The sequence below is a fragment of the Rhopalosiphum maidis genome, chromosome 2, assembly GCF_003676215.2.
Source record: "Rhopalosiphum maidis isolate BTI-1 chromosome 2, ASM367621v3, whole genome shotgun sequence".
In the NCBI taxonomy this organism is placed as follows: Eukaryota; Metazoa; Arthropoda; class Insecta; order Hemiptera; family Aphididae; genus Rhopalosiphum; species Rhopalosiphum maidis.
Genome location: NC_040878.1, coordinates 37195479 through 37325311, shown reverse-complemented (window position 1 = coordinate 37325311; position 129833 = coordinate 37195479). Strand labels below are relative to the sequence as shown.

The 129833-nt window shown below is 26.8% G+C and overlaps 10 protein-coding genes across 14 annotated transcripts; 5 read left to right on the top strand and 5 right to left on the bottom strand.

Annotated features, from left to right (window-relative positions):
• Positions 1 to 7635: 7635 nt before the first annotated feature.
• On the bottom strand, positions 7636 to 13677 carry LOC113552942 (STAM-binding protein). Its single transcript, XM_026955987.1, has 10 exons — positions 13556 to 13677; positions 13387 to 13485; positions 12380 to 12548; positions 11208 to 11377; positions 11002 to 11109; positions 10668 to 10842; positions 10439 to 10576; positions 8472 to 8584; positions 8303 to 8408; positions 7636 to 7782 (listed from the first exon to the last, which is right to left on the bottom strand). Exons 1-10 carry the CDS (start codon positions 13675 to 13677, stop codon positions 7723 to 7725), a joined length of 1260 nt encoding a protein of 419 aa, XP_026811788.1. The 3' UTR covers positions 7636 to 7722.
• Positions 13678 to 15546: 1869 nt separating this feature from the next.
• On the top strand, positions 15547 to 20490 carry LOC113552983 (dolichyl-diphosphooligosaccharide--protein glycosyltransferase subunit 2). Its single transcript, XM_026956065.1, has 13 exons — positions 15547 to 15734; positions 15814 to 16007; positions 17564 to 17692; positions 17753 to 17916; positions 17978 to 18117; positions 18175 to 18353; positions 18446 to 18639; positions 18941 to 19156; positions 19226 to 19430; positions 19497 to 19688; positions 19781 to 19876; positions 19944 to 20019; positions 20098 to 20490. Exons 1-13 carry the CDS (start codon positions 15725 to 15727, stop codon positions 20235 to 20237), a joined length of 1935 nt encoding a protein of 644 aa, XP_026811866.1. The 5' UTR covers positions 15547 to 15724; the 3' UTR covers positions 20238 to 20490.
• A 13351-nt stretch (positions 20491 to 33841) lies between these two features.
• LOC113554729 lies at positions 33842 to 39687 on the bottom strand. The gene is made up of 6 exons (XM_026958695.1): positions 39547 to 39687; positions 37998 to 38363; positions 36303 to 36544; positions 35172 to 35271; positions 34962 to 35066; positions 33842 to 34051 (listed from the first exon to the last, which is right to left on the bottom strand). The coding sequence occupies exons 1-6, from the start codon at positions 39685 to 39687 to the stop codon at positions 33842 to 33844; spliced, it is 1164 nt and encodes a 387-aa protein (XP_026814496.1).
• Positions 39688 to 41345: 1658 nt separating this feature from the next.
• LOC113553821 (farnesol dehydrogenase-like) lies at positions 41346 to 46138 on the bottom strand. The gene is made up of 6 exons (XM_026957363.1): positions 45939 to 46138; positions 45255 to 45423; positions 43577 to 43703; positions 43242 to 43374; positions 42103 to 42234; positions 41346 to 41655 (listed from the first exon to the last, which is right to left on the bottom strand). Exons 1-6 carry the CDS (start codon positions 46068 to 46070, stop codon positions 41590 to 41592), a joined length of 759 nt encoding a protein of 252 aa, XP_026813164.1. The 5' UTR covers positions 46071 to 46138; the 3' UTR covers positions 41346 to 41589.
• A 6164-nt stretch (positions 46139 to 52302) lies between these two features.
• On the top strand, positions 52303 to 58121 carry LOC113551966 (tafazzin homolog). Of its 2 annotated transcripts, XM_026954582.1 has the most exons (5): positions 52303 to 52820; positions 52891 to 53016; positions 53075 to 53223; positions 56246 to 56680; positions 57946 to 58121. In XM_026954582.1, the coding sequence occupies exons 1-4, from the start codon at positions 52694 to 52696 to the stop codon at positions 56639 to 56641; spliced, it is 798 nt and encodes a 265-aa protein (XP_026810383.1). In that variant the 5' UTR covers positions 52303 to 52693; the 3' UTR covers positions 56642 to 56680; positions 57946 to 58121. The 2 variants fall into 2 exon arrangements, with proteins under 2 accessions (XP_026810383.1, XP_026810382.1); XM_026954581.1 differs by lacking the exon at positions 57946 to 58121 and having other exon boundaries at positions 52304 to 52820; positions 56246 to 56850.
• Positions 58122 to 60369: 2248 nt separating this feature from the next.
• LOC113551495 (proliferation-associated protein 2G4) lies at positions 60370 to 63631 on the top strand. The gene is made up of 8 exons (XM_026953762.1): positions 60370 to 60668; positions 61338 to 61466; positions 61524 to 61629; positions 61687 to 61849; positions 61948 to 62246; positions 62324 to 62472; positions 62542 to 62669; positions 63145 to 63631. The coding sequence occupies exons 1-8, from the start codon at positions 60572 to 60574 to the stop codon at positions 63307 to 63309; spliced, it is 1236 nt and encodes a 411-aa protein (XP_026809563.1). The 5' UTR covers positions 60370 to 60571; the 3' UTR covers positions 63310 to 63631.
• Positions 63632 to 64491: 860 nt separating this feature from the next.
• LOC113552330 lies at positions 64492 to 65398 on the bottom strand. Its single transcript, XM_026955174.1, has 3 exons — positions 65220 to 65398; positions 64914 to 65070; positions 64492 to 64851 (listed from the first exon to the last, which is right to left on the bottom strand). The coding sequence occupies exons 1-3, from the start codon at positions 65243 to 65245 to the stop codon at positions 64678 to 64680; spliced, it is 357 nt and encodes a 118-aa protein (XP_026810975.1). The 5' UTR covers positions 65246 to 65398; the 3' UTR covers positions 64492 to 64677.
• Positions 65399 to 65486: 88 nt separating this feature from the next.
• LOC113552329 (transient receptor potential cation channel subfamily A member 1) lies at positions 65487 to 69969 on the top strand. Of its 3 annotated transcripts, XM_026955171.1 has the most exons (9): positions 65487 to 65579; positions 66185 to 66429; positions 66577 to 66708; positions 66781 to 66987; positions 67410 to 67577; positions 67706 to 67826; positions 68838 to 68984; positions 69048 to 69155; positions 69230 to 69969. In XM_026955171.1, the coding sequence occupies exons 3-9, from the start codon at positions 66592 to 66594 to the stop codon at positions 69727 to 69729; spliced, it is 1368 nt and encodes a 455-aa protein (XP_026810972.1). In that variant the 5' UTR covers positions 65487 to 65579; positions 66185 to 66429; positions 66577 to 66591; the 3' UTR covers positions 69730 to 69969. The 3 variants fall into 3 exon arrangements, with proteins under 3 accessions (XP_026810972.1, XP_026810974.1, XP_026810973.1); XM_026955173.1 differs by having other exon boundaries at positions 65507 to 65602; positions 66185 to 66708; XM_026955172.1 differs by lacking the exon at positions 65487 to 65579 and adding an exon at positions 65629 to 65820 and having other exon boundaries at positions 66185 to 66708.
• Positions 69970 to 78978: 9009 nt separating this feature from the next.
• Positions 78979 to 103240, top strand: LOC113554241 (amphiphysin). 2 transcript variants are annotated; one of them, XM_026957991.1, is made up of 9 exons: positions 78980 to 79405; positions 97945 to 98080; positions 98289 to 98479; positions 99021 to 99308; positions 99529 to 99656; positions 99906 to 99940; positions 100530 to 100841; positions 101114 to 101256; positions 102107 to 103238. In XM_026957991.1, exons 1-9 carry the CDS (start codon positions 79295 to 79297, stop codon positions 102185 to 102187), a joined length of 1425 nt encoding a protein of 474 aa, XP_026813792.1. In that variant the 5' UTR covers positions 78980 to 79294; the 3' UTR covers positions 102188 to 103238. The 2 variants fall into 2 exon arrangements, with proteins under 2 accessions (XP_026813794.1, XP_026813792.1); XM_026957993.1 differs by lacking the exon at positions 100530 to 100841 and having other exon boundaries at positions 78979 to 79405; positions 102107 to 103240.
• A 4222-nt stretch (positions 103241 to 107462) lies between these two features.
• Positions 107463 to 128378, bottom strand: LOC113551519 (Usher syndrome type-1G protein homolog). Its single transcript, XM_026953799.1, has 10 exons — positions 128110 to 128378; positions 123698 to 123760; positions 117312 to 117455; positions 115776 to 116000; positions 115506 to 115697; positions 115066 to 115255; positions 114118 to 114205; positions 112607 to 112772; positions 110905 to 111044; positions 107463 to 109263 (listed from the first exon to the last, which is right to left on the bottom strand). The coding sequence occupies exons 2-10, from the start codon at positions 123715 to 123717 to the stop codon at positions 108965 to 108967; spliced, it is 1464 nt and encodes a 487-aa protein (XP_026809600.1). The 5' UTR covers positions 123718 to 123760; positions 128110 to 128378; the 3' UTR covers positions 107463 to 108964.
• Positions 128379 to 129833: the final 1455 nt, after the last annotated feature.

Genomic DNA, 129833 nt, shown 5'->3' with positions numbered 1-129833 from the left:
TGTGCCCCGTTTAGTCCGTGACACGGTGTCAGTGATGTAATTATATGTCACTACAATATTTTGATGTATAATAAATAAATATATACATAGGCGCCGACTCCGCGGGGTCAAGGGTGCGATCGCCTGAAAATGACAAATTATTCCATCAGTGTCCCATTAATTATTGTTATTGACGAGTACTGTATTACGTCAATTTTTTTTTTTTTTTTTTTATTGATAATAAAGCGCTTTTTTCCAAGATTTTTTGGGGCGCTAACGAGTCTGCTTCCGGCCAATATTCCGGTTCACAAATTTAACAAATTCTCTACTTTCCTAAAGAGACATGAAATTATTTTTTTTTTTTAAACCCACAGCAGGTGGCCATGGTAATAAATGATATTAATAAAATAATTGATATTGTACAGTAACTATCTATAGCTAATATTTAACAACGCCTGTATTTACAGCTAAAATGATCAAATAAATATATATAATAATAATCAGGGTTCATAATTTATAGATCTAAAAAAGGTTGTTAAAAGCGTAATAATATGCTCTAAAAACACTAAAATATACGAAAAAAAATATTTGTATAAAAAAAATTATCAAGCTTTTATTATTAAAAAAAAAAAATAGGTTTCCTTATCGATGGGATGACCAAGTTTCGAGAGTACACTCGCGCTACGTCGCGCGTCGCCTAAACTCGACTCGTATAGTTATATGTAGTTTCTTCTTATAATATCAGAAAAAAAAATTAACATGAATGAATTACTAATATAAATAATTAATACGACTATAGTTACTTGTTATTATTAAGAAAATATGTTCTAAGGCTACGAAATTGAAATAAAAAAATAATAAATATACAAAAATAATGTCAGAAAAATAGCACTTTTACTTCGATATATGCAACATACAATTCCGTATGAAGATTCTTAGTTATCTGAAACAAATTTACAGCTCACTTAGGTATCTCTAGAACCTCTCTCTCAAAAAAAAAAAAAAAATATGGAATTGCTAGAAGTTATGAGCCCTGATAATAATAATACTTTATGTGTATCGCGTTACTCGGCTTGTCCGGCGCATTGTATAGACAATTTAACTACATTTACACATAGAGCGACACATATTAATGATAATAATGTATTACAATGTCCAAACACTATAGATCAGTCTATCTATAGTATTTGTAATGTCTAATCGAAGTATTTCAACATATATACTATCTGCAGCTGATTTAACTTGATTATTTAACTAAATCTTATAATTTGTTATTCTTTTTTTGTTTATAATCATAATAAAGATATTATTGTTTTATGATTATAAAACAATTTAAACCAATAGGTATAACAAATATAGCTATAATACGACGATAGCTATGCTGGTTATTGACTGCCGCGCCGGGCCGCTGCCTGCACACCTGGGCGGCCACTACAGCGGTACACGCTACGTTACGAAAGGCGTGGTACAGCAGACACGCTGATAACGGTCGGCTAACTCAATAGATGTCATCAAGGGGAACACGCAGACGCAGATTAAGCGACGGAATCTGTTATCGTGGCATCTTAAGCAGTACACCAATCAAGCCAAATTCACTGTTGTCATAACGAGGTCATCGATGACACTATCATTATACTTATTACAATCTCATTTGTGGAACCGAACTTCATGTAAGTACTCAATGGCAATCCACGAAAAATCATTGCATATTTGCATCGATTATTGTGGACGGGTTCGACGGCGATTTCGTGAAATTGAAGAATTGAAGAACGAATTCCGGGCATCTTTGGTTTGTTGCCATGATCCGGAGCGATCTAGGGAAGCTGCGTCGAAAACCTTTGCCATTACTCGAAGTCATCGAACAAGACGACTACGCACGTTATTCGGCCACCCGAAAACTCTGACGCCCACCCCCCCCCCCCCCATCCACGACTACAGTACGTCAGTACCAAATACTACGGCGATATAGCGACACGTTACGGCGACGTCGGAGATTTTTCACAGCGTTTAATCCGTGACACGATGTCAGTGATGTCACCGCAGTATTTTGTTATACACGTAATATGTATGGATCTCGTCCAGTACTATAGCAGTGCCACCGCAACTAGACGTCGTCACTGCGCTCAAAGCTGACCATTGTTTGTGCGTTCCCGTAATACCGCGACATTCGTTTTCGTTTTTTTTTTTTCATTTTTACGATATCCTGTCGAGACGTCTCTGACACCGACATTGTATATATTTGTACGATCGCAAAATACCATTTGCGATTTGGATCGGTTTATCGGTGGACGTGTTGTTTTTATGCGTCCCCGATTGCGTTAGGCCGATCGTCAGCCAGCCTCTGCCCGTGTTCCGACACGTAACCGTCGGACACCGGACGTTTTTATTTCGACGTGCGGCAGAGTGTGCCACCACCGCTTCGTGGCGACTTACACGACGTTTAACGCTTAAGTACGTCCTCAATGTATTCGCCATTGTTTTCACGCAGTACAGTCTACCGCTAATCGTAACACCGTTATCTATATGACGTGTACTGTCCATCAGGCAGCCGGTCGCATTGTTACGCAACGATTAATTGTCGACCTTTCTTAAATTGGTAACGGTTGCCTTAACTGCTATTTGTGCCGTTGAGGCATGATCGTTATCTACTCCGGTACCGCTGGCCACTGTGTCCCCGTCGCCGTCGGGCCGCGTAATTGTAAAAGGCGACTGCCGTTCGTCGGCTTCCACCCGTGTTGTGACGCGTAAACCGCCGCGTCGGGCGGTGTAGGACGGGACGTTTGGGACGTTTTGAACTTGACGTGCGTCCGAGTGTGCCACCACCGCTTCATGGCAACTTACTCGACATTAAACGCTTTAGTACGTTTTCATCATAGTTGATGAACAATGCGAAGCAGTGGAAGTTATAAACAGTCCACAGACTGAATGTAATTGATTGTTTGACGAGTTCATCATGTCATTTCAAGTACGGTTCAGTAGTAATGGTACAATTCAGTTTAACTTCCGAAACAAACAAGAAAGTATCTAATTAAATACGTCTTTATTATAAACATCGTTATCTTTTATCACCCACATTTAAAGAAAAAGAAGATACAAGTGATAATCTTTTAATAAAACAACTTAAAGGTATATTACATAATAATGTTTGTATAATGTATTCTTAGGATAAAAAAAATAACGTTAGGAGAATGAAAAACATTTAAAATACATTTCTTCTGTAAAAATAATACAGAATTTTACAGATTTTCATCGTGTTCAAAAACACGAGTCAAAAAGTACACAAGATCGCCTAAACAGCTTAGTACGTGTGAAGGAAAAAATGTTCAAAAAATTATATGATCAGACAGCATCTATCAATATGATATATATGATATGATCAATATCATATGATCTATCAATGATGGGTATTTGTCTGAAAATTATTTCATAAAATGTATGGACAATGACGAAAAATTAATTGAAGTTGTGAAGCATGGAATAAAATTGGGAATAACTAACAATACATTTTAGATAATAAATTTTACTTTACTTACTTATTGTAATTTATAAATTGTTTTTATTTAGTTTAAACTAGGGGCAGCTTGTTATAAGAATACTAGGAGCAACTGCCCCGAAAATGGGCAAAAAATGTTTTAAATTTAACAGGTTATTCACGAATAACCAATCAAATAAACAAAAATTATGCATAATTCATGATCATTCGAGTAAAAAATAAGTGTATCTATATCATAAATTGTAAAAGTTAATGAAAAATTTAACTAAAGAAGAACCTAAAAATATTACATCGATTCTCGTAAATGTATTTGGTGGGTGGATGGGTTGGTTGTTTAGAAATTTGCTCCTTGAGTTATGAAGACTCAAGCCGTCACTGATTTAAACTAAAGAAATATCTCGTTTAAGAGGAAAAACGTATCAGAAACTGTTCGAAAAATATATATTCTTGTCGTATACGGTCTACACGTCTACACTGCACGCCTGTTGTCTGTCACACATCTATAATATAATATTATATGGTCCTTTCCAATGATTCGACGATGATTATAGATATATCTCCAATTGAGAAAAAGAGAATAATTCATAAAAAAAATATTTTGATTTTAAGATGAATTTTCCAACAAACCGAAGAATTAACCGGCACTTGATGTTAAAAGAAGAACAAGAAATCTCAAAATCGAAAGCTGGACTAGGGGTAGATCTAACATAATTTATATAACCCATTATTGTTCTAGGACACGAAGATTGGAATTTATTAATTCTATTCCAATTTGTGTTATTTATTTAGATATATATATTACTGAGTTATTGACATTTATTTATTATACTATTTCACGAAAAATACTACGACATTAGTTTTAAATCAATATTGAAATTTTAACGGTTATATACTATTTAATAATAATTTTTTGATTGAAAAATAAATTCAGATTTTCATAAAATAATATTAATGTTTTTAAATTATTTAGGTACTGACATTAAAAGCTTGTGTGAGATTATTTAAATCCAATTAACCACCACAGTCGTATATTTTTAAATACGTAAAATTATTTTAAATATTATTATTAAAAAAAGCGCGGTCGTTTTAATAAGTGATTTGAATCGCGAAAGTTTATTATCATATAGTACCTCTGATCTTCTAAGACAGTGCTTTGAAACATCGAATTATATCTTATTCTAATAATACTGTGCTATATACATTAACTTATAAATGCATTTATTAATAATTAACTATAAAATTCTTTCTCGCAAATTTTATTACAAATATGTTATAACAGGTCTAATAAAAATATAAAACCATAACTTCTCTTTAAGTAAAGTTGACGATTATAATATAATATATACTATAATATTATTAGAATAAAATATAATTCGATATGCAATATATTTTGGATCAATCAAATTCTAAATTGATTGTTCAAGTTCACACGATTCCTTATAATATAATATTAATTATTATTATTATATTATATTATATATTATTATGATTCCTTAATTTTATAATTTTACCTATATAACTCCTATATAAATATTTAATAAACATTTGTTATTTTGTATAGTATTTGTACATAGATACAAGTAGTATACACTATAGTTGAAATAACTATATTGGGTAGTTTTTATTTTATATTTTAAAATTTATTTAAAAAATAATAGCTGGTGGTTTTATTTAAGACGGTGCTAAAGCTTTTTCATTTCTACAAAGTTGTTCGAGTATATTATTGAACTATGAGGCTAGTGAACAAAAAAAAAATTGTTGGTCTTTAAAATAGTAGCAAAGTCAATGTTAGACATTAATGAGTGAATGAAAAATTTTATAAATTTTATTCAATGATATTAATTCAATTTTAAAAAATATTTTTTGATGAAAAATTGAGTATATTGATACATATTAAATTATCATACCTATTCAAATTAAATCAATACACAAAATGTTGATAAATAATAACAACAACAACAATAATGCAAACATACAATAGATTAAATATATAACAAAACACAATTTAAGATGGAACTATCTTAAATTTTGCAAAAAAAAAAAATAATTTTGGTGACAAAACTAATTTGCCAATATAGGTGATGATTCATTTATTATTTTTTTTTTTGCAAAAAAGAACATAATAAACAAACAACCAGTGCCGCAATAACCGGGTATGTTGCGTAATGTCATATACACGGGTCCAGGGCCCCAATGATAAAAATGTTCAAGAAGGGGGCAGGGGGGCCATTAAATTTATTTACACACAAACCCAAATCGGTGTAGTTGCGGCACGGCTAACAGCCTATAGGAATTTTTTTCTTTTATTATTATGGAGCTAACACTTAGAATTACTAATACCTATTAATGAACATGTATAAATTTAACTTAATTTTGTTACTTATAACTTACATAATATGTAACTAATAATTAAGTGACAATTGGATGTATTGTTGTATTCAAAATAATTTTAAACAATTATTTATTTATAATCTAAAATTGGCTACATATTTTATTATCTACTATTCATACATATATTGATAGAAAATTTTGAAATAAATTAATTGGTATACTTATCAAAAAAAAAAGTATACCTCTATATATTATATTTTATTTATAAATATTAATTTATAGTAAAAAATATTGAACTGTATATATATATATATATGAATAAAATACAAATTAGTTAAACTTTAAAGATAATATCTTGAAAACTAAATAATTTCCTTGATTAAACATAATATTTAAATTAATTAATTATTAGTTTAATATTTATTTAATGCAATGTTGGTAATAAGTCAATAAAAAAATTTCCCTAATGTAATAACAAAATGTCTAATTTAATATATGCATACTTAATTAATATAATTAAAATTAACTGGTTTAGTAACGTGTTTTTCAAAAATCACTCTTTATAAATTATAATGATATTCATGAGTTACCAACAATATAATTTGTTGTATTTGGGTTAATTTCCGATTAGAGAATATGTAATCCTAACTTTAAATCTTTTAAATATTTAACTATTTATAAAGACTAATGAAAATTCATATGAAGACATAAATATAAAAAATAATTTATTAATCAACATTTAATAATAATATTTAATAAATAAGAAAAAATCGAGATAAATCATTATAATTATTTTAAAATAATGAATAAGATATATTTCTTAGAATCAACAAATACCAAGTTTTAATAATTACTAGATATACAAAATGTGAATTAGTTTTAGTAGATAAGTATCTTTCATCTACTGTATGTTCTGATAATTTACAGAACACAATCGACTTCATCTCAAAATAGATGAAAAATGTTTAGGTTTTATTAGTTAGTTGAAAGACACTTCAAACTACAAAAATTATTCATTGGTATTAATTTTGTTCACTTAATGAGTAAATATCAAGCTATGGGTAAATAAGTTTCAGTTTCCTCATTTTGGTGTTCCAAAGATGTAAATCTAGTCTTAAAATTTTTTACACAAAAATTTAAAAGAAGTCAAATGTTAAAAGAAAAAAGCGACATATGTAAACATTAATAAATAAATTATAAAGGCATGAAATTAATGAACAGTGTGACTTTATCTATTAAATGTATATCACGTCAAAACCATTTAAAATTTTATTACAAAAATTACCTGTTGTAATTCATTTACAGATGACAAAATAAAAAAAAAATTGTGTGGCTCAAATTTTTTTACTATGAAATTGCTGTTACAAAGAATACTTTACTTCAAAATAATAAATTAAGAATTCGTTTTGAATTTAGGAATAAAATTAAAAAATTGGTGGAAAATATAGAAAAATGTAGACAATTAATTTAAAATTTTAAAAAAAGGTTAAAGAAAAATAGTCTTCTTTTAATTTAAAAATGTTTTTTGTATAGCTTGATTGAAATTTTTGATTTTAGTGGATGTTGGGAAATGTTGAAACAGTTTTAAAACTGTAATTTACATTGACTTTTTAGGAATCAGAAAAATATAAAATGAATAATTTTAAATAGTTAAAATAATTAAATAGAAATAGATATATAAAAAAAAAAAAAAACAAAAGAATTTAGTAATAAGTAGAAATAGTTTTTTTTTTTGCTTTTAAAATTAATGAATGATAAAAACATATTCGCTATTATTTAATTTTTTTTTTTTAGTAAGATATTATTGAATAAGTTGAGAAAAGTAGATTGTGTCAGAATATACAATAGATAGACCTATTACTTTAATTTTTCACATGGTTAACATTTAAACGAATGTTTAAAATACTGTAATATTCTTATTATCTAAAATCAACCACATTGACCAGCAAGTTGTCATCCAATACATAATGTTCGGCAATCTAAAATAAAATACAATACATTTTTAAGTTTTCAATATAGGTCAAAAATAATTGGGTGACAAATATTGCCTATTAGTTATCAATGTTAAAGAGTCCTTCATTTTGCTTTATTTTAATGTAAGTTTCAAGAATTATTATGTAATAAAATAAAATAATAAATAATAAAATGCATTTTTTTTTGTCTTAAAAGTACTTAAAACAGAAAAAAACTGCAATTTTATAATTCTAATGTCCTCTTATTAATCAGTTACTATTGGTAATTAACAATGTTAAATATAATAATTAAGTTAGGGGTTTTTAATCTGTGGTTTATGAATCTTCGGAGGTATAGATTTGAATTTTTTAAATATTCATTAATAATAAAAATTAAAAATCAAAAATTTTTTTTAGTGTTTTCGTATGTTATATTGTAAAGTGTATAGCGCAAACAAATGTAGGAATCCCTGAACTTGGTAATCACACTAAAAACACATATGACCTATGTCTTATTCAATAATACTAATAATAAATTAATACATACGGCATAAATATCACCATCTGTGTTATGTGTATGGAAACCACTGACAAATTTGCAATCGGCTATAACTTGTAATCCATGATAAGGCGTCAAGAAGAAGAAATTTGATCTAAAAACGATATAAATTAAACCTAAATTTAAATAATAACAAAACACAATGAAATAATATTACTCATTATATTTAGGTGCACAGACAATTGCAATAGCTTCTGGCATCATTAACTGATATGAATAATGTGTATGTAAATCTACACTTGACATAAAAGAAGTTTGTGTTGGATGAGTCTGTTAAACATAAATAATAATTACTTATAAGTTTCATTAATCAAGAATTTTTAAGAAAATAAAATTGCTTAACATTTAAAATAGATAATATACAAAGATTAGAGTTAATAACTTAAGAAACATTAAAAATTGATCTGAAAAAATTTAAAAACTATAAAATTTACAAAGATAATATCACATTTTCTAATTATACCGCCTAGTTTTCTAAATCAAATGTAACATAAAATTAATATATAATAAAATAATTCTGTGTTATTGAATATTGATTGATCTATTAATAGTGTCAAATTTAATAAAAGTCATAATAAAAAGGCCATAATTTTTCTATCAATGGAAAATGATAAAAAATAAAGTTAAATCACATACAAATATAAAATAAAAGTAATTGGACTAATATACATGCTTAGACAGTATACTGTATAGGTATTAAATATGCCTCGTTGTTGAGTTAATCACAATACATTTTAATCGATTTGTTAAATTTGAATTCAATACTGAATCACTGAATACAAAAAAAATTCTGAAAAACTAGCCTATTAGCCTATATTACTTAGTATATTTTATGATATATAAAACAATTATTCATTTTTAGTTACAACAAAAAAACAAAATTGATTTTACTGAAAACTGCCAATTGGTAAGTAAAATTCTTATTCTTTGTAATTTTCCTGTTTTTATCTTACTTTTGAAACAGAGTAGAAAATTGAAGTATTTTTCTATTATAAAAATTGGCTTAAGAGGACGCAACAACTGCATGTGTTGTCTTCGTCTTACAAGTGCACAACATACCAAATTTATGCTCAACAAATCAAGTTTAGCTATGTTAGTTTCAAAATTAGAGTGAATTAACTTATTATCTAATTTTTGATGGTAAGAACATTATCTATGTTTGTATGTTGGTTTTTATAAGATTATTCAGTTTTTAAGTGAGTTATGAGCATTTTTAATTTATATTATATAATATACGCATAACTTGCTAAGAAATTAAACTATGTAAAAAATAAACATACAAACATAGATAATATTTTTACCATCAAGTTTCTTAATAGGTCGATTTACTCCAATTTTTAAATTAACGGAGGTAAACTGCTGAGCGTAAATTTGCTATGTTGCGCACTTATAAGATGGAGACAACACATTTGGGAGTAATACCTTCTTAAGACAAAAAAATAATACATGATTGTAAAATTAGTATTTAATATATCTTTTACTCTGCTTAGAATTTAAAATATAAAATAATCTAAATTTTCACTTTTAAATTATTTAAACAATGTTCAGCAAGTAAATCATCATATAAAATAGGGATCTTGAACATTTTAGTCTACAAACCAACTATTATTTCTAAAAAATGTTATGGATCGTGTTTAAAATGTATTTGTGAGCTTTAAATAAAGATAAGGTGAGCAGATATCAGCTTTTAAATTATTCATTAAAATGAAAAAAACAGTCATTAACTAAGGGCCTTAATTTTAAATACAGCAGAATCTCGGTAATCCGGCCGTTCGATAATCTGATAGGTCCAGTAATCCAGCAATATTAACATATAGGTACCAATATGTATTTGTATATAAAGTTACTATCGTAAACGATAAAACATTAGATAAAACTAAGTAATAACAGATTAAATCTGAATAAACCTATTAGATATTTAATATTTATTCAGTTAACATTGAAGTACAATAAGGTTATTTATTTTTTAAATTTTTCAATAAGTAAAAATGCATTTTTATGTGAACCCTCAATAATTAATCCGCCGTTTTTGTTAATCCGGCTGTAGCGTGGTCTGATATCTGTCAGATTACCAAAATTTTACTGTATTTAATAAGATAAATTGTATTTTCCAATCAATCTTACATGTATCCATCCTAAAGTAATAAGGTCTTGCTTGTCTTGAAATTCAAAAATGTCTTCTTCATTCATTGTAGTACATGAATCTGATGTACCACTTTGTTTTGGAATCATTAAATGAGTGACAATTAAACAGTTAGAACTCTAATAAATATTAAAATAAAACCGTTTGTTAAACATGAAATATACAGCTCTAAATAAAAACGCTCAATAAAAATATTGAGAATAAAATTACCAATTTTCCTGCTAATATGCCACAAGTTTCTAAATTATTGAATGTATTCTGTTTTGCTTGTTCAAGGAATCTTTTAGTTAAATTGCCTGGAACTATTATTTGGCGAAGATTGTACGGACTTGTAGTGTTCTTGTACAACATTGGTTTGGTACTTCTATCAACAATAGGTTTATGTCTAAAAAAAATAAGTGATGTCAAACACAATTTTTAATATTAAATACTGAATATAATTCTTATAATTTTTATAAAATCAACATCAGACTGAATTTTTAAATATTATATAATTTTACATATTTCCAATCAGCATAGGGTCAAATTTAAAATAACTACTTACTGATTGAATTGTATTTTTGAATTTGAATGTGTAGGTATATTTGATGGTAGAGTATTATCATCCAATTCATTAAAATTGATTAAATTGTCATCTGAATGATCTGATGGTCTAAAAATAATTTTAAATAAATACATATTTTGGATTGCTTAATATTACATCAACAATATTACATTATTACATGCGATATTGTTAAATTTAAAGTTTACCTTAATTCAAATGATGTAGGATTATTTAAATAAGTATTTAGCTCAGGTACTGTGGTATTATTTGAAATTGTATTTAAATGTTTTTGAGTGACATTTTGAATAGATGGCGTATCATTCTTTTCTAAACTTAATAATTTTTTATCACGTTTTTCTTTAAATTCTTGTAATGCCTATAAAATTAAAAATATTATTAAATATATTGGGTTACATTATTAGTCTGATTTTCTTATTACTAAATAATAATAACCACACATTTATTGAATGTATAAAATATGAATTTCCAAGAAAATGATATCCAAAATAATAAAAAAATATAATATACACATATTATAATATCTTGTTTATTGCATATAAAGACTAGTTATTTAGGTATTATTTTTAATTAAAATGCTAAAGTGTTAATCATTAATAAACAAATAAGTATTTATAAAATTTTAAATCATAAAAATAGTTTCATTTATTCTAAATTTTATTTGTATTAATGCAATCATTAATAACCTTTATCAATATAAAGGTTATTTTAGATGTGAATATAATTTTTTTTTTGTTAAAGTTTTAACAAAAAAAAGTAACTTGATGTTTAGGTTAAGATTAAGGTTTTATTTAGAAAGGGTAGTGAATCCAAAGTCAACCACCAGTATGTCATACATGGCAACTAATACATGCAAATTGTATTTATTAAATATTTAAACATGAATTTTTTAAGAAGAGAATTATTTGGTCTAGTTTAATAAGTTAGTAAAAAAGATGAAGAATATTCCTTATATATTATTAAGTTATTAAATTTTATTTATTTATCAAATATATGATGGATTTTTTATTTTTATTTTAAAATAAATATTACAATAAAAAAAAACTGATTTCTATTTATTAACTTAATTTTTTAAAAAAATTGTGGGTACTAGCAGATACCTAAATATACTTACATACTTTATAGTTTATAGTATCACTACAGTTAACTTATCTGTAATGTACATGCACAATAAAACTCATATACTTGTATGTTTTAAAAATAAATGTAAATATCTTTTTTTGATACCCTCATGTATGGATGGTCCTATTTTTGTTTAAAGTAAACTTAATTTAACAGAAATGGTGTAAAAATTAAAATTGACTTAAAGACACTAAAATAAGTGTTATTTAAAAATGTATTGTATTAAAATTATATTTACTTTTCGTTCTTGATACAATTCATATTCAGTACTATATTGTTCTAATAATTTAGTTTTTATATTTTCTGCTATTGGGAGGACTTCGCGGAGAGCCCGATAATTTAAATTGCGTTCTTCAATTGGTACATTTTTGTAATCTGGATGTTCATTAATAGTTTCCAAAAATAATCTATAATAAAAATAAAAATTATATTAAATAATTAAAGTTATGAAATGTCGAGTAAGTTTATAATAATAATAAAACACTTTTTCAGTTTCTAATTCCTTTGACATAAAAAAAAAAATCAAATGAATTCTTCTTTCTATTTTTTCAAAATATGAAGCTTATGATAAATATTTAATTAGCTAATAAAGTTCCCAACAAAATTATAACTGGTAAATCTATTTTATTATAATATACTATTAGTTATAAAATTAATTCAGAAAATATCTAAATTGATAAAAACATTTTAGATAATAAAAATTAAAAAATTAAATAAATATAATATTATAATTAATAAATTAAATTTATTTTTTATTATTACATGGAATGAAAATTTAAGAATATCTTTCCATTTCTTTATTTTAAAATTAAACATTATTCAACTAAATAACATGTACTTAATAAATTAAATGACTATTACATTATATTGAACTAAATCTATTAACATCATTAATAAAACAACAAAAACAATTTTTATCGTAGATTATTTATAAATAAAGTTAAATTACACACTTTAAATAATTTTTATAACTTAATCAATTACAATATCTTATAAATAGAATAGTAACTAATTTCAGAAATAAATCTATTAGAAGGTAATAAACTAATAAATGATTTATCAAGTATTTTAATATTTCTTATTAAAATATTGAAGAAAAAATTAAATTAAATTATACTTAGGTATTACCTATTTATAGTAACTACTAAGTTATTTAAAACACTCAATATACTTTAATTTGTTAATATTTATTTTAGCTTAAAGAAAATAAATTTACTGTGAAGTAGTTAAATATTTAGATCTTACGTCATAAATCTCATGTAAAGAATATATGCTTGTTCCAAATTGTTTTCTTTTGTATATACATCAGCCATACTAATCATCTCTCGCCCTGATCGGTAATATCTATGAAAAAGTCAAATTATTGTATTTTATACTATATAAGTTTATATATTTTATATTGCAAAAATCATACTTTCTAGCTGCTATATTCGTGTTTAACTCAATTTTAGAACTCAACAACAACAATGTTTGAATTCTTTTTTCTGGCGGTAGTATGTCTTCATTATTATCTTCACCAGTTAGATTATGACTCATGTTTATTTTATATTTTACAATCAAATTCAATTTTGAATGAAATGTTTAACTGTCTTAAAAGACAACAAATTGTATAAATAATACAAATGACGGTAAATAATATAAGATTCGAGTGCAAAGTAATGAAAACATTTTTTTTCTGCTTTAATCTATGAGAGGCACGTTAGTACGTTACCTTGTGATAAAACATGATAAGGTTAGTAATTATTCAATAAGTAATTAAAATATGACAGACCAGTGCAATGCGAGAAGTTACTGGTTTTGAGCTTTATGACGTAGATATATCATGTTAAAACTAAATTGTAATTCATTTTGGTTATTTGTTTACAGTTGTACACTTGTATGGTATAATTAAATCACTAACGATATACTTAAGCACCTAAACCTAATATTATAATGTAAATATTGTAAATGTTTTTCTCAGTTTGTCTCTCAAATCTCGATACTTCGATACTATGCGTATAATTTAGTACACAGAATTATTCTGTAGTTGATACTTGATAGTGTTGATAGTAGCATGGTAGCAAACACAATTATGAATTATCTATAGTCGTAGGGATAACAAATAATACAATATTGTAGATGATAGTAGATTGTTGAAATGACATAATACACAAATATTTTATTTTTAACTTTTAAATTTTAGATATAAATATATAATTATTATGAATTATTTGTAAATTTGTAATTATAAGTACTAAGTAGGTACCTATTTCATGTATTATAATAATAATTTTTACTCTAAATAATAATAAACAGTTTTAGTTCAGTTAAAAAAACTTATAAATTTAATACAAGATTCTTCATGTTATTATAGTTTTTTTTAAATACAGATGCGCGATTTTTTTATAAGCATTAGTTTAAATTTTGAAAAAATTAAATTTTCAAATAATTTTATAGTTAGAAATGTAATGTTCAACTTTTTAAAGCTAAGGATTGAAAATTTAAAACAAGATTTCTCATAAGTAGATAGTACCTAATGTAATAAAAAAATTTAAAAAAAACAAAGTTGTTGTTTAAACGAACATTTTTAGTTCAAATTTGGATGAAATTATGATATTTAAACGAAGAATAACAATTAACAATTACTTTGTTTTAATTTTAAATATTAAAAGTGTGTACTTGAAATTTTTTACGTGTATTATTAATTTTAAAAATTCAATATTTTTTGTAAGAATTAATTAAATCGTAAAAATAAAGTTTTGTACGAGTAGTTTATGAAAGCTATATGTATTTAAACTGTTTATAGTAATAACGAAGTAGGGTATTAACATTTTGAGGATTATTCTTTCTCTTATTACCACTCAATTCCGTTCGGCGTTCAATAATAATTAAAACATTTTTAGCTCATAAGCTACAAGTTGGAAATTTAATTTTTACATATTAAAATACTCCGAATAATGTAGTATTTTGATTTAGAGCATGAAAGTAAAAATGTAAGAATCGTATAAGAAATTATGACGATACAAAATAGGAAAAATATAATTTTTATGGAAAATGTATTAATAATTACTTACAATTATGTACATAGTTTTTAAAAAATGAATAAGTAATTCTTAATAAAAATACCATATTGTGTCTACTTATACGGCTACACAGTATACATTACATGATAAAATACATTTATATTTATTTTGTCATGATACAATAGACATCTATGGACTATGACTAAGACTAAAATGTAAATTAAATATTATATTTATAGTCATGTTTACATCTTTATGTCAATGGTATCAACCGAACTCTGATAAAGGAATATAACCTGGTCTGTGGTCGTAAAAATGACACGTCTTTGCTGTACATTAAAGAAACGACGTGTTGTAAACATAACCTAACGATTATTTTTGATAACACATAATTGATTGAGTATACAAAAACTGAAAAATATTCTGCCGGCTACGTCAGACTGTCAAAGCAACATAAAATTTATATACATAATAATTCATTTTTATTTGACTTTTTCAGTTTTATTCTCTGTGATGGTTTAGTATAGTTAAATACATAGTTTAACACATTTATCTAGTGTGTGTGGTTGAGAGCGCTCATCATGAAATTTGGTAAGAAATCACCACTGACTGAATATTGTTTTTTAATGTTAATAAATTTGATACAATTTTAAATTATTCACTGTTTTAGTATTTTTGTTCTTTGTGGCGACTGGTTGTCTGTGTTTTTCTTTAAGTCTATCTGTTGATACATACTTGACATCTAGAGACAAAGACCAACTAAAGAGTGTACTGCTCACGGGCTTAGAATCTGAAAATTTGCCTGATATCTTCTATGCTGTGTCAGGATTGCAACTGCTTGATCAACAAATACCTGATGCTCAAGTAAGTGTTCATTACTTCATCATTTAATCTACTCAAAATAAACTACTTTAACAGTTTCAATATAATTTGGCTTCTCTTATTTATTGTTGCTTGAATAAAGGACAAAAGTTTAGTTTATTATTTAAATATTCTATAATAACTGATATAAATCATATATTAATAATAATATTTGCTACAAAATCTGACCTATATACTTCAAAGATTTATATGATACTATACTAAATTTACTTTAAATAAAATACAATTATATTATAAACAGCTATATTAAACAATTTTTGGCCTGAATTAGAAACTACCTATGTAAGATAAAATATACTTTTACAAATCATCACATAATATTATATTATATTTAAGTATTTTAAGAAGTTGATTTTTTATTAAACTATACTTTATTTAACATAAGAAATAACTTTAGCTTGACTTGTGCGTAAAGGGCGTGACTATATAACATAGTAGATGTGCAGATGGTTGATTTAGTGAAAGATGGGTATTGACTGACAGCTGCACGATAAAAATTGGTTTCTGTTTCTTTTACTTCTTATATAAAATAGAGTATAAATTAAATAACTCGCTTTAATACATAACAAGGGACACTAAATCAACTTTTCTATTGTTAAGTTGTAAACTATAATAATATTGGTTTTATAAAATAAAATATATTGAGAAATGCAAAGATAAAATGAATATCTTTAGGAGATTCAAAGCTAAAATGTATAGAGGTCTAAAATAATACAAAAATATTATAATCATAGTGATATGGATATCCCAGGTTAGGCAGTAGAATAAAACCATTTGTAGACCACATACTATACTCACTATTCATATTAAATATAAATTATGAATTATTCTACATTTTATAGTTAGGTGTTACAAAAAATGTATGGAATATAAAAAACTCATTTAAAAATGTTAACTTAAGTCTATGATTTAATATTCTGAGTTTACAATATTAATTTTAACTTATTACCTATAGATAATGTTTTTATTTGTATTAAACTACATGTTTCCTAGTCAAATTAAAATTATGGTTAAATTTTTTCAACTAATCCGATTTTTTTTTTTTTTTTTTTTAATTAATTATAAGTATAAAAAATATTATCACCTATCATTATTATGTTTACATAATTAGTTAATGTGTTATTCATTATTGATTTATTAGTATATAACATTATTTGATGTTTACATTGGGTGTTTTAAAATTGCTGAACTTAGTATTTACTATTTTTTGTATTTTTTAGAAACTAAATTATTTAAATTTTATTATTTTATCCTGCTCAGCTTGTTTAATTTTTTATAATATGGTCTTTGAATAAAAAAAATTGTTTGAAATTATAATTCAATTTATATACATACATTGAATACAAGATTAAAATTTATAATTATTTGGCATATAATTAATTATCCAACTTTGATTTATTAAAGGGTATTGATATTATAAAATATTACTTCTGTTATAATTAAGTATTATTTTATTACTAAATATTAATAATCTGTAAAAACTACTGTAAATATTTATTTATTTATTATTATTAATACTTATTAAATTTATATTTTAGGCCGTCTGTAATAAATTAGTAAAATTTGCTGGGAAATCAAAATCATTAGATTCTGTATATTTTTCAACAAGTGCATGGAAAGCAATTGCCACATGTTCAAGCAAATTAGTTGTTGATGAATCAGTCCAAGTAATACAATTTGTTTTATTCTTTCAACTTGAAAAATGTTATACATCATCATATTTTTAGGATGTTTATGCTATGTTGGAGAAGAAAGATATTAGAGATGTCCACATGTCTGATTTATACTTTGGTGTCAGTATTTTGAGTAATCTTAATCTTAAACCTAAGGATATTACTAAACTTATAAATATCATAAAAAGGAAAATGAAACCCGATGACACTATTACTGAGTATGGTTTATATAAATTAAAATTATTAAAATATCATTAAATAAAATATTTTTTATTACAGTTTTGGGTATTCAATACATTTATTGGCAAGTCTTGGCCCAGATGGACGTTTTGCTTTCAATCGTTTGTCTGATGCCATTATGCAAGTTGATCAGGTTGATCGTAAATTTTTACAATTTGAAGGAGGCTTGTCTGTTACTGGTAAAGTTATAAATAAAATATTTTGAACTAACTGTTTATTCACTATTTTAATTTTAGCTCTTGTGTTGACTGGAGTATACAAATTCTGTGATGCAGTGCAATGTAATACTTCATTTCCAATTCAAAATGATCAAGCTCTGATGTTTAGTAATTATCTTTTGTCTCGTAAATCCGTACAAACGCCTAAGGGAGCCTATTTCTTGCTTAGTGCTCTTAAAACATTGTCCAATAACAAAGTATGTTGTTTACTGGCTTTTATTAATTTATACAATAATAGTATAGTTACTTTTGTTTTATTATTGTTGTAATAACTGTAAAATATTTACAGTACCACTTGCCTATTGCTGCTACACTTGTGAAACCAATGGGTGATCTAGATGATACACAAAAAATACTGTCTGTGCGTTTTACTAATTTGCTTGGAGAACCACTGCCGACATCTCTTTCTGTTGGCGTTGAATCGGCAATGTTAAATAACAAAGTTGTTATGTCTAAAAATAAGTTCAAATCTACTACTGATAAGTAAGAGTTTATGTTTATATTTGTAAAGTAAATCAGTACTAATATAACTATAGTTTGCACAATGAAAACTAGCCGGTGACTGGTGTGACTAGTGGATATTTTCAATCAGTGATCATTATATGTATACAATTTATTTATCATGTACCTATTGTGTAAACATCACAGCAGCGCTGCAGTTTTGAGAACTTATGGTTAATGGGATACATGGCGGGTGGGTGTCAGGGGGTCACTGACCAGTTTTCTTTGCTCGAACTATAATAGTATTATTATTTGACTAACCAATTTTGTACTTTATTTTAAGGACTGTATATGAATTAGAATTTAATGAACCAGATTTGTCTATTGGAATCTATAGTATAGTAATAAGTGCCACCCCATTAGAAAAAGTCAAGATTCCACTTTTGGGCAATACAGCTATTCCACTTGAGGTAAAAGTATCAGCTTCTTCGGTGAATATTGTTGATTTTAAAGTTGGTACAACTGATAATGATCAACAAACAGGTCCATCACTCCAAAAGTATGAATAATACATTCTTGAATTTTCTATTGGGCAAATTTTTGTTTAACTCGATACATATATTTTTAGTTTGAAATATGGTGAAAAGTTGTCAACTCAATTAAAAGCAGACCACATGCAAAGAATTATAGTACGCTTTGCTATTAAAGATAATTTAGTTAAGAAACATGTACAAGTACACCAAGCATTTATTAGGTTTACAAATTTTAAGACTGGTTCTCAAAGTGTATTTGTCGCTGAATTGGACTCTCAAAATAATTATAAATTGGATATGGTATGTTTTAATTGAAATTTAAAATAATTTACTGTATACTAAATTAAAACTTTTCTTCTCCCCCAGGATTTAGGCGTTAAATCAGTATCATTCAAGCATATGTCTGGTTTATATTCTATGGATTTAATTATTGGTGATTCCCTGTTGAAAAAGCCTATAGTTTGGCATTTTAGTGATATAAAATTGAAATTTTCCGAAGTTGAATCAGATGTATCTGAATCTTTTGCAGATTTTTATAAGCCGAAAAAATTAATTTCTGTATGTAAAACATTTTATCCTTAAAAAACAATTATGTTATAATTTAACTAATTTAAATATTGTGTCTAACATTATGTATGTTTATGTTTTAGCATACTTTTAGAGAACCTGAGTCTAGACCACCTCATGTTGTATCCCTGCTTTTTACCGTATTATCTCTTGCGCCGTTGTTGGTTCTTTTTGTTCTGGTTAGTATTTATTACAATCATAATTATTATTAACTATTTGTTGTTATTTAAAATTTAACTTTTTCAGTGGGCTCGTTTGGGAGTTAATATTAAAAACTTCCCTTTCAATTTAAGTGCCATAGGATTTCATTTGGCATTAGCTAGTAAGTTGCTTAAATCTCATTAAACAATTATTATTTATATTCACTAATTTTTATACATTATACATTATTATTTTCCAGGTATATTTATTTTATTTGGTATGTTTTGGGTATATCTAGATATGTTCATAACATTGAAGTATTTATTTTTTCTGGGAATTTCAACATTCTTATTTGGTAACCGATTACTATCATACATTGCAAGAAGAAGAAACAAATAACTTAGAATTGTTACATGATTTACATGTACATTCTGTGAACGGGTTATCGATGATAAAGTCAAAACGATAAAATATTCATTCCGTCGTGTATAAGAAAATGTCAGATTCAATTTCTTTTTTCACTTTTGCTAGCATTGAATCATACTTTCAAAATTGTATTCTTAAATCTCAATGAGACGTATATATAATGAATATTATATTAAATTTATAAATATTAGAATATGAAAACATGAATTACACACTTATACACATACATGTTTTGTGTATATATATATATATACACACACACACTTATACATATATGTATTTACCTACTTAATTTTAAAGTTTACAAATAATATTTTCTGAACAAAGCATTTTTATATGAAAATACTTAATTTATTATCAATATATTGGGTTGAAGAATTTAAATGAAGCCAAATTTTTTTAGTTGATAAATGTATTGTTTTTATTTTTAAGTATTATTTGTTCTTTGAAAATTATCTAGTAAAATTTGAAACAATATTTTTTTCTTTGTTGAGCAATGTTGTTAAATAAGAATAATAAACAAACAAGAAAATTAGTAGATAATAAATCAGTAATATTTTTCAAATACAAAAATATAATATAACATAAAAAAAACCTGAAATCACTTCTGTAACTTAGTAGGTTTTTGTGTGTAATTTGTTATCAAATTAGTGTTAGTAATGTATTTAATTTGAATTCAAGGATACATCATTGTGTATAATAAGTTTATATATATATTATATTATCAGTATGCATAGTCTTCATCTTACAAACAGTAACAATCTGTGAATTGTATTAACTGTGTATAGTAAACTATATAGAGTTAGGTAGATTAAAGTGAATTGACCTATAAAATAGCTATACAAGGATATTCTCTGAATTTTTAAATTTTTATTATTAAAGCATTTAAAGAAGTTTTAAGAATTTTGAAATTGTAATATTTTACATACTCATAAATTAACTTAAAAATATAAACATCGTTTAAATTAATGAATAAATACAAAACAATGTTCTAACTTATAAGTGAGATAATAAGTAAATGCACAATATTCATTGGCTTTTTACGATATTTTAATTTTTAAGTGAGATGATCATTTTCAAATAATTAATAATTTCATACTCATAACTCACCTAAAAATTATAATATCGTAAAAAGCCAAAGAAAAAACACAGATAATGAAACTGACGAACGAAAATTTACTGTGTCGTACGTGTGTAAGACAGAGACAACACGTGCAGGTAAGACGTCATCATAAGAAATTTGATGAATTATAGGAATGTATTTGGTACAATTTACAATGATGTAAATGTTATTCAATTTTTACAATTTAATGATAGATATCTCATATCAATCATATTTGTATGAGTTAGGTACAAAATATACTTATGAGTATATTGTGACCACTTTGTATATAGTGTGTTCACGGTTAGAGGTACTACTAAATATTTGTGTAAGATGATCTTACATATCATTATATTGAAATGATTTTTGCTAAATGAAAGAGAGCACTTAATTACACATTTTCAAATAAATATATTTTTAACCTTTTTGATACGCGCATGCGCGATACAACTTACTTTTTCTAAAATGGTATCACCAATTCGTTATAAGTTTTTTTACAGATTAAAATAGAGTATTTTTTTCTAAACAAGTTTTACAAGTTAAAAAGTTTTTTTCTAATTACAAAATTGGAAAAGTTATAGTCTTTTGAATTTTTATTATTTACGTGTAATCTAAGAAATTTTAAGTACGTTAAACTTACACTCAAAAATCAATATAATATTTTCGATATTTTAAATATTATGTATACATTTTTATATTATTATTTTCATTACCTTCATATTTAGCTATCTTATTTCAGATGTAGGTATAATAAATAGAAAAAAGAACAGAAAATTATAAAACCAAAAAAGTGTTTATTTATTTATTTAAAAATATCGAAAATATTATTTTGATAATATGTACCTATTTTTACTGTGTAGTAACTTACATAATATGTACCTTATTCTATCGTGTAGGAACTAACATATGTATTTTTTTTACCGGACAGGTACTCAGGTCTCGTGAAGGAACTTACATTCGTTCTAACCAACTATGTACTATTACCTAGTCGCTTGCGATTTACCTTATGGCTTATTTATATTATATTTTAATACCAACATTTAATTTAACTATAAGAGATAAGACATAAGTTACAACTAAGACTTAAGAGTTTTAAGAAAAATGTATAACTTCCTTACAAGCTTGGGTATTATTAGTTAATTGTTATTACTTATTTTTAATTGTTACTCTAAAATTGATGTTTAATTAACAAATTTACCTGAACTATTTAAATAATTTTAAGTAATTCAGATTTTGAGAAGGATATATATATATATATATATACTTATTATTATTTTATTAATTGTATGAAAATAGTTGTAGAAGAACTAATAAAAAATATACAATTCTACAGCAAAGAGAATCAAAAATGTAATAAGGAAAAAACATTTTAACTACGTATTATGTGAGAATAATGCAGTAATTCATCGTCATAGCAACAATGCTAGATTAATCAACGTTCTAGCGTAAAAATACTGGCGCGTTTACCGAATATGGCAATATTCGGTAAAAAATATCCAGTCTACTCTCAACCTACAAACTATTAAAAGCTAAGAAAATTAGCCGAAGAAAAAAAGAAACAAGACCCAGACGATCGGCAAACCTAGTAAGAAAAGAGAAAAGTGACTGGACGAAGCTTGCGGTTAACAGATATCAATCACCTGATAAACACCATCGACTATGCCGGATCGTAGCAGTACGCTGAGATCAGAATATACTAATGACATAATTGTCGACTAAACATCGTGTACTAGTACAGAATAAGACTGCAGTCATCATCGCGAATTTCATTAATGACGTGTTGTCAGTGTACGACTGACGACGATTATATTATTGACATTCACCGCTCAGAGCTAATTGATTATCGGGATCGTTATACCTTTGACGCTCGACGAACGTTCTCGAAGTGCCGTTGCGATAGGGTTAGGTGTACGCGGCATCACGCCACACGACTTGATCAACGACAATTATCTTCCCTGCCGGACGGTTAAACCCAACCCGGTACTCTCTCGTGGGGAAGACATAAAATCGCCCATTTCAGAACCCCCAAATTATACGTTATTTTCGTCTAAGAGCGTGCCTGTCTCGGCCACTCTTCCTTGTATTAGGCTCGTCGCACGATGACCGTAACCCCTGCAGGCGTGGATTCCAGGGGGGGGGCGTGACCCCCGTAGTCTTTGCCACAGTGCCACACAGATAAATTTTAGGATGTATGTTTTTGGCAACCGAAAAATACGATACTCACATGGTATTGCTGCCCCTTCCCCCGTAAATATATTCTGGATCTGTGCCTAAACACTTGAATCCGATAATTATTGTATCCTTTAAATTTAAAATGATCATTCCTGACTTGTAAAAGTATTGAGTTTTATGTCATTTTTTTGTGTATTTGTATTATAACTAAGTATACGCAATAAATAGTAGATAAAATGCTTCGATTTTTAACTTAAAGTGAGAAAGGTTATGGATATTGGATAGAAATTTAGATTTAGTTTACATCTTTAAAAATTTAACGAAAAACAGACATTTTTACGCAAAAGACAGTTTTTGACAAAATTGATTTATTATTCATATGTTTTTAAGTTTTTCAATTTAGGTATATTATTTGTTGAAATGCGTTGGTCGCACGATTTTGTACTTGGTATTTTTATTTCAATATCCAGTCTTCACGTCTTTCTATACATCATAATTCATAATATATTTAATATTTATACATTTATAATTATATATTATAGAAATGTTCTTGAGTCTGTGTACATTTTATAAATTATTATTATTTAATATTATTTCATTTTTGATTATTATTGTATTGTACATATTTATGTAGTTATTGTATTTTTGAGAGAACACATTTTATTGAGAAAAAACTGTGGGTCAGCTAACCTACCAAACCTCCACTGGGTCCGTCCCTGATTATACACTAGCATAGCATATATATTATATTATCTAGGTATACTATATAAGTGTCGATAGCTAGTATAATATGTATAGGTAAAAGTTGCTATTATAATGAAATCACAAAGAATATTTGGAAAATGGAAAGAAAAAGGATTTTTGAAAGGACAAGGTAAAATTTAAATAATAAAAATTTTCAAATTTTATGTTTCAAACAAAACACGTCAACTTTTCTAGAAAAATAAGTATAATGTATTATTATATTTTTCTATGACATGTATAGTCACGTAGTGAAATGCTAACACGCTACATGTACATATTATATGAAATTATAATAATTATTGTTTTCGAAAACACACCGACTACACCGACATCATAATTGACATACATTTTAATTTTTTAACAATTTTCCTCTAGGACGATTGGAAGGGGTAGGTAGATAGCGTATATGTACGACCTGAGAAAATATTTTTTTTTAGTAAGTTCTACTTTTTAAATAGATAATAAAATATGTAAATTTCTTCTTTGTTAATTTATAATTCGTATCTATTGACTATAATCATAGCCAAAATAGTAAATAATAAATACTTATTATGAAAAACTGTTACTGTTCAAAAATCATGACAAAATATATATTTTACATATACAGAGTGTCTCTCGAGGATTTACCCATTGCAATATCTTCTGAAATAATGGAGATATCATAATTCTGGTTTTTTAATAAGATTCACAGGACAAGAACTACAAATATTTCATGTTTTAATTTATTTTTATGTTTTGGTAAAAAAGTTAAAAAATAAATTTTTTTATTTAATTATTTAAAAAAAAAATTGAAGATAGCCATTTTGTAGAGTTTTGTATTCTGAGAATATTGACGTTTTAACATTTTAAGTTCATCAATTTCCTGATTTTTAATATTTTTTCTAGTTTCGAAAAAATTGCGAATTATTTAATACGATAGTGCCATAGTGGTATCATTGTATCAAACATGTGACCCGCGTGCTCGTACGGTTGACGAACGGGTTTCAGTGTGGCTCGCAATAAATGTTATATTTTATTTCTTCAACATTGTTAAATTTTTAAATAAAGTTAATAACTATTGTACAAAATATCAATATGCACATTTTTGTTATATCTAGTTTTATTAAATACGGTTATATTATAATAATTATAATAAATAGATAAAACAAATGTACTTTGTTTACTTTGAATTTAGTAAAAAAAGACGTTTTGTCCATCAACGTATAAATACGTAATAGTTAATATTTTATGGCTTGTTGGTAATTTGAGTATGGCATAGTCCACAATTTAAATACCTGATTTAATGTTTTGATATTATTATATTGTCCCATTTTTTGGCAAGACATATACATAATAATAATTTCGTAGTTTTTTCAAAACTAGAAAAAATATTAAAAATCAGGAAATTGATGAAATTAAAATGTTATAACGTCAATATTTTTTAAAATAATTAAATAAAAAAATTCTTTTTTTTTTTAAATTTTTTACCAAAACATAAAAATAAATTAAAACATGAAATATTTTTAGCTTTTGTCTCTGTGAATCTTATTAAAAAACCAAAATTATGATATCTCCATTATTTCAGGAGATATTGCAATGGGTAAATCCTTGCGGGACACCTTGTATACATATATATTTTTACAGCTTATATTGACACTAAAAGTATTTTGTATTTAGTGAGCTACTTCTCAAATGATATCCTTGAGGGGACTAAGCCCCCCCAGAAGTTTAAAGTACAGGCCTTAGCATTATATTGATGTATTGAGGATAATATTATTGCTCAGCCCCCCAGTAATTTCACCAAATTTCCGCTTATGCTCGGAGCATAATGCTCCTTTGCTCATATTATAATATTATAATCGTTTTTTTTAAACAACCATATAATTATTAAATTAAAATTGAATACATCCATTATTCGACAACAAGGCACATTTGAGCGAGTTTTTTGGTTTATTTTTGTTAAAATTATAATTTATTTATACAGTATTAAAATACTTATACTATATAGGTCCTACAGATTTATCGAATTTTTAGTAAACCATACATGGAAACTTAATAAAAATAAAATTAACAATTTACATTAACTCGAGTATTCTACATATTATATTTTTATTATTAATGACAATATAAGTACTTACGTAGTACGTAATATAATATTATTCTAATTTACAACAATTTTACAAAGTAATCAAGTCTTTAACAAAAAATTTAATAATGTATATATTTGTTTCACAAATTTTGTTATCAACGATCTTGACAATACTTGCGAAGAAAATATTGCTGCGTTAGGTATCAGATCTTTTTGTGTACGTTGAAACATAATCACAAGTAATTTTTTATGTTGATTAGGCATATTGTACCATGTCATATTATAAACTTTTTCTGCCAGGCGATTATGCTATAACAATATATAACTTATCATAAAAGTGTTTATTTAAAACATATTTGCATAAGTTAATTATTAGATCTTTCAATGTTATGATAAGATACGTCGATAGGTATATAACATTATTTAATTATGTATAAGCAGGAGAAATATTGTCATTTCTCAAAAAACTGCACACTTATTTTGAACATATCAATAATAATTTATAATTGCTCGGTAATTAACTTTTTGAATAAAATTAATTGAGTCAAATAAGTATAGTTACCTACATATTAATTTCAATTATAAATTTATTTTAAATTTTTTTTTTGTTTATCTGTTTTATTGATTAAATTAAGTCCTATAAATTGTACATTTTAAATAACAACTTATTATTTTAACTAGTAAAATTTTAAATGGACCATGTGATTTATATGTTGACTACCTATATTATAAATAATGTTACTACCGCAGACCGAATTAGTAAGTAGTAAATTCAACTAAGTAATTTAAACTAACAATTGTACATTTTAAAATTAGTATAGATTTTTGTGATGTGGGCGTTTCGCCTTCCACAAGTTCAATAATTTTATATTGAAATATTTATTTTTATTAATAATTAATATTATTTGCAAATATATAGGTATTTAAAATTATTTATAAATGTTTGAGTTAATACATATAATACATTAATAGATACAAAATATTAAATAATTACTTAATATATTGTATTTGTCACAAGGCCGTAACTAAAAAAAAAAAAGTTTGGGGTGGTCTAACATTTTTTAAATATAGGTTATTGGAATTTGGAGTAAAACACTAGAATGAAAAAGAGTATTTAGTATTCTAGAATAAAAATTACAAATAAAAACTATTTTTAAGTATTTCAAAAACACATTGGCCTTAAAGTATTTGGAAAGTATTTAAAATACAAAAAAGTTTTTAAATCCAAGTATTTGAATACTTAACAAGACTGATAATGAGTAATAACTAATAATCTATGTTCAATTTTACACAATTCATAATATGTACCTACCATTCTAATATTACATAATGGTTGAATTAATGTAATAGTTGTTGTTAATATTTTATTAAAAAGATAAACTTTAACGTGCTGCAAGCTACAGCTATGTAAAATAATATACAATTATATCGTCTTTGACCGAAACACACATACCTACATTTAGAAGGAGCATTTTCCTGGCATTTAGAGGCGAGGATGCTGTCGCTTTAGTTTAACCTTATATTCAAAATTCATTAAAAATCAGAGATTGTTGTTTAAAGTCCAACACAAACCAGCACAAGCGTAGTAAAAAAAAGGCTCCTGATTTGGTTCCAAAATTCCAAGGTTGAAATGCCAGGGAAATGCACCTACCTTTGACTACCAAGTAATAAATAATAATAATACCATTCTTAATATGATTTCTCCTAAATAACAATGAAATACAAATTCTGCAATGTGAGTTATAATTATACCACACAATTTAATTTTATAACCAAGTGGAGCATCTACCTAAAAAAAATAAAATTACTTAATAGAGTATATTAATTTTACAAAAAATAAATCTATTGTAATTTTTGGAAAACTATTAAAAACTTACTTTTATTATACAATAAAACGAAGTTGAAATTATTCCTTCTAACATAATAATATTGATGAGGGTAATCCACTTGAAATACGATTTGAAATTGTCTACATATCTGAATCAATTTAAAATATATTGAATATAATAATATAATACAATTCTATAGATTTTCTAAAGAACATTTATATATGTACAACTTAAAGTCAATTTAAAATAGGGCAGATGTAGGAATCTGAAACAAGTAAATATATAGAAATAAAAAATCCATTCAATTCAAACTGACACAACACTTGTTTTTTGTTGCTTGATAAAATTATAAACGATTACACATATTATTAATAATGTATTTTCATTAATTTCTTGAACATCTCAATAGTTGCCAAAAGTCAATCTAATAACTTTTATTACTAATTTTTATTTTTATTATTATATTATATCCTTAGTAGAACGACGAATGAATTGATTTTACAATGATATATTTTTTTTGCGTGTTTAAGTCTTTTGTTACTTTTTGGAACAATAAAAATGTTTTGATATTCAACTATGATGGTGATGGTTTCTGGCGGGAAATTTGGTTTTATTTTATATTTTTTTTAAAAAAAATAGAGGGAAACAAAATAAAAATATGAAAATGCGGGAATTTTTATCCAAAATCTGTTTCGTTGTAATTCAAAAATAAATAACTTTAGATACATGAAACTTTCAATAACTATTTATATTAGTATAATAATATATAGGTACTAGACATGATATAATTTTCAAAATATTTTGGCACTTTTTGAGCTATCTTGCTATTTATAGATATTTTTGAAATTTTTAGTTGTCTGTTTATCTGATAATATGTCTATAGATATTGTTATTAAATAAACAAGTTGACAATTTTAATATAAGGTTAGAATTTAGTTAAAGTTGTTACTAAAGTGTAGTAAAAAATGTAATTACTTGATTATTAATTGATGATGAAGAATGCAGTCAAGAAAAACAATTTTAAATTGCTGTTCTATTCTATGATTGAATGCCTGTTCCAAACCATATAATAAATGTTCAAATTGATAATTCACCTCGGATAAAATCATAATAAATCCACACTTCATTGCTCCAGTTGCAGTAATTAAAAACATAGCGAGTATTGTTTGCACCAAATAGATAAGCCCATATGTATACAAGTTATTCACACTAAACAACTTTACAGAATAATATTATTTTATACTATTTATACTAGTAATTTATTTAAATATCATTGAGTTAATTACGTCGCAAAGTAAATGATTTAATATCGTCATAAAAAAAACAATATTGCATTAAATGAACCATATTGTTTAATGTAAAATTATATTTTATTATTAAACTTATAATAAATACTATACATACCATAGGCCAATGCGTGCTCCAATGTGATTGATGATCTAAGGGTAATTCACCCAAATCAGCAACTGTCGAAAGTAAAGGGCTAAACATTATTGTACATCCCAAAAATGACCATATTGTCACAAAATATTTAATTATTTTTATGTTAATTTTATATGCTCCATTTGGATCCATTCCTTTTTTTACTGACCAGCCGACAAAACTTGTTTGTATACAATTGTAGGTGGTTACGATGGATTGTTTATTTAAGGTTATTACAATTAAATGCATTGAATGAAGTATACCACACATCATGTAAAGAATTAACTCCATGATGATGGACATATTCTGTCCTTCACAAATCATGTATAATGGTGCGATAATAAGCTAATGAAAAAATATAAATAAAAATATCTATTTAGTATTTAAATTATGATTTCATAATAAGTATAATTAATAGGACACCTAATATTGTTATAAGAAGATATTTTATAATCGTTAGAAAATACTGATATATAATTTATATTTATATAGTAAAAATGGCGAGTATATAATAACTGGATAAATTCTAGGTTCTTACCTATTTAAAAATATTTATGCATTTAATTTAATACAATCATTTTAATTAAAATTTATTATAAATTTAATTATAGTAATATGGTATGCAATATTTTTTAAATTAATAAGCCTATAATATATCGGATTTATAATATGTTTAATAATCTTATAAAAAGTATGATTGATATACGTTTCTAAATGTTAGTAAATAATAAATAAATTTTAATAATTTCAAAAATTGAAAATTGCTTACCGATAAAATACAGTTAAAAAGTCCAAGATATATTATGTATCGAAAAATATAATAATATGGATGGCCAGAGTCCACTGAGAAAGCTATTGTTATAAGTATTTGGTAAAATTTCATTTCGTTAACTGCCATATTCTTCATTTAAATTATTATGGCTTTTCGTTTGACTTCACAAGTAAGAATGAAGAAAAATCATATTAAAAAAAAAAACAAAACAATACATAACGTATGGTAATAGAAGGTTATAGGCAGTGGTCGTATTGTTTGTAAATTTTACATGAAGTGACCTATTATATGCATAATATACTCCTCCATACTTATTTTGTAAAAATTAAATTAAATTTTGTAAAATATTGGAATAATAATACATATTTGTCAACACACGTTATTATAATGACTAGCTGCACATATTTTAATATTCTTCTTAATGTTACAACGTTAATAATTACCATATATCAGTATATATTAATATATTATTACTGGTTAAATTAATTTTAAAATAGAGTTTATTACATTTTTACAAATTAAAACTATAATACCAGTATCACAGAATAGATTAAATGCCAGTATCGTATAATTGAAATTTGAACTTTGAAGAGCAATCTAGGAACAAATGGGCAACTCTATTTTTGGAAAAAATTATTTTTTTTTTTACTGAAAACAATTTACAGTTTGGTGATATTAAATTTTTATATTTTCCTCCCTTCTAACTACACGCATTATTTAAACTATATTACGCTAAGAACATACTAAAATGGGGTTTGGAAGAATGAATTACTTAAATATATATTTTTAGATAAATTTAAAATTTTTAACCCTTTTGGCATGCACATGTGTAAAACAACTAAATTTTTTTTTAAATGTCAGCACCATTTTTTTTTTTTTACATATCCTGGTATAATTTTTTTATCAATTTTTGTATGAAAAGTTTGTTTCTAATTATAAAAATGGCAAATTTAATCTAATGTTAAAATTTAATATTTACAAATAATTTGTTATAATTATTTGTAAAATTTGCAAAAGATGAACATAGTTAAAATTTCATCATGACAGCAATATCCCGTGGGCTTTTGACAGCAAAGTAAATAAATTGCCTATCTAAGACGCCGCTTGATAATAATTTAAATGCACGAATATAATATTTATAAGACATATTTTTTGTTTTATGAGATATTAAAATAATGGTTCCAATAATTATAATTCTCTATCAAAATTAGCACATATACTTTATGTTATGCTAACCAAAATAAGCATGTTTAATGAACAATTAGGTGTTTCCAATACCATTGACTCATGTTGTTATAGAATTTTACATGAAATTATGTTGAAGTACTGTTTCACGGGGAAATAAATCATGATTATTATAATTAAAAATACTTAAGTGATAAGCCTATGGTCCAATATTTTCAATTATTATTTATAACGCATCTATTCCGTTTGATATCAGTGCTGGTTTTGTATAAGATACAATCATAACTAACTGTTATTCTTACAAGTTAAATTTGTTTCTGAACTGCATTTATTTATTCATTGACTGCAATAATAAAAGTCTTGGATTAGTGATAGTTAAATAAGTGTTTTCATTCATCTTATTTGACTTCTAGAAACAAAAATGCTCATTTATTAAGAGTGGAGTAATGATAAATGAGAAGTGAAAAATGAATAAAACATTTTTATAAAAAATAAAATAAATAAATACTATTATATAATCTAAGTCGTATAAACAACATGTTTCTGTGTTGTTTTACCAGTTTTGGGATTTTCCCCCCTCGTGTCTTTTATTTTACTCTACGTGTAAAACAATATTGGTAAGTAATAATTATCGTAAAATATAAAAATGATTATAATTATGTAACCGTTTAAGCGTTTTATTTTTAAGTATTTATAATCTTATTTAAGCTATATTTCTGAAATTAAATAAATATAGACGATAGAGTATAAATAAGATGACTGATTTATCAATCGACCATCATAACGAAGCTCATATAATTGTAATAAAAGATGGTATGTTTTGACTCTATATAGGTATATTTCAATTAAATTTACCTTTGAATTAATTAAAAAAATGCATTATTAAGCAATCATGATTTTTTTTTAACATTTATTTATCCTTTAAGTAAATTTTATTACAGTTCAAAAATTACATAACAGTTGATTAGAATTTAATGTTTACCAACAATTTGTTAATTTTATATAATCATAAATCGATAAAATATTAAAAAAATGAAATACAATAATTAGAGGTCACTTTAAGAAAAAAAATGTTTTGCTCCTGATAATAGTCTACGATATAATATAGTAGAATAAATATAATATTAAATTTTGAATCACATCATGATTATAGTTGAATATTTGGTTATATATGTGAGGGATAAGGAGCTCGAAATCAATATCACATAAGACCACTATATTGATGTATCAATCACAACCATGGCTCATGTGGGTGGGTTTAAATATATTCTGTAAGATTTAGTTGAGAGTACTATAAGTTTTAATAGTACTTGGTACCCAAAATCACTTCATTCCAATATTTATTTATGATCATTGATCATGCTTAGTTTTGAGAAACTATCAACTGTAATGCACTTCAAACAAAAGTAAAGTAATTTAGTAAGTATAAGTATGGTGGCTATAACTTAAGGTTGTTATTACAGCCTTAATAAATATTGTATGAAACGACTTACAATAAAAACAATGATTATATAATCTACTACTACTTAACTACAAGTAATAAAGTAATTATTTTAGCATTTATATTGTAATAACATAATATTAAAGTGTGCCGCTATTTCGTTGATACTAAAATTAATGAATGCATGTACAACGTATTTATACATTATAATTTATTTTATACACAATGACTATATAAATACCTATATCCAACTTCTCCATTGTTATTAATTATCTCAGAGTGTCCCAAAAATAACGCTTTTTTTAAATCGGTTGCCATTTTTTTGTTTTTATGTTTACAACATTGGTCTCATCGTTTTTTTTAAATTTCGGTTTGTTGTTGTGTAATCAGTTTTTGTAAGTGTCACCATGGACCGAATGTTAATTGAAATACATATATGTTGGCTGTTAAAACCTTTTACCAATCTAACAAAAATGGTGTGGAGACGCGTCAAATTTGTATCTTACTCGTATGTGACGCTGTTCCCAATGTGTCATAGATTCGACGGCTAATAAAAAATTTGAAAAATTTTGGTTCAACTATTGAAGCCCCAGTTAGGTTAAGGTGTCCTCCTGAAACCCATCAGCTAGAAAAAAATGATAGTTAGGTAGTTATTGTTAATTTTCTCAATCGTACTTCGGTCTGTTAATAAGCTAAAGGAGAACAATCAAATTATATTATTTTTCATACGTAAACCGGATGTTATACCAACATTTTTGTATGTGTTTAAAAAAATAAAGTGTCTTTTTAGCTAATTTAAAAAAGCGTTATTTTTGGGACACTGCATGTAAAAGGTTAACATTTTATGTTTTTAATAATACGTTTAAAATTGTGTACACTTGTTTAATAACTTTGGAAATTAACGATCTAGACGCTCTTTCATTCGAAAACAGAGCTGAACTTAATGTCAGATCTCTTTGAGTACGTTGGAGCATAATCACGATGAGTTGTTTGTTTTTGTTGGGCATATCGTACCACATCATGTTATAAATATGATTAGACAAACGTGTGTGCTGTAAACAAATATAACAATAATTTGTAGGTGTATGATATTTTATTTCGTCTAATATATAATTGGTTATACAATTGGATATAATTTAATTAGGTATTATAATTTATGAGTTTATAGCTAACTATACTATTATTCTGTATAGAATATATTATACTATAAATTTTAAATATAATTATAAAACAGTCAAATTTTAACTAAATCAAAAAATACGTTCAACAAACTGAAAATTTATAGAGCTGATTATTATATAATGTTTGAAGTTTGAACTGTATAAATTATAAAAAAAAATAAAAAACTGTAATCTGCAAATATATATTGTGGTTAATTAAACGATTACAAAATCGGTTGAAAGCTCACGCTAATAGGACTTCTCTAAACTATAATAATGGACCACAAGAATGAACATTTTATATTAAAGAATTTGATTCTCGTTTCACGGTATTTCAAATTTTTCGTAAGATATACCGGATGTATATTGTAATACCAGGCGTAGATCAAGAATATATTTACGGGGGGGGGGGCATGGCCCCTTGGTCCGTGCCTGTGTAATACATGATTAAATTAAAATTAGGTTATTCGTGTATTCGTTGTATAGTTATACCACGTGTTAAATTAAAATGTAGCGAATGAAAGCAAAAACATATTTCGATTTAACTTTATTCCAGAAACTTAAAATTTTAAATAAAATAAAAATAATGAACAAATAGTGAACTTGGACTATACAGTATACATAGTATAAATGGTATTAGAAAAAAACAGAAAAGTTTGAAAATTACGCGCAATACATTTAAAAACTGGTGAATTTCCTTAAGGTACCCCATATCAATGAAATCTCTGAAATGTATTTATATTCGTTAGAAATATACAGAATATTATTCAATTTTACTAAAATAATATTAAATATATAATACCAGGTTTAGTATGACTTCTCCGATGTGACAGTGAAAACAAATTGGAAGTAAATTAAATAATAATGAACCAGCAACTTTTATCTTATAACCAAGGGAAGCATTTACCTATTAAAAATACATAACAATATTATTTTTTTATAAAATGTGTACAGTTATAAAGCCCATCTAATAATAAATTAGATTTAAATAATAAATTATTAGGTACTATACTTTTGTTAAATTATAAATAAGGATAGCCAACACTACTTGGACTACAATTATTTCAATAAGTATGATCCACTTGAAATATGACTTTAAATCGTCTAAAAATCTAAAACATAGTAAGTTATAAAATTATGTTTACAAGCTTAAGAATATTTAATTCACGGTACTCTATAAAACTATATAATATTAGAATATGAACACATAGTGAATACTGAATAGACTGAATAAAGTAAGGTATATGAATAATGTATGCGTATTAATTAATTTTATAATAATAAAGTCTTTGTATTTTTAGTATAATATTTTTGTAATTAATATAATAATATTCTTATAATTTATATATTCGTATTTATTCATTAATTATTACTAATTTAGTTCAATTAATGTTGACAATTTATGATCATTAGACATTATATACTATGGAGTAGTTTTTTTATTAGTTCAAAAATTAAGATCGGCTTAAAAATAATAGATTACAATATTTGCTCAAAATCGTTTTATAAATACTTATTGTCATTAAATAAAATATTTAAGTATCAATGATATAATGGTGAGTATTATACATATAATTATAATTATTGTTGTAACAATTTTATACCATAAAAAAATTAAGCAATTAAACAATTAATGATACTAAAAAATCCGAGTTTTTGCGTAAATTGAATTTTTATCTATATTTTGGAAATATCTAGTATGTCCGTGACCTGCGCTAAAAATGACGAGAGTATGTTTTTTAATTTTTGAATTATTGTGAAGAATACCAATCAAAATACCTTATTTATAAAGATTATGTGCCATTAATTTCTAAATAAGTTATTACTTATTATTTAATAGTTAATATGTTAAAATTAAATTAACTTCATAAAATTAAATTAGTTTATTATCACGTCGATGCCCACCTTGCTAACATATATGAAAATAATTTATATAATTCTACTAATATCATCCAACTTAAAAACTACATTTAGTACATATATATTTTAATAAAATAGATATATTTTTTAATGATAAATTTAAACAAATTACCATATACTTATTTGTCGTTATTTCTAATATATTTCATGCATTATATATACTTAAGTCATTGAGAATTTGGTGTGATTTAAAATAAGTATATTATATTGTATTGCTGCTCACTTAATAATTATTTGATGGTGACGTATACAATCAATAAAAAGCGGTTGGAACTGTTTATCTCTCTTATATTTAAATGCATCTTTAATTTCATCCAATAACATTTCAAATTGGTTAGTTACTTCATTCAAAAACACCATAAAACCCAAATTGAATGATAAAGTCGAAATGTATAAAACAATAGTAAATATGACTTGCAGTGAATAGATGATTCCATACATACTGATTTTATTAGTATCGACAATCTAGAAATAAAAATTATTCTTAAATGTTTATGCAATATCAATAATGAATTAAAACTTACATGCCTATACATAATACATATATGTTAGTTATTATTTAATTTATTATGCATAATATAATCTTATTTTATATAATAAATACTAATAGGTAGGGGTACCCGCCGTTTTTCCAGAAAGTACTTTTTCCTGATTGGTATTTTATCTGAAAATCCGAAAACCCGAAACTTTTTATCCCAAACGATTTTTTCCCGACGGTTATTTTTCCCGAAATAAAAATGTTTAAAACATAAAAGTAATCAGTAACTTAAATACTTTAACGCTCCCCAATAATCCTCGCCGCCGACTGAAAAGGAGATGATGTAGAGATCAGTTGCATTAAACAAACCCAAACTCGTCTCTCTCCTAGTATCTTATTACATCTTTCAACATCCACAATAACCCCTCAAGTAAAGAGTCACTAGTGGGTGACTTCTTAATCACGCATACCATGTTTTTTTCTTTCTTTTTTGTTCTCGTATACTTATTATGCTAAGTAATGTAGATTATATATGTATTATAAAAATATAAAAAAATTAAAATTTTTGTTATAACTAGGAGCTATAATGGCTAGGTAGGCATTTTAAAATATTTAATGATAACAGTCCAGCGGTGGATTGGCCCACCGGGATACTGGTAAAGATTCCAGTGGGCCGATGTACTTGGTAATTGGTGAGCCTGCCACACTATAATTACCCGCGCTTGATATTTTATTCAATCCGCCGCTGGATAACACTACAGCAGTAGTTTATATTTATTATGTTATTAATTTTATTATTTTTATTAACTAATTCTTATTTTTTTATTGCATTATAATTTATCGTTTTTAATATCGATCCGGGTAAAAGGTGTTCGGAAAAAAATTCATTCAGTAATTTCGATTCGGGAAAAAGTTTATTCGAGAATTTTGATTCAGGAAAATACCGGTAACCGTAGGTAAGTTCTGCTCAATGTGTGAGAATTTTTGTATTTTTTAAAAATGAATTCAAGCATCATTAATAATCAATATTAAATATTATGCGCTAATAGTAAAATAAACATGTTATTATTGAAGGATTATATTACAAATATATAACAATAAAAAATATTCACTAACATAGTGTTAATATAACAAAAAGAAAAGATCGATACACCTAAATGGATATTTAATAATTACTAATTAAGATATAGTCTAATACGTATTGAATAAATATTATAATTTTTGATTACTCCATATGTTAGTCCATATTTTCGAGTGTCATTTTTTATGAAAAAACATAAAAATATGATAACCTACATCTACTAAGTATAAATTAATGATGATGTGATTGTCAATAACTAGTTCTTGTATAACGGGAGTAGTTGACAAAACAATTTCAAATCAATGAATAATAGATACTATACTTAATCATTAGTCATAAAGTAATCTATACTAACTTACCGTTGGCCAAAACAAGACGAAATGGGTTCGGTAATCCAATGGCAGCTTGCCAATATCGTTTATGGTTGATACTAATGGTCCAAATGCAATAGATAATGATAATATTGCTAAAGGTATGATAAAACTTTTAACTGTTTTTATGTTTTTTTTATAAGCTACATTTGGATGCAATGATCTTTTGTTAGACCAGTGGATAAATTTGGTTTGTATAAAATTGTAGTTTGACGCAATGGCTTCTTTTTTTATCAAGAATACCAAAAAAATTAAAGTAAAAAGTATTCCAACTATCATGTATTGAATTAACTCCATACCTAAAGACATATCTGGATTTTCAAAGAAAAAAATGTATCCTGCAGTCAAACATACCTGATAATTCATACAAAATATCCAACTTTTATAAGTCATTAATAATTAAGATGTATTATATTATTTTATATTGAGATCATAAAGTATTATTAATCATGATATTGTATTATGAGGTATAAGTATTATTTAAGTTATATTGAATAATATTTTGTAAGCCTCAAATAAACCTTTTGAAACAACTTTATTTAGTATATACTATTTAAATAATATTATATAATACTCTTAGATTGTGAACCGAATGTATTGATTTTATAATGATGTGTGTTTTTTGTCTGTCATTACTTTGTTGGGTACAAAAAATATTTAGATTTTCAACTTTGACTGTAGTTATTACTTAAAAATTATATCTAGTTGGTAATTTAAGGAGGTCAAAAGTAAAAAAATCCAAATACTTTTCAAAATAACCGAGTAAAACAAAAAACAAAAATTAAGGAAGAACTAACATTTTTACACAAAATGTGTGATTAACAAAATGTATTTTGTTTTTCTAAAAGGAAATTACTATTGATCTTAAAATTTTTACCATAAAATTTTTAAGCAAAAATAAAATATCAAAAATATCTAGTCCTTAATTTTTTAATATGTATTTAAAGTTTAAAGTAAAGATTGTAGTCAAAATCGTGAAAATTTGCAATCCATTCTATAATTATATAGTATATAAGATTTCTCATTTATCTTTATTAATGGAATTTTAAGTTGGGCATCTGAAGTTTAATCTTGACGAAATTAGATATGCACACGTAAAACTTGAAATATCGCAATTTCTGGTCAAATGAATAACTGAATATTTGATGAAAATGACAAATATCAGCTATAATTTACAGTTGCTTGTTTTTGAATTACTACATAACAAGAAAAATATATTGTAAAAAATAGTTTTACGTAAAAATTAAAATTTTACCCTAATGTTTTTTTTTTATTATATTTTTAAACGTACTAAAATTTTTTCACTTGAAACCACTTTCAAAGTTGAAAATCTTTATTCTGCTTGAAATGGTGATGATAGATACAGATATTGATAGATTATATTATTTAAAATAAAAAACACATTATTTTAAAACCAATACATTCATTCCCTGAAATATAGAATCTAATATGGTATAAACGTTTTTTAAAAAAAGTATGTACATACAAATTATTGTATTGGTCAGAATGATAATATTTTTTAATTTATTTTACTCACCAACACCATCCAAGCAAAAATATAAATTTGCATTGTAAATTTTGAAATACAATGATATTGACTAGTGTCCAAAAAAAAAGCCATAACCATAAGTGTTGTATAAAATTTTCGATTGTATTTTTTATTTTCAATTAATGTCATTGTATTTGTTTTGACAGCTACTTTATGTAAAGAACATTCAAAGAGAAATGGTTTATTTTAAAGAATCTAGTAAAGACTAATATTATTTAAGATATTTAGATAATAAGAGGGTTACAGACAGAATGAAATATTAAGGTAGTTTATTATTCATAATAGGTATTAGGTATTATAATTCTGGCTGTCAAACGAGGTTTTATGTAAGTATATAATATTTTGTATTCAATTTCTAATGAAATATTTAGGTAAACTTATTTAAGTGTCAACAAAAATCATAATAACATAAATCAGGTTCTAAGTTTTGTATACATTAGATATAATATGGATAATATTTACCTCATATTAAAATACATTTTAGTATCTATTATTATATGTGTATTATACATTATCTTTCCGTGTGAATTGTGAATATTTTGTTAAGGTTATCAATATTATTAATGTTTATAAAAAAACTCTTATGTACCTTACATTTTACTTGTTTTTACGGTTTGTAGAATGAAAAATTTTTTAGATAACATTTTTTATTTCCTGTACTAATAGATATAATTATAACATATCGTCGTAACATTCTAAGTTTTGTTAAAAAACCTGTAAACATTTATTGGGAGGTTGTATGTATATCGTGTTAAGAGCGTCCTCTTAATGCCTTGTATCCGTAGTGTTTGTTGTTTGTTTGAATTGTCTTTGTAATTTCTAACTTGTTCTCGTAAGTCGAAGACAACACGACTACTTGAATTGCGGATATGTCATTTTTTATTATAATTTTAATATTTAGTGCCAAACAAAAATGAAAATTGAAAAAATTATATTCTAATCTCGTTATTTTTTTCTATGATACCTATCCTGTTTAATTATTGTATTAAATATAGCGCTGATTTCAAAATGTTTATTAATTTATACATTATGATATATTTTGAAAGAAATAAAAATAATTGGAAAAAAATAGTTTTGTAGAATTGTTATGATGCAGTAAGTTATTCGATGTATAATTAATAACATCTCAATTAAAATATTTCAAGTACTCAAATAATATAAATACTTAATATACTACATTGCTACTATTAATATGTAACACCTGATTTACGATTACACTAAAATAATTAATATAACATATAGAAATTAAATTAATTTTAATAAACGATAATACTATCATAAAAATCGAAGGTATTTCAAAACTTAAAATCTATTGTTAAAAAAAAAATCATAAACCTAAAATAATTATACCTAAATTTATAAATTTTATAATACTAAATAGTATACAAATAAAAATCATTTATAAGGGGTTTTTTTTACACAGTAAATAGTAAGAAAGTTCTGATTAAATAATATAATATGTCCAAAATATTTCTTTTAAAAACAATTTTTCATGTAGCTAATTCTAAAAAAAATAAAGATGCACATCAAATTAATTGAGAATTCAAAATAATTTTCATCAAAAACAAGTATATGTGTATTTTTTTATATTTTTCATAATTTTTTTATGTATATTTAAAAAAAATTTATTTATTGATTGATATTTGTCCGTCAAAGCAATATAACAAATAAATAATTTATGTGTATCAAGGTATGAACATAAAAAAAAAAAACACAAAAAAGAGAAGAAAAATGTATTAAAGATGTCCATAATAATACAATAATATTATATTGAAGGGTTTTTATTAATATTTTTTTTATTGAAGTGTACATAATAATGATTTATAAGAATTATGTGAAGGTAAAAACAGATTTTTTTCATGATGATTAATACATATTATCTATAATAAGATATGCATATTGGTCATTGGATACATAATACTATATATTTATTTTTAAACAGTAAAAACGTAGGTACTACTTTTGTTTATATTTGAGGTTCAAATTGTAGATGTTCATGTACCTATATTAATCATAAAGCATAATCGATATCTATAAAAGTTTCTTAACAAAAGCTAATACATTCTCGCCTGTTGGTCTTATGATGATTTCGGAGACCTGTAATAATTAAAAACGTATAAGTTATAAGCAAAAACGTTATAAATTACGTACTAATAAGCTGGATCGAACAAAACAACTTAACACGATCGGTAGTATTTAGGAGTTTCTAAACAAATACCTAGACCTGTAAATCATCATTTGGAGTGGGAAGGAAAGTCATATAAAATTCGGGTCATACAAATTCCGTACTAAATCCTAGTATCTAAAATCCTGGCTAAATAATAGCAGTGTAAGTCAAAAAATTAAGACGTAACAATTGGGAAAATTGTCATATAAATTAATACTAATTAAAAAAAATGACTTTATAAATGTACTTAAATATTAATAACCTAAGCACATAGGTACTAATTATAACTTTTTTTTAAATATTAATGAACGCGAAATATATTATCTTTTATAATATGCATGCTAAAAATGTTTAAGTATAAATTATTTTAGACTTACGTTAACATGCTGTGGTGCGCTCAATGCGTACATAATAGCTTCAGCAACGTCAATAGATTTCAACATTTTTATGCCTTCCAACTTACTTAACTGTTCAGTCATTTTGGTTTCTACTGCACCCGGACTAATACTCTAAAATTAAAACGATACAAATAAAGTATTTTTAAATTTATAAAATTCGGTATGGTATATTCATATACCACTTTGAATTTAAATAAAATATTTTGTAGTATAGATATTAGGTATTTTTAAAATATATTAAAAGAATAAAAAAAAATAAGTGCGAAGATTTAATATGTACTATTAAATTATTGTACGTGTAAATATTAACTCTCTAATTTCTACTTATTGGTTTTAAAATATTATTGAAACAAAAGTTATGTGATACCAGAATAGTTACTTAACAATGCTATTACATTTGTTGACTGCAATAAGTATTGTATAATATAATTTAAAATTACTCTAAGAACTAAGATAAAATATATATCAAATAAATTACATTTAATTATATTTTTATGTACCTAAAAACTTGTCTTATAGACAATAATATATTATTATAATTACAATTTCAAAATTCAAATTAATAAACTTACTGTGTTCTTAAGAGGATATCACACACTGTTTGTTTTCTCTCTCTAGCCCACGCGTAACATAGACAAAACGCATTTACGCAGTCAGATGAGTTTTTTTAAAAAAATTTATTAAATTTTGAAAATTTAAAGGTTGCTTAAAAATATTGTAATTTTTAGCTATTTCTAAACGATATAATTAACGTTGTATTGAGAATAATGGAAAAAAACTCATCGTCTTGAACTTAGAAATATTATCAAAATTTTATTTTATAATAGGTATATTTACTCTAAAACCAAATTGAACGAGTTCTACTCAGTCTGCGTAAATGCGTTTTGTCTATGTTGCGCGTGGGCTAGAGAGAGAAAACAAACAGTGTGTGACATCCTCTTAAAAAAATTTGCAGCGAAAACAAGTAAGGTAAAATTCTTGGAATGTATTAGATTTTCATTAACAAATTTATAAATATATATACAACATAATTTATAATCAATTCATCAATATTATAATATATATACATTGAAATCGATTTATACAGCATGTAATAAACCTAAAAACTAATAAATTACCGTGACTCTAATGGGTAAATTTTTCATGCCCATCAATTCTCTTAAATATTCTGTAATTGTAGTGACACTATGTTTGGTAGCACTATAAACTGAAACATCTTTCAAGAACGGAAATATGTAATGACCTGCAATGCTACAACATAAATTGATTCTAATGTTAATAATAAAATAATACATAAGCTATTGTTATAAGCTTAGAAATAAATTACATTTTATATCGTTAAATGGTATTTGAATTTATTCGATTAATATTTGAAAAATCAATGAATATATATATATATATATATTTATCCTTACGCTTTTATATTAAATAAAATATATATTTAAATAGTTACCCATTAATATTTATTATGTGACCTTCTTTGATTTGTATTTCCTCCATGATTTTTATAGCCTCTCTGCTGCAAATGTTAGTACCTATGATATTAATGTCAAACATTTGTTTCCAATCATTTGTATTCCCTGGAAGTTTTATAAAGGTAACTGTTTAGATACTAACATTACAATAATTAATAATATAATTGCATTAATATTTTATTTATTACAAATTTACACGCAATTGGTACCTACTTCTAAACATTGTATTTAAAATTAAATTACATATAAATAATTTATTCAATTTAAAAATTAATAATTATTGTGAATTATAATTAGGTATCGTTTATTTGCCCAAATCTTCAAATGTTGTAAGAATACCCATAAACCATAATAATACCGTGATTTGTTATAAACTTTTATCATTGATAATTCATAAAAATTAATTGTATTAATTTAAATTTAAGTCGAATGCCAAATTTAAGGTGGTTAAGAGGCCCCCAAAGTTTGTAATTTACATGATTTATACAATATGCTGTATTGCTTTTCAAGTTAAATGCGTTTTTCTAAATAAATTATGCAGATACGAGAGGAAGGATAGCCCGCAAGAGTGAATTGCCCTCGTGTAGCACCATGATTTGACCATATAAAAATAAATTCAAATATTTTTAATAGATATTCACAATAACTCAGCAAACGATGGTTGATAGTATAATAGAGTAGTATACGTCAAACGGTGAATTGGTTAAATTAGTTAAAGGTTAAAAAGATTTTAAAGGATCTAATTATTAAAACAAAATATTTTTATGTCATTGTTAAAAGTTTGAAACTCATTCATACAAAAATTTTTCGTTCAGAATAATTCAATTAAATTCATTATTTTAATATTTTAGAGAATTAATTTATAAGTTAGGTAACAATTTTATTATACAAGATTGTATAGACAGATAAGCCATTCTATAATATAGTGGCAGCGGCTAATTGCAATCAAACACGATATAACTTAATGGCTTATTGCAATTAACCGTTACTAATATTAAATTTGGAATGGTTTATCAGTACATTATACCATCATAGGTATGGTTAATATTTGATGTGTTGAATGATCTTCCTGACCTATTTCGCCCATTGACAATACTTCAAAGTTATAATTAAGTTATACACAACATAAGAAAATCGACGAGATAACTCAGTAGTATACAAGTACACTGCTAAATTATACACGTTATAACTAATATCCACATGGTTTTGTCGATTTTTATTCCGTTTTAACAGTATTTAAAGTGTTTTCAAAATATGATTTAATAATAGGCTATCTTGAAAATGTAAGAAACTAAATTATACACGATTTTTTTTAGAACTTTTGAATTATTGAAAAATAAAACAGAAATTTATGCCATTTAATTAGAATTTACTTACTAATACCTTTATACTAATTAAGTATTAGTATTAGTATTAATACCTTTAATACTAATTACCCTTACTGTAAAAACAATTTTTAATTTTAATATATTAATTCCCTATGGTGATAAAAAAGGTGATACGCGACTTATATGTTCTTTAAACTGTTAAATATTTTATTATATATTATTTTACATACTTAATAGTTAATATCTACAATTAATTATTATATTATACTAGAATCTTAGGAATTACGTATGTCTTATATACTATAAAATATAAATTAATTCAATTTACCTAACAAATCACTATACTTCCAGACACCTGCATTATTAACTAGTACGTCAACTGATTTCAATGTTTTCTTTACCCAATGAAAAGCTTCCAAAATGTTTTCTTCCAAACACAAATCAACTTTAAGGTAATAAAATTTGCCCAGTTTTCCTTTTAAATCCTTTTCTAACATCTGAAAAAATATATTACATTACATACTATGGTATATGCATAATATACATACATATAATTAATACATTTAGAAAAATATAAAATATAAATACTGAAGTACAACCAGATTCAATTTGCTACCAGAACCCTCCCTCTTCCCTAAAAACCAATATATCTACGTAAAACATTTTTAATAATGTTTCCCAACCTATTGTTGCAAATTCGTTTGATGGTCAAAAGACACAACACACAAATATATGATATGATTAAAATATTAAATTATGTAATAGCAAAATTCAATTTTTTTATGGGATGCAAGGAAATTAAGTGACTAATAGTGGGTTTCTATAAAAAATAAGTTAAGAAACACTGAACATTAATCTACAGTGTATCATTCTACTCAGGTATAAAATGAACCACGTCGAGATATTTTATTATACAGGAACTTTTATTGATTTATAAATATAAATGTTTCCTTAAACTTATGGAATAGGTTCTAAAAACAGAACACTTTATTTAATTTAATTTACAGCATACCTGAAGTTTATCGTCACTTATATCAAAACCAACAACAATCATTCCTTTCTCGACCAGTTGTCTACAAGTCTCATCTCCTATTCCAGAAGAAGCGCCTGTTACTATAGCGACTTTTCCATTCCATTTTTCCATTTCCGTTTTTGTTTAAAATTTGTTTTTTAATTGTAAAAACTACACAGCTAGAGCTTATCGATGTTCAAACAACAACTGAAACACATTCTGAACAGATATATTTTTATTTGATTATTACGAAGGTAGGTTGGTACTTGTTGAATTCTAAATTATAATCAGTCAGTACCGTGGCTAGGGGAGGGCTTCCGGGCTCAAGCCCCCCCTAAATGTTAGACACGACAATAATTTAATTACCATTTCTGGTGATTAAACAACACCGCTCTTATCACACTTACTTGATATTGATTTGATAATATGTATAATTATATGAATTATATTGTCAGAAATACAGTGTAAACTTAATTTTTTTTCATAGTTGGCCATAAAAAATTAAGCACCCCCCTTCGAAAAAAATCCTCTGCACTGTAATCAGTTATAATCACAATTTTTTGGTTTACAAAAGCCAATTAATCAAGAATATATTAATATTCATCATCTATCTAAAAATTATGGTTTTTAATATTTAAGATCGTATCTCATACATAATGATCAAAGATGAAACCTATAATATTAATATCAAGGTTTCATCTTGATTATGTACTATATTTTATCTGCACGATATCCTAGATTTACTATTTTTGAATACAAACATTTTAATTACTGCTGTAGTGACAGGAATTATACTGTTAATGACAACAAAATAATAATAATAATACATGTAGGACATAGGAAAATCATTATCTAGAATAAAGTTTTTAGGTATTTGGTAAAAAGAGAACAGAATTCAAATAGGATACACAATTAAATTGTTGGGCATTATAATAAGTTTTACTTCGATCAATCATCAATACGCACATGATTGAAGAAAATATTGTAATCATGCATTTACATAAGGACATTTAAATAATTTTTAAATTTACAAAATTAATTCTGAACACGACTTAATAAATTATAGTCTTAGAAATTTCAAAAATTTTTAAAACTAAACAAGTATAGTGGTGTACTACAGATTATACATAGTCGCAATTATCGCATTTAAAGTTATCCGTCCAGTTTCATTTTCAATTATTCACTTTTCACCTCCATATATAATTTTAAGTTAATAGATTTTGTTAGTTCATAAAATTTCGACCTTTATTAGACTGACAAGTGACAATATGAAGGTTGTCTGACCGACAAACACGCAGTGGCGTAGGTATCGAGCATGCGAGTACACTTTAGTTAATTTAACTGTTATTGTACTCAATTACGAGAGGTTCTATAATAATAAGAGTGGCACTCCGCCCACTATACAACGTAGCTATGGTATAAATACTGTAGTACTGCTTTAATACCTATATATATTAGATTGCTATACTATTTTCATTTTCATATAGCGTATTAAACCAACATAGAATAACGGTACATAAAATACCAGATAACTAGATACAGATGACTAGTAATCAGTTACAGTAGATAACATTTTGGATGAGTACCTATATGTTTATAACAGATAATATACTAATATATATATATAAGTTATAAAGTCGATGTTTTAAGTAGGTTAGGTGTTAGTGCAGTGGCATAATCAAAAGAGATCAGAAAGTGAGATGGTAAGTACTCGAATCTAGATGCTAAGGGGTTTGAAGTATGTTTTTCTTTTTATAATACAACTACCATTTTAAATTTATTTAGATGTTTCAACTGTTTCAGACACATTTAAATTTAATTTTAGTTATATAAACTTGTAGCGAGTGTGAATTTATACTCGTATTTTAAATTCTGGGTTTATGTGTACAGGTTATTTATGATTGGTTACTTACTGAAAATTCAAAATTTGTAATAACAACTGAAATGTTTATACGTATTTTGAAAATTACAAAGATTGACACATGTTTTTAAGCACGAATTTTGTATCAGTTTCAATCAAAATAATATATGTGTACATTTATTATGCTGTTTGCTAGTTAGTCTTCGTAAAAAAATGTATTTAATAATTTCAGCAAATGGACGAACACCTTTAAAATCCTTCAATGGTTAGCCGATGACCTATGAAATTATCTACATAATTAATTTTATGATAAAACAATTATTTAGCACTTGTAGACCGTAATGGACTGTATTGGTATATTTTGTTTTATTGCAATCACAATTAATATATTATGAAATGAGTAATGGCATAACTACACACGATACCAACACAAAATAATAAATTAAAAATCAAGATGATAATTATTAATGATTGACGTATGTCCCGTTATATCACAGATTAGTCCGTGTTTATTATTTGGATTTTGTTCAATACTTTTTATTTTCAAAGCTAAGTTAAAATACTAATAATAAACTTAAAATGGACAATAAGTATAACCTTTAATTATTACAAAAAAATCATAATTTAATAAATACAAAAATAATTACGTATTTACTAATTTTGAAAGTTTTTTTTTGATTTTAATAAAAAAATGTTGTTATTTTGATTTTTTGGGTAGAGTACTGACTATTGGCGCATTCTCATTAGTCAGTGCTCAGTAGTCATTACTAAGTAATGGACATAAATAAATATTAGCATTTGTGTTAGATGCTCTACACCAGTGTTTCACAACCGGTGATCCGCAGTCCCATCGATTTTTTTTTTACGTAAAGTAAAGTAATAAAAATTAACATTTTTTGATTGATTTTGAGTATTCTTATTAATGAGCAAAAAAGATCTTCCTAGTTTTCGTAAAATTAAGGTGGTCCGTGGTTGTAAAAAGGTTGGGAAACACTGCTCTACACAATGAAATTTAATGTAATATGTATTCTTTTTAATGAAAACATATTACATATTTCATCCATCAAAAACATTGAAAATTCAACAAATCTGCAAATTTGATAAATGAAAATTTGACCTACTCCAGTAATTTTAATTAAAATGATATTGCCATCTGGATGAGTTATAACTTATAAGTTTTAAGTTTATAACCTTCACACTTTACAATAATCGTAAATTTATTTAAGCACAATACTGTATATACAAATAGGTAAATGTAGATTTTTCAGATTTTTGAATTTATAATATTCCATCATATAGTCTAAATTGCCATTTCAGCCATTTCAGTTTCTACCACAGTATAATATTATGGTCCTTATGGAGGTATTACTATTTACGTGTATTATAATAATTTGTCCGTCGATTCATGAGTGGTTGATGGTCAGAGCGCGTTCAAGTCTTCAGGTTTTTACATACAATAGTATTATAACAGCTGACTAGATTTATCTAATATCTTATTAGCTATTAGTTAAATATAGTGTTATATTTCGTAATGATTTTATATTATTGACACTTATTTAAGAGGTTATTATAACTTATTAACTATAGTTTTTTTATTGTTAATACCCACGTCAACTGAGAGTCAATCAATGGATGATGTGTTGGTCGGTAAGTTGGTTTCATTATTGTCTGGTATACAGGACTGGATTGCCGATTAGCCTGGCGAGCTACCAAATAAAACTGGGCCGTTTAAAATATAAGCCGGTTTTAAGTGTTTGGTCGTATTTTTTAATTTTTTTTTTTCGTGATAAATTAGTGCAAACATTGGTAGAAATTAAAATATTAAAATGTATACTTATATGCATATCATTTTATATGCAGTCATACACTAATACACTATGGTAAATTTATAAATGGAAACTGAATAGGTAGTATCATCTATTTCAAGGTAGAGCTATTGCAGCTTAAGTTTGATAATTTCTATTTAAAACTTACATAAGTTATATAATTACAAGCACAAGTATAAGCATCATTAATTAACTGATCTATTTGAGTTACAGTATGATTATCTAGTATTTAGGTACCAACGAATTTATTAAATGGCTTATTATGTGAGTTTTTCAATTAATATTGTTTTTCTTTAATACTAATATCATATAAACATAATATACTATAATTATGTATAAATTTGTTTTACTACTTTTTATAAATGTTGATTACAAATTATTCGCTAGATAAAAATGCTTGAAAATTTAATACAAACTTCTTTATAAATTCATACTGTAACCATATAGTTTTAAAAATGTATCAAGGAAAATATTTTTATAGTAATTTTAAATTCAAATTTGAATAAAATTACTTATTAAACGATAAATCACGTTGTTAATTATTTTGTAATAGTTTAAAAACATTATTCGTGGGAACTTAAAACTTTTACGTATATAATACATTTTTCTATACGAAATGAAAGTTTTTTAAGCTTCGAATCTATTTTTACTGTTTTACGGTATTTACAGAAATATGTTATTACATTAAACATTTTGAGTTATATTATAAGTTGATATGATATTAAAATAGGTATAAACATATATTATTTTAATAATAATAAGACGCAATAATAAACGCAATATTTTCAAAAAAAATTTCTATATCCTACTGTAATATTAAACTAAAATAAATGATTTTAATAGCTATTCTTCATGATATAGACTAACATAGTGAAGACCATCTTCGCTTAAAATCGTTTTTCGTATACTATGATATATTGATATATCATTGAATTTTAATTTAACTATTTAACACACCCAAAATAGTGACTTCTCAACACCTAATGTACAACAGAGCGGTATCTATTTGCCTATTTTTATTTTGTAATATTATAATTTTGTTATAACAATAAAACAAATAATCATACTAAAATTTAATGTTATTTTGATATGCTATTTTATTATCTTAATTTTAACTTATTATTCATTATTTATATTTCAATTAATGAATTTAACAATTTAATACATTTATTTATATATTAATTATTAAGGTGCGGCAGGAACGTAGTCAGGATTTTATTTCGGGTGGGGGGGGAGTCAAGTTAAAAAAAAATAATAATTATAAGTAATTTTAACTATTCTTATCAGATTCTAAAAAATGACATTTCGGTGGGGGATCCAGACCCCATGGATCCTCCCCCTGTCTATGTCCCCGAGGTACGGGGGTAAAGCCACTGTGTGTCTATGCTGTTAATACAATGATAACCCCGCTAAATCATACAAATTTCCTTAGTTGCATCTATGCTAATTAACTAAATAGCACCAGTTCTTTGTTTTTATTAAATTATTTTTTTTTGTTTATTAAATTTAAAATGTTTCAGCATATACATTATACATGCTATTATAAGTGTATTTACATATTTAATTAATTATAAATTTGGTGTGTTTATGGTAGCTTTAAGTTTGATCTTCATCTTCATTGACGTCTGATAGAATAAGGTCTTGTGGTAAATGTGGTTTTAGACGTCAATTTTTCGTTTTAGTTCCCAGGTTGAAGAAACGTTATTAAATTAAGGTAATATATAAATATAAGGTAGTATTATAATTTATAGCACACATAGAAAATTCACAAAATTGGGAAAGCATTCTGCAGTGTTTGTGTTATCAGATGAATGACAATATTATAGTGATTAAATTAATGACATAAAGTATTAAAGTAGGTATTATTTGTTATATTTAGGAGTTGAATGTTGTGTTGGTGCAAATTGATAACTCAATAATACCTAGGTACCTAATGTTAAAAGAAGAAAATTATTGTTCTGACTACATTTAAAATTTATAACTTCTTTTACTGTAAACTAAAAAATATCTTTTTGGATTTTAAGTAATATATTTTGACGGACTATCATAAAACAGTTTTTTAAGACTGCTTTACTTACATGGTCAATTCCGAATTTAGTTTGATTTGATTGTTCATCAATCATAAACATAAAGTCTAAGATCAGAATACTATTACTAAAGGTATATGTATAGGTACATATTGTAGTGTTTCAAAACAAGTAAATGGTTTTTATATATTTTATTATTTTATATTGGTTCGTACTATTATATAGTACTAATTAGGTAATAATTAATAGTTTAACACCTTTACACACTAAATTATATTATCTTATAAAAATGTAGCCATCCGCGACAATTTCCCACTTCGAACTTGTATGGGGTGTGATGCCCTGTCCAGTCAAAACCAGTAACCATTACCGTCAACCTGTTACCTGTACTTGACCAGGGTCGTCGAGCCTTCAAGGTCTCCAGGGTTCAGGGTTGTCCGGTCGGCGTTTCGGAGGTTCCCTATACGTTTATACAATATTCGAACGCATTTTTGACGGTTTGTGTGGCGCTTACGGCTTACACTGTCGTCGGTCTTGGTGGGGAAAACTTGCGCGCGCTCACCCGACGTGTCCGTTATCTATCGTCGTAACCACCACGGGGAACCCGCGACCATGAGAAAAGTGATAACGACCGCTGCCGTCGTGCCCGTGCGGAACGATAATAATAATAGTGCATAATATTGCCAATATGTAATTCCGCTCGCCGCTGTAGTGTGGTGGTCGGCCGTCGCCGCGTTCGCTCTCTCGTTTTGTCGTCGTCGTCGTCGTCTTCGTCGTACCTAATATATATTATTAATTTTCCTTTCCTATTACGTATTATTGTCTATAACGGCCGTTCTCATTGTCATTTATTATTCACGTATTCAGGATAGTTATACCTTTCCCGGTGTTTGGTATTTTGTTATTCATGTATGCTATAACGAATCGATGAGTGGAGCCCTCATAAATTGTGCGCGCTGCCAGTAACACGCGACTAGAAAGAAGGTCGTGCAAATAGATATTTTTAAGAAAAATCCGAATCCGATGTAAAACGCTACAACCATGGTCGTAAAGAAAGAGTACAACATTGATTGGGTTTTGCCAAAACTCAGGAATCGACAGATATTTTGGAACGTCGCGTCTTGCATCACATTAGCTGCCGTCGGCATATTCAGCAAGATTTTCATCAGTATGTATCCGCGTCCCTTATCAATAAATGAAAGGAGCACCTCCTGTATGCTATGTGTGTTTTTTTGTAGAATGGTTCAACAAAGCAAAAGTTTACAATCTCGTTTCATTCGACAAAGCGATCAATCGACCCAAGCATATACCTCTCATAACAGTATCTAATCATGACTCTTGTTTTGATGATCCTGGTATTTGGGGTATGTAGATATACATTTTTCACTAAGTTTTTTTGTCAACTTTTTTGGATTATTTTAGCTGCACTGGGTTGGAAGAATTTAATAATGTCAAATAAAATGCGCTGGGCATTGGCCGCCAATGACATATGCTTTACAAATCCATTCTGTGCACATTTTTTTATGCTTGGTCAATGTGTGCCAACGATTCGAGGTGCTGGAGTATATCAGGTCAATTAAGTTTCTTTTATTATAAATTATTATTTTGATTTTTTTATGATGAAATTGTACGTAGGTAGTTAATAAATACAAAATATTATTAAATGTTAGAGATAGCAAAATTGATATAAATTTAAAAAAAAAATTGAATTTGAATTTGAATGATTACCTATATAGATTATATATTATTATGTTTATATTAAAAATAATCTTAATAAATCATAACTTAATCTTATAAATTTTCAACTATCTTAGTTTGTAGGTATAATATCTATCTATCAGTTTAACTGGGTTTTGGCCTTTAGGTATATTTTAATTACATTTTTATTTTCAATTAAGTAATTACCTTTTATACTTTTAATATGTGCATAAATTATAATTTTTAACAATGAATTTTTGATGGATTGTTTTATTATTCAACTATAGGTTTAACTGTATACAATTATTAATAGCGTGTTATTGATTTATTAAGTATGTCATTAAAGGTCATATATATATTGAACCATAGTTGATTGATTTTTTACAGTTTTTAAATAGATACAATTTGTTTATAGTCTGATTTTAATTAATTTTTATTTTTTTAAATCAATAATAATTATTATTAATATTACCTAATGAAAATAGTTAAAAATAAATAAATAAATAAGAAAATAAAGTAAATGTTAGTTCTATATTATAGTTATTCTTCTTATTAATCGGTTTTCATTTATATATTATTATTTATGAATTAAAAAAAAAAAAAAAAATGCCGTATGAAATTTCTTGTAGATATAGTTGATGTTTATTAAAGTTTTAGTACCTAATTACTAAATAATTACTGAAGTACATAAAATTTATTTAATATAGTATTTTAAGTAATAAGTGATTAATATTTAAGGCAACAAAAATGTTCTTCCTTTGTATTCACATATTATTTTATTTTCATTTTCGCCTTCAACATAAATCTTTTTTTATCTTACTCTCACAATATCTTTCCAAAATTAAAGAAGTAAGTAACGATAATTAGAATTGTTCAATTTTTGAATATTTTTAGTTTGATTTGGATTTGAAATAAATTTGCACATTTAGTTAGGTAATATTTAAGTTTTTTATGTCTGTAATATTTATTTTTATATATTTTCTTTTAAGTACATATTTCTCATACATTACTTTAAAAAATATTCTAAAAATTGAATTATTTATTTCAAAAATATTTTATACATTATGGTTTTATAATAGAGATTGTTTATTACTACTTACACTATATTTATTTGTATGAGTAAGTTCAAAGTATTTACCTACAATGTAAACTTCTAATCTAATCTTTATTATTAATAATATAACCAATAAATGTTGATTATAGCCCATGTATTTTTAATACACGGAGTGATTCACCAAACAGCTCATTTCTCACCTTCTTTTTCTTAAATAATGCAAATATTCAATATTTGATTTTTGGAATTTTTAAAATATACTTAAAGACTATATATTTATGTTCTTGAACATTTATACCATTTAAGGAGTGTCTTATAGTGATAAACTTCTGTTTATCAAATGAGAATCACCATTTTTCCTTTAAATCGTTCAGAAAATGTTTTTTTCTTTTTAAATCATAAAAATAAGTAATTTTTGACTGATTGAACTATGTGTACCTATTTGTTATCAGTTATCATCTTGCTACACATCCGTATAAAATTTAGGTGATCATTCATTGTACTATGATATTTTTTATATAGCGTTGCAAAATGTTCAAATAACCGTAAACAATAATTTTAATTCATTATTTGCAATTAATAATATCACGGTCAGTGGCGTATATAGGGGTTCAAACCCCTCCCGTAATGTATGGTTGGTACGGGCATTGATTTTGATTGTATATTTAATTTGAATTTAAGAATGGAAATTTTTTTAACCCCCCCCCCCCTACCCCGTAATTATTTTCTATATATGCCACTGATCATAGTTAACACTCCATTTTTCACTGCATCACTCCTAAAGCTATTTTTAAATTATATTTGAATATACAATTTGTTATCGTATTAACTGTAAAAAGATACATTCATTATTAATTTACTTTTTCTTTTTAAAAACATAGTAAAAAAAATAAATTAAAATTACTTTTGTAAAAAAAAAAATAATAATTTGATCCCCACAAAATGTTGCAGTTTTAGAGCTGTACCTATAGAATATACTAAACACACCACTATAGCTTAATGCCTGGGCTGGTATCATTGATTCTTAGAACATAAAGTTTTATATGTTAGAAACTACTTGTTTAAATTTTGATTTAAATACATTAACATTTTCTAAAAAATTGTCAACTTAAAAATTTAAATTAAAAAAAGGGTTAGTGTTAACACAGAATACTCCTTAATAGTACAAAATATCTTAATTATTTAAAAATATGGTCTTTAAGTATATATAAACATTTAAAATTAGATCACGAATATCATCATAGTTAAAAGAAACAAAATACATTAAGGATGTTTAGCAAATCACCCTGTATAGCATTATCATTAAAATACTTTTCATGCACACGGACTTAATTTATATATATTATAAACATGACTCTTTTGAAAGGCTTGGGTATCTAATTGTATATTTTTGTTTACTTGCTTAAATTACTGTTATGTAAATAATTTGTTATTAATTAATTGTTTTAAACTTTTAAAGTTATTGTTAGAAATGTAGTTTCAGTTCAAAAAATAAAAAATAGTTATTATTCATAAGAAAATCCAATTTTTTCAACATTCATAGCTTAATGTTTCTTAACATAATCATTTCTAATAAATTTTTGTTAAGGTATAAAATTAAATAAATTGTCTTTGCTTAAATATCATTTAATATCTAGTTTCAAATTTATAGATAAAATTGAACAAACATTTTCTATTAGAAAAAAATAATTAAATATAAATTAACTTTTAAATAGGTAATTAATATTAGCAAAATAAATACATTACTTACTTTACTTAAAATCTAAAATATTAAAAATAATGTATTTTTTTTATATAGTAAAAAAAATCTGATTTTATAATAACTATCCATTTTGTTACAGGAGGCTGTTAAGTTTGGTGTAGAACTGTTGTCTAAAGGTAAATGGCTGCATATTTTCCCTGAGGGTCGTGTTAATATGAGCAAAACCTACATACGCCTAAAATGGGGAGTTGGCCAAATGATATATGAATCCCCCATTCTACCTATTGTTGTACCTATTTGTCATGTAGGAATGGAAACTATATTACCTAATGAACCACCATATTATTTACGAACTGGTCGTAAAGTAACATTTAATTTTGGTGAGCCTATTGATTTAAAAGGATTAGTCTCAAAGTTGAAAGAATCCAATGTGACTGAGGAGGAAGCTCGTAGAGTAATTACAGAAAAAATTGAAAAAGAATTATATAAATTGCAACAAGACACAATATTGTTACACAACAAGTTAAATTCTTGACGGCTTGGCTTGCAATGATTGAAATATATATACTTTAAGGTGAGTAGAGTTTCAAAATATGCATTTTGCGAGTAATGTCTTCATAAGTTAAAAAAAAAAAAAACACTGAATACTTAAGTGTTATATATGAAAATTAACAAATTATATCTGTTAAAGATCATTTATACATAATTCATATAACTTTATGTTTTAATATTGTTTATAAGTAATATATTGAATATCACATATTTTTATGTATAAACTTAATTTTGAAACCATAATCATTTGGTCCTTAATTATATATATTATATATATAGTTTATTTTTTCATTAAATATATTTATTAAATATTTTAATTAAAAAATATATCCATTTTTGATGTTCCTTTAAGAATGTCAATAACCTCCGTCCAATCAAGTATACGTGAATGATATTTATTCAAAATAATTTATACTTAATAACATGAGTCATGAGTCATTTAATTATATTTTAATATAAAGTATACTTAGTACTTAATTTCAATAGATATTTTTATCATAGTTGTTTTAATAATTGAGCATGACTAGTAAATCTCTTAATACTTTGGGAATGTAAAAAAAAATGTCAGACGTTTTTTTGCCATTAACAGGTATGAGACTTGATTTTAATTTATTTTCTCTTAGCTGTTACATCATTACATGAACTTACTGTAACTCTTGCCAATACTTTGTTTACCAAAATGAAAATTATGTTGAGTTTTTATTATTATTTATTTTTCTTCAGTTTAATTGTAATACTTCTGTATTTTTCTACTTAAGATCACGTATAATCATTGTTATACTTATAGTTATTATAGTATAGTATATTGTATATTATGAACATGAATACATTTTTAAGTTTAGAATTTTTTTCTATTTTAATTATTGACATATGAATTGAGCTTAATGTCAAATCTATTAATGTTACATGGTATTATTATAAAAAAAAATATGTGATCATTGGTTACCAATTTCGGGGCACATTGTAATTTAATAAAATATATTATCACCTAAATAAAAATCAATTATAATTATGTGTTTACTCAATATAATATTATAATTTTAAATATATTTTTTTTTTACAAATGTGTCATTTAAAATGTCATAATGATGAAAATTTGTAATAATACAACATATATTTTTAGATGTATTGGTAACAAATGCTAAAATACTACTTATATTGAATTATCATTTTATAATGTTAATTTACATAGTTGAATGTTGTTTAAAATTATTAATATTTAGTATTTACCAATCGTGCACAATTTTTTAAACTGTAAATATTGTATTGCTAATAACTATATTTTAGATATGCGTTCACTGTGCATAAGAACTTATAATTACAAGAGGTCAATAATTAATAACTATTCATTTGATTGTGGCCTGGAATTTTTTGCTCAACTTAAATTTTTTAATTATGCTTTTTATTAAATTCTACATTTACGCACAACTATAATGCATTGCCATTTATTAATTTAAATAAATTTTAATTTATTTATTGTTTAAAAAGAAAACTTATTTAAATTTTAATATTTTCTATGGTTAATAAAACATTAAAATGTTGTAATGTAATCAATACATACCTAAAATACTTATTTTAATCATGCTTTATTTTTCTTATTCTGTATCAAAGAATATTATTTGAAATATTTTGTTTGGATAATTACACTGAAATTCTTATTTTATTTGCAATATAGACAAAGTAATTGAGCAATAAAAATAACGATATGCATACATTATAATTATTGTATAATTAGATTATAGTTATGTAATGTTTATGATTTGTTATTTTAATAAAATACTAACCTACTTATTAATACTTATTGCATTTTAGTTTTTAATACAATTTCTTTTAATATTGTATTATTCATTAAGTGTGTACAATATTATATTTGTATTTTTTTGAAAAATAATTATGCTATAAAAAGAAGTTTCAATTATGGAATAGTTGTTTTTGTATTCATTATTGTTTGTGTAAGACCACATAAAACCTCATGATATAATAAAATAAGTAATAAAGATAATTTGTATATAATTAATAATTACATCAATTTGTCAAAATTCTCCTTTTGTACAAAATAATACTTAATAAATGTTTATAATCTAAAACCATATCATAAACTTATCTACTTGACTCAAATCAACCAGCTATAATCATTATTAATTAATAAACCCATACAATGGCGATCACCAGTGACTACAGTTTTCTATTATTATAAATTTATAGAACGCAGGCACATTCAAAATTTAGCAATACAATTGTGCTGCACCAAAATAAAATTTTTTCCTCATTAATCAAAAATATTTCGTGGGGGGGTTCAATCACCCTATATATGTGTCTGATAGAATGATTTACAATAGCTATTAAATTTATGTATAATGTATATACTTAAAAATTATTAATTGTTAATTTTTGAGTGGTTTTGATAGTAATAGATTTCATTTATTAGGATTCAGATTATTTAGGTTTAATAAATAATGATCAATTTTTAAAAGAAGAATATTTTTTTTTTTTACAACTTTTCGACTTAGGTTTATTTTTGTGGTTGATAAATAGTAAGTAAAAATGAAAATTTGTTATTTTTAATTTTAGTAGTAAGGTTTTATTTCCTTATGATTATATAGTATGATTTTGTTTTTAGATTAGAATTATAGCAGTACGTCCCATGCTATTTAAAACGTCACTGGCCAAAAATCTACTAAATCAGTTGTGGTTAATAAATTTAGGAAAAAATCATGTACTTGTAATAATTATTACTATAACTTGAAGTGGTGTTCCTTCTCTCAATATAACATTTTTTTTTAACCAATTATAAATTTTTACGTATTGTATTATATATATATATATATAAATTGTAATCAACTGATATTGAAAATTAACGTGATTAGATTTTTTTTTTTTATCTTTGGGGACGTCTTCCGTACAGATTGTTAATATAAAATAATTTGAACAGCTTTCACTTAATAATAAACTTTTATTTTTAGCAAAACCTTTGATATAATATATTTAAGCACAACTATATGACATATGAGCTATGAAAATTTGAATTATTTTGTGGTGATTGCAAGTTGCAGCTGAAAAAGGAAGTTACAAAGCCATATTAACTTGGAATTTATAGATAAGAACGGGGACAATACTAGATTACTAATGTGTTTATAGGTACAATAAAACTTTTAAAAATTAAAATATGATTGCTTAATTACCATAATTGTATTTAAAATACTTTTAGTTTCATTATTATACGTGCATAAAAAAAATTATCATTGACACGAATACTTGATATAATTACAGACTATGTAGTCTGTGATATAATCGATCTTTGAAAGTATTCAAAAATACAGTTTTTGTAAACATTTGAACTTTAATAAATACTTAACGCTAATTAATCTTGCCGCCATTTTTTTTACACAAATAGCTAGGTAGAAAACTTAATTTTTAAAGTTTAAAAAAAAATATTTAGATTATAATAACGATTCTGTATTTCTGCATAATTACGATAAATTTAATTTAATTCGAGGTGTTAAATAAAAAATATAAGATGTAACACATTCAAAATTCTGAAACGGTTAAAAATTCGGAATGAACTTGTGTTTAGGACGGTAACACCATTTGAGCATATCAGTGGGATTTTTATTTTATCAAGTTGTCGCAACTGAATTAGAGTGGTCCGTTCTGTTGTTTACCGCATTTTTTCTCTTCCACTCCTTACCCCGCTACTTTTATCTACTACAAAACTCAAAAATCATAATAATATATAGTTCGGTGCGTCGTGCGTGTTCCATACACATTATATCGTGCATCGACGACGTTCTGGAAAAAAAACGTGTGTTTCTGATTAAGTGCGTTCGCGGTGTACGATTTTTGATTAGTGAGGTTGTGAGGGATCATAGATTAAAGCGTTTCGTATTTTGTCGTCTTGTCCGTTTGAACGACGATGGCTGACAAGGACAAGGATAACGATGAGGTTGAAGCGACAATCGCCGATGAGGCGGTGGTGACCAAGTACAAGACAGCCGGGGAGATCGCCAACCGTAAGTTGGTTCATTTGGGATTCACCATTAAGCATTAACGATCCACTCATTCAGGAAATAATTTACACTCGGCCCCGAAAACCGGTCCCTGACTTTTCTTGCTGCCCTACACGATTTCTGGCCATTAGACCTAACCTACAAAACTTCGCGCGTACCCGGTCGTGTGGTCGTGCGGAGTTGGCTTCTTCGCACAGTGCCATTGCCTTCGTGGAAGTCTTCATTAGTTTTCACGCACTTTGGCGGTCCCTTGGAAAACCTTGCACATCTCACAAAAACATGACCGGTGATACGTGGCGAAGAGTCCCCCACCCCTATCTCGTTACTGCACCCTTGTTTAAGTACTTTTATGAATTTGTTTTTCTAGTAATGGTAGTGTTCACACGGACTAATTCCATTTTGGTTGATCGAAGTTGAATTATTATAACTGTTAGCAATCAAATTATTGATACAGTATGCCACTAGTAATGCATGTGGCGTGCGTCCACTTCTCTATGTATAGAAATTGAAATCTAAAATAATTGGTGTCCACAAAATCAATGGACCAGCTTAGCTTTAATAAAAAATTGATGTTGCAGTTTTTCCTGTTTTAAACGATATTACACTACAAAAACTTATAGTTTTGTGATATAATATATTACCACTAGCATATAAAACGTTTTTATTTTACAGGTGTTCTTGTTGAAATAATTGAAAAATGTGTAGAAGGTGCATCAGTTCGTGATGTATGTATTTCAGGTGATAATTTAATATTAGAAGAGACTAGTAAAGTATTCAAAAAAGAAAAGGAAATGAAAAAAGGTAACTATTTTGATATATTTTCATGTTGATTTAGACTTGACTTTTATCTTTATTTAGGTATTGCTTTTCCCGTTTGTATATCTGCAAATGGTTGCATTTGTCATTTTTCACCTATTACAAGTGAACCAGATCATATAATTGCAAAGGATGATGTCTTAAAGATGTATGTATTGACATTTAATAAATCATTTCAAATAACTTGCACAGTTTACAATTTCAGAGATTTAGGAGTTCATTTAGATGGTTTCATTTCTATGATTGCTCATACTATTGTTGTGGGAGCAAATTCTGATAATAAAATCACCGATAAAAAAGCTAATTGTTTCTTAGCTGCTCATTATGCATCTCAAGCTGCATTAAGGTTAATGAGGCCTGGAAATGATGTAAGTATCAGTTTGTTTTAGTTATGATTAATTTATAAATATAATAGCTCTCATGGAAATGTTGTAAATTATGAATGTATGTTTTTATCTATTAATAGACATACCAAATAACTGATATGGTAATGAAAGTTTGCAAAGAATTTGATTGTAAGCCAGTTGAAGGTATGCTTAGCCATCAATTGCAACAATTTAAATTAGATGGTCCCAAAACTATTATTCAGAATCCTAGTGAATCGCATAGAAAAGAACACGAAAAAGCAACTATTGAGGCCAATGAAGTTTATGCTTTAGATGTACTTGTTAGTACAGGAACTGGAGCTGCCCGTGAAACAACAGCTAAGGTGTCTGTATTTAAAAAGACCGAAGAAGTATACCCATTGAAGCTTAGGGCATCTAGGTAATTAATATTTTTGAGTTTTGAATAAAAAATAATTTTACTTAGTAATATCTTTTATTTTTTATATATATATATAGAATTTTCTATACTGAAGTTATTCAAAAACATAGTATAATGCCATTCAATTTGAGAAATTTTGAAGATGAAAAGAAAGCTAAAATGGGTGTGATGGAATGTGTAAATCACAAACTTATTGAACCATTTCAAGTTCTTTTTGAAAAAACTGGTATAATTTTTTTTGTTGACCACTAATTTAAAGTATAAATTTATTGTTTAACAAATATTTATAATTTAGGTGAAACTGTTGTGCAATACAAGTTTACAGTGTTAGTAACAGCAACTGGACCTGCTCGGATCACAGGATTACCATTTGAAGAGGATCTTTATGTGCCTACTTTATCCATTAAAGATCCAGAAATATTGGTATGTTCTATACACAAACATATTAATACAATTAAGCGAGTCATTATTTTTGTCATTATTATTATTTATTATTATGCACATATACTTTATATTAAATAAATTGATATTGAAAATTCAACATTTTATTTAAAAATAAATATAGGATAAAATATTTGATATTTACAATTTAACAATCTATACTATGAAGTTGTTCAGATTTCTTCTAATTCTTAAAATGATATGATTAACAATTGTATATTGTAGTGTTTTTTTACATTTTTTGCATGTAATTAAATTTTCCTTATTACATAAAATTCACTATTATTTTTATACATTTTACAACTGGATAAAGTGTAAATAATGAGGGGTTGGGATCAATTGTCTATGAAAAAATAATAACAAAAATTAGTGAAAAAACTTTTAATAATATTAATACATTTTTAAATGTTTTCATATAATAGTTTAACTTATTTAATGAATATTAAAATATGTTTAGAATTTACTTAAGACATCTGTAAATCAAAGAGGAATTTTGCAACCCGTGAAAAAGAAGAAGAAGAAGCCACAAAAAAATGCTAATAATGCTGCTGGTGAAAACTGCTCTATGGATATCGATCAACCATCTAAAACGAAAGTTGAAAAAATGGAAGTGGATGCTTAAAAAACATTGTTCTTCCATTTTTATAGAAATTATGTACAAACATGTTTTGGCATTAAATTACATTGAAAAGTAATGAACAGAAAATCAGGAAATTTTCATTAAAATTGTTATGGAGTGTGTATCAACTTCTATGAATGACAAATCATATAGCTTTAGAGTCTCAAAATCAATATTGACTAAATTTTATATATTTTTAATTTTAATATTAAATTTGTTAATGATCTATAGAACTAACTTTAAAATCCTGTTTACTTACATTGTCCTCCAAAACTATTTGTAATTTACTTGACTGTTTTTAAATAAAGCGTATAAAACATTGTCATTGTACATGTTTATTTTTTTAAAACTAGAAGCAAAGAATATCTTTATAGTTTTATATCTTATTTTTACACACACACATATATATATATATTTATATGTATAATGTGTGAAACATAATAAAAACGTTGAAATAGTTCTTAATGTTAAGGTAATAAAATGATAAATTAACATCCCAAGTTCTTTGAATATTGCAAAAATAATATTAAAAATCATTTATGTTGTAAAATAACAAAGCATGCATAAAATTTTCACTAATCATACTTTTAATCATTCATCTAAATTTTTTTATTTAATCATTTTCATTTACATGAAATTTGTTAATTATTTATAAAACAGTTGTTTAATTATACTGTTTAAATTTTATACTTATACATCGTTATTGTGTATAATTTTAAATACAATTAATTGCATTCACATCTTCACTATGACGTTTTATCAGTTGTAAAGTTAATACGAATACCTGAAGTAGTACATACATTTCTTTTTTTTTATTAAATAATACATTGCTTATTTGTTCAATACCCTAGTCCTGGGGTCACTAACTGATTTCTATGGAGGTCCATTTTGAAACATCATATTGACCGCAGTCCCTAACAGTTTTAGTAATTTACACATGATAATAAATACATTTTTTTTAAAATTAGTATTTACATTTATTTATTTATACTACAAAAATTTTAAAATTACTCTGCAGATAAGGGTCCATAAAATAAGTGTATACGTGCCGCCAGTTAGTGACCCCTGCCCTAGTCTAAAAGCCTATTTTTCAACAAAATAACTAATAGATATTGAAGAAGTAGTGAAAAATTTAAATTATATTAATATAACACAGGCACATTTTATATTTAGTACACATAAATATTGTTTTATAATTTAAATTGTGCTATATTAAATGAATTAAGTACGGTTGATGGTGTAAATAGCATGACAAATTATCTACTCAATGTTTTTCAAAAACAAATTATTATAAATAATTACAGAACAAATTTCTATTAAATATTAACATGGTACATAATTTTATTTACTCAATATGATAATAGATCATTATTAATTTTCTTTAGATTTATTCACTTGTATTTCAACCAATTGATATGCTTTATTTGCTGCACAGACACATTTGTTAGGTACATCGATAACAAACTCGCCAGCATTGTACACACCTTTGTTCCAACATGCTGTAGATGTGGATTTTAAATTTTCTACAGATGGCAATAGTTTTACCTTGAAAATATAAGTTTTATAAGTGGGTTTTCAGAATTTTTATACTGGCAATAATAATTTACTTGTTGTGGCATTTCTGACTCTGCTTTCTTGGCTATAGGAGTTAAAATTGCAATGATGATTTTTGCTACCTCACGTGATGTCTCGCCATCTTTCCATATACCTAATTCTTGTGAACCAAATATTGTTGCTCCAAATAATGCTCCTCTTATAGTGTAACTAAAATTTAAAAAATATATGACATACAAAGTTATAAAAATCAATGTCAAGGCTATTTAGTATAATTTTAAATGGTTTTTAAGGTCATTAAATGGCGTATTAGTTAGCAGAAATTAAAACTTTTATAAACTAGTGATTTACAGTCTTACCTTATGAATTTGTTTAGTTTACTCATAGTTATGACTAGTTTTTCAAATTTATATTAAACTAATTATTTCACACTTCAATAGATAAATTAATAAATCAATTAAAGATATTAGGATTAAATTTTTTTAGTTCATAAATTTGTTTTGAACTTGGCAGTCTAGCTGCTCTCGCTGATTTATTGGTAGTGGATCTTATCAAATGGGTTGATACGCGATATGATTACAGAGCTATTCTGTGATATGATGATAACGCTTATCCATTTTCTGTAACCCGTGGAAGTTAAACAGTACAAAACTGAAAACCGGCAACTGCTGCATTTGCAAATACTAAAAAGTGCAAGTGCAAATGTGCATAAGATCTATGTAAGAATTAACGAATTATTTTGGTAATTTTAGTAATTTGTTATTTAGTATGCTTGACACTTGTCTATAGTGTATTGGTGTTTACCTTTAAAAAAAATAAATATTTATGGTTATTTATTTGTTTGGCAATCTAGAAGTACTTTTTTTTATTTATTAAACTGAACACTGAAAATATGACTGCTAGCTCAGCTAGTAGCGTAGTTGTAGCTGAAGCTGCTAATTTTGACGATTAATTTTAAAAGTAATGTTATTAGAGTATTTAAGCTACTTAATTAATTTAAATTAATCAAGATAAAGTATATAGTACCTAAGATATATTGATAATTATTTAGTATAAAAAACAATAATTGTATATTTGATCCTGAATATTAATTTTTATATTTGGTTATTTTTGAGTAGTATTACCTAGTGGATTAAGGATAGAGTTGAATCATGATAAAAGAAAATATTGAAATGAATATGCTTAGTGATTAACCCTGTAAATATATATTTGTGGTTCTTTCTAAGGGTTAAGACATAATATACTTTAGATCACAATTTTCTGAAATAATAATTAGGTATCCTTTTTTTATACATAACTAAAACTATCTTAAATTTTGTTTCAGAGAATGAGAAATATTTTTGTGTATCTATCATCTCTTGTTCAGCAATATCTTCAATCTAATCATGATGCATATTTTTGACGAGAAACCGCTATTATGTGTGGAGATAAACGTCTCAATGGACATGACCAGAAATGAGAAGATTTTGATTTATCAATAATCGTGATCTATACCAAAATAATTTATAAAAACTTAAAAATATTTTATTTATCGAGTTATAAAATCACCATCTGGTCTGATAAAAAACTGTTAGTTGCTTGATTAATTTTCTAGATACTTATTCAAATTTTTTTTAAAACAAATGTAACATCAATTCATATGTATTTTATGCATTATTTATAAGTTAGGAAAATTTTTGTTTCACCATTTGTCAATTTTAAACTAATGAAATTTAGAAAAAGTTTTTCATAATGAATACGGAGAAGTTGTCAGACAAAGAGGTATTTTTTCATTCATGCATAAACGGAGATTTGAATACAATTAAAATTAACTTGTTTCACAATGTATCACCGTTCAGCCTTGATAAGGTAAATAATGTTTATTTCAAGTTTAAAACTCAAATTTAAATTATTAAATATTTGTGTTTTTTATAATTCAAGTATGGAAATAATGCTTTACACCTAGCTGCTATGAATAATCAACCAAAAGTATTGGAATACTTACTAAAGACTGTAAAAACGTATAAAAGTAACTTTCAGAATAAAATTGGACGTACTGCTTTAAATATTGCAGCCGCCCAAGGTGCATATGAATGCATTGAAGTTTTATTGAACAGTTTTCACTGTGATATAAATTCTACAGATAAGGTATAATTTTTTTTTAATGTTTTTTTGCCTTGAAAAAATATGGATACCTATTTAAAAGTATATTTATTATATTTTAAACACCTTAAAATCACAAGAGCTATAAATATTAACTATTAAATTTTATATGAACTGGATTAAATTCAAATATATTATAACAAAATCAATAATAATTTTCATGCTTTTTAAATTTAGCTATGATGATTGCTTATTTAATATTTACTAAATATTTCTTATTCTGGAGTAAAATCACAAAATAAAAACCATTCAAAATTAATGTAAAATAAATAAATTTAAATATACATTTTATTGTAAATGGTACTAAAGTATACTATTTAGTATGGAAGTCTTTTTTATGTATCTAAAAAAATATTTGAATGTTATATTTTTCTAAATATTCATTGTTATAATGTTTTATTTTTCAGATTTTTCGCAATAGTCCATTACACTGGTGTGTTACAAGCAAATGTATCAAAGGTGTTAAGAAGTTATTAGATATGGGAGCTGATTTTACTTCTGTAAACAAATTTGGTAAAACTCCCTTACAACTTGCCAAAACAACATGTCCAGACATTTTTCAGTTAATAGACAATGTAATTTTTAAATTGTAGTTTCTTTTTCTTATTATTCTTATTATTTTTATTAATAAACTTGTTTCATTATCAAATTTGATTAATTATACAACATTAAACTATTTTTATTTAATTATTCTATTTTTCAGTTTATCAAAATTAAAAATAAGGACCAATGTTTGCAGACAACTCCACAGATTAATAATAATATTGGAACAGAAATGAAAACTATCTCAAAATCATCAAGTCCATCACAATTTAAAATAACTAGTAAGTTTTTGGTATACTAATCCTATAAATATATTCATTGTTCATAATATAATGTTGTAAGTAATTCAATTCCAATAGAAATAAAAAAAAAAGAGAAAATTGCTAGTTTAATGATATTTGTTGCATTCTTAAGATAAAATTGAAAAATTGAAAAATTATTAAGTCATCTTTTAATAATTGTATTCTTTATTTATGCATATTTTTAATTTTAAACTTTTTGTTTAAAGAAAATATTTATTTCAACTTTTAGATTCTAAATAAAGCACTTAATGCATTGGTTTTAGAATATTGTGTGTTAAGTTCTGTACATTATAAATCAGCATTTAGTTGTAACCTTTAAATGAATAACAATGATACACTATTACTATTATAATATACACTTAAATATACCTAATATATACTCTGCGTTTGGCTCAACTTAGTTAGCCGTACCATTAATAGAAAAACAAAATTCAGGTCACATGCATTAACTTGTAAGTTATTTACATTTAGAGGGATGATATCTATGATGTATGGAGACTGACATTGCTGGTATAACTATATAATTATAAACATCAATAATACACTCCATTATTAAACATGAAGTAGAATTTAGAATCATAGTTTACTCAGATTAATGGAGGGTCTATAGTAACTTAAGTGACCATGGATTGAAACTATAAATCAACAGTTTGAAGCTTCATTCATTGATCCCAAAACAGGACTAATATTCAATATATATAATCTATACGAAGATGTGTTTAAGTCAAATATAGCATAAAATACATGGGGCTACCAACTTATTATATAGTAGTTGATAGAAGAGTGGTTTGGCACTTACTCAGTTTTTGTTATTCTCTGAACACATGAAAAAATAAAACTTCTTTTGTGTAAAAATTCCCAGGCGATAGACAACAACTACATATTGCTGGGTGGAAGATTGTAGATAACATAAAACACTAGTTTTTTAAAAAAACAATAATAATATTGTAAATTTATTTAATAGATTTTAAATGGTAAATTTTTTGACAGATGAGAAACCCAAATCAAATTCAAATTCAAAAATATTTGAGAAGACTGTTGATCAACAAAGTAACAATTGTGAAACAATATTAGGTCCTAATTTGGCATCTAATAATGGAGATGAATCATTTTATTTAGATATTTCAAAATTAAAACGTAAGTTTAAATACAATTTATAATTATTATTTTTTTTTTCATTAAATTAATTGTGTACTTTAGATGGTGATAATTCAGTTTTAAAATTACTGGAAAAATCTATTGAACCAGTAGATGAAACTTCTTTTGTATCATCTATTTTAAGTAGCGGAAAAGTTATTCAGTTGACTGGTATAATATATAATTTAGTATTATAAATAAAAATAATAGTAACTAAGTATAAAGTATATTTTTATAATTTTTAGAAGCTGGTATACTTGCTTTGGAATACACAAAAAATGAAATAAATACTCCGATTCCTGATCATCTTGTACAAAGTTTCTTGAACACATCTCAACAGCATAAAGAAAATGAAAATAATCTTGAGAATGATAATATTGAAAAAGATAATGAATTAGGTTCAATAACAATTGCCAAGCGACTTAAAAGTCCACCACCCTGCTCTAAAAGATTTAAATATAATGAAAGTACTAAAATTACAGAGTTTGAAAGTTTATTAGATCAATTGAGTTCTAAGTGTACTAAAACTGTACCTAGAGTTTATAATTCAAATTCCTACTGTCCACAAAGTTTGTCAACTGCAGAAAGTAGTACAATGAGAAATAATGAAGTTGTCAAAAATCAATTAGTATGTGTAAACTCTGACATTAATGCACAACCCAAGTGGGTAGATGATCTGATGTGTTTATTGCATAAATTAGATAATTCGGACACAGTGGAACATAAACAAATTAATTTAGCTTAAATAATAATGATATTTTTTAGAGGTAATTAATAAGTTCCTACCATTTTTGTCATTCCTTCATTATTATTATTGTGCCAATAAGCAAAATTTTTTGTGTCTAACAACTTCTGTGGTGTATATTTTGTAAATAAACAATTACCTGTCTACAGAGTACGACTTAGGTTCTAAAAAACAGCTTAGAACATCATTACATTGTTTGTTATTATTTTTATGATTAATTTTAAATTGTTTTAAATTCTACGTATTTTGTTTTATTTGAATTTTTTAATTATTTAATACATTTTTTCTGTTTAAAATTTTATTAAAAAAGTATAAAATAAAGTAAAAAACTGTTTAACAATTATTTTATTTTATTTTTCTATTGTTAGTAAGTTGTTAAAATTGTAATTTTATATTTTATTGTTGACAAAAGGCTACTCAATATTTATACACAAACAATTAATATAGTAATATTTGTTTTCTTTTTCTTATTCTGGTTCATAAGTCAACTATTAACTAATCACATTATATCAAAACGGTAATTTTTATATAGGTACTATGCAATATATTAATATATATCTACTAAAAGTATCAAATAATGGAATTATTAGATTAAATGCATTATTTTTCAATACATAGAAATTCGAAATCCGAATTAATTAAACAAATTTGTATTAATTTTAGATATAGTATATATATAGCATAAAGTCATATTTACTTTAATTTTTTAATGATTTTATGTAATATGTATCTGTCTAAAACATTATCCCAGTTTATATATTTATATCTAATGGAATTTACCTACAATGTAAAAATTGATTAAACTCTTATTTGCATATTTTGGAGGTAGAGGTAAGATATTATTTTTCTGCCTAAATTTCATTCATCAATAAATCTTAAATAAATAGCATAAACCATGTACTATATAGCCATATAGATTATAGGTACTGATGCATTAAAGAGGCATGTCGCGGGGACTTTCCCGACTGCCACCATCATAACTTATATCTTATTGATTTCCAATAAACGATGGCGGCGCCGTGGAAGTAATGCGAAAGCACTTCCTACGGCGCCGTCAGTTTCAAACATGAAAAAAAAAAGGTACTGATACATTGTATATTTAGATATATCTACTTATTTATCATACCTAGCTCATAGTACTTTATATCATATCTACTATTATATACTAAATTATTTTTAATTTTGAAATACAACACACATACAACTTTTATGTCTTAGATTCTGAAAAGAGCTATGTATAGACGTATAGTTTAGGTTTAGATTGGATTAGGATACATAGATTTTAAAATGAAGTACTTATTAGAAAAAATGATGTATGATTCTAAACTTTATAGCTGGTTTATGATAATTAATAACAAATTGAATCTAACTTGTACTTTTGGGTAAACTTCTAAAAGTTCAAAATAATCAGGAAAAACAAAAACAATCAAATAAGGAAATCTGGAATTTTTTGCAAAACCAGTTTTTCTTATAATAGGAATTCAAAAATAAATAGGGTAGTGACTTGTAATATTCATGTTAACAGTTAACATAGGTAGGTATTTTATATATTTGTTATAATTTTTTAAATATTGTAGCTCTATTATAATACTTATATTATATTATATTTTTGTATATGAATGATGTATTTGGATATGTATGAAAACATTTTTCTTTTTTAATAAGAGAAATATGAAAATGTTATAGATACAAGGTTTAGCGTAACTTACTTTAAGTGAATATTATGTAAATTATTGAACATCGAAAATACACGAGTATTCACAATTTTTTTTTTACAAGCGTTTAAATTTTGTATTTTTGCTAAATTTGTCAAATCACAAAAATAGGTTAATCATTTTTTGTAGTTAAAACTTAAAACTTTCAGATATTTTTTAATTTTAACATCTGAAGCTTGAAAATTCAATAAATGATTTTTTGTAACTTTGTATACCGGAAGTTATTAAAAAAAAAGTTTAGTGGCGTGTATTTTTTATGAGTGATTGAATTTCAAATGCTGACGACATTTTCATATCTCATGTAACACATTTCTATTTAGAAAATGTTTGACATTTAAATGTAATTTAATAAATGTGACTTATAGAAATTTTATATATTGCACTACTATTTACACTATAAGTGTTTAAACGTTGATAAAAATTACGGAAAATTGTAAATTATTTTTTTAGTAAAAATTCATTAATTTCTACATTTTAAAAACTATAAAGATTGAAAATCTTATAAAAAGTTTTTCATGAGATTTTTTTATATAAACCCAAAAATATCAAAAATAATAAACATAATATATACAAATTTTTTTTATAGTTGTTTCAAGTTAAAATGTCCTCAAAATTGGATATTTAGTTACAATAAAAGCCTGACTAATAAACGTATAATTTATTATTTAATTGTAATATAAAAAAATGTATTTGCAGGAACTTTAAACTTATACAGCTTAAGCTTTATGAATTTATGATTATTATTTATTATACGCAATGCATTTTTGAAAGTAAGTACTGAGATTTGTTTTTGACAACAATTATTGAGTACTCTTTATAGAAAAATTTACAAATAAATTAGACTTACTAAGTCTAATAGCTTAAAATTATTTTTCGTAATAATATTATATCATTAAATTTAAATTTAAAACATTCATTATAGCATTGATTATAAATACTAGCATTTATAATCAATGATTATAGGTACAAGGTATACTTAATACCTATCTAGAATAGAACGAGTTCTCAGTTTTTAAATTAAATAGGTACATGCATTATACATTATTCAGTATCATCAATTGTACACAAATTACACTGTCCTCCTTAGGCGTATTTAGTTGTATTAAGTTAGGGGGGCTAAATTCCTAAAACAATTTATAACAAATTTTTTTTAATTTGATAATTATTTATTATTTCTACTGGTGCGTACAACTGATTGAAATGATTATTCATTTAAATGAAACATTATATTATGTTATATTGTAGGCAAAAATAAAGTTAACACTAATATGTTTATATGTACATACATTTACCCAAAAATTCTGAGGAGGCTGAAGCCCACCTAAGCCCCCCTAGTTACGCCTATGCTATCCCCTAATGTACTAACTACTAACCAAACTATATTAAACGGCGCTATCGTCTATAGTTTACTATTATAGTCTAATATAGGGTAATAGTAAACTAATACAGTATATCAAAAGTTTAAAAGTAGCAAGTACCTACTAAAGAAGCCACGTCCGTTGTTTCAGCTTTAAATACATAAGTACAAAAATAGGTTAAAAAATAGAGTTTATTGCTATAATCGCGGACATTCATTATAGCCAATATATCTTAATTTGTTGTAATTTATAGATCAGTTTGATTTTATAATAAAACATCATGTACCTGGCTAATACCTTATATGTTTTCAATATTAGATAAAATTTATTAAACTATAGGTATATAATAATTATTGATTTGTTGCGTATATTATGATTGCATTATATTATTATTTATTACCTAGGTACTAGTTACTACCTACTGTATTGTTTATTTTAATTTTAAATTCAATAAATAAATGTTACATAAATATTATGTTTATTGTGTGTAAATCATAAGTAAAGTATTATTAGTTATTAATTGTTACTTTTTTATATACCTAGGTATATCACCAAACACGGAATATTATATTTATATTGATTTACTCATAGTTATCGAATCGTTGCATAAATATGTTTAATTGATATTAATTATACATTTATAACTATACTTAAAGAAAAATACGAAAGAATTAATAACTTGTACTTTATACTAGGTATATATAATTTATGCAATCGTCATCGTTTTATAATTATGTTGTGTTTGTTATTATATATTTGATATTTTAACTTTTAATTACCTAGTTATTAAAACACGGGGAGTGGAAAAGTATATCTATAGCCCTATATAGGTAGGTATCCAAAATTTTTATTATTTTTATTATTGAATCACATACATCTAAAAATTCTAAAATATGTTAGGTAGCGATTGAACATAGTTAAATTACGGTAGGTACATCACTTGTAAGCAGTTCATATAATAGTTATATATTAATGTATAGTTTATGTATAATAGTTAGGTTATAACCTGTTTAAAGTATTCATTTTAGTATTTTAATAAAAAAAATAATGTCTTATGACTTTAATGACAAAATGATTTATTTGTAAATAAGAAATACCATAATGGTTATTAAAAACACTCATACAATATAAGAATACACATCGTTATGTGATATAATCAGACATAGGACATACATATTGAGCTTAGGAGTTAGGGGTGTACACTGTAGGCACATATAAGGATATAACTGCACTCTTAGTTCTATCCTATATTATTACTGTACCTATTTGTATTTGAGTCTTGTATAGAGTAACCTGGGGTACAATATCAGAAGATGATAAGGATTCCAATCAGACTAGATGTGATTCATTCTGGTGGACATTGTTGACATCATGGATTATAAAAAATGATTTCCTGCGATGATCCATTCGTGGTGCATGAGGCAAAATATGTAATTAAATAATTTAATATTTGCCATTTGGTCAAGTTATTATTTAGTTATTATGATTTTGCTATCATAGCCATATAGACGTGTCTAGACCTTTGACGTAAAGGACGCAACTTGGTGCGTGCCCGGGGGGATAAGAGTCTTTAGCCCTCTTTTTGAAAAATGTTTCTTAGCTCATGGTGCATACCCTGCACCCAGTGCACCCTCCGTGGAGACGCCTATGATCATAGCCGAATATGATAAAACATTTTCTTCGGAAGTTGATGAAGTTTTGACGTCAACATAAGATTAAGTATTAATTTCATTCATTTGATGTAATATTTGAGTAGTATGGAAGTTGTAATAAATACTATACTTAGTCTGTCCAGCGAGAGAACGCGCCGATTCTGCGCAACCCCCCACGTCACTATGCTATCAAAACTGGTTCGCTTATTATGGTATCACTGGGGAGTGCGCAGAAAGACTGATTTTGGTTATTAATTTGTTGTTTTAATTTTATTTGTTTTACATATTTTATTCATAAATAATGAATAAAATTATAACCAATTTTCAAGTTATTAGTTATAGTTTTTATATTCGTAAAATCGTGCACCCTTTTAACCATTAGCTGTGTACTTTTACCCAAACTACGGACTAAGGAGTAAAGAGACGCATTTATTATAATTTTTGATATATGCTTAGGTAAAATTATCTTTTAACTCGAAATTTGCAATTTACGTTATATGCTGTAGGGAACAAATTTAAATTCTCTAAAATAGAAAAATGCCTTAAAAAAAATACAATTTCATACTAATAACAGATTTTTTTTTAAAAAATGCTCTTAAAATTATTTTTAACATTGAAAAAATTTGTTTAATTATACAAATTTTTATTCTTAGGTATTAATTATATTTGCATAATTGTCATCATCTTCTAGTTCACCCATCTTCATTTTATTTTGAAAATGAATATACAATTTAGATAGATGCATTCATTATATTTTTATCTTGTGTTTCATAATTATAGCATTTTATAATCAAGTGCTGCTTAATTTTTATCGAACTTTATTAATTCCTATATAAAAATGACTTAAAAACATAAAAAAATCAGCACCAAAAATGTTAAAAAATGCAAAATTAAAGTTACATTTTTAAATTTCTTGATGACATGTATGAAATGAACTTTGTGCTTGGAAAGCATTGTTTTCGGACATTCAGAAAATAATGCAATTGCATTTAAATCAGTTTCTTATTTGCATGTATAATAGGATTACGATATAACAATATGTCAAAAACATGTATAGTATATACAAGCTTGGGGTGGCCAACCCAAATGATCTTGCTAAATGTTTAATTTTTTTGTTAGTCAAAAATCTTGAATACGAGATAGTTCCTGATTAGTGTTCTTCTAGTTAAAAATTAGTTCTAAAATATCGAAAATAATTGAAACCCAATTTTTTTTATGTAAGTGCTTGAAGTTCAAACTTTGACAAAATTCATCAAAATTACGAATAACTCGTTGTTAAAAATACACAATTTTTTAAAATTTTATATAGCTATAAGGCTTTAAAATTGAATGAAAGGTTAAATTAAAATCATGATGAAAATTAGATTAATTTAATTAAAAAATACAGTTTTAGTTATTTTGATATAATTCAAAAATAATAATCTTATATAAGAACTTAAAACTTTTTGAAATGACGCACAAACTACATATTATTATTTTCTCTGTTAAAATATTATTTTTAAAACACTGGGTGAAATTTTAGTTTATATTATGGATCCATTCACAGTGTTCTATGATAGCTATGTGGCAATGGCCATTGTGTCGGTATTTATTATAAGTTATTAACAATAATGTATTATTTATCAATTTATCATAATATAATATGATATAGGTAGCTATATGTTCTATTATACAATATACGTGTTGTTCTTGGAAAAAATTAGTTCTACTTTGTTAATAATAGTTTTATATTTTTTCATCCGTATAGATTTGGTAAATAGTTTTATGAAAAAGTAAGAATTGATAATAATAGCAATGAGCATCATTGATGAGTGCGGTGGCGTGCATTGATTTGTGATAATCTTTTACCTTCGGGTTTTTTGCTACATATAAAGTTTTGTTCTATAAATATTTTATGTACTTACATATATTTAGCTCTTTAGCAGGTTTAAACTAAAAATTATATTGCGAGTTTTTTTTAATAATTATCTAATATATATATACATAATTTCTTAACTTAGGTTCAGGAATTTTAATGTGAAACTTCTACTTAATGTTTTATTTTTCACTGCTTCGTACTATCACTAATTTGCTTATTGTAGGTACCTTGTATACAGCAGCGGATCTGGGGGGGGGCATGTTTCCCCTAAAATCAAAAAAAAAACACAGTGAATTTAATAATATAATATACGTTTTTATTATTACAGTATATAATATAATATTAAGTGTATTATTACTTAATATAATTGTAATCTTTTAATTTTATAGCAATTATTAAATTTATTTAAATTGTGAACTCATGGTCCCCCACACAAACATGTTCAAGTTCAATATTACCCATTATCTTCTTGAAGAATAAATAAATAAAAAAATATTAGTATAGGTACTAAGTAATAAATATCGTTTAAATTGTAAATTCTCGTTAGGTATAGTCTTTATCTTATATTTTCGCGTAGTACTACGCCAGTTCGTAGACTCGTAGTTGTAATTTGATTTTTCATTAGTGACTCTTGAGTTTTCTATTTAGTATTTATAATTCTAATTTGGTTGATTTTTTATCGGTAATATACTAATATGTTTGACGTTTGATGACTGTCGTGTTCATACGTTCAGAGAATATCGTTTGTTTTCAAGCTGTGCATAGCGCATCATTTTGTCACATCAAATATCGATTGCCAATTTTACGCGAAGGGACGACTGACGACCAAAACAAAAATCGAAAATTAGATATTGAATTATAAATTATAATTTGTAGTTGGTTCTTGTTTTATAAATTTTTATCTTATTGACTTGTGTACTTTGTTGTATTATGTTGTACTAATGACTATAGGTAATGGAGGTTATATTTGGCACTGATTTTTAAGCATTTGAATAAATTTATCATAAAATATTTAAAAAAAAATATGTGATGTTTATGGTCCTCCTCAAAATTAAACTCTAGAGCTATCACTGCTTGTATAGATTGTAAATTTTCATTAAAATAAAAAAAAATAATTTCTATCAGTAGTGTCGTGTTATAAAGGTACATGGGGTATTTAAAATACAATATTATGCATAGATTTTTAAATCGCTTGGCCTTAAAAATGAATAGAATCTTGCATCTTACTAGTATCTACGATGAATTGTGTTTAAAAAAATATTTTATTTTTTATATTGAATAAAATTATTTTGTGAACGATGAAAAACACTCAATATATTTTATATTCATTTGTTTATTCCATTATTTTAAATAACTGTCTTTATAATATATGTTAACGAGCCGTACTTCTTTTGTTGTACCATTTGAGGAATCCACATTGCAACTTTACGAAATTCTGTGTGCGCGCATCAGTTTGGGGATCGACAAAATTGTAAGTGTGGCCAACGGTTAATTTATTAAAACTAGCATTCTGCGTAGTTCATCTGTTTTATAACCACGCCAGCAATTCCGATAAATAGTTGTACCTTGGTTTATATTGTATTTTATTGCATGTATAAGTGTATACGTAGTGCTATCTTCAACTAAAAAACATTCCGTAGTTTCTTGTAAAATACCGAACAGTTATTTGGTTAGGTAGTCGCGATAACCGATAAGTACCATTTATTTAATATAATAATAAACGTATAATAAGTCCTCATACAATTTTAATATCTAAGTGCTATAGTAGTAGTATCACTAGTATCTATATAATATTATATAAAATAGTAAACAGTATACACATTACAATAGTCAATAAAATAATATACATAATAGAAACATATATAGTAAGAGAAGATACTAATATATGTTACATTGGGTATAGGGTATTATATAAACGTGATAAAACTAATTATATTTTTACGAATATTTAAAGACTGGTAAAAGCAATTAAAATCAAATTTATGACCAGCAATCATCAAAACATTGACAGTACAGTTGCTTATAATGTAATTTATATTGAAGAACATTTGACAAAAAGGTTTTGGGTCACTTGTATTGAGAAAATTCGTTGAAAGAAATAAAATGGTATTCACCATTTAAAATTTTTAGATAGGGTTTATAACTCGCAAACATTTTGAGTATTAAAAAAAAATTGAAATTTCCTTCAGAAATGTCTCAACAGGTTAAGTATATAGGTAATATTATAGTGTGGACCCACACACACATACACACACCTCATTATGGCCTGCATATTATATCTATGGGTGTCGGTCGTCGATTAAATTGTATATGTGGGTACATCAATGCGTTTGATGTACACGGTTCTCATATACCTACCTACCTGTTATTTTAATTTTTTTATAATTATGTATTATATTATGTGACGGCAGCGACAGCGTCTCTGGCGCTGCAGCAGCAGCACAATGCATTTCCCTTCCAGCGATTCGGTCGTGTTTTTTCCGTCATCATTGTTATTTTTTACGGTTCCGTTTTCCGACGGCTTTCCGGGGGGGACGCTCACTGCACGGGGGGCACCAATCGCGGGCGGCGGCGGAGAAATGAGGAACGCGGGCCTCTGCTCCTCGCGCTCCGTGACGACGCTATTCGGTCCGCGTCTGTTAACCGTATCGCTCGCCGTTCACGGGTGTTTCGTCGTCGGTGCTGGAGATTTCGGCCGTCCGTCACCACAGTATACATTAATAATATTCAATCGTACGGTGACCGATCGTATATTGAGTCAATTGTATAAAATCGTGTAGGAATACGTGTGAAACGCGCGAAACATTCAAACGGACGTCGTCCCAGTTTCATCGGTCGGTCGGTCGTTACCTATTTACACGGCGAACGCGTTCCTACGTTCAGACCAGACGGCGTTCGGCAGCAGCTGCTGGCCCTGGCCGTCGGGCGGCGGTGATAACGCGGCGGCGGCGGCGGCTACGACGGCGATCATAACAATACGACATGAATCAGTTGTTGTGCATTGGTGACCCGAGTCAGAACGTCATGGCCGAGAGCAAGGGATCCCTTATCGCCAAATCCGTGTCCAAGCACGCTGGAAGGGCTAAAGAAAAGGTAAGACGATTTATTGGTTCAATCGTTTATTATGTAATACGTTTAAGGTGTTTTTTTTATTTTTACTTCGTCGCCGTGCCGTATTCGTAATAGATACTAATGCATTATTTACTATTGTTGTTTGTAAAGGTACTGTTTGTTACCGAAGATAATTGGTACACGACAAAGGATTTATCATTTATATTAATGTTATTGCGTTACCTACGTCGTTGTCACGACAATAATTAACATTTTTTTAAGTCCGTTGGAATTCGATTCTGTCGCGTTTCAAACGCATTGGAATGATTTTTATGCGATCACAATGACTAGATTTTTCGCTGTTATTTTATTATTCGTTGGCTCAGACGCGTCACGTTCATTTGAAAAGGCCGAGTATTCTTCATTTGGCTCTCTTCCTCTAAAAAGTTGTGATTTTTTTATTGCTGGGGGTGAGGAGATATTAATTGATATTTACCGAAAACAACCCCTCTGATAACGTTGTACGCGTATCGTCGGCCGAGGGCTGGGGGCGTGGGACAAAAGCGGTCGTGGATCTTTTTTGTTTTAATTTTAGCACCCCCTCCTAGTCAAAAATTGGAATAGCGCCTACAATGTTTCAGTCGCACGCCTATTTTTTGTTTTTAACATACGACGCATAGTGATATACGCAGGTATTTAATATATTAATTAAAACGTAAAAATACTACAAAAAGTCTACGTGAAAATATTTATAATTTATCACCTACAGCGTAGGCCCTACATTATTTATTAGGCTAGAAGGTACACTTCCGCTGGAACGTTACCAGCTTCCAATACGATATGTAATATGTATATCATAATATATTGTTATTATCCATTATATCCTAACCTTAGTTATTGACGACGCACGTTTAATCGAATTAGGTAGGTACTTATAACGTATGGGTCTAAAACTATCGATTTTTCCTCTACTTAATTCGTGTACTGTAAGTCGATTATCATAATTCAATTTCTTCGTTACGTGCGTTCAAAGTACCAAACCTCATTTTAATGTGAGACAGAACTCGTTAGGTAGTATAGGAAATACCAGAAGTTCAGTCGACTTAACCGATATGAGAAGTCAATAGTTACCTGTGCACAATAAAGTAGTAATTTAGATATATTTATTTAAATTTCAATAAGTACTTATATAATATTATACATTCACACAGTTCCATAGTTTAATACCATCACATAGAATATTAAAAAAATCGGACCCAGTCACCCAAATCAAAACACCCTACTTTGTAGGGCGATAGTGAATAATCCTCAGATTAAGAGCTAATGGCTACCATTTTCAGTGTTATCTTACTACCCCATAGTTAAATTCATAAAATAATATATTAGTTTGTGTGCAGATCAGCATCGGTTGAGGGTTTATATTAAACTATAGTAGTCCTGGGATTATCACATTTGATCGTCGTCATGGCGTGTAACACAGTCAGCGTATGGTTCTGACGATTTCCGCGCATTTTAAAAGCCGATTTGGCAGTTTAACACGATGGCAATAACCTTACAGGCGGTAGAGGTATATACATTGTCGGGAGATCCGGCGGCATGGGGCGGGTGCGTGAAGAAAAAAATTCTTCAGGTCGAATGACCGTTTCGCTTTGGACTGTCCAAAATTTGGCGACTGGCCAAAATGTATTTCTGAACCGTCTGGTTGACGGACCGTATAGTGGCGTGCACCAGAAAATGCGCACATAACGTCGTATGATAATGTCACCTCAAAAATCCTCGTATTTATCAAATTTTTTTTCACACTCTCCTCTGGTTCAATTCATCCGCAGTTTCCTACACATGATAGTATACATTTAGGCAGGCACCTGTATAATCTGTGGTGGAGTTGAAATATGAAAACTAAATATATTGAACGTATTTATTTATTTAATATTTATTTACGGAATATAATTCCAAAAGTTCTATTTTTGGTTGATTTTATTGTGTGATCTATTCCGAAAGTGTGTAATATAGCATAATGCGTAAAATGTATTTATTATTTTTAATTACTGCAATTCACTCGCATCTATGATTTTAAACTCATAAAACAACATAATAGATATGTATAGTAATATGATATTATTTCCAAGGTGAAAGTACAATGTCTCAGAACAATGCATGTGAAAACAAACCTTTTAATATTTTGCAAATCTTTTTCAAAATATAGTTTTTCAAGTGTTACTTGAGTTAAATATTCAAGGAGATCTGTAACATAATTTATATAAAATGTACTTATGGTGTGTAAAGCATTTCGTCTAATATATTTAATTATTAATATAACTTATAATATTTTTTTGACGTTTAAATGTTCTTTTATGAGTTATTATTATTGGTATTTGTCATTAGGTTAATTAACCTAATCGGATTAATATAGGTACATTAACTAATGTTGTTATTTTGAATACTTTTGTAATCTATTGGCAATTGTTAAACAAATTTTAAACTATTATTTAGAAATAAACAATATGTAAGACGGGATTACGAATATAATGTAGGAAAATAAAATGTAAAATTTATTTGTTATTTGTATATATGAATTTATTGAAGTTCAGGTATGAATTAGTTCTAAATAAATTATGAAACAATTTTTTTCCTTAATCATATTTTAACTATCTGTGCAACCTAGCTTTATGGGTGACCTTGCTTTGTGAACTTATTTTATTGATGATCGATCCGTTGGTAGTAGATTGGATAAAACACTTGGCATATTTTCAAACACGGATCAAACTACTCTCTAAACTTTTTTAATTTTTTAAGAATCATATCGGGGCTTGTGTATGCTATATCGTCTATATCTATATATTTTTTTTATTTCCGTAACTAATGGTAACCCTATAAAAAAAATATCTTCAATTTTTGTGAGCCAAAACGAAATTCATGCACTAATTACCTCATAGTAACCTAATAAGTGGCTTAATAAACAAAGCTTTAAACACACCCATGTCTCGAGGAATGGGTGTGCAAAATTTGATGATAGTTGGTTCAGTAGTTTTTAAGCCTATAAGCCCTATTCAAACATACATTCATTTTTATGTATGTATTGTATGTAGGTAGATTTAATATCCAAACAATATTTATACCTATAGGTAAAACTCAAATAAATAGTTAATTTAGAGAAATTTGGTTAAAGTTTATGTTATGAATAATTGTATTCTAAGAATTTAAGAAATACCATGGTATTATGTATTATTTTCTGTTGTACCTATTATTAATATATATATATTTCATTTTTGATATATGGTAATAACGGCTTATTATTATTATTATTATAATTTAAAACGAAGTGTACCTAATTGAAAATATTACATAGTATAATTAGAAACAAATATAAAAAGAATTTATTTTGTATATAAAATATAATATTTGTTTTCATTTAAAAAACAAAATAGCGGTACCTATCTGTATCGAGCATTTAATGTGCCATCATTCATTAACAATAATTTATTACAGTATGCACTTAAAATAATGTCAAGGTTATTATAGTTTATCCAAGTATACCCTTTAATACAACATCGAAGATTGAAGTGGCTGTTTGTAAAATAATATGTTTTTCATTATTGTGTACTTTGCATACCTAGTAAAATTATTATCTCATTTTTTAAATAAATTAATAAAAAACGTTATCTATTAAATTTCATCTTTTCGAATACACTTGACCGTCATATGTGTCATATAGTGACCATGACCATCGAAACTTACAAGTTTAATAATGCATTAGTGTATTGCATTGAATTTTAATTGAAAAATAAACTACGAGAAAAAAATACTTAATATTGATGTGCCTATTATGGCGAATGTTTCCAAATTTAAAAATATAACTTATTGTTTGTACTGGTATATTATATCTTTTTATGTGAAAATCAATAAAATACATTGAAATGAGTTGTATAATTATACTAATATATAGTAATATCAGTTTTTACGTTTACACTCAGACTTGATTTTATTGCTATTTGAGTTTACATTTATGTTTTAGAATTTTGTACAATTTGTATAGAGTACACCCACATCTTAAGAGACTGTATGACCTTGATAAAATAGAAATGTGCAATTAAAAGTGCGAGGGAATTATCATGCACTTTTGTTAACTTTCTATTAAATGCGATCATTGTTATAAATTGTTGTTGTTCACGTAGTTTGTTTATACATATACTATATACGTGGTCCACGACTACAGATCTTCATTCGACGAACACGGTTATTATAGTATATTTATCATGATATCTTATAACATTTAATAATTTGTTGGCAACTAGGTTATTATTGTAATATCGTGCACGTTACAGCGACTGTAGAGTGTAATAGGTATGTATCGTTTTGTAATAATTATTAATTTGACCGTAAAACTTCAAATGGAAATTAGATCCAGAAATTGTATAGGTTTTTATATTTTTTTTACAATTGTTTAGTTTCGATAATGTACTTATATGGACTGTGGTGGGGTGGAAGGTATGCTTATATATTTATTTATATAAGTTATGTTCTATAATCGTTGTCTACGCTTCGGCGTTCAAACGAATACTAAGTAACCACCAATGTATACGTCTTACGTATACCCATAAATAATGAAAAAAAAAAAAATAGGTAAAAAACAGCAAAATGTTTTAACTTGCTAACCTTCTTTTACGTATATACTGTAGTGCCATATACTGTTATCAATACACAGACAACTCGACGGTAGTAATTTTTTTTTATAGATTAATTATTATTTTTTATACAGACCTGGAATTTTTGCGTGCAGTAAGTACGAAAACGCAAGTATAATATTTATAATGTTATGCTGTAAGTGTATATTTTAAAATCGTGCAGCAGTTATAATAAATCTTTAATAGTCGTGTTAGAATTTTCTCAATAGTAACTGGAACTTCGACTTCTCCCCAGATCAATTTAACTGAAATGAGAGTGTAAAAAGAGTTATTTATAAAATACAATTTTTTCGTTTTTCCGTTTTGACGTAATTCGCCACAGCAAGATACAGTAGTTGTAGAATACTACACGTAAACGTCGTAAGTTGTAACAGGAACTTCTCGTAAATATAGGTTCAGAAACCTCTAAATTACCCTATGGGTATTGGTCGGAAGAGAAACCGTCGTTGGTCGTACGTCCGGCCCCACCGCGGTCCTGGTGCCACGGCAGCGAGACAGGTTTTCTTTGCACACGCGCATTCTCTATAAATGGCATTCCACATCTTATACTTTATGTCTATCAGCCGCCGCTGTTTCCCTGTTATCGTCGACCAATCTTCTCCTGCAATAAGTGGGTTATTCACGAAGACGAAACTTCCGTATGTATAATATGATGATCATAATATACGCTTTGAACGGGGGCGTCGGAAGAGAAGTACGCAAAGTATAAGAAAAGTGAAATTTGGCCCCGAGGTGCAGTCGATCATACATTATTGTGACTCCGTTGTTTTTCAAAATACAACGCGTGCATATTATATAGTTTGTAAAATTTGCGTGGTAATCGGTGATAACGTAGGCTGTTTTTTTCATTCGCCGTTCTAGCATATTGTACATTGATGATTTGTAATACTAAATGTTAAATATATTATTAACCTCTGAGATTTACGCACGAAAAATTTGTTATTTATACAGTCACACAGTATTATAACATAGTATGTTTCACTAAATAACAATATTTTTGTATACATATTGTTTGCAAAACTAGTTGTACTGCAGATGATCAGATTTATACTTAATTTTTGTTTAGATATGTAGACCGTAGATGTATCCATTAATTATTATATGAACTAAATCCAGTTCGTATCACTGTGTCAGTTGTGTGCAGTAACTTGAAATATGTTTCATTTAAGTAACAATTAATAGTATCCACTAACCATGAAAACATAATAAAAAATGTACGTGTAAATAATAAATATACATATAACGTGTAACCTATGAATGTATAACTTTTTATCCTCGTTTTCATCTTAGTTAAATTCGTCCGAGATAACTTGGTTTATATATTAATAATACTATGTACTATATAGTGTACTAGTCGCACTAATGGTACTACTTGTATACTTCACACTGCACTAGAATTATTAGAATTTACTTATGAGATAAATCGTAAACACTATGCAAACACGATGCAGTTGACTGCAACGACACTATCGAAGCCACATTTCTATGAAGGTGACGTCGTATTAATCAGGGGTTCGAAACGTATCGTTGTAAGGTGTGACGCAGTTTTTACAACTTTATATTTACTATAGTGCTATACAGACTGCATTTTATCGTTTTTCCTCAAGTAAGCAGTATATAATAATATATACATATATTTATCAGCTATTAAACTATACCTATATCTTTCTGGTTTAAAATAATAAGTGGGGTTAATTACTGCTCTAAAAATATAAATGAGTTCGCGTAAATTATTTACTACAATATAGTATACTCAGATATTATACACTACGTTAAATGTTTTTTTTTAAATATATGTAATTTTGTTTAGCTTACAATTTACAATTTAAATACCAATTATTCCATGTAGTGATGCGTGGTTTACTTTTTTAGTTATGCAACTGTAGTTTGTATAGGTAGTCTTTTGAAATTAAAATATATTCCTAATTCAAAAATAGTGTGCGCTTATGGTCCAAGGTCATTATACCGTTTTCCAATTCGAGACCGGTATATGTTTTTCGTTCCATAAATATAATTAAAATTAAGATATTTGTATGTTGTGATTCAAAACTGAAATTCCTAAGCAACTATAGAGTATAATGTATTTATAATATTAATATTTACTATCTACTGGGTTTAAAAATTAAATAGTATTCTCAATATGCTCAAATACTGTGTAATGGCGAATTTTAAGAACTCTGTCGAACATTTCCAGAGCGTGGGAAATTTTCAAAAATGTTATTTTTGACTAATTCGGTATATATACTATCGATGCAACTACATAAATTTGTAACATTATTTAGAATTCGTGTCAGTGGGTGAAAGTTCAGACAGTCGTTGACCTGCTGTAACAACTGTTTATTCTTTCTAAAAACAAACTATTAATATTATATATAGTTAATTATAGTACTCATAAATCAAATGTTTTTGCTTTTTTCTCCGAATCGTCTTTTAGATATAAGTTTAAATTGTAATAATGAGGCGTATTTTATATATTTTTAATTAAATTGTGATAGTTGAAAAACGTAAAAAAACTAAATCCACTTTTAAAAACAACTTATAAAGTTTTAGTAATTTCGAACTACAATATACAATTCTGATATTGTTTATTTTTATTTTTCATCAAAAATGTTCTATAATATTATTATATATTATATTTTTATTTATTTATTTATCTATTTATTCATTTTAGAAATTATCTAAAAAGTTGTGTATGATATGGCGAAATTAATTAATTCTAATAATTTATCAATCAATATTAATTTAATTTATTTTTTACTTAATTATTTTCGCTTTGCAGTATATATATTTGCTTAAAAGAAATATATAATGCATGTCAATAACCTAATATTAGACTAAAATTCCTTAATACTACATTCACAGTTGCTTACAGAATAAATATTATGACAAGCCCTTAAAAAATACACAGACTCTTTAAAATTTTCGTGTAAACCTATTTATTATCAAAATCTAATGATACATGCAAATTGCATGCATCTTTAGCTTGAAATCTTGTATTTATACTTTGGAGATGATTGATATTACTATAGATAAAACTATTTTACTATATTGTCATTATAAAACTCAAAGTAATAAATAGGTAGCAAATAAAATTATTTTTAACTTCATAAAATATTTTTATTACTTTCTTATGTCAATAAATTATAATTTATAACTTTTATAAGCTATAGGTACATATTATTTAATAATTGTATTAATATAAGTATATAACCAATTATATTATATTATTAAGAAGGTACTTCTAATTGGAAATTAACATAATAATCTTTTTTATTATTTTTACCTACTATTCTAATTTAATTTATATGATGTACTGATTATATTTTTTAATTGCTATTATAATAGATGCGTATGCTACATTCTATAAAAATAAATTAAAGTACCTACATAGATTTATATTTCTGGAGAAATATTCTTTAAAATATTTTAAAGCAAAAAATTTAAATAATATTTAAATTATTTAATTTTAATGTTTTCTTAGTATTTTTATTGACAAATTTGTGCAATATCCGCGATAAAAGTCTATGATTATCTAAATTCAGTTACAATAATGCTATCTAGCTATTGGATTAATATAGTACAAAAAATAATGTGACTCATTTGTAATTTGTGCAGTATAATTTTTCTCGTATAACAATTATATTACCGAACTCCTGGCGCCGAACGATTTAACAATAATATATTACTTATTAAGTAGTATTCATATTACAACTGACATAGGTTATCTATAGTTGGTCAAAACAGAAGCTGTATGAAGCTGTTTACGTCGTTGTCTATTGGCAGAAACCGTTATTCGAAAATCCCGTTTACACAAAACCGAGTTAATGTACTGTTTCTAACTGGTGTAAAATTACGTGGTTATGTAATTTGTAATATTTTCATGTAGTATATATAATATATACTCGTAATTTTTACTACTTAAGTTGATAGGTACATGATGCGTTTGTTGCATAAAGAACTCGGCATATATACAAAAATATGACGTTTGACTCAAGATGAGCTATATACTGTACGTATTTTTTTTATTATTTTTTATTTAACGTAATCGGTACAACACGCGGGTGAAAAACCTCGTGGAGCTAATATTTCCTAAACTAAGTGTCTCGACTTCGAACACTTGGCATCTCTTTGCGTTACAGGCAGCCAAAAATAAAAAGCCGATTCGTAGAACTTTTTTTTATCTCATAGAACGTATATAAATATATACAATATATATATATTCGTATTCAGGGATATTATATGAACATACACACGCACTTATATAAGAATTTTTTCTAATTAAATTTTATACGAGAGCTGCATTGGAATAATTTTATGATTTTTCTTATATATGGACTTGGTTTTTTGAGTTTAAAATTATATTTTATTAATTCAAATGTAAAGAAATTTTGCCGTTTTATATATTATAAGTAGGTAATGCATTGTAAGGAAAAAATATTATTTTAAAAATAATGTCATTTGGCGCTTTTTAATCGAACGCCTACGATATTAAAGTACGACTTGTATCTGTTAGAAAATATGTAATACTGTATTATTGTGACTTCGCAACGGCCTATGTATTTATTTTTCGCCCAATTTCTATACGGATGCGTGCAATGTAATTTTTAGTTACATCTGATTTTCAACGGTCGTGTTAAAAAAAAATTACGAATAGTGTACGGGCGGCGCATAGATATATACCTATAATATATACCTATATAATAATAATAATCCAGTCAACGACCTCACAATATTATGCTATAGGAGTTTGCAGCCCGCGTCCACAATAATATTCCTAACGGATGCCTTATCGTCAGCCGTACGTGAGAGGTCTAACCACCTGCTCATTTTGCGAGTCAAACTGAACACATTGGAAATTTATGACACTATTTCGATGACGATCGGCGCGTAACAGTTATATCTAGCCCAATCGACGTCATTTTATATTATATTGTCATTATATGAAATGCGTGGTGTTCAGGTGTTATTGTATTATATATTTTATACCACCATAGTCTAAAGGAGTTACTCTCGTATAGTATCATATCTTTTACATATTATTATATCGTAGTGAATGTTTAAATATAGGTATTTATACTCATTACTTTTTATATTTATAATATTTTTCAAACGGATGACCATTTTAAAAAAATACACAAAATTGATGGGCTATTTAAAATTGTCTATACGATTTAACCGCACGGGTATTATTATTTGTATTATGTATAAACAGTAAATACTAAATAGTCATTAAAATACCTGTACACATATTATTTGGTTAGTGGCTACCACCTACCTCATAGGTGCCTGCAGACTATATAGTCGTTTGCTGTTTTTCCGTTCGTCAATACAGTATTATGAGGTCATTGTAGGTATATATGTAATATGTATTATAATATTCACTCGTACACAAAAGACACACCTCCATTTCATGAATATATATATATATTAATATAGGTACCTATGCGCCTACCTACATACGTTGTTGCATCAAGGACGAAACCTACACGCATATTTCATATTTCGTTGTTTTTCAATTTTACTTTAGTCTCTTCATTGTACTTCTATACCTGTCGTATGCAGTGCATACACAGAATATTCGTTTGACATATTGAAACCACTTAAGCACGATCAAAACCGTTTACGTATATTATTTTAATGTATTTTAATTCATATTATAATACAAGCGATACTGTACGTATTTTCTGACTTCGTTGTACATCTGTTTTCCGAAAATTACACTGTCGTTAAGCGTGGACATATGCTAGGAGCACGTGTGGATGGAGTCACGTGGGTGAATCATCCCATATACAGTTAAAGAAGTTATTATATCAAAACTAGTTTTTAGTTTTTCTTTCAAAGACCTTAAAAGGTGATGAGGTAAATTCTTGGCGTGCGTTCGGCGTCAGGGCGTGTCCGGACGTATACTTGTGAACCGCTGTCATTTGACTGTATAGTATTAACACGTAATTGTCTGTAATTGTCGATATATACGATAATATGCAACTTTGTTATTGCTATTCACTATAATAGTTCTATAATGTTCTTCAATAAAAATGTAATAGAATTTTAATATCTTTAGAACTAAGAGTTTTTGATTAAGTTTTAACATTATAGTATAAAAAGATTAGAAAAACTTTTTTTTTAAACCTGGAAAATGCTTAATAATATGAGTTTCATATGCATGAATCATATTTCTTACAGTGTAGCATACCATTGTATTGATAACATATTGTAGATAGAAAAAATATTATCTTACTATTTGAAAAATATTAACATCATAAATTATTTATTTAATGTATACTGTATAGGTACCTCATTTTACTACATTTAGTTCCATTTCCTATATACTATAATATTAAAAAAATATAATTTTTTCGTTAAATTAACATTTAATATATATATATATGTTTATCATCCATTCTTATTATTTTGTATAATGTACATTGTATATTATTTCAATTTTATTTTTGTTCTAATAACTTTAAGTAAATAACATAAAAACAAGTTATCTCAGATTGCACTTAACTGATCGTATTGCTTTCTTTGACATTAAGATAATACACCTTATTATAAGCTGTGAAATGTGTTTATTACTTTACGCTTGTACGTAATATAGGATTATGTTTGAATACTGGTTGCACCATTATATCATATATAAGACCATTTAGTTTTGAATGGATTTTTGTGAGTTTTATTTATATTTTTGGGCTTAATACACGGCTAAGGCTAACGCAGATATTCGTAAACAATGTGTCTCCATAAAAAGTTTAATGTTCCATTAATAAACGCAATAAATTAGTGGCGAAAAAAATTTAGAAAAATGTGTAAAATTTGTTAGTTGAAAAAAAAGACACTAACAATTCCGTACGCGCGTATGTTCAGATATATACCGCTGCTAATATATGTATTATGTATATATATATATATATATACAAGTCACAGCTTTACTATCGCGGGATGAGAATATATATTATGCTTATACACATCATCACGACGAGAGGGGCTCGTCGGTGCGCGCGTGGCCTATAGTTATTTTGGGTGCATAGAGACGTAATGGCAGTCGGCAGAATGGTATGTCCAGCGGACACCGGTCTAAATTTAATTTTCCCTGGTCGTCCGACTGGCTGTGCACAGTTATATAATAGTATCGTCGTGCACTGTCAATATTGGCCTGTGTTAAATTTCCCCGTTTCCTGTATAAAAAAGTCAGTTTGAACACGTTTACGAGGAAAAATATTGCGATTAAAATATAATCAGATCTTAATATCCTATTTATGTATAGGAGTTATCAGCTAAATGATTGCATTTCGATTGTGATTGTATATAAATTTACTGTATAGCTGTTGTTTGAAAAAAATACTAATGATAATACTAAAATCGCAATGACGCACTTCATTCGTATTTAATTTTACGACCATTATTGTAATGATGTTGGTTGCAAGTTGGAGTATATAGTAATATATTGGTGTTTAATAATTACTCGCTTGCGTTCAATGCCCACATTCTATGTACCTACGTTCAAAATAATATATAATTTGTATAAATAAATATAGGTGGGTAGGTATTAACTGCAACGCCCGAACTAATGAATAAAATATACTATTAATAAGGATTTAGATATTATTAATTAATTTGTTATATACTTATGGATTATTACGTATAAACGATAGTTCAGCCAAAACATAAGTCAAAAATAATACTTATATTACGTTTTCACCTGAAAAATAAAACAAACGAAACGTATAATCATTAGATTAAAAGTTAAGATAACTTTTTATGTAATATTTTGTTATTAGTGTTTTTATTTCTTAACATGTTTCTTATCATCTTTTTATCTTTAATTGGGAGTTACTGTAAAGCGTAGGTTAAATGATAAGTAGTGTATTTTGTTATCATTAAACATCACAAATTTATTAATTTTCGATAGATATGAAAATTGTTTTACTTGTACATCTATATTAAAAAAAAAATAATATTATATTTTAAATCATTTATAATTTATTAAAAATACAATAAACTAAAACAAATTTATAGATAGTTCTCACCCAGTGAATAAGTTAATTAAAGTAAATATAGTAGATACGATCACTGTGGCAATAAGATGGTACGTGTAATGTATAACACTATAACTATATGTTAGGTATAAATTATTTTACAAATTATGCTACCGGAATGTTATTTTAAATTCTAATCACTATACATTATTCTACAATCTTAGTTTATGTTTTCTATAATGGTACATCGCTTCATCAATAATACAGCCAACAATATGCTGCGCGGATACTATATAATAGCTATTATACTCGTGTTGTGTTTGTGTATACACACACTTCATAAGCAACTAATAAATATCAATTATTTTGACATTCATTTCGAAAGAGGACGCACTTTTACAAACAGGATTATATCGTTAACAAATACTAAATGGTTCTTTCCGCGTCTACGGTATAGATCCGACCACGACGTTTTCTTTGCCATCCAATGCATTTCAAATTACAATAATTGAAAATTGTTACACACTCCATCGTTTATTGTCAATCGTAGTCTTTAGATGTGTATTAACGATGCATGTTCCATGAATTATCTTTTGCTGCTATTTGTTGAACCATTGATTAGGTTAGGACTACGGAATTTAATCCCTAGTTCCTTCCTTAAAAAAATCATATTCACATACTTATGCCTATTATTTGTTAATATTATTTTTGTAACTAATATTGGAACGATTTGTTATTATTTATAAATTAGTCTAATTCTTTTGTCAATAGTTTTTATATTTGTGGTCCGAAACTGCTTATCTTGGAAACAAAAATATTTTATGTAGGTATTTTGGGAATCAATAATATTTAAAAGGTTTTTCGTATTATGATTTTTTTCTATTGTAAAAAATATTATTTGTGTGATACTTATTATTTATTAGTATATTAATTTCTGTGCTTTATATTATGTTTTATGTATTATTACTTTTGTTTATGTATTGCATAATAGGTATAATACTATTTTTGATAAGGAAACAAATATAGATATATAAAATATTTATAGGGAAGTGTGGTTATGAAAATTTGTTTGCCTTTTTAAATATAAGCTTAAATTAAAGAAAAATATATGCTCCTCTTCTAAAACTTATCTCCATTTTTAACCTACGAGTGGAAAACAATATTAGAATATCATTGTTATATTATCGAATACCTGGCCTCGTCTTCAAGTGTGTTTTATGTTAACATGATCTCGAAGCTTGTTTTACACCTAGGATATAATATACATCGAATCGTGTTTATACTTACGGTAAGTAAAGTAGTTTCGATTGAACACTATTAAATGTATACAAGTGTCGTTAAAAATTAATACCTAATTGCAAGAGTACGTCGGTACTCCGCGGCATTAATGTTCTTTTTATTATTTGTAGGCAAACGATAGTTTGCACTTTCGTGTAGTTCGATTATAACATCGTTTGTTACTGTAGAAGGCATTATTATTATTATTATTATTATTGAAGCGTTATCGGCATTATTTAAACACGCCGACGAATACGCCTTCACGACTCATAATCATAATATTTATAATAATCATGTACATAATATAATATAATGTCGGCATGTCGTATTAACGCGTCTATAAAGGGTTATTAGAGGCATGTGTTTTATTTTACTCCAGGACCGTTGAACTGGAACACGTCGCGTATAGTCGGTTTCCTCCATCGATCATGCTTTGTGTATTATTTTATTATAATCCAGAGTCGATGTGGTGTGATATTCAAACTGTCATTTTGTGTTTTTCTGAAAATTCGTTTCTACATATTTTTAATTTGTTATAAAACAACGTTAATCCAACACGTCTGCTTTGTTTAATATTAATTGAGAGTCCCACGCGAGTGGTTGCCTCTATACATAAAAAAAACCTACGTTTGGTTGAAATAAAATCAGAAACTAACGTAGGCGCCCAAAAAAAAAACAAAATTGCGCAAGATATTACGGGTAGGATAAAGTATGAGCCACATACACGACGGGTGGACAAATATTATAATAATTTATTGCATAGAAACAAAACTGATAATATTTAAAGCATCGTAGATTTTGCTACGAGTGAAAGTCGGTCGGTACGATATTTTACCTATTATTAAACAGGTGTATATGCACAATACAAAAAAGTACCTGTATAATATATATTAGACGACCTAATATACGTCATGCATGCGATTCTATTTATTATACAGGGTGATTTACGAAACATGTTTGATACTCATCTCCATTGTATACTTTATTAACTTTCCACTAATTCACATTCTAATTCGTGGAATCCATATTAGAACTTTAATAACCATATTTTCAAATAAGTACTTAGATTATTAATTTATGCCATTGACTGCCTTGGCGTTCTATAAACTATATATTATATATATATTTTTTTTAAATATATTTAATACATTTTCTTTTTATTATCGTTATAAGTTTTAGATAATTATATAAATAAATCATTTTAAGATATTATTTTATAGGTGTATTACAACTTAAAAACATTATATATATTTATTTGAATTTCGATTTTGGTATATTTGCGATTGTTAAAAAAAATTATCTAATGAATAATTCTTATTGGAATTAACTATTCAACTATTCAAAGATTCTTATTAAAATAAAACTTAGCATTAATATTATAGGACACTACTTAAATGCCTTAAAAATGTTCAAATATCAGAATCAAAGGATATAATGTATTGTTGGGGTTGAATATGTTTGATATGAATCACCCTGTATGTTTATATATCAATCAACACACATGTTTTAATTTTTGGTAAACTCGTTAATAATATATAACGTATTGATGTTTACAGTACTTTAACTTTTAACCTTAACAAAATAATTGTTTCAAAGTGTGTTTGGCTTTGGGTAAAATTAGTAATGAACTAATGATATTACAACAAGTAACAACGAGATGTATAATCTTTAATAATTATTCTGTAGGTGTATAATATTTGTATTTTATTATTATTTATTGTTTATTACTTTATTATATTATTTTCATGTCAGTTGTTTCAAACGCGAATGCGCATGTCGCATGTTTCGCGGAAACTGCAGGTGATTTTTCGTTTTGCCGTGCCTTTTTTTATCTCCTTTACAATAATAATAATAATATGTTCATATTAATTCATATATGCTTAATTTTAATTGTATAATCGTATATTTTCCTAGCTCTGTACAATTAGTCCTACAATATCAGTGTAACTAAAATTGCGAATAACTTACTAACTACAAACATATTATAAAGTTATATATATATATTATACAACACATAAGTGTCACATATAAATATGTGTTGTAGTAGTTATAGCTAAAGATTATATCGTTTATTCTAATATTTAATACTCTAGAAAGTAAGAATAATCATACTCTCAGAAAACAATATAATAATTATTTTAAACCAATTTTAAGCAAGCATTTCAACGCAAGAATGTTATTTGATTGACAGAATAAAATTTAAAAATCTCATTATGGTTTGGATTTTTGTGTATAATAAATTTCCATAACATTCTCTCTTTTTAGTTACATATTGGTTTGGAGTACATCATAGCGCAAAAAGTTTTTCCTTGGGAGAAGGCATATCCATCTCCTCGGCTTCAACTGTTACCACCTCATTGAATCAACGATAAAACAAATATATATATTTATTGCCTAGCCCAGCTAAATAGCGTCTAACTTAATCAATTCTATTAGTTTTTTTTTATCAAGTTTTGGGATACGTTTTTATTTTTGTTTTCGTGTTTACGAGGTTATTAGGTTATAAATATTAAAATTATTGAAATATATTATAATGTTTGCGTTCCATGTAGATGATTATTAACTTATTTATGTATTATGCTACATCTGAGTTTATGCGTTGTATTTAATATCTGGTATTAAATTACAATATATGTGTGTGTCTAGAAAGTTTGAAAACACTGAAATGTATATGTAGTGGTTGCATGTATATTGTATGTTATTGTAACGTGCTACAATTAATTTAATTAAACATACTATACTGCAATGCTGTTACTATGGTCTTATCACTTATCAGTTATCGTTACCTAAATATAAATGTATGTATTATCATAATGTAATGTGATCCGAGGGGCGTTTCATATTTTTTAACACTGCTTAGCCGGATGTGTAAATGTGTAATGTGTATACTGTATAATGTAGGCACAATACTATTAACTTTAATCTATTTTATTTTCGATAAAAAGTCTAAAAATATTAATTAATCATTCGTGTTAAAAAAAATACTTACGAAAAGATTAATCGTTGATTATTTTAAGAAGAGAGAATATTATGTTTTGTATTTGAGATGGTGAAGTACGAGATTGGTCTGCTTATAAACACCCCAAATATAAAACTTAAATGATATCCCTGCTGCAAGATCTCCATGCAATGTAAATATAGAGTTTCCATAATTTCTACACACTCTTTTAATATACTCTTAATATACCTACATAATTCTTAGAGTATATGCTTATAAATTATACTATAGTAGGCATAAAAAAAGATAATATTATTTTAATGATATACACTTTACTACTTAATCGTTATTTAAACGCGCTGCCATAAAAATCACTGGTGGTCAAATTAGTTTATGTATTTGTTTGACTTTTATGATTTGTTTATGTAATACACGTGCGAATTGAATCGATTGTTAATTTAACTACTGAACATATACATTTCTTATTTTTATATCGTTGGACTAACAAATTTAGGAATATTATTCGATTTTTAAAATACCTACTCAAATATAGGTTTAATTATATTTGTGAATCTCTGTATTATAATGTAGTATTTTTTGTTTCGTAATTGTAACGCAGTAATTAGTAATTAGTTCATAATTAGTTTACTGAACATATTGATAATATAGAGTCAATTATATATTTTGTATAATCGTACTAAACACGTAATCCAATTAAAAACAAATCCTATCTTTACAATATACACTACAACATAGTGATGGTTTATACTTTTATAGTTGTGATATATATTACTTTGAATAAATACTTTAATTAGTTTTTTACAATTATAATGTGAGTATATCATTATTTTTTGGCTTAATACATTTGATTTTTGAGTACGTAAGTGCTTATCTACATAATAAAATAATTAAATATTCCATAAAAACTCGAAATCTAATTTTATGTTGTTAAATTTAAATAAAAACCATTATAGGTATATAGGTTATTCTAATATAAATTATTTAAATATTACTTGTTTATATTTGATTTGTAAACTAATTTGGAAATCAGACAGCAAGGATTTTGAAAAAATTTAAAATTACATTTAAAATTTAATTTTTCACATCTACCAATCAGTTTTAAAGTTGTTTATATATTTTGAACTATCTATAAACTGATTATTGATCCAAAAAATAATAATGTGAAATAGCAAAAACATACTCTTAAAATTCTAAAAATGTAAAAATATGTTAAATTAATACATTTTGAATAAAATTATGAAATAAATTAATATATACATTAAAAGATATTTAAATAAGGCTTAATTAAATTAAATTTTTTATTATTGCATTTATAAAATAGTATTATTCACTGAATATTTTGATTATTATAGTTATATTTTATTCTTTGTTTATAAATAACATTCAAACTTCAAAAACAATTCTTATATTTTATATTGAAATTTTCTCTTATTGATAAGCGTTGTGACTAAAAAAAAATAAATGTCTGGATTTCAGAAAAGTTTATATTTATACACTTGTATTGATATATTTTGGCTGAACTTAATTTCTTGTTTGAAAATACACTCAAATGTATTAAGTTCACAGTTCTGGTTATTACTATTAGTGACTATTTATGTATTGTTTGAATTTATTTTTAACATTATTGTTCTAGGTATATTATATTGATTTAGGCATTAATCTAATATTTGTGTGTTATTATAGTTTCTTCAAAACTTGGGAAAAGTCGATCGGACTGAAGATGAAATTTTTAACGAGCATTTACAAAATTTTTCAAAACAGCAAAATTCGGCAAATAAATTACAAAAAGAATTCAACAACTATATTCGATGTGTTAGAGGTATGTTGGCACAATTATAAACATCAATAGTACTTATAAATTTGTTGTGGTTTTTTTTTGGCTTCATTGAAGGTTCGACAAATCGATGACCTTAATATTTTCTATGTTCTTGCGCCCAATCATTGTTATTTGTTTTTATGCATGTATATCAGATAAATGACAATGATAGATTGATATTTATGATTTCGTATTTTGAATTATTATTTAGCTGTGCAAGTGGCGAGTAAAAGTCTGATGGATACGTTGAACGAGATGTACGAAAGCCAATGGGTTGGACACGATCATATGTGTACCGATTCAAACAATTTGGACATGCTGTGGAGCGATTATACACACAAGTTGGCCGATCAAGTGCTTATACCGTTGAACACGTACCAAGCCCAATTTGCCGAAACACGGGTAAGCAGTAAGGACTGATAATATTACTCTTTCTAGCGACATGTGATAAAAGATTTTCCTGCATAATAACTGCTACTAGTATATTATACTTCTACACTTTCTTTACCATTTATAGCTGTACACTAGTACACTACTTATAGACTATAGTTTTCGATTCCAATTTTTATAGTTAATTTAAAATACATTTCATCCAATTTTTCGTATTCAATTAAGATCTAGTTCTGTGGATAGCGGTAATTAATTATATTTTGTTAGGTTAACTTATATATTCAGTTAAACATTTGAATAATATATTGTATAATAATAATAATTTTAAAAATTAATGCTTTAGAAAAATATTTTAAGGACTTGTTAAAAATAGATGATTTATTTATTCAAATTTTCTATTTAGACCGAACTAGTACGAACTAATATACTAGGTATCATAAATAATTCTGTATTTAACTATATAACGACTTATAAAAACCTGGGATCAAATTCATATGACCACTCATATATCTCGCATGTTTTATCAATAAACAAGTATTTCTGGTTTATATAGAAAAAAATTGACAAACGAAACCGGAAACTGGTCGATTACGACAGCCAAAGGCACAGTAATCAATTGGCTAATAATAACGGCGTTGGGGCAGCCGGCAAGAAAAAAGACGAAGCGAAAATGATGAAAGCTAAAGAACAGTTTGATGAAGTTAAGCGAAAGTTCGACCTAATAAACACGGAGCTGCACGACGAATTGCCCGCTTTGTACAACTCAAGGGTACTATTTTTGATCACAAATCTGCAACCATACTTTGCCGCTGAACAATTATTTCATAGCGAATCATCTAAGGTACGCACGCTTTATGTTTTAAAACGTATTTACTTATTGTTCTCCTATGCTTTATTACATCCAATGTGGATATGAAATATTTTGGATTATATGGCTACCTATATAAGTCCCTAAACATAATAATTATTGTATTATAATTAATTTCTGTTGTTTTAATTTTATTTTAATACACTGTATTCATGTGTAATAATACATAATTTTGGTTCGCACGTTTTGTCAGGTGTTTTCTGAAATGGAATCAATCGTCGACAAATTAGCCACGGATTATCAACACCAGTCAAAGATGCTGAATTATTTCTTAGGAAACAAAAAGCCCTCAAACAATGTCGCCAACAACATTCAATCTGCGTAAGTATACATATATGAATATTAAAATATAAAAATATTATGCCTGATACGCTGTAGGTACCTATAGTGTGTTGTACCCTATGGGTAGACTTAATGATATGCGGTCCCCACTGGTCACTGCGCCAAGTCAGACCACTCCTGAGTTGTAATACATACCTGTATATATGTATAATGTTTAATATATATGAAAAAAATGAACTAATTTCAATATAATATCACGAAATTAATTGTCTATTTCGTTTTGTGTAGATCACAGTCGCCCGTGTCTCCGATATCCATGAATGGTAATTATACTTAATATTTAAAAATTCTTTTATCGTTTTTAGCTTTCGTATATAGTTTATAATATTATGTTAAAGCGTTATTGAATTAATTATAATAATAATATCTATAGGTGCAAATTCTAGAGCTTTTTTTCATTTTGAGTCGTTGAACAGAGTTTATAATCATTATTACTCTTCAATGAACTAGAGATATGACCTTACGAATCATATAATAGCATTATACCTATTATAATATTGTCATGATTAATTCGTTTTCATTTATACTTAGTTAACGTTAAAACAAACCTAACTTTTATAAACATTTTCTTTGTTAAATTTACATAAAATCATACTTGTATGCAATTAAATATTGTCCATATTTTTTTTATCATCGTTTGTTCTTAAATCTTGATTTTTAACTCGTTTAAACGAGGCTAGATGTACTCTGGAAATTTTGTTTGGTGTTAAATTGTTAAAGCATCATTTTAATATTTTTAAAGAGTTTGTGCCTATAATATTATAATTTACCATAATTATTTATTACGTAGTATACCGTTTTTTCTAACTAATGATTTTCGTGTGAAAACTAAACCGTGTGTGTGATATGTAGAAGAAGACGTTGCGAAATCCCCGCCTTCGTCACCCGCATCCCCTCAAAACACTGCATTCGTAAGTAGTAGTAAATCACCGTCATCGCAGCCCGACAGCAGTAACAACGAAGTGTCATCGGTGGCATCAAAAACACTGTTAGAAGACGAACTGGCGTCTTCGTCACCACCACCGCTACAGCAACAACAACAACAACAACAACAGCAACAACCTTTAGTTAACGGCAAAAGCAGCTCATCGCCTGTAAACGGTGTTGCGCCAGTCAGGCACGAGAATGGCACTAACAAAAACATCGAGATCGATATACCGCCAGGTACCATACAATGGTTTAAAATAGTAATTCCTGTAATAATATTACATGACTTGACTTCGCGACGTTTTCATTAATTTTTTTTTCATAACCGCTTTATTAATCGATTATAATATCATAAATTCATAACTGTCCGATGTCCGAACCGATCGGTTCGAAAAACAACTGCGTGGCGTACACGTCCTTGCACGGTTTTTCTACTCCGATTGTGTGATTCACCCGAAGATGGTAATATAGTATAATTTTGTATTGTTATCATATGCCGTTTTTTGCAGGAGCTACTACGGACAACTTGCCACCCGGAGTGTTGTACAGAGTGGTCGCAACTTACAAGTATGATGCTGAAGACACGGACGAGCTATCGTTCGAGAAGGGCGAGATCATCAGTGTAGTACCTTACGACGATCCAGAAACTCAGGCGAGTATACTGTTATGTTCAAATTGAACTACGGTTATTGACACTAAATATCGATACACTGTTTGGTTGTTGGTGTTATTAATTTATTAAAATAAATTAAATTACTATTTAGCAAATCTGGGCAAGTTAGTTGATTTTTGTTTTTATTTGTTAATACTCTTATTATAAAAATCAAATAATAAAATTAGATTTAAATTTTTAAAGTTTTCAACTACGTTAAATTACCTATAAGTTATTTGAGATAAATATAACTCACTGTAGGAAAAAAGTTATTAGATATCTATTACTTTTCTAAAGTTTGAACGTTTATTTATTGAAATAATTTAAACCTAGTTGCACTTCAAAATATATTTTGAAATAATATTAAACAGCGTTAAATTTTACTTCCAGCAAATAAAATTATTCTTTTTTTTTTATATATAAATTGTTTTATTAATTTACAAATAAAAATAATGATACATTTATCTACACAAACTATTTTAGATATTGATTAAGTTTTTATAATAGTAATAATTTAGAATATTTTTTACTCACTGAACCACTTCAGATAATATCATTAAATAACTGGATTCCATATGCACAATTTAATCACAATAAACATTTAAAGAATAAAATTCGTCAAAATTATGTATTATTATGATGTTGTTGATTTCTGATATACTGAAAAATAACTATTTAGTTTTTAATTTTTAATGCCTCGAGATAAAATGATTCATAGTTTTGTACTACTAAATTAAGTTAGGATATTAAATAATTTTCTAACTGTTGAGTGCCCAGTTTTGGAGTACTTATAGTGTGTAAAAGACAAGTAATGACGATTTGTTTTTGTTTTTCTTCTATGAACATGCAGGAAGAGGGCTGGTTGATTGGTATCAAAGAAAACACAGGAGAGAAAAAAATGTTCCCTGCCAATTTTACCAGACCCTTGTGAGTGCCGCACCGTCGTAAGCGCCAGGAGATCATGACAAGACCTAGAATCTATAAGTACAGTTTCTGGATTTTTGTGATTCTATTTTATGTTTTTATGTCTTTGTTTATCTATACAAATGAGATTTAAAGTTGGGTTTTGACCGACCGTCACGAAACGCGCTGCAACGACTAGTTCTTATAACAAAATTATTTTATAAACTAAAAACCACTCTTAAGTTTTTGAATGTTTATTTTTTTTACTCTCCGTGAACGTCAAGTTTAGAAAATATTATCACAATTATCCGTGCTGATAATAACATGAATTTGACTGATTGAGAAATCGTTACGAATTTAATAGGTTCATTCAAAATTTATTTATAGTGTGATTATATTGAACCTTGAAAAAATACTCATTAATTAATTAATGTGTAACAAGTGCCTTTAAATTTTTATACTAAGTGTTTACACCTATGTGAGGTAATACATTTTTTTTGTGCCATTTGAAAGCATATTAAAGCTTCTATTTGGCTACTATTTTTAATCTTACTCCTACAATTATTCAGCTATGGTACCTTTTACCTTAAATGTATAACCGTATAATAATTATATTTTGCTCGTATTATGCGTTTACTACTTTTATTTTTTATGTGTTGTTATATTGTTGTATTTGTGTGTTAAATGTTTTTTCTACTTTTAGTGAGTGATTTGTAAAGGTTCAATCATTTTAGTTTACATTTCAAATTTTTACCCCGTCCCTCATACCCGCTCTGATAGTCAGTAAATGTATATAAATCTAGTTTAGATTATAAATTATTATTGTCTAAGTAATATCTGTATTTATTATTATTTAAATTAACTTTGATAGATACTAAATTTATTATATATAAATCAATGTATTATTTAGATGTAAATTTATTTTGTCCTTAATGTTTTGCTTTAGGCATTTTAACATTTGAGATTCAGTATTGCTATTGAAAAAAAAAATTATATGCATAATATCATATATTAACAAAAATAATTACTGGAATCAGTAGTATTTTATTCGATAAATTTCGCTTATTGTGTATTTAAATACTGTTCTTTAAATTTTAAAATAACCATTAAGAGTTCTATTGCATTTATTTATTTTTTGTATTGACTTTGGATCATTCATTTGTTTTTAAATGCCTTTAACTAAATAACATCGGCATTATTAATATGATATTTAGTTATGTATTATAAATGCAATTTTTTAGGGAGGGGGGATGTAAGTAGGCGATAGTCTATTGCTATGGTAAAATAATGGATGTTCTAGATGGATGTTTTAACAATTTTTTTTATGCATTAAACAATGAATATTAATAAATTAAAAGAAAAATTAAACCTTCAATTTGTATTATTTCATCAAGATTCAATAATACATTTATTCAGTTTTAGATAAAATGCTTTTTTGTCTAAAATGTATAGAATATAATATTAAATTAAAATCGGACAAATTGAATAACTATGATCAAAATTTGTTTTTATTAGTTGTCCATAATACTTGGAACTATGGTGTATCGACATTTTGATTTTGTCCAGTACCTCTTTAATGGATCTTATATATATATATATATATATATATATATATAATGGAAGGAGTAGTTAATTCACTATTATTGTACTTTATGAATTATTCTATATTTATACACAAATGCCAAAAATAAATAGTTGGAGATTATTACTAATTATAGTTGACAAATTATACATGGATGTAAATTCATTAGCATTTTATTGTTTATTTTTTTTTATGACTAATATTTTTGTAATCATAACACCTAAACACCTAATTCTTAACAATTTTAGATCTAGTTTATAAATTGTATAAGTTTATTAGTTCATTCGTTGTACAAGTGATTGTTACGTCCTAATTAAAAATTATATGTAACTAAAATTTAAATATTGTTCCAAGCTGATACATTTATTACAATAAAATGATAATTTTTGTCTCATTTTAAATTAAAAATGTTTCTAGATTTATTTTTATTCAAATAAAATATTGTCTTCACTATTCCTACAACATTATATTCCTAATAGTATTTTTTTTACAGTTCAAAAATAACCGGGAAATTTCATATATGCATTCTCAAAAAAAAACATAACAATACAAAACTATTTTAGTTATAAGATTAAGAAAATAAAATAATGCTCCATAAACACTAGTATTATAATACATTTTTACTGAAAAAATAGTGAGGTATTTGTACTTAAAACTATGTAGATTAAATGTAGGTGCGTCGTTTCATGTTGAGAGGAGTTCCATATTTTTAATTGGAAACAAATTAATTCTGACTAAAAACGTCTTGAAAAAAGCTACACGATTGCTTCTATTGAATCAATTGCCACTTACTCCGGTTTAGCAAATAATAAAAAATATTAATATTATATGTTACGTTTTTAGGAAAAAATATGCAATATCTTTAACCATGAATCATTATAATAAGTTTTATAGTTCATAAAACTACGTGATTATGCATACGCGTATATGGTATATTTTATTTATTTATTCTTCATAAGCATTGTCTAATCTATAGATATTGTGTAAATAATTAATTTAAACAATACATTATTTCGTATTACTAACACATGGGAATTATAGCACTTAAAATCATTAAAATAAACGTTTAAAAATATTTAATTATTTACGTGATGAATTAGGTATTAGATATAATTTGTAATTGTTTTAAAAATAATATAGTTAAAGATAACTAAAAATGATTAGGAAAAGTTTCTAACTTAAAAATTAAGAAAATAAATAAATCTTTATATCCCGGGGATAAAATAAGAATTAATTTTAATTTTAATTCTATCAAAAACAACTTTGCAAGAGAAAACCATAAAAAAGTAAAAAAACTGGTTAAAACAACAAAAATAATCAAAAAAACTGGAAATAAGCATATTTTTTTTAAGAAAAACACTTTAAAATTGCATTATTGAACGTGTTGTAAGTTGTAACATTACATACATTTATCTAACACTCTGCTACATTTTAAGTCAATCTATAAAAATAAGCAAATGATTTAAGTACTGAGCCCTACTTATAACTACTGTATCAATATTATTTATAGGGAAACCTAAAATAAATCAATAAATAATTATGTTTTAGTAAAAACTGGAGACTGTATTATGTAATGATTTTCAAACAAAATAAATGAATAACTATTAAATCCATTAAAATATTTTATATTAGCGTTAATTTGCATATAAAATTAATTAATTTAATGAAAAGGACTAATCAATAATCATCAGTTATTAAATCATATTAAGGGGTCACTATAGTTCATTATTAAATTATTAAATATTTCATATTTATTTTGCCATTTTATATATTTTATACAAGACTTTTCAAGTACTATTCTTCTTAACTCAGAAACGACAGAAACTAATCGTTAAATAGTTAAATAGACTATTTTAATGGCATTAACATCTATAAACAAAATTATGTTCTTAATAATTTACAGAAAAAAAGCATATTTCTTTCATCTAGTTTATACAAGAATTTAAATTTAAGTTTTGATTTACATCTTTGAACTTTTCAAAAACAAAAAAACCAAGATTTCTTTATTTAAATTTCGAAAAAATGTAATAAAATTATAATTTTAAAAATATACTTTTTATAGAATTAATAATTCTCACGAAATTTGTCAAATTTAATATTTTAGAGGAATTAATGTATTTTATTAGTTCGTAAGAAAAACCCAAAAAGATCTGAACGTTATATTTTCATTTTGTCGGTTTATAACAATCAAACTGAAAAAAAAATGCAAATATAACGGTGGTGTAGCTAAATGATCTATCCAGAACGCCGTGTTACTATTATGAATTATGATAAATATACAACGTATTTAAAAATAATTTAATAATATTCTTTATATAATATAATAATATCATAATAAATTTTTAATTTATAAGTAACAAGATAATTAATGCCATATAACGTGTTACATTAAGTATATTTATAAATTTATTGCAAATAATTTAATTACCCTTAATTTATACTGAATATTATACAATATATTATTGTAATATACAGTACGGGCTATGGTTATATCAGTTCAGTGTTATTATTGTGGCATGTCATTGATTATAAAATACACGTTAAAAATAAATAAATGTGTGCATAATATATAATATATTAAATAAATCATTATAATGGTAATTTGTGTCCTTAATATGTTACCCTAATTTCTTTCTCTGATCGCTCATATTCAACATAGGTGAATCAGTAGAGTTTTTCTTTGGGTTATTAATTAACCCGTGGCATTTTGATCGACTGAATAAACTATTTCAAGAAATTTAAATGTTAGCAGATAAATAAAAGATGAATTGAAAATGTATGTAAACAATGATCGTTTGTCGCAAGTTTCGATTTTCTAGAACAAGTTGGATAATTTCAATTTGTGTACATAATTAAATTTCAACTATAGATGTTTAAAAATAATTGGCTTTATAAATTATTGGGTATATTTTTTAAGCCATACTATGGATGTCAATCATTAGACAATAGTCGATTGTGTTGGTGGACATTGTTCATTAAATGTCGTATATTTTGTTTGTTACAAAATTAAAAATATTTTATACTATACATCAATATTGTGATGTTTCGAAAATTGGTGTTTATAATTTTTCTCCGTGCTTTATTTAACCACTATGAAGTGCGAAAGTGGTTTGATAATTTATTTAATCACATCTCTTGGATACATCCACATATGGTCAAATGCTGCTGATGAAAAGAATGTGGGAGTTTTTTTAATGAGTTTATTTCTTAAAAAGTACGTATTTTTAATTTAGTCGTAGTTCAATTATTATTAATTTATTAGTGTAATAGAGTATCTCTCTATTTTTTCCTTCCAAAAATTTTTCATTCGTGTGTGATAATCTGTGAACATTTATTTATTTTTCGAATAAGCGCAGATCCGAAAAATTAAAGTTCCTTTTTTTAAATTTTTACAAAATATCATAAAATGTCATTACATAACAATTAAACGCTTTCGAAATGATACTGGTGTTAGGAGTATTTTGCTATACAACGTACAACGTACAAATTAAAAAATAATATGGTTTTTGTTTGTAAAATACATACTGTAAATTATGTTATAGCAAGTATTTAGGATATAGGTATATTTATTGGTATCATCGTAGCATGAGCGGAAAACACATCTACAGGTTATACTCTGTGGCTTAAGAAGATTTTTCTATACATGACAAAATTTTGAAAATATTTTGAACAATTTTTAGAGTATCTTCAATCAGTATGTGTACAAAATAATACTCGCACAACTAGTTTTAGTCCATTTAATTCATTATATACATTGGTTTATTAGTCACAAGTACATCTATTTAAATATAATAAATACTTATAATATAGCTTAAATTTGTCTTACGTATTTTACGAATCTCAACAGCAGTGTCGGTCCTAGTACCTACCTATAAAATCTAACTAGTAATGCGATGCTAATACTTAATTATATTGGTAAATTACGTAATCACAAACATAGGTAGCTTTACTGAATAAAAATTATTATTATTTTCATTGCCAATTTAAATATTATACGATTTTATCATATTATATAAATCTTATTATAATAAGTTTTAAGATATTATTTTAGTAACAGTAGAGATAAACGTAAATACGTAATACTTATAAAAAATATAAAATAACACAAATCACTACGAATTAATACATAATTAGGTACAAGTCCAAACCAAAAGCAGAATAAAACAATAGTTCAAGAAATAATAAACAAACGCGTACCGATTTAATACTTAGTTATCATACAAATAACGTAAACAATTTAGTACCTATATAAGATTATATTATATATCATAATATATTGTTAATAGTTTATAATTACCGTACCTATCGCGGGTGTTCAATCGAGAGTTTATTACGTCTCATTTTGTTTAATATTTAGTTTTAGTTTTTAACCGAATGTAATATCTATAAATATCGTTTCTCAAACATTAAAATGTTCATAAATGTAGTTCGTATTATGTCGATTAGACGAAAAAAAGTTGTACTTGAAAATACCACGAGTAATATTCGTCCAATATGCAATATTGATAATATACAATAAGATCAAACTTACATTTTACTTTTTAGATCTTTTGTATACAATCTGAAAAGGTTAAATTTCATCAGGTTACATTGTTTTATTATAATTTTTTTTTTAAATGTCGATCAGTCTTATGTCCAGATTTATGAATTTTAATGCACTTGTGTGTTTTTTTCGTGGAAGAAATTGAATTTTATTGAAATTTGTCTTATTTATTACAGCTAGCATAATACTAAGATAAATTATCTTGTACTCTTTGTACCAAATACTAATACGTAATTTTATTAATTTTATATCATATTGTACTTTATATATTTTAGTATTTGTATATATTTTTTTGTACATTTCGATTCTGATGTTATAATATAAAATGCTACATCCGAAGACAAATTATTTTTAAATAACTTGTCAGTAATAATATTATGAATACTGATAGAAAAAAAAATTCTTAAATTCTTACATTGCTATCTTTAAATACAAAACAACAATTATTTTTGAATTATGATTTGTACATAAATGAGAATAATAGCGTATATTCTGAACGAATACGCGTTGTTATTTAAAATAACTTTTTTCAAATTATTTATTTTCAGAACGAATTTGTGTCATTTTTTTAAAGCGTCTTTTTGGTTGGTGCGTTAAAATCACAGCCTTGCACATTGCACCTATCTAACTCGACAAATACCCGCGATACAGTAATTTGGGTTTTTTTTATACAAAATTATTTAACACTTGTTCAACGATTTTGCAGGACCCATCGTGTCCACTATTGTTGTACAGGCGCCAATGTTTTCGTGGGTACAGCGTCTCCTCACCCGCTCTTCGATTGCGCCAAGCAGCTTCTTCCTGGGGCCCAGCGGCAGACCGAGCAAGACCAAATCTCGGTCATCGAGCATGAACAGTGCTTCCAGGTCCACCTGTTGCTCCACAAACTTGTTGACGTACTCGCCGACGCCTGCCGACACCAAGAACTTGTGCACGGCCGACCACTTTGTACTGCGCCCGTTCAGCGCGATGTTTTCCTCTAAAACGAAAGACAATTATAAGTTCACTGCAATACTAAGCCGAATGAAGGTTTCGCGGTAGACTATGATAAGAATCGGAACAGAAGATTTATTCAATTTTCGCATATTATTACTGTACAATAATTTATTATATTGCGCTGTCTGTACTACAGACTAAATAATATTCTATCCGTGTGGAGTTATTAGGATGTACCTAAACTCAGATAATACTTCAAAATTGATAAGAGCTTATTTTGTCATTTGATTAAATTCAATGGATTAATGAGTTACAATTTTTATAAGAAACCAATTGTTTTTTCTTTTTAAAATGTATATCCGAGTGGAATAATAGATGCACAGACAAAGGTTATTATTTATTACCTTTTTTATAATAAATATTTATTCATATAGTCAGTAATACGAATAATAGTATAATACAACTTTTCATTTAATTTTTAAAAAAATCGTCCTGGGTACTATTATATTTGTATATAAACATTCAAAATGTGGTTTGCGGTAAAGTTATAAATAATACTAAAGACATTTTAACGTCTTTATAGGAATTTATACTTTTGAAATTTGTACCTATTCACTTCTGGAACTACAAAAATATTTTTTATGTTTCATATGTATTCTACATTGTAATAATATACGATTTAACCTATTAAAAATTACCAACAAAAAAGCAAAAGATTTTATATTTTAACATTCAAAAATGCTTTTAATACATATAATGTATTTAATTATGAATTTGTTATTGAATATTTTAAATATAACTCTATAACACATCTATTGTAGTGACCTACTCAAAATGACGAGGTACACTTGACTCATATCTACATATCCACTTTTTTCTTTTTTAGATCAAGTTATGGCCAAGTTTAAAAGACAAATATCCGTAGAATTTAACATGAATACTTGCAAGTCTACGGACTTAAATTTAGTTTTTGTATTTTTAAATAAATTACAAAATTTTAATTTTAATTTTAAATATGGGTATTGTGCTAAGAAATGTGCATTTCGGAATCTGTTGCTCGCGTGATGATATTGACGATATTGTATAATTTATGAAAATTATTTTACCTCCGGGCTTCGGTATCATCGACGCGCTGTATATATATTTTTCTAAATTAGAAAGGGAATTATTTACGACATTATTATACACCGTCTGGGATCTGTGGAGGTTTGAGCAAAGTGAATTGCAATTAAATAATCCACAATTAATTATCATGATATTTTTGTATTAAGTTTACATATTAATTCCTGCGTGTATTCCGAAATATTATATTATACAATCTTACTACAACGCTGCGGGGGCCTATAGGTTTATCCACTTATACACGATATACGTCTATAATATGTTCAAAGCCGGTACACTATGGTATAATTCTACGGCGAGTGAGCACCTGTATGATTCGATCTGGATTAACGTTTGGATTTATTATTAATAATATAAAAAAAACACCTTTGTTGAATATTAACCATAGGTCCCGGTTTACGATTCCGAAGTCTGCGCAGTGGTTTTAAAACGAGTCGTGTACAGCGCAACGTTATTATTTTTTCGACACTATAATATATTTGATGTATTTTCTCCGCGTAACGATAATAATTATTATTCACGGTAATATAAACGACGATGGACGTATTGGATTTAATGTTACCGTCGCTGTTTTGGAATTCGTCCCAGGACATAGTGTTGCTCGGTTGGTTCCGCTTCACCAGACTTCCAGCGCTGCCGATACTGCACGCCTCGTCTTCAATAGTCGCCCTAGACACGTCTGGTACTGGAATTGTGGTCACGCTGAAAATGTATTAGATATATAATTATTAGGAAGTATTATGCAGCTACACACTGCAACAGTAGTATATACATAGGCGGATATCCTTTAAAATATTTATTTGTGCGTGTGCGTGTATGGCGGGTGAGTGGAGGAGAGGGTAAGTATTTAGTTTCCGTGCCCCTACACATCTATTTAACTTTAGTTCAATTAGAAATTGTAATAAGCCCAAACTACAGTTAACAAGTTATTAAAGTATATTATTCAAATATTAGTTTATGGTGTACTCGTAAACTGGATGCTTTATTATAACATTGAGCAATATTGAAACACAAATCCCGGCGGGCGCACAATATTACCGACCAGCAGAACTGTACTCAATATTAGAACAATAGGCTATATAATATTTATTAATAATATCATGCAACCATAACACGCCACTGCAACTAGGGCCTGTATAGTTACGAATGGACTGAATAGAGCATCTACGGTATTATTCAGAAGACTGTCCCAGTTCTACGCTGACTATGTATTAATCCCGACCGTGTCACAGCCACTTCATCGATAGTAATACTAGTTATTCTCACGGTTGCAGGACTAATGTACTTAGCATGTAGCTATGTTTTTTTATTTAAAAAGTAATTTAATATTTATAGGGTACTATAATGTGTTGCGTTTGTAACTTTTTGCGTAAGTAATCTTACGTGTCACGATAAGCGTAGTGTAATGTCCCGATATATCGATCACTATACATCTAGAGTTCATAGGATGTTTATTTTGCGCATAATATATTAGATTGTCATTAAATAGTATTACCTATTACAATTTACATTATTGAGGAATAAATTCTATCACTATAACAGTATGAATATATTGAAATAACACTCTCGTGCGGAAGGGAGGAGAATCCATGGCTCCCCTTGGTCGCGCCACTGACCTCGAGTACAAGTTTGATTTTGGTTTTTACGAAAACTGGTTTTAAAGCTCAATAACCATTATATTATATTATTATGTGTATGCATGTTATATGATGTAATAACTGCGGTAAGCCATCGAAAAGCAATATGCATAATGTAATATATAAGGATAATAGTCGTAATTGATCGCGCAATCGTGATAAAGTGTTCAACGCTCGAATTTTGAGTCATTTCACATAAGCTACTCAAGTCGAGGAATAATTTATGGTAATGAACAAATTAAACCGTTAACGTTAGATATTATGAAATAAAATACGACGCTTGGTTGGTTTTTACAGACTGAGTTTTGTATGTTTTTCCTTTGAAAAAAAAAATATGATATTAAGTTATAAAAAGACCTGTAGCTGCAGTGACATGGATACACGCGTCGTTTGATTAAAATTACTCTCTGAAACGGTATATTATTTTCTTTCTTTTCTTTCTCGCATTGAACATGCCGCACGAAAATTACACGGTTATTATGTGTTATCGGTTATGTAGCTCCATAATAATATAATGTCGATACGAGTAGTTGCCTATTACATATTGTGTATTATAATATTAAAATATTTACGTGTAGGTGTGTGTGTGTGTGTGTGTGTGTAATAATATGTGTGCGAGCAAATTACTTTTGTCTGAACGCGACGCTTCCGAAACCCGGTCGATCGAACATGCTACCTTGATCGTGCCAATGCACTTTATTGGCGTCGTCGTTCTGCTGTAGATCCATGATGAAGTTCGGTTGTGAAATGGTGCGGTGTAACTCGAACACATCCGAAATCCTGCCTCTTTTCCCTTAAAAACGTCAAACATTATTAATGTTAAACGTTAAACGACTTAGTACGAGATACGGTAATTATAATATTATAGTTATTTATTTGTGGCCACAGACACACGGGGAGAAACTGGAGTTTCTTTACAGCCATAGCAATGTGTATGTGACTTACAATGTTGACACAGTTAAACAATATATAAATTTTAATAATAATAACAATAATATACTATGTCTTGACCTAAAATCTATTTAGTCTATAGTTGAAGACTATTGGAAATTCTTCTGTACAGGCTCATCACTTAGACACGCTCATTTATCGTTTTCTATTGTCGTTTTGTAATAGACCGGAGAATCAAAAATATTTTCGGTTGTTACGGGATGTCAAGATAACGACCTATTGTACAGTGCAGTGTATATGGTCGATCGACAAATTTTCTTCTCCGTAGAACTCTTTTCATAATACGCTATAATACAGTAGTCAGTTCGAACAGAGTTTTGCATAATATTTCTCTGACTCCCATAAAGATTGTTTATAAAACAACGGTGGAGAATATTAGTTGAAAGAAAGAAATGTATTTATCTTTAAAATGACATTGACTATTTCAGGGTAAACAGTAATTCTTTTTCTGCTAATCATTGTTTTCGTGTTTATCATTACTTTTTATGAAACGTATTTTTTGTTTGTACTAAGAAAATTGTAACTAAATTAAAAAGTATGATGATTTTTTTTTTTTATTTCATAGTCAAAATAATATGTAGGTAATGTGTTCTGTTAAAATGTGGAATTATAGTTAATTTTGAAAAATTATTAAAAATATAAAAAAAAAAATTATTCATGCTTTATTTGAAATTCAATTACACTTTTTTGTTTTAATTTTCATTTGATAATATTATATATTAAAAATATAATAATAGACGAAATTGTTCCGAAAGTGCCTATAATTGACTGAGACCGATACTGTTTAATATAATAACATATAATATTTAAATTTAAAATACACTTCCAACTGTATATACATATGATAAAAAAAAATTGTATAAAATAAAAAAAATCACGTGGGTATACTGTGACTTTGATATTCTCCCAGTTTTTACGCATTACTAAAAAACGCGAAATTATTATTCTCTTCATAAAATGCGTTAAGCACAAGCGGCAGCACAACGCTCAATACGATTTTACAATAGATTTAATCGCGTAATGTGTCGACTGTACGCAATGTAAAATCCCCTGCGTAGCCACGATCGCGGTCATGTATTCGTAAAACCGTTTTGTGATGAGTTTTTACTATGAATTATTATATGGTAACACGCATTACATACTGTTATTATGATGTTGTCATGTTGATATCATTTTATTGTATTTACCTCCGTTCTCGTTCTCGTACGAATTGACATAAATAATTTGTGAATCTCCATTTGACGTTATGGTTCGTACACTCGTGCTATCCTCGACCTGTGGATCGTTTACGTAACAATAACAATGTATATAATAATAAAATAACATTATGTTTGCGCAACGACGACGACGACGACGACGGAATTTTCGGTAAGATATTGTCTACCGTCGTACTGTAAAATATATTTTCATATTTTGATTTGCGTATTTTAATAATAATAATAATAATATTACTTACGTTTATATGGATTAAGCCTACTGTCCGAAGTTACAATATGTTATAATTTTATAATTTATGATTTGTTAAATTAGTAACAAAAAAATCTATTGTTTTAGGAAAACGTTTGAGTAGCTACAGAACTATAAACATATTTATACCTTGTACGGTAAAGAATGTGAAATTCCAATATTGCAATAGAATCATCCAGTGCCGGATTTTACTATCAGAAGGCTGAGGTGCAACTAATAATATTGGAGTTCTCTCTTATAAAAATAATAATTTCTATTCATAAATTTACACACGTATTGACATATTATATAATGTACCAATTATATATCGTTTGGTCATCGATAGAAATCGAGATAGATTTAAAAAAAGAAAACGTTTTAATTATAATTTTGGTACCTTCACGGATAATGCATTAATGCTCTTCCTTTAAATCAAATTACAAACAAATAGGGATAATAAAATTTTAAACGAGTGCGAATAATTTGTTAAAATTATTTTTTTCCCGACTATCATTCAATATTGATAATAATTTATTTCATTACAAAGTCAGAAAATCCAGGCCATCGAACTGAGGCCTCGGTGTTATGCACCCCCGTTAAATCCCAAAACTGGTGTCATCCGGTAAAAGCACCTCTCGTAGAATTAATTAATAAGAACACGCGAAGCACACTCATAACATTATACTCACTTCTTTTATCGATCTGAACGTTGATTTGTTGGTTTTGTTGTGCGCATCCACTGCTGCCGCTGCCGCCTTCAGTTTCCTGTCCAATATCTTTTTTACACCGCCCGAGCTAACAAACGGTTTTTTCACGGTACCAGATCCGACGATCTCTGTGAAGGATTTACAGGACAGGTCTGATGAAGATTTACGCAAACTATATCAAAATAAATATAATCTCGTTATAATGTAACGTTTATACCGAGAATTTGATTTGTGGCGAGAGATACCGTTTCAAAGCTACGTATTTACAAAATAAGAAAAAAATGTTCTCTTGTTTTTTTATCATTATAAAAGTGTGTCGTATTTCATACACATTGATTAACTCTTCGTTTAAAACGGGTGATTGTATTTTGAAATCGACGTGTAATCGAATAATTTTAAATGTTGTTGCTTAGAATGCTTACGACAGAGGAATTGATCTGACTGTAGGTATAGCAGTTTCCGAATCTGCTTTGTTTCCACCCAAGTATTCTTTTTCCACCCTTCGAATTTGCTTTTTCTCTTTTTCTCTTTCTTTTTTCGTCCGATCCTCGTACTTTTTTTGGTTACGTTCTGCGTCTTTCTGAGCTTTTTCTTTTTTAGATTCAACTTTTTTCCTTAAAAATACCACGATAATGTTGTAAAGTCAATAACCACAATAAATTGTACCATTTTTATGTTTAAAGTCATTTTACTTGTTCTGCATTATTTGAGATGCGGCCGCTTTATCCAAGTATTGGAGTACTTGCGATTTACCGTGTATGGCTGCTAGCTGCATTGCTGTGAGAAAGTCTAAGTCTAAAGCCCACAAGTTGACATCAAAACCGACTAGAAAAGTCACACAACTCAAATGGCCTTTAGACGCAGCCAAATGTAATGCGTTTTGTCCAAGATGATAATTACATTTCTCTGGATCACCACTAAAACATACCATGTTATTCAGTCAAAATAGTAGCACGTCATTTATTAATACTGTACAAGTTTATAATTCGTGAGACACCGAACTTAGTTAAGCACGAATTGAGACATAACATATTAAGATATTAGGATTTTTATTTGCAATTAGTGAATACTAATTATTAATAGAATTTAAGGTCAGTCTTCGTGTAGACTTAAATTAATCCTGTTTAAGTAGATATTGGATACGGTTTAAAACGTAATTGAATACCAGAAATGATATATTAGGATTAATATAATTTATTATGTATTTTTGTCTTTTTTTACGTAAATAGAGTATTTTAAAAAAAAAAACTCATTTATGCTCTTTGTTAAAATAACACGCTTATTCGGTTCTTATTAGTTTTTATATAAAGTAATTATACATAATAATTACAATAGTTACACTATAGGAAGTCACTTGTAAAGATAAATTCGTTAAACGTTAGTTTTACTGGTGACTAGTCTTTTTTTGTTCTATTACGTCGTTATTATTGTTTTTATTTCACTGAAACCGAACCTATAACACCCATATACAAGGTGATTTTTTTTATCATTAACCACTGATTATTTCCAAAACTATTAACCTTTTTAAAAATATTTGTATTACATAATTTACAGTTGGAATAAAACAAAATTTTAAAAATGTAATTTAATTAATTAATTTTTTTTAAATTTTGTATTTTTTTTTTTTTTTGAACGACAACATACATTTTTTATTTCGTATTCTGAAATAGAATATTATTTGGGATATTTTGATAAGTAAAAACCAAAATCTGGACATGTAGTTTTGAGTAATAAATAATAAGTATTTAAAGCTTATGTGAATGGAGTAATAGGTCAACATTTTGCGGGGTATCCCTATACCACTCTACTACACTCCAATCACCAAAACTTTAAATTATCTTGTAAGTTATAATTCAAAAACCACTCGTTATCATTTCGAGTACCGAAATATTTCAAAGAATATCCTGCTTCAAAATTAAAAATGTATGTTGTCGTTTAAGAAGGTAAAAATTATTTTTTTTAAATGCTTTATTTCGTCTGTAAAATATACCGAAAGAAATATTTTCAAAAACGTTAATAGTTTTGGAAATAATGAGTGATTCATGATAAAAAAAAAAAAAAATCACCTTGTATACCATCATATTATAAGACCAATTAGTCCTGGGACCTGAATGTCACGCTTTCCCACCGATCGTTATACAATCGATTGATTTCCTTGACAAACCGTTGATAGTATAATAAACGCGTTTGACAAAAATAACAACATAATCGCATTATGTCATCCTTACCCTCGGCCGACAAGTATCCTCAGCGCTTCCAGGTGCCCTTTGTAAGCCGCCCAAAGCGTCGGCGTCATCCCGTCGTCGTCTTTAGCATTACAATCTCTTTTAGTCGCCTCTTTCAGTAGGTTTACGAAACCGTCTTGAGCCGCTCTAGAACAAACAACAAAAATCACTTGGGTAATGTTAAACAATATAATAACACCGCATATTATAATGTTACCGTGTATTTTCATTTATAAACGTTAAAACTGATGCGGTTTAATAGTATCAAATATGTAAACGATAGTTTTGGATTGCGCAACAATACATTTACCGATGACAGGCCGTATTATATACGTCGGGACCGCCGATTTTTGACCCGGTGAAAGGAAAGACAATCGGTGGCTAAGGCGTCGGCGGCATTGGCGCGGCGTGCCCCTAATCTCGTAGCTATTAGAAAGCAGTTGTTTTGTAATGCGACTTTGGCACATCTTGCACCGGAATGTCTATTGTTGATTTAGGTTCGTGTTCAATCGAAGAGTCTTATACACGCAGACGTTTCATGTATAGTCGGGACGTTTATTTGGTTTATCGTCTCGTGCATTCAAATATAATGTTGTGGGTATACATCAAATATGTATCAATGCGGCGATATTTCCAACATGTCAAACTGCAGTTTCACTAAATCGTAATATAATGTCCATATATAGTACAATACCTACACGCCGCGCGACGGATAGAAAAAAAAAATATCACGTCACTGCAGCTGTTTTAACGGAACGCATTCTACGTCACAGAACATAGTTATTGGGGCTGTGAATTTGAAGTATAGAAATAATAAAATACGTTTTTGTCTTATTGTAAGACATAGTTTTCCTAGCACGACGTTTGATTACATTACATAATGATGAATTCAATTTTAAAACTTTAATTTAAAAATGTTTGCATTGAATTGACATTTTGTATTATTTATTTAGGTCGTTTTTGGCCTTTTATGTAATTTACCTTATTCCTATTTTATAATATTGTTAATAGTATACGATATAACTCTTTATTACACACATTTTAAAAATTATTCTTTATTTTACACATAATGTATACTTGTGTTTCTTTAATAGGTAGTTTGTGAGCTCTATACTGTCTACATAAACTGATAAACTAAATAATTTTTTAATTAATTATACTAATATACAATATTATGGTGTTTTTCTCTTTAATAAACCTAGATACTTTTTGTATCTAAAATGTAATAGAATACTTGTACAAGAATTTTATATATACCTTTGAAATTAAAAAGTACATTTAACTATTAGTTCTAATAAGAATAATTATACATGTCATAGTGTCTATGGTGATTAAAGAAACCAACTTCTACACAAAAGGTGTAATTTTTCACAAATTTCACGTCGTTAATTTTAATTTTTTGACGATTTGATGATCTGCAGTTAGAGTAATATGAAATTAATTATTAAATAGTATTTATGTTTTTAATACACTATAGACATGTTTTCTTTTAAGATCAACTTGATTTATCCTGATTTCTAAAATATAAGTATAAGTATTTGTGTATTGTGTATACGCGTATAATGTATTTCGTATCTGCATAGTCAAACGTATAAAAAAGTGAATAACACATATTTATTTTTTATATTTCACCTATGAAAAATCTTGAAACTTACTATTTCAAAAGTAAATAGTATTCAACAAAGAGAATTGTCATAAAATCATGAAAACATCGCATTACCTCATGGTGTCAAATTTGATTTAAACATTAATGTCATGATAAAGGCGTGTCATTTTGACGATTTTTTTTTATATTTTCTGTCGTGTAAAATAAATGATTACTATTTCATAAAATGGTCAAATTATTGTTTCGAGTCTGAAATATTTCACAAAAACGTGAAACATTGAATTTTTTTAATACAAATACCTATTGATGATAAATTTATCATTATTAATTAATTAGTAATAATATAGTACATAAGTTTTAGCTTTAATAATATACTCGATTCCTTATAAGCTTTTGGAAAATTATACTTTTATAAATGGAATGACAAATGTTCGTAAAAATTAAACTTATTTAAAAAGAAAACAAATTTTATTAAAATACTAATATATTACATGGAATTTTTCAGCACTACACTCATTTTAAAGTTATAAGATACTTATAGGTTATTAGTTATAATTTATATAACATATTCTAGTAAATCAGTTTTTTATTTTTTATTCTATATACTATATAGGTAATTAGAAACGAACGTTGTTCGTTTCATTCGTCGAGTTTAATAACACGCACGCGTATTGTTACACGAAACACGCTGCTATAATTTATTGCATGCATAACGTTATCCAATCACCATTTCCACTTCAATAAATAGATTTCCGTTGGAATAATTCGAAAAAATATTTTCAATCGCACAGTACTCTCGCGAAGATAAAAATAACAATATTTCGTCGTGACGTCCTGTGTTTTTTCGCCGCATTAGATTCGATCTCGTTTCGAAAATACTTAATAATACATACATACATACACTCGTCGATAGTTCTACTTCACGTACGTCCGTATTGTATTTATTATACGTATACACGTGGTTGCGGTGATGATGTGCCGGGAATTGTATTAAATCACTGAGTCGAGTAGGGCATTGCACTGCGCGAAGGTAGATAATCATATTAAATACGCATATAAAAATATATATTTCGGAAGTATTGTGACGTTGTTATAATATTATGTGGAATATACGCGTACAAATAGCGGCTATTATTACGTACACCATTATACATAAATTTAATATCGGGCTGAGGACCCTCCGCCGCGAAGGCTATACGATTATTAACGAATCCGCAAACTACCGCGTACATTGTTTTTAACGTTAATTGTTAAGTACCTGCAAACAGTTAAGGTATAGAATATAAGCCCACAAAAGATACTCAGAAGTCCTTGCCGCGCGATTTTAACGTAGTAAATTAGGTATTTGCCGTTTGACCTCTGAAATAACAATACTATTACCTACATTGGACACTGGACGTAACTATATTATTATATTATAATTATTATCCACGCGCGTACTTTGCAATTATTATTAGTATTACGTTACGATAATATGTAAAAATATAGTTGAAGATGATTTTGTTGGTAACCTACCTGACGATTATATTATTGTACACGACGAAAAATATATTAGGTATATATTAGGCCTATGTACAAAATACAATACAGTTAGTCTCAATAATCATTAAATTAAGTAAGTAGTTTATTAAGACTTAAAGTTGTCAATGACGTAAAGCAAAACAAAATTTTATTGTAAATTTATGAAAACGTATTACTGTTCATTTTTAAAGAAAGTGTATAATAGTAGTTATAATAGTGCACAAAAAAACGTCATGTGCATAATATCGGTAATTTGAGCACTTAAATGAATATATTATTATTTATTATTATTACATTATACCTACTCTATAAACGTGTGTACTGTATTCGATACAGTTTCTAATATGCGCATTTATAACGAGAAATGTATACAGAAATACTAGAATCGAATTGGAAAAGAAATGTGTAATTTGTAAATTACCGTTATTTAATAAAAATTAATGTCTACATATAGATAATATAATATATGAAAATCAATAAATTGGTGATAACTGATAATAAAAAACAACAATTTGAGTAATGAATTCATGTTAAACATATATTAAATGACGCAAAGATGATGGCTTTATGTCAATATCCTGAAGTTACTATAGCAGAAGGCCCTTCTAAAAAATGCTCAGTAGACAGACTAAATAAAATATAAACATTAAGTTTCACTGTATAATTAACATTCACGTAAATTGAAAATGTAAAAATAAAGTTCATTTTGTATTTTGGTCGAGTCTTCTAAATTAAAAATTACCTCTGTAATGGCATGGTTTTAAGCACCTATACAGCAAATACTAAACTGGTATTTAATAACACCGATAGTAAAGCTAATTAATTAAAAACGCTAAATTAAAAATGACTTCTATAAGCATATAAAGTAGTGAAATTCTTAATTTTCTATTTGATTAACAAAGATAATTTTTGATACGAAATGTTAAGCAATTAGAAGAAATCGAGTCAACTCAGCTTGAATAGAAAAACACGATGCGAGTTGTTATTTTAGCGGTTAAATGATCTACCTTGACCATGTATACCTATCCGCTGTATAAATAATACCGTATAAGAACTATAAGATACCCATAGGTGCCATCTTAAATTAAATGCAATCGTAGCCGATGCGAATTCATATTTAATGGGAAAAGTGAAAATAATTGCGCTCGGGGAAAGTGTAAAATAATAATTAAAATCTGGAAAACTTAACGAGTTTAATATAATAATATAATATAACATTATTATCAGCATTATGCGCATAGGTGTACGACTCTTCATTATAAAAAAATAATCGCATACAGCGTGGAAAATATTTATGTAAATATACGCGTCGCTTTGTGTTAGTTTAAAGTATTGCTTTTTCACAATAGAAATTATGTTATCATTATTTTAATTCTACATACCTATAAATACTATTTTATTTGTTATTTACTTGTAATTTTGATATGCATGATAATAAATTACACTTCGGCAATACGGATCTTTACTTTAATTTATGCAATTGTCGAGTTTCGTATTCGTTTTGTATTGGTTACTATAATTTATACTTTAACATTATGTTCGTCAATAACATAGCGTTTCTACTGAGAATATGATAGAATGATATGGCTATACAAGAACAGGTAAAGAGCAGCTAGTACACGTAATATATCAAAATGCTCGTTGAAATTTGGTCATACATACACAAATCGAAATTTAACTTTGAATACAACACGCGCTGATTGTTACCCACGACTTATAATTATATAATACACCAAGTCCTTGAGTGCATTTAAAGACTTGACGGACGTCCCACCTTAAACGGGTTGATTTATTGCGTTTAGAAATGATCCAGATGAGAACACTGCAGAATATTCGGCATGACTATTGAAACGGGTGCTAACAATTAATTCATTCATTCCATACGAACGAATATGCAACATTTTTTTTTTTTTTTGTTATTATTCATTTTGTATAATATAATAACAATCACAAGTTTAAATTTAAAAAAAATCATTCTTTATAAACTCAACGAGTTATAAATGTTATAACTACGAGTAAATCGTAAGTATTCGTCATCGTTCGTTCACTCCTCTGTACCGATTCATATATATGTATATGTTGTAATGTTAAGACGTTTTGGATTTCTATTTTTGATTCGATTCCCGCGGTACCCTTAAACGCAAACGTATAATGTCATATATTATTATTATTGTCTCGTCGCGTACAATGGAACTCGGTCAGTAGAAATTTGTCGGAAAAAAATCAAGACGCTGTGTGGTATTGATTTATTTTAAATTTATTTTAATGATGTTACTGAACAATGTATAATATATATATATATATACTGCACATACGCACACGCGCACGAGGTTACAATGAAGAGAGTTCGACAAGTATAACAATGTATAATTATATTACATCTATCTATATAGTCATATTTATTTAATTTTATTGATTCGTGTGTGGTATACGCCTTGTTAAGAATATCACTGTACTTACAGTATTATAATATTATGTATAGTGTGTACAGAGAAAGCATTCGCGCCTACATCTTATGATAATATTAATTGAATTGAAAACATTCAAAACCGTTAATTTATATCTAACCAGCTGTAAGTTATTGAACTTTCAGGTTCGATAATATTATAAATGTACATGTAGATGTTACCAAAATTAAGAAATAATCATTATATTATTTCTGTCGTTAAGTTCACGACTCGTTTAATATAAATTTAATGTAAATATTGAGTGCCTAGTATTATAATAGAACGGTCACCGAATTATATATTTGTACTAAATAATTGAAACAAAATGTATTTAAGAAGATTTATAAAAAAATCAAGAACTTTTCACTGTTTAAAATACATTATACATATACTGTACATATATCACCTACATATTTCAAAACACACAAAGATAATAATTGGTCGAATCTTTTTGAATTTTCAATAAAATATACACATTCCAAAAATTTCCAAACCAAAATTTGGTCTGAAAACTATGATAAAAGTATACATAAGACTCAATAAAGTGGCCTGATATCTAAAATTTATCAAATGTCTGCATTATATTATGTATCTTATATACTAATACAATTGAATTTGAAATGTAATTATTATCAGCTAATATTATGATTAAATTATTTTTGGCAGATATAATAATCATTAAAAAAAAAAACTATTCTCTCACACTTCCATCATCTAATCATATTATTATCGCATTCTGCGCACGATTTATAAAGACAAGCGGGTCATATATTTAGCCACAGACAATATAACACCAAGTATAGCTGTGTACTTACTTATGGAATCTCGTGCTCATGGTTTGTAATGCAGTTCACCTTGTCTAGATTCACTCTGATCGTCTGTAATGATAATAATAATACATTAATACACGATATGTAATAATAATTGTGCAGACATTATATTATCTAATATCAACAGATTATTCTAGGCAAGTGTTAGGGACGTGCTCGTCCTCTATTTTTCATTTAGCGATGCATTTATTCAAATTATTATTTTAAGAATTCTTAAATATACTTAAATTCCATGTTTCCAAATTGTTGAGACTTTTGTACTATTAGAAGTGTCCTGCAACGATATAAACTTCAGTTTTTTAAACAAGAACCTTCTTATTTTCTGATATTTATTTAGTATTTTAGTGTTTAATTTTTTTAAGATTTTGAAGTACCTACGTCCGTACTACAAACGAGTAGTTTTTGAGTTACTTAAATGTTTAAATTAAAGATAATAGTTCCTAAAAATGATTTTACAAAAGTATAAAATAAATTTAATACCGGATATAGTATTTATTATACTATATCCGGTATTAAATTGAGTTGTATGAGTTGTTTTATAAATAATAATAATAAATGTTGATAGATTAATATAAATTACTAATGTTTTAAAATTACAATAGCCTCAGTACAAAAAGTTAAATAGCTCAAAAATTACTCGTTCGAATTTTTGTTTTAATACGTTAACATTTTTCAATAAAATAATTCATTAAATAATTTAAATGATTTATACTATTTATAGTACAATATATAGGGATTGTTATTTAAAAAACAAAAATTTGAATCTTCATAGGACACTCCTTATAAGTAGTACAACATTTTTCTAGAACTTGAAAATATGGTTTTAACAATATTTAAAAATTTCAAAACACAGATTTTAGTTGACTCCATTATTGAAGAACAAAGTGGATGGAACACTGGAAATTTGTTTGGTGAATCATATGTATAATGTATTATCGACAAATGGCATATTAAGGTATGATTTATAATAATATGACAACCACATGTTGACTTATGATGATATATAAATATATATAAAGTGTAACAAGACTATTTGACAAATTTCTATTACAAATGTTACTATATTTGTTAAATAGTCCTATTACACTCTGTATAATATAAAATATATTCGGATTTTGACATTTTGGGCAAATAATTATCAAATATAATATATAATTATATAGGTACTTATATACTAGTAGACATTTTTAGCTGTCTATTTTTTTTTTTTTTTTTTAATTAAAAATTTTACCAACTGTGGAGTATTAAACAATCAATTTTTTATAGAAATTCTCCTATCCTAAATAAAATCTTGCATATTATATGTCACTGCAACCTACATTATAATATAGGTTTATCATTGTATATTTATACGCGCTGTATATACAACTGCATAATTTTATGTATAACTGTATAAGTACCACGACCACGTGTCAAACCGTATCTGTGAGCCTTCGTAACGCTTTTTCATTAATATTAGTGTATTATCAATGCAACATAATACTATAGTATAATACCTACTGATGGTATAGATATATATCAATATTATACTATAAAGTTGACACAATGATGCCGTTTCATACAAGAAGTATAGGTATATTTAAATTATACATAGCCCCTAATATGTTTTCATTTATACCGTGATGACATTTCTATTATTATAAGATACGCGAACGATTTAAATAAGTATTTCTTTTCAACGAATATTGTATCATATTTTTCCTAAAATTCGAACTCAAAATAACGCTCGAGTAAGTTTATTCTTTTAGTTTGTCTAAGAAATCGAAATAAGTCGTCATAATATATGAGTATATGACATACACTTTCAAAAAAGTTAGTTTTTGAATACCTTTATTTTCAACTTTTGTCTCGCTTGTATTCGTATGTTTTATATATTAATTTTTTCCAATTCTATTTTCATATAAAGGTCACAGAGATTTTTTGAAATTATTGTCATTATCTTTGTTACCTATACTATTGTATATAATAATAATCATTCTTAATCTAAAATCTAAATGTCAGATGGTATACTATAATGGTAGGATAATTGCTGTTCGAAAATCATTAAATTATTATTTATATTAACCTCATTCAATATAATAAATTGTGCGTATTATAAATAATCTAGAATAAAAAAATGACGTGATCACCGTGTAATGTACATAATTCTACTACTAAACCTGAAGATGCTAAAAAACAGTAGTACTAGTTACTGTATTAATACAATACACGTTACACCTATAGTATAATATAAATAACAATATTATACTTTGTTCTACAGAAGAGCGGTCGACGTGTTATTTTTTTGGCAATGTTTTTTTTTAGTAAAACTACGTTTAAAAATCAAACTTAACAACAATAAACATGTAATACAATTTATGTCGTGTAGATAATAATAAAAGAAAATAAATTAGAATATATTATGTGTGTACATTTAACACGTGTATAAAATAATCGTCGCGCCAAATCATAAAATAAAAGTAGCTCTATATAATAGTTATAACACCGTCGTCGTTTTTATTCATTTTAGAAATATATTGTGAACATTTGAGTTGGAACTAATTTTTCACGATGAATTTGCATTCATTTGATATCACGTATTACAATAATATGTATTCACTATATGTGCTGAATATATTTTAAATATCCAATTAAAATTAAAAAAAACATATGTATTAAACACACGTTAGAGATATGTGCGCTCGAAATGGATTTTTTTTCTTTTAAATCGAAATGTTTTTGCACAACATATTCATATATTATTGTGTAGAAAAATATGTAGTACATCAGTTATCATCGCGTCATATATTTCAATATTTTTGTCATATTTTGAATGTATAGTTTAAACGTTTAAACAATCACGACTCACGAGAGACTTTCCACTGTATATATTGTCACACAAATAATATTTTGCCATGATATATTATTTTCTAGTGCTTGCGTTTATATGCTACAGCATCATTATATATTTTATGTACGTAACTATGACGTTTATGGACTATGGTTTTGGAGATTCATCTTTAAAATGATTAATTAAAATTTAATTTTCTCTGGTGATCATTAAAAACCGAAATGCATACAAACGACCAAACATTAATCTCTTACTCTCATCTATTTAGGTACATTTGAAGACTCGTCGCAGTAGTGTAAACACTAAACACTGACCACTGCTGCAGTATTAAACTGGACGATTATGTTAGGTATCACAGTCGCGTCGCAATAACTCGAACCTCGATAACTCGAAAAATGTGACTACTCCAATATTTTTTTATTCCCCTAGAAATATATAAATTATATAAATTAATATAAATTCGAGTTAGATATCTCGAATAATACATATCTTAAAGCGAATTTTTATCTCCCTTCAACTTCGAGTTATCGCGACTCGACCGTATTACATTTTTCCGTCGAGTTTACCATGCTGTAGTTTTCTATGGGAATGTATTTATTGGGTGTACGGTGTGTAACTTGGACGGTGAAATAGTGTATACATCATATAACACTGTGAGTACTATATAAGCGCAACTGCGTAAGTGGAAAATACGTCTTGAAAGTGCTAAAATTAGTTATAAAATTCACCCTCGTGATATTTCTAAATTAAAAAAAAAAAAATTAAACTTTTTGACTCGTTGTCTTAGTGCAACTTCGGTCACGCTATTGAGCCTTAATTTCAGAGTTTGTCTCGTACATATCCATATAGTGTTGATCAACTGATATTTTCTTAAGATCTTTATAACAACCAATTCATTTAAGTCAAAAATACATAAAATAATGAAAATGTAAGGGGCATGAGTCATCAAGATGCGCGCGTCCTATTGACATCACTAAACCTGACAACCGTAGATACTAAACAACGACGCGTTTGTATACTATAGTTACCTTATTAATACACTATTAAAACACTTGTGGGATACCATTATACTAGGTGTTAGAAAAATGAAACTAAATATGTTTGTTATACCTGACAGATAAAGATGCCTACTGACTATTTTGAGGTTAGTTAAACATAATGTATTATATATCATACTATTCGATGCAGCCATTAAAACAGTGTTGGTCGCGCACCGTTTATTATGTACGAGTATATATATATATATATATATATATATATGATATTATACCCAGCATGCGTTATAAGAAAAATATGAACTCAAGTAGGCTTCATCCGTTTATGAGTAAGTACAGTGAAATCGCCTTGTTATATGAATTTCGTGGACAAAAAAAAAAAAAAATCGTATATGGAGAAATTTGTTTAATCGAACTACATAAAATAATATGTTTCTAATTTGGATATGATTCTTATACATTGAATTTCGTTAAACAGAAAGTGTCGTCAAGTGCTAGTATCACTGTTGTATTACGTGCTTATTTTGTTGTAAATATACCTGTATACACGGTATAGTAATTAATCTACTGACCTGATGATCTCGGGTCAAGTCTCCTAAATGATCACTCTCCGTTCGCGGTGCATTAATATTCACACGGTTAAACCTGGCCGCTTTGCGTTCTGCGGTCGTTGGTCGTTCGAATGTAAAATACACAACGGACACTATTGTATTAACGAAACGATATAAAAACAAAACTCGTCCGGTGATATTTTTTATTCAAAATGTTGTTTTTCCCACACACGGACGCGAACAACGCGCGACAACGGTATACGCCTCTACTCACAACAACGGACCGTTCGCACCCGTCACTAAGAGGTGACTGTAAAAAACACAAGTCGGTGTTCATCGGACTGTGTTGGAAATACACGTTCGCCCCTCTAATATAATAGTAATAATAATAATAATATTATGTGCACGCGATTCTGTCCCGTAGTTTCTCCGTCACTCACTCACCCACTCGCTCACTCGCAATGTCTCTCTCCACCCGCGCGTCTGCCACTCGGGTGTCGCGGTACCTGAACACGCCGTCGCTTTTGTTTTTCGCCGTGCCCGCGTGACACCAGGTGACCGACGCACAGCGGCCGCTTCCGAGTCCGTCGCACTTCCGACAAACAATAATTATAATATTATTATCGTAATGTACTGGTATATACGTATTTAATAGATACCCGTACATATGAATAGGTGTATATTTCGAACAAAACGAGTATGATATTGTTTTTTCTTTCGGCCGCCGTTTTTCCCCGCTGACGACGGATGACTAAGTAATGTACACTTATATGCACTTATCGTGACTATATATATTAGCAAAAATGTAGCTACCAGCGTACGTTTAACTGTTTAAGCCTTGTTGTAGAAGTACAAAAAATATGTTTAAAATATATTTTATTCATTGGTTTTGTGTTTTAGAGTTCAAAATACTATAAAAAAGGCCAAGTTAAGTTATATATGCTAGATTATATGGGGATTTATATGCACAGATTTAAAAAATATATTTATTTAGGTGCTAAAAAAACTTACCTAAATGAATTACGGTCTTGGAAATCTCTTGCTCAGTCAAGTAGCTATGTAATTTAAAGTATTTGAAACATTGTTTTTTATATTTATATTGTACAATATAATATTATTATTAAAGTTAACTTTTTATTTAATTATTTAAATAGGTACGTTTAAAAAGTATTTGTACGTAGTATTTTTAACAAGTAGGTTACCTACGGCTCGCGGCTAAGCATAACACGGAGGAAAAATTTAATTTCGGACATTTTTGACACAATAATGGAAATAAATTAGTAAATATATGACTGGTTATGAAAATTCCTTAGTAAATTTTTACAATTTATTAAAAATAAATATTTTTATGAAGTTAATATGAACAAATAAATGTTGGCAAAACTTGCTATTTTATTCTGATCATTCAAATTTTAAAGGTTTATATATTTTTTTTCTAGTTTATAGCCGACGACGCCGCGGGAACAGCTTTCGCATTACTTCCGTGAAGGTTTTATTTGTATAAATAAAAAATGACTTTATACAAAATTAGATATTTACTCGTAATTCAAAATTCGTTTTAAATATGATTTTTTTTTTATAATAGTGAAGTGACAGTTCATGGAGACAGAGATAATTCAAATTATATTTTTATTTTTACTGAAAACACGACAAGAAAATAAAGTGAAAGTATTTTTGAATTTACGTTTAATACATAATAAGTATTATATATTTATAAATATTATACACTGCTGTTCGTAGCAAAC

Coding starts and splice junctions, on each gene's coding strand:
- LOC113552942 (XM_026955987.1), bottom strand. CDS start 13,677: ATGAGTCATAATCTAACTGGTGAAGATAATAATGAAGACATACTACCG. Junction 10,843..11,001: donor TCAAAAATACAATTCAATCA/GTAAGTAGTTAT, acceptor TATTTTTTTTAG/ACATAAACCTATTGTTGATA. Junction 8,409..8,471: donor TGTGCACCTAAATATAATGA/GTAATATTATTT, acceptor TATCGTTTTTAG/ATCAAATTTCTTCTTCTTGA.
- LOC113552983 (XM_026956065.1), top strand. Junction 17,917..17,977: donor CCCGATGACACTATTACTGA/GTATGGTTTATA, acceptor TTTTTATTACAG/TTTTGGGTATTCAATACATT. Junction 20,020..20,097: donor ATTTCATTTGGCATTAGCTA/GTAAGTTGCTTA, acceptor ATTATTTTCCAG/GTATATTTATTTTATTTGGT.
- LOC113554729 (XM_026958695.1), bottom strand. CDS start 39,687: ATGACATTAATTGAAAATAAAAAATACAATCGAAAATTTTATACAACA. Junction 38,364..39,546: donor TTTTTGCTTGGATGGTGTTG/GTGAGTAAAATA, acceptor ATGAATTATCAG/GTATGTTTGACTGCAGGATA. Junction 35,272..36,302: donor CACCATCAAATAATTATTAA/GTGAGCAGCAAT, acceptor ACTATGTTTTAG/ATTTTTAGACGATTTAAAGT.
- LOC113553821 (XM_026957363.1), bottom strand. CDS start 46,070: ATGGAAAAATGGAATGGAAAAGTCGCTATAGTAACAGGCGCTTCTTCT. Junction 45,424..45,938: donor TAAGTGACGATAAACTTCAG/GTATGCTGTAAA, acceptor ATATTTTTTCAG/ATGTTAGAAAAGGATTTAAA. Junction 41,656..42,102: donor GCGCACCACAGCATGTTAAC/GTAAGTCTAAAA, acceptor TAATTATTACAG/GTCTCCGAAATCATCATAAG.
- LOC113551966 (XM_026954582.1), top strand. CDS start 52,694: ATGGTCGTAAAGAAAGAGTACAACATTGATTGGGTTTTGCCAAAACTC. Junction 53,017..53,074: donor TGATGATCCTGGTATTTGGG/GTATGTAGATAT, acceptor GGATTATTTTAG/CTGCACTGGGTTGGAAGAAT. Junction 53,224..56,245: donor GAGGTGCTGGAGTATATCAG/GTCAATTAAGTT, acceptor ATTTTGTTACAG/GAGGCTGTTAAGTTTGGTGT.
- LOC113551495 (XM_026953762.1), top strand. CDS start 60,572: ATGGCTGACAAGGACAAGGATAACGATGAGGTTGAAGCGACAATCGCC. Junction 61,467..61,523: donor AGAAAAGGAAATGAAAAAAG/GTAACTATTTTG, acceptor ATCTTTATTTAG/GTATTGCTTTTCCCGTTTGT. Junction 62,473..62,541: donor AGTTCTTTTTGAAAAAACTG/GTATAATTTTTT, acceptor TTTATAATTTAG/GTGAAACTGTTGTGCAATAC.
- LOC113552330 (XM_026955174.1), bottom strand. CDS start 65,245: ATGAGTAAACTAAACAAATTCATAAG. Junction 65,071..65,219: donor AAACTAAACAAATTCATAAG/GTAAGACTGTAA, acceptor TTTAAATTTTAG/TTACACTATAAGAGGAGCAT. Junction 64,852..64,913: donor AGTCAGAAATGCCACAACAA/GTAAATTATTAT, acceptor TATATTTTCAAG/GTAAAACTATTGCCATCTGT.
- LOC113552329 (XM_026955171.1), top strand. CDS start 66,592: ATGAATACGGAGAAGTTGTCAGACAAAGAGGTATTTTTTCATTCATGC. Junction 66,988..67,409: donor ATATAAATTCTACAGATAAG/GTATAATTTTTT, acceptor TTTATTTTTCAG/ATTTTTCGCAATAGTCCATT. Junction 68,985..69,047: donor AGATATTTCAAAATTAAAAC/GTAAGTTTAAAT, acceptor TGTGTACTTTAG/ATGGTGATAATTCAGTTTTA.
- LOC113554241 (XM_026957991.1), top strand. CDS start 79,295: ATGAATCAGTTGTTGTGCATTGGTGACCCGAGTCAGAACGTCATGGCC. Junction 99,309..99,528: donor TTCATAGCGAATCATCTAAG/GTACGCACGCTT, acceptor ACGTTTTGTCAG/GTGTTTTCTGAAATGGAATC. Junction 101,257..102,106: donor ACGACGATCCAGAAACTCAG/GCGAGTATACTG, acceptor ATGAACATGCAG/GAAGAGGGCTGGTTGATTGG.
- LOC113551519 (XM_026953799.1), bottom strand. CDS start 123,717: ATGAGCACGAGATTCCATAA. Junction 117,456..123,697: donor ATGAGCACGAGATTCCATAA/GTAAGTACACAG, acceptor TGTTTGTTCTAG/AGCGGCTCAAGACGGTTTCG. Junction 115,256..115,505: donor GTCAGATCAATTCCTCTGTC/GTAAGCATTCTA, acceptor ATTTTGATATAG/TTTGCGTAAATCTTCATCAG.